Consider the following 132,956-nt stretch of genomic DNA (forward strand, 5'->3'; position numbering starts at 1 on the left):
TTTAACACTCGTTTTTAAGTCATCATTTGACATTAAAAAGTTCAGCAAGATACTTTTTCTTTGTGTGTGTGTCTGTTAGCGTTTCACTGCCAGGCTTGGTGATCTGTCAACATCTAATCTCATGCATTGTGTTTATTCACTGTGCATGTGTGTGTGTCAGAGACAAAGAATTGAGCAGTGTCTCCATGTATTTGTCAACGTCTGCATGTTTGTCCATGGCATCTGACATTGTTCCTGTGTGTGTGTGAAAATCTTTGTGAGGGTGTGTCCGTGTGTGTCCATTTCCCAGAGGTTAGGGCCAGGGAGACCATCAGATCATCTAGTCTGACCTCTCTTGTGTATGTCAGTGAGCTCGTGTGTCCTTTGTGAGTGTTTGGCGGTGACCCTGGGAGCAAGCTGTGTGCCCAGTGGTGGAAGCTGGTGTGCAGGGTGTGTCTGGCTGCGCATAGCTGGCAGTCTGTGTCAGCAGGTGGCGTGAGAAGTGTGGGAAGGAAGGGCTTTGCGGGGGCGGCCCGCCGCGCTGCGGGCATTGCGGCGAGACGGGCGCTGACAAGACTCCAGGTCCCTCGAGGAGGCGGTGGCCTCTTTCTGTGCGCGTGTCCCTCTGCCCGGGCGGGCTCCTGCTCAGCGCCTCTTGGCGCGCTAGGGAGGCGGGAGCTGGGAGCAGGCGGCAGCGCAGGAGGGGAGAGGAGTAGGACAGGGGCCGGCGCGGGGGCACGGCGGCAGCCGGCGAAGGATGGCAGACGACGACCCGCGGAGCGCGCAGGACCTCTCGCAGTTTGTGAGTGCGGGTCCCAGGCAGGGCGGGCCGGGCTGAGGGGGGTCACGGCCCGGGAGCCGCCCTGCCACACGCGGGCTGCAGCTCTCCAGCGAGCCTCCCTCTCTGGGGAACACGGTCACTGCCAGTAACCCACAGAAGCGGCTACAGGGCAGTAGGGAGGCAGAGGAGGTGCCGGTTCCCCTGCAAAGCCCCAGGAGTCCGGTAACAGTAGCAGCAGCTCCTTCCTAAAGCCCCACGGCTGGGGGGCAATCGCTCTGCCCCACGCTGAGTTCCCCCCCTGTTAGAGTCGTTGGCAGAAACCGGAGATTCCCCAACAAGAGGAGGGTAATAGAATAGTCTTTGTGAATTACCTCCAAGTAAACCAGCCATCTCAGCAGCCAGAGTCAGGCTAGTTCAGCTTAGCACGGGTTTAAACAAGAAAGCGGGTGAGGTTAGGGCCCAGGCAGGCAGCAGCTCTTACTGAGACACCACCGTAACACGTAAAGCACTGAAAAGTTTGTTACCCAAGGTGTATTTACACTTACAGTTTCCTTAACTAATCCTATTTGGCCCTCTGTGCCTGTTTTCCACCTGTAAAATGAAGATAATGTGTGGCCGGGCACAGTGCTGGGACTTCTCCCAGCTCTCGAAAAAAACCACCTCCATGAGGAGCGTAGCTCCCAGCGCTGGGGCACTGTCTACACTGGCGCTTTACAGCGCTGAAACTTGCTGGGGGGTGTGTGTTTTTTCACACTCCATAGCAAGAAAGTTGCAGTGCTGTACGTTTCCAGTGTACACAAGCCCTTAGTGGTAATAATAGTACTTCACACTTATAATGCCTTCCATCCCAGGACTTCAATATGCTTTACAAACGTATCAGGGAGTAGCCCTGTTAGTCTGTAGCCACAAAAACAAGGAGTCCAGTGACCTCAAAGACTAACAGATTTATGTGGGCATAAGCTTTCATGGGTAAAAAATCACACTTCTTTAGATTCATGGAGTGAAAATTACAGCTGCAGGCACAAATACTCTGACACATGAAGAGAAGGGAGTTAGGTTACAAGTGGAGAACCAGTGCTGAGAAGGCCAATTCAATCAGGGTGGAGTTGGTCCACTCCCAATAATTGATGAGGAAGCGTCAACACCAAGAGAGGGAAAATTGCTTTTGTAGTGAGCCAGCCACTCACAGTCCCTATTCAAGCCTAAATTAATGGTGTTAAATTTGCAAATGAATTGTAGCCTCTGCAGTTTCTCTTTGAAGTCTGTTTTTTAAGTTTTTTTGTTGAAGGATGGCTACTTTAAAATCTGCTATAGAATGTCCAGGGAGAGTGAAGTGGTCTCCTACTGGCTTTTGTATGTTTCTATTCCTGATGTCTGATTTGTGTCCATTTATTCTTTTACGTAGAGACTGGCCTGTTTGGCCAATATACATGGCAGAGGGGCATTGCTGGCACATGATGGCATATATCACATTAGTACATGTGCAGGTAAATGAGCCCCTGATGGTGTGGCTGATGTGGTTGGGATCTTTGATGGTGTCGCTAGAGTAGATATGGGGACAGAGGAAGCAATGGGGTTTGTGTTTCTGTGGTGTGGTGTGTAGTTGCTGGTATTTGCTTCAGGTTGGGGGCTGTCTGTAAGCGAGGACTGGCCTGCCTCCCAAGGTCTGAGAGAGCGAGGGATCGTTTTCCAGGATAAGGTCATAGATCGTTGATGATGTGCTGGAGAGGTTTTAGCTGGGGGGCTGTACGAGATGGCCGGTGGCGTTCCGTTATTTCCCTTGTTGGGCCAGTCCTGTAGTAGGTGACTTCTGGGTACTTGTCTTGCTTTGTCAATCTGTTTCCTCACTTCCCCAGGTGCCTGTATCTGTAATTTTCACTCTATGCATCTGAAGAAGTGGGGTTTTTTTACTCACAAAAGCTTATGCCAAAATAAATGTTAGTCTTTAAGATGACACTGGACTCCTTGTTGTTTTTACAAACAGTTAGCCTCACAACACCCACATGACAGAAGTATCCCCATTTTGCATAAAGGAAACAAACAATGAGATATAATTGTGCAAAAGCCAAAAAAAATATATTCAACTTTTAATTACTTGATTCGTCATAGGTTGGGTACATACTTCAGTCTGTGTGATTGGGTCTCAGAATGATCTTCTTAGTAACTAGATTACTAGTTACAGTTCTTCTAAGCCAATCTGGAAAAGAATAGTTGAGTTTGTTCTTTCATGCATTAATACATAGGACAGACATCAATAAGATCCAATGAACTTCTTAGCCATGCATCTCTTTCACACACTGCTTTTCTAATTTGATTTTCTATTTCAGCCCAGTGTTGTTAATGAAATTATCACACCATGTTTTACTTTTCACAGAATAGAAAGCTCTTCTGAAGTGTCAAGACAGTATATTCTTTGCTGATTTGGGTGGATGTTTTAATTAGTTATTTTTTACAGGCAGAAAACCTACTACAGCAACTGCAGGAGAACTTTCAAGCTTTGACTGAAAAGTTAACTCTGAGAAATATCCTTTTTTGTTATTCTGTATGTTACTAGATTAATAGAGCAAGTTCGGTAGGATTTTAAATAAGTTTATATAAAAAACACTAACTGTTTCACCTGGTTGGTTTATCTGATATTTTACTTTGAGAAATCAAGATCTGAATACACTTACACTTCAGTTTGGTATTCACAAAGCTCCTGAATACAATTAACCATGCATTTATACAGAGATCCAAATTGTACCATAGTTAAATATTTTACCTTTCCTCAGAAGAATGCTGATATTTGTATGGTAAAGACCAGCCAGTGTACAGCAATTCTTGCTGATGGGAGTCTATAAGAAAAGGTGGCAAGTTGTCTGCAATATCCTGAAGGCCAGGTACAATCACCTCGGCAAGAACCGTGAAAGAGGAAAGAGAGCTCTATAAGAGCTGCTTTTTAAATTAGTGTATTATGCATAACAAATAGAAAGTACGGACAAACTTTCTTTTAGCCTTCCATGTATAGGGAAAAGGAGAATTGGACCCAAAGAGAGAAGCTGAGAACAAAAAGGGCTCTGAGGTATCTCACTAATTAACAATACAGAAACTGGGTCACATACCTGGAAACTTGCTGCACAAGATAAGCTGTAACAACCAACCTCCGCTCTTATTCTCCCCTCCCTCCCCCCCCCCAAATTTTTGTAATTCAGCTTCTGTATGCATTTTGATTGCATATTTATGTTGTCCATGGTTGACCTTACAGGTGCATTAGTAGATGCAGCTGTAATTCACTATGGCCTCCTAGGTAATAGGGTGTTATACAGCATAATGTCTGTCTTTCAGAGCAACTTCTTGAGGCACATTCCTCACCCCAAAAAAAAAAAAAAAAAAAAAAAACCCAAAAGAGGCTGTTCTAACTCCAAGTAGGTAGGCATTCAAGCAAGCATTCAAACCACTCACAGGGCACGGCCCTTTTCAGATACTATAAAACTTATTGCAATGCAATTTTGTAACATTCCTTTCAGCTTCAGTTTTGCATGAGATGGAGTCATCTGGAAGAGGAACTTCTGACCAGTAAACATTTCACAGAAGTGAAAGTCAACAAAACTGTACTCTTGCTATACATAACAATGTTCTCTTTAACTTTTTACTGGAAGAAATGGGTGAACGTATTGATGACCTTGAAAAGCACGTCACTGACCTAATGGCACAGGCCGGGATAGAAAATACCAATGAGGATCTGATGGTGAGAGTTACTCTGTAAAACAAAGTTGTGTGTAGTTATGCTGTAAACTGCTTCCACATTACTGGGGAGGAAGGCTTGGTGTCCAGGTTCTCCATCCCTTTTAAAGGTGGGCATCTGAGTTACAGTTTGTGACTGTGAAGGTTGGAACGGAAGAGGGGAAGGAGTCTATCCTCCCACTCCAGCATCACTCTTATATCAAGCTCATTAAGGGCCCATTAAGAATTGACTACACTGTCTGAACCAGTTGTCTAACATCACTAGTAGACAAAGTCCTGGTGTAGAAAAGGCTTAACGCAGATGAAAGAACTTGTCTCTAAATCATAGAGAACATTATTTGGAGAAATTAAGTTTTTAGTGCTTTGTTTAACAATGAAGGCTTCCTATGCATTACATCTTTCCATTTGGTCTTGATACCTAAAGCTCCACTAAAATGCCAACAATAAATGCTTTGGAGTACATATATTCCCTTAATGGGAACTGCACACCCAGATCCACAATGTATTCTAATAGACTATCACCTTGTAGATTGTTTAATATCAAGCATTTAAATGGAATCTCTTGTAACAGTTTGAGACTAACTCAAAAACAGAACTTATGTAAGTTTACACTACATAGTTTCAAAGCCTGAATTCGTTTTAGCAGATTTCTAAGGTGACATCCCAAGAACACAGAGCAAAGTTAGTGCCTAAAATTGCCTTAGTTTAGGCTCCCGTTATATCCTGAATTGAAGGGGGGGACTGGGGGGTGGAAAAGAGAACATACTGTAATCTTGCATCCTGACCGAGAAGATTAGCACCTGATTTTCAAATATTGTTAAAATATTTTGCCATGTAAGTCTGCATTTATTTGGAACCTAAATTGTATTTAAAAAAGGTTGGTCATTTTTAATAATTTAATATGCCTGGGATTTGATTCTGCTAACAGCATCCACTATAGCATGCTAAATTTTTAAACTATATTTTACAGCTAGTTGTATCTAAAATTAACAAGAAAAATTAAGACTTTGTATCACATATCTGAACTATCACAATAACCTTAATTTGTAACTGAAGAATTGATGAATCAATGTATGGTGCCTAGATCCCTGGATAGACGCCAGAGAAATAAAAATAAAATTTAAAAAACTAACACAGGTCAGCATATTTAGTAGTTATACAGTTGTCTCACTTTAATTGTCCTGTAGTATTTGGTGATATTTTCCTTTTATTACCATGATTTTCCTTTAACCCATCTGAAAAAAAAAATCCCTGAATTTGAGATAAATGAGTTGATTTTGTGATTTAAAGGAACCCATATTAAACAGAGCAAGGAAGTGCAGTAAATTATGTACACTATATTCTTCTGTCCCTTTTGATGCCTAATTTCTGTGGAAAAACAAATATTTCATAACATTGAAACCACCATCTCAAATCTTAAATTAAGATGTTAATTGTACAAGGATGTTCCTATTATATTGAACCATATTCATTAATTGAATAAGCAAATTTTTTTTTTTTTTTGCACAGCGCTGAAAATGAGAACATACTGATCAAGAAATACAGACAGAATCTGTATTACATTCTATAGAGAATAAGGAAGATTTCATTTACAAACAGGATGTGTATTTCTACAAAATTCAAGTGAAAATACTTGAATGAATACTTCATTGTAAAGGACTTCAAAGGGTAAAATTTTTAATCTTGCACCATGACTGATAACTAGAACATCTATTAATATTTCAGCAATCACAAAGAATAGCTCCAGTGAAAGAAAAGTATACAAGCAAATTATGTCATGCAAGATATGAAGTCTCCATTTTTTACTACTGATCCAATAAAGGAGGAAAGATGAGTTATGGCCATCAGACTAACGACACATTTTACTTAAGATGCCATAGAGGAAACACTATCTTATCAAGAGATGAGACTAAATTTGTGTACAATATTCATTACAAAAATCCAAAAATATATTCTGTAATGAATCTGCCCAGCCATGTAATTTTTAAAATGATAAAGATTAAATAAAAAGCTATTCATTTTCAAAATACCTGAAACATGCTCTTGTAAAAAAAATTTAATGTTTAGATTTGTTTCAGAATTTCCTTGTTTTTGAGTTTAATAGTCCCAGAATAACTGAATCCTCTTGTGGCAATGGATTTCCACAGTTGCAATATTGTATGTGTATGAAACCACATTATTTTGTCACTCCCTTAGATTCAGTGTGTGCACAAGCTCGCTCTCTTTCAGAATATGTACCTATACTATTAATGCTGAAATAAGATTTTTATCTGAGTGATATAGTCTACTCTGGTACACAGAATATATTTACACTACAAGCTAGGGCTGTGATTCCTCTGCTTGCATAAACACACTCACACTAGCTCTCATCAAGCTAGTGAAAGTATAAGTAGCAGTGTAGCCCTGTTAGCATGGGTTGCAGAACCCATTGGTTCAGGAGGGTTTGTACTAAGCACGGTTAAGCCCTGCCTCTGCTGCCATTACCCACACTACCATGGCTACATGGCTATTTATACTCATGCTAGTTCAGTGAGAGCTAGCATGAGTATGCATACACAAAAAGGAGAATCACACCCCTAGCTTGTAGTGTAGACGTTAACCAAAGATGAATCTTGGAAATTCCTCTGTACTTGCACACCTCTGAATACAAGTTGCTTTATCAAAGTTATACACAGAAAAGGACTGTGCACTTAAATAGAGCCCTCACTTCTGTCTTGCTACATACCTCTTTCCAAAATAGTGCATACCAACACTGAGGCGTGCATATATCTCACCATACAATCTGTAGTAGGAAACCATATCTCACCTATGTACTTTCCCCAGCATGAGGGGATGAGCTCAGAAAGGATCCCATTTTGAATACAGGATAGGTTTTGGAACATGAGATAATGCTATCATACATCTGCTTAACAAGATAGACTTGACAGAACAAAATAAAGAAAACAAATTAACATCAACGATATAAGATTCCAAAAGGATGATACTATTACTAGGCAATATCTTGCTGGAAATGGAATTTCATGGCACTTAAATTTCATGGCACATCTCTTACAGGGTACAAAAACAAAGGTATGAGTAGCTAAATAATATTGTTCATAAAAATGCTACTTTTTTTGTAATCCAGAAGCATTTACTATGCACTGGGCATTGTTCACACAAGGGAAAACTGTCCCTATCCCAAATAATTTACAATCTAGGAAATAATTTCCCAATTAAGATATTTACAATGTAGTTTATACCTGCCTTTTCTTGAATGCACCCAAAACTAACTCTAGTAAAGGAAACAAACAGTAAAAGACCAATGAAGAGAAGTTAATCATTCTCAACCACAGTGTTTCAGGAAGGAGTGCACACTTAAAACTACTATGGATCTTGCTTCTTCACCCCACCTCCCTTCCGCTGGCTTGAGAGAAAAAGCAGGAATGCAGAAGTACAGCAATCAGTCTTCAGAAAGTGTAACACTAAAATAAAGCAGTTATTTCTGAGGGCTTCTTTAGAGTAGAAAAATTGCATCAAACTAACAATCTATTTAAAAATCAACTTAGTTAAACAAGTTCTAATCCCAAATGTAAACACATGTAAACCAGTTTCATTATCACCTAAATCTGTTTAGCTCGGTGCTTTGGTAATACCAAAACAAGCTGAAATTATTTAAGCATGGATTACATGGGTTTAAGAAAGGCAGGAGTTTCACCTCAGTCTAACTAGATCGATTTAAAACACTATCTCACTCCTGCTATGTGGACAAGAAAAGGCTAAGCTAAATAAGCATACTAAACCAGAGATCAATTAAGCATCTACCCCTCTCCTGCTACTCTAAATAGAACTGGTCAAGCCAGTTCTATTTAGCATAGCAGGAAGAACAAAAATAAAATGATCAACTGCTTTTCAGCTGTTAAATTGTTAAAATTAGTTTCTCAACTATTTGGTGAAAGGCAGAGTCCAGGATGGACCCTGAGAGTCAGTTAACAGCTGACCAGGCTTTAAAAAACCTTGTAGCCCATGCTAGTCCATGTTTATCTTTGACATTACCTGGGACGCTTCTCTTTCCCTGTATAATGCAAGTGACTTAAACTACTTCATTGTATCTAAGAAATTATAAAATTTAATGAGCAGCATCAGTTGCGAACTCTTCCACCAGCCTAATCAAGTTTTGCAGATCTTTCCAACTACATGGATGCCTGAAAACCCCAGTTCTTGAAACCACTTCAGAATCTTCATACCCACGCTCCAGAGTATTGGAAGCATTTCTGCCAGGTTGCTTCAGCCTTTCCGGGAGTTCCCAACAAACCTAAAAGAGCAATAAGACACCCCCACCCTGTAATGGTCTTTCCTCAAAGCCAGTGGTTTTCAAGGGTCATGGAATGTAAGACACTGGGTCATGGCAGCTCTGGTCAGCACCGCCAACCGGGCAGTTAAAAGTCCCGCCTGCGGTGCTGCCCAGCTAAGGCAGGCTAGTCCCTACCTGTTCTGACACCGCGCTGCACCCTGGAAGCAGCCAGCAGCAGGTCCAGCTCCAGGAGGAGGTGGGGGAAGGGGGAGATGGGGCTCCAAGCACTGCCCCTGCCCAGAGCACCGGCTCTGCACTCCCACTGGCTTGGGCGGGGGCGGTGCCTGCAGGTGAGAGCCACACAGAGCTGCTTCTGTGCCTCTGCCTAGGAACCAGACCTGCTGCTGGCCGCTTCAGGGGCGCAGTACAGTCCACGGTGCCAGGACAGGCAGGAAGCCTGCCTTGGCACCCCTGCTGACCAGGAGCCACCCAACATAACCCTGCGCCCCAATCCGCTGCTCCAGCCCCCCCAAACCCAGAGCCCCTTCCTGCCCCCCAAACTCATCCCCAGCCCCACCCCAGAGCCCTTACCCAGTCCCGCATCCCAAGCCCTTGCCCCAGCCCTGAGCCTCTCCCACACCCCAACTCCCTCTGCCCCAGCTCCATTGGGTCGCAGGCATCAACAATTTTCTTCAACTGGGTCACCAGAAAAAAAAAAAGTTTGAAAACTACTGGCCTAGATAGAGCTCTCTGACTCTCAGTGGAATGGTGTCGTATGGGAGAGATGCTCCTAAACTATATTTGGGTGAAGATGCAGTATGTTGTTCTTGGGACCCCAATGAGAAGGCACGGAATCTCTAGTTAGTACAAACAAGGTAAGAGGCAAAAGGATGGCGAACTGGAAGTGTGCCTGTGGGCCATATGCAATGGTCTGACAGAGTTTCAGTCCAATCTGAAAATGCATTTGAGGTCAGGTGAATGAGAAAAAAAGGTTTCTGATGAGGGTGAAATTAGCCAGGGATACCAGGGAAAAGTTAAGGATATTTATGGAACCTGAACTGAATTTTTTTTAGTTCAAATTTTAACAAACAACAAATTTTATATTTTAAATTGAGATAACTAATGTTATCTTTGGCATTTTCTTAATATAAAAGGTGGTTTGTTTTTTAAAATAATGTTCACGCAGATGAATCACTACAATCTCCAGCACAGAGAGCGGGGCAGGGACTCCTATGGTGCTGCTTCTAAGATGTGCAATAGTCTTGGCCCTGGATCCCTGTTCATACAGTGCTTATAAAATTAGCAGGACTTTTTCATATAATTTTTAATATTTTGTATAGCACCTAGAAATACATTTTTACATAGGAAACAATAAATCATTCACCATAGTTAAGTATAGCCACATGCACTAGTTCTTGAGGATCAGGGAATGCAACAAATTCAGAGTTACTAGAACAAGCCATCGAATACCAATTCAACCTGCATTTCTCAAAATGGCTGGTGCAGTTGCCCACAAACTAAACAAATAAAAGACCTTTTCTGGTTTAGTTAGAAGTGGTTTTCAGTCAGATTTATAATGAAAAGTGTATATAATGATAAGTGTCTAAACTGTAGTTGTGGAATAGCAATTCCGTAATCATAACTTTATAGTGGGGAAATCACATTTAAAGCGTCTTCTTTTTTCAAACATAGGAAAAAAATGTTTTAAGATACGCAACAACAGTATTTCCAGAGAATTTTGCTTGCTTAGTATTTCACCCTCTCTTTTTAGTGCCAATGGTTTCTGGTATCCATTACCAGACATGAACAAAATACCATGAATATGAGACTCTGACAAAAGTGACAAGCCATTAACTTCAAGAGGTGTACCTTGAAAGGCAAAATACTTTTATTATTATTTATTATTATTATTATTATTGATAATAAGCTAACAGCAAGAACATAACAGCACTACTTTTTATCCATTAATAGGCTACACTAAGTTTCTCATGTACATTTGTTTCAACTTGTCATATTTTTTTACATATTTTTCTAAGAATAGAATTGTGTTAAAAAAATATATTATACCGAGAGGTTGACATTTGCAGAGTTAAAGTCCTTTAATTCAAAAGGAATGATCCAGCTATTGCATTTCTGAAATCAAATGGTTCCAGACTTCATGTCTTCTATTTTTTCAAATGAAATTTTACAAAGTTTTTAAATAAGAGTTCAAAACAGGTTCATAATAAAAAAATGTAAACCAACTTTTATATACAAAGGATAATTATGTGTATGTGGAGATGGACTAAAAGATAAAGGGTAAGTAAGTGTCACAGAATGTCAATATCTGTATTTGGTAGAATAGTCTTTTGGCGACACCACGAGACCTCTACCTTTACGAGCTCCTCTATAAACAGTTTCTATAATGTCGATCATCTCTTGCTTGTCTTCCATCGCCCAGTTAATCTTGTTGTTGTTACCTGTACCTAAATCAATCATGATGTGTTTATTCCTTTAAGAGGAAAGGAAAAAAAAACAGGTCAATATGCTAAACTACTCTCTCATAATATTTCACAGGACTCAAGCACCCTGCAATATGTAACTCTTCTGCCATCTCTCTGTAGGTCAGCAAATAGGTATTTCACTAAATGGCAAAATACAACATTTGTTATTGTCATACTCAGGTTGAAAGCCCACCTGTTTTAAAATAGTATTTTTCTGTTCCTAAGGTTACAATAAAAAGATAAAGATTTATGTTTATCCTGAGGAATAGCATCTTCATATTTTCCTCCCACTGCCTCCCCCCACAAAAAAGTAACATTTCTGAACAAAGTCCCTTTCTAAAAAGCTCTAGATGTATTTGTCGTTTAACAGATGTTACCAATTAGAAGTAGACCTAGTGGTTCAAGAACTGAATAATGTGGATAGTTATCTATTATGAATATTTTATCTGTGTTTATTTAATTAGCATGTGAACGAGATGTATTTTTTATTTCTTAGAAATTCAAATTTGAAATTCCCCATGGTGCCAAGAACTCAAATATTGTGCTAGTATATGAGAACAACAAAGTGAAGTGGATCAGTGTACTTTCATTTCCCCAAGAAACCAAAAAGTACAAGCACAAGTAATTTGAGGTGTTAGTAATTTACTGTAAAGATTTAATTTTATGTTGGCAGTGTCTTTAAATGTTGCCACACTTCAAAATGTCAAGCAAATACAGAACGAATGCAAAAATTTTGCAGTTCTATCACTCTAGGAAATGTAAGACATTTCAACTATGAGATATGGATATTGTTTTAAACTTACACATTTGATTTTTAAATGTAAATATTTTAATTATATTTAGGGCTTGTTTCTGTAAATCTAACATCTAAAATCAGCTACTGTGCAGATTCAAACATGCAAAACTGCTGATTTCATAGGTACAGTGTTCTGTGCAGCTGGGTAGCAGGAAGGAAAAAAGCTCAGAATGCTTTTTTAAAACCTCTGCTTGAGAGGTGAATGCAGTAATGCTTCCTGTGCGCAATGGGCCTCCTCCAAGCCAATGAAAAATACTCCATTGACTTCAATGGGTCTAATGTGAGGAAAATTATCCAGATGGCATATGTTAATACACATTAAGATATAAAACAATGCCATTTAAACTTCCCACTGTGCTTTGAGATGAAGATGGCACTAGAATGAAAATGCAGTCAGGATCTTAGGGTTCATCTACACTTAAAATACTGCACCAACACTGCTGCACTTCACTGAAGACCCTACCCATGATGATGGGAGGGGTTCTTCTGTCAGGGTAGGTAATCCACCTCCCTGATGGGTGGTAGCTAGGTCAACAGGATAATTCTCCCTTTGATTTAGCGCTGTCTACACTGGGCGCTAGGTGGGTTTAACTGCATTGTTCAGGGCTGCAGATTTTTCACACCCCTGAGCGACATAGTATTACTGACCTAACTTCTAGTGTAGACCAGGCTTTACTTGCAGTATCATCTTGGTTCATAACGGTGCTATTTTTAATTCTCAGGAATGGAAGTGCTAAGTGGCAAATGGGTCAGGGTATCAACATTACTGAAGAATTGATACAAGGTGTTAAGATTTATTAGATTAATTGGGGAAGAGCCACACTGAACTTGAATGCAATTACTTGTACATAAGTACAATACCATCTTGTGTATTTTTTAAAAAAATACACGAGCATATATAAAATGCATACAATACATTGCCCTTAATTATAGCATCTAATCCACAATACACCAAATTAAATTATACAGTAGAAATAAGGCATACCTAAAGAAAAACATGACCGTACAGGGATCATACAACTCGTACATCTTGTTGAAGTCTGGTACTTCTGTGATATCCACAAGATAAATAACAGCAAAATTTTTTACCTGAACAGAAGAAACAAAATTAAAATGACTAAACAGAGCAAAATACACTAGCAAGCCTTTAATAACTAGATAGTAAGACTATCTTTTTATAGAATTTTGACAGATTTAGAAAAAATATGCTTAAGTTATTGCAATAATAATGCTGCAAGATGTTCATAACTAAGTTAAAGTCAAGCAAATATTTATTCCCTTTTGCCATTTCTAACTGGCTCTTAAAAGTTTGGAAAATAAATACATTTTAAAATAATACAGACAAGACATCTTATAGAGAAAGGGAATTCACATCCAGTAACAGAAAAATGGTATGTATTAAAATAGTGGCTAAGTCACACTCTGTTGTGCCTTCCTCTCAATTATATGTCTGACCCTATAAATATTTAAGGTGAGAGCGCTAGCAAACGCTATCATTAAGGTTGCTGAAGGGTTAGAATTTAAATGCTTAATTTTCAGTTGCTTATGACTTTCAGAAACTTTCACCCAAAAAGCTGAAATTTTCTATAATTTGTCTGTGTCCAAAGCAGAAAGTTTTTTTTAAAAAGTTTGAGCAAAGATGGGTTAGCTATTATTTAACAGAACAGTAGGAGAAAAAACACTAACTTCAGAATTAAAAAAAAACCAAACCTTCAGGCTTTTTGAGCAGCTATGAAGTCCAAATGGCAGGGGTAGAAAGTTTAAATTTGGCATGTAAATATTCCTCATTGAGAAATACTTTTGAGAGCTCTGACAAAAGCAGGATTTAATTTTGCAGAGTTATTATGAACTGAAGATTGCACTTTGTACATGCACCGTACATTTTGAAATGGGTTTTCTTACTAAATTCATGGTTAATTTCTTAAATTGCTGAAGAAAGCTATGCTGCCAGTTGAAAAGAAAATGTACAGTCCACAGGCTCTGAGCGAATTAATAAAATTATCTTAAAAAGAAGGAGAACTGATATGAACATTTAAGTCACTAAACATACTGGACAATGATAATGAAAATATGCATATACACAAGGATTACATACACATGTAGCATCTATAATATTTTTAAGTTGCAGAAACACCACAGTTTTGAGAAACGTTTATATGATTATACTTGCTTGCTTTTGTAACTCACATGTATAACACCCTTACATTTTTGTTTCCTGACTTTTCAATGCATAACTAGGCGAATTTTGCACTCTCTAAAAGGTAATACTTGCAAAATCTTAGATTGTAACAAGCTTAATATTTTTCAAGTACTTTTAACTATTTAATTTTCTGTCAAGTACAACTGAAAACAAAAATATGATTAAACAGAAATTATATAACATGTTAACAAATAAAACAACACAGAATTATGCAGTATCAGCCAAGCACTTTTTTGTTTAGTGTAAACAGCAATTAGTCATTTTAAAAGTCTGTAAATGCATACACAACAGTAGGTACTTTAAGAAAGTACCTTGATTTTTCATTCATGTACAAAGTGACAAAGCTATTTGGTATACATCATAATCCAAATGTCTCTCAAAAAAGTAAATTTCTATTTAGACACACAGTATCAACCCTCAAAGTTTGTGTACATATAGTCAGTCCCAAGAACTCAGTTCACATTACCTATGAAGTTAACTGTATTTATAGGATCAAATTAGATAATCTTCTGAAGTAACTCATTGCTTCCAGGTTGATTTTGCAGGAAAAAAGACTTCTCCAGCACAGTGAAACTAAGACATCATTTTCACTCTACTGCTGCTTCTGTAAGAACTACCAGGTGACTGACATGTACAATACCAACAGCTCACGTGCAATTCTCCTGCTGGGAAATTTCTACAATGCACATTTGTCAGCAAAAACCTAAAACTCTTAGGACACACTAAATTTAGTCCTTGAATAAAATATCAGTGTCTGGCTAACCTTGAGATCACATTGTCCACAATTTTTAAAATATACTTTGTTTCATGAAAGAGCATTTCTGCAAAAGGTAGAATTTATTATGAATCAAAGCACAAGCACAAACATTTCTATTTTTGAAGTACAAAAGAATACCATTAAAATATTAAGAAATAAGTAAAATATTTTTACATGCAAAAATAGTATTTCTTGCATCGAGTAAAAACTAATATAGCACCTACTATAGGAGTGGCTTAACTTAAGTTTGTTTGCTATTTCCTCTATCTAAATGAACTGAGCAATTACAGCTCCTATAGAATATAACTACAAAATTTTGTAGGTCATTAGCAAGGGACCCAAATGGCCTCACACTTTAGGAGAGGAAGCCACTGAGGGTACAAATATTAACTTTTGTTTTACAAAACTGAGAAATTTTACATAGTTAATATTCAATAAACAACAACATTAGCTGAATCTCACTTTGAAAATGAGATTGTTCTGATCATTATACATACTTTGGTAGAGATCTTATCACCATAATCTAAGCACCTCCCAAACATTAACGAACTTACCTTCCCAGCATTAGATTGGAAAAAAAAATTGTTATACTAATTTTATAAATGGAGGACCGAGACACATGCATTTAGCAACTTGAACAAAAATCACACATGAAATCTGAGGTAGTCAGGAACTAAATCCAGAATGCCTTCCTTTCCTCTTGCTTTCTTCATGCCCTTTGTTTCAATTCTGAAAAGATTTTTAATTAGAATTCAGTGCTTTACAGCATTTGAACACTGGAATCACTAGCCACGTTCCTTAGATTGAAGGCTCTTTGGGACATCTTTTTGTTCCGTGTTTCTACAGCACCCAGCACAATGGGACATGGTCAACAACTGGGGCTCTTAAGCACTAATACAATACATACATACAAATGTTCCTATATAGAGCACAGGTGCCCAAACTTTTCCTGTCGCACTTCCTCTTTCCAGTAATGGACTCTCTCTGTGCCCCTACTCCGTTACTGGCTCAGCAGAGGAGTTTCAGCTGAAGGTGGAACTGGGGGCAGAACTGGAGATGGGGAAGGACCTGGGGCTAGAGGCAGAGCTAGCCTGGGGGCAGAGAGGGAATGAACGCAGAGCTGGCCTGGGGCTGAAGCAGAGTGGAGCTGCAGCTGGTGTTGAGGGCAGAGCAGGGAGCATAGTGGAGCTGCGGCTGGGGGTGGAGCTGGTCTGGGGGGGGGGAGTGGAGCTGTGGCTGGGGTTGCAACTGGTCTGAGGGCAAAGTGGGGCTGGGTGGCACTCTCTCCCCACTCCCCTGTGGGAGCTGGCCCAGGCCCTGCCACAACACCTCCCCCATACAGATTCCTCCACGCCCCACAAGGGGGCATGCCACGCAGTTTGGAGACCACTGTTTAGAGTATAAAACTTGTTCCCTAACGTTTCAGGATAGTGGCGCCTATCTAGAAGTCAGATGTGAGAACAAGACACTAAACACTAACTTTAACATAGGTACCTCAAACCAGAGAAGAAAATGAATATAATACTGGAAAAGCAAATCATGTTAGTACCCCATCAGCTACAACTATACTTAAAGACAGTTGCAGCTGGCACAATTCTAACTCCAGTAAAAGATACTTGAGTTTATAATCAGACACAGGTACTTACTCCTGGGGAAATTCTGTGCCACCTCGCATAAGCAGAATGTATAGCCCGCAATTTCTTTGCTTCCCCGCAGAAAATGACTTTCTGATGGGGAAGCAAAGGAAAGCCACAACAGCGGTCATGCGATCCTCCCCAGCAGTATGTTTCAGGTGCCCAGGGCAGCCAGCAGAGAGTTAAATCACTGTTGGGCAGGGGGCAGAACTGGGGAAGACCCAGCTGGTGGCTTCCACCCTGCACTGGGCTCAGCTGCTAGTCCCGGCTGGGCTGGGAATGAGGGGACTTCCTCTTCCCCTATGAGGCATCCAGGGCTGCGTCAGACCCACTCCCAGATTTCTCTCCCAGCTCTAGGAAGCTCTGCAAACTCCCCCTTTCCTGCGCTTCCTGTTCCCATTGCTCCTCAGCTGCAGAGGGAGGGATCACTGTACAGGGAGCTGCTCCCCCATCCGCCCACCCCCGTGCATCCAGAGCCCCTCAAACCCAGACGTTGACACCAAGCCTCACCTCCCCGCGCACCCAAAACCCCCTGCTCCTGCAGCTGGACCACCGTGACAAGACACCCGCACCCAGATCCCCACCCTACTGAGCCTCAACCAGCTGCACCTGGATCCCCACCCCACTGAGCCCCAACCACCTTCACTTGGACCCTCCTGCAGAGTCCCATTACTGTTGCACCCAGAACCCCACAACAAGCCCCTGTGCATCCAGATCCCCCCTGCACCCACATCTCCCCCCCGAGCCACCCACCCCCAGACTGCCCCACACAGAACCCTCTCAACCCACTTGGATCCTCCCTCACTTGGATTCTCCCTTGCTGAGCATGCCTGCCGACACCTGGTGCACCTGGCACAGAGGGGCAGGGCCCTGGGGTGTTTCTGGGGCAGGCCCAGTCCTTGCGCTGTGTCAGGCTTGGGTGCAGCCTCACTGTTGAATCTGTGTCCTGGGAGGGGAGCTGCACAGTGATCTCCCACCTCTGTGCAGCCAGTGGCCTGTGCTCCCCAATGCCATGCTGGAGCCTCCACATTTATTTGACAAATAACATTTGCAGAATTTTTTAAACATTTACTTTTTCAAGGAAAGTAAAAAAGGATAAATCTGAGACTCTTTACAGTTTAAAAGTGTTCAGTGAAGAGACCTATAAAAATGCGAATGGAAATCTTTGTACACACATTCAAGTGTAATAAAAAAGTCTGAATACGTAAAAATCCTTGCAGTAAATCAATGGGACTTTTCCAAAAGTATTTCCTTTTAGCGCTTGGGGATTAAATATTCCATGGACTCCAAAGTTTGGAAAAAAGAATACTACTGGCCAGATTTGCAAGGTGTCAGACCTCAAGTGCCACTTTCTGCTGCCAACTTGTCTTCCTCCACTCACCTTTTAATTTCAGTCCGATTTTAGTGGCTCCTTACTAGAACTGTTAACACTAAAACCAGTACTGTGTACCAGCTGAATACTGACTTCAAGAAGCATAAGCATTCATTCTAAGCTTTAGGAGTTAAGAGTACTGTGCACCAACATCATTCTGAAATGGAAGATGTGGAGAATATGCAGGGAAGCACGACCATTATCTTGGTCTTTCTCAGATCTATGTTTTTGATATTTTTGTTCCTGAATAACTATATAGAACTTCAATAATCCCCGTAAGAGAGAATATCTACACATTCGCTGTTTCTCTCTTCAAGCAAAGTCGGAGAGGCCATCCATGTCCAACACTGCTAGTGTAATAGTGTCTTCTTCTATATTCAAGAAAAGCTACGACACCCAATGAAGTTGAGTGGAGCATGTGTGGACTGGGGAAAAAAAAATTGGATATTTTCTCCACTTAACTACAATGGCCCATTGAAGTTCCTGTTGAATACAGCAGCAGTGCAGATTCTAAAAGCCTATCGCACCTGTAGTGAGGGAACCCAGGCAGAAGTACATATAACTTTTATTTTGTGAAGCTAATATAGTTTTACATTATTCAACAAACGTATCCAAAAAAGTTTATGGTTAGATGATTAACCTTAAATATGGTTAACATTTTAATACTTCTCAGGGCTAGAAATATTTGGTGGACCAGTATTAAGCCATTTCTTATAACTGGTCCATGACTAGAAGGATAAGAAAAGTTGTAGGTCCCTTACGTATATTTCTCCACTTACTTCCCCTCATATAACTCAGTAAGATCAACTTTCAGCTATACAATATTATTTCCCATTTACTGGCTCAAGGCTTTACACCAGACAAAAGAAAAAGTGAATCCCACTTTTCTTCCAATGTCTTTCTTCCTAATGCCCTTTACAATACCTTAGCAGAAAAAAAAAACCCATATGCCTGCAAGCATTACAACAGCTAACACCCAGTCTACACTAACCTAAAACTTTTAGCCTGAAGCTGTTTTAACACAGTTTACATAGCAAGTTAAACAACCTGACAAAACCAGCTTGCAATTAGGATCTACTCTTGAGGACAGTTTTAAAAAAGTTTGACATGGTGTACTGTGGCCAATTAAATTGTTTTAGCTGGAAACTGTTTTTAAAATAGCTTCAAGTTACCTGGTTTTCATACAAGTATATTGGAGACCTGTATTAACAAGCCAAAGCGAGGTGGAAGTTTCTGTCAGATCTTGAGTGACAGTTAAGAGGTACAAAGGGTAATTTGCGGGGGATTTAATGGGAAATTTTGCGCAGTCCTAAAAGAAAGCGGAAGAGAGCAGAGGAGGAGCTAAACATGAGTATCAAGGTCTAAGGGAGAAAAAAGACCCAAGAAAAATTTTTAGGGTGAGGAATGTGCTTTTGAATTAAACTCACAAGCATTAACAATATATTAATCGTGATTAATCACTCAAAAAAATTAATCGCGATTAATCACACTGTTAAACAATAACAGAATACAATTTAAATATTTTTGGATATTTTCTACATTTTCAAATATATTGATTTAAATTAAAACACAGAATACAACGTGTACAGTGCTCACTTTATTTTATTACAACTATTTGTACTGTAAAACAAAACAAACAGTATTTTTCAATTCACCTAATATCTTTATTATGAAAGTTGAACTTACACAAATGTAGAATTATTACAAAAACACAAAACAGCATAAAAAACTTTAGAGCCTACAAGTCCACTCAGTCCTACTTCTTGTTCAGCCAATCACTCACACAAAAACAAGTCTGTTTACATTTGCAGGAGATAATGCTGCCCGCTTCTTGTTTACGTCACTTGAAAGTAAAAACAGGCATTGGCATGGGACCGTTGTAGCTAGCGTCGCAAGATATTTATGTGCCAGCTGCATTAAAGATTCATATGTTCCTTCAGGCAGAGGCATGAAGGGGTATATGAACGTTTAGCATATCTGACATTTAAATACCTTGAAATGCCGGCTACAAAAGTGCCATGCGAACACCTGTTCTCACTTTCAGGTGACATTAGAAATACTAAGCGTGCAGCATTATCTCCTGTAAACGTAAATATGCTTGTTTGTTTCGTTTTTGAGTACCGTTATGTAAAAAAAATAATGTAAAACTTTAGAGCCTACAGGTCCACTCAGTCCTTCTTCTTGTTCAGTCAATCACTCAGACAAACAAGCATATTTACGTTTACAGGAGATAATGCTGCACGCTTAGTATTTCTAATGTCACCTGAAAGTGAGAACAGGTGTTCGCATGGCACTTTTGTAGCCGGCATTTCAAGGTATTTAAATGTCAGATATGCTAAACGTTCATATACCCCTTCATGCCTCTGCCTGAAGGAACATATGAATCTTTAATGCAGCTGGCACATAAATATCTTGCGACGCTAGCTACAACGGTCCCATGCCAATGCCTGTTTTTACTTTCAAGTGACGTAAACAAGAAGCGGGCAGCATTATCTCCTGCAAATGTAAACAGACTTGTTTTTGTCTGAGTGATTGACTGAACAAGAAGTAGGACTGAGTGGACTTGTAGGCTCTAAAGTTTTACATTATTTTTTTTACATAACGGTACTCAAAAACGAAACAATCTACATTTGTAAATTGCACTTTCATGATAAAGAGATTGCACTATACAACTTGTATGAAGTGAACTGAAAAATACTATTTCTTTTGTTTATCATTTTTACAGTGCAAACATTTATAATAAAAATAATATAAAGTGAGAACTGTACACGTTGTATTCTGTGTTGTAATTGAAATCAATATATTTGAAAATGTAGGAAAACATCCAAAATATTTAATACATTTCAATAGTCTATTGTTTAACAGTGCGATTAAAAGTGTGATTAAACATGATTAATATTTTTCAGTTAAGCACGTGAGCTAACTGAGATTAATTGACAGCCCTAGTTATTAGACATATAAGCTTTAAATTTAATCAATATTTTCCTGGCTTTAAAATTACGAAGTGATTTTAAAAGAGTATGCTTATCTTAATGATTGGCAAATACCACCAGCTTTAATAGCAGCTACACTTTTCTAACCTCCCTACTCTGCCTATTAACTCTCTCTGTAGCTTTTGCCTCTGAGTAGAAGCACAGGGACAAGTGGCCATTTCTTGAGTAGATGCCATTGCTAGTGTGCCTTTCAACCATGGTTGGTTAGATGCAAAGCAATAGACCCAGTCATCTCAAGTCATCACTTGCCAGAGACCAAGTGATTCTCTACCAAATATCATGCATACAATAAAGGTTTCCGATTTGAGGTTTGTCTGATTTTTGGTATTTACTTTTAGACAAGTTTTAGCTTTTTACTGTAAATATTGTTTAAATATTTGTATTTAATTATATAAAAATTTAGCACCCAAAGCTCTGTATCCCTGGGGATGAGCTTCCAGGAATCACAGGCCGCCTCTGAAACAGTGTTCTGTACTGCAAAAAATAATTTGAGATATTTTCAAGGTATTTTATAAGTACAGTATTCTTACATTTTTGCTCTGGAAAAACTGGAAACACACAACATTATTTCTTGTTAAACTTTCTAAAGTATGCAAGTTTTCGGTATGTATTGCACTGAAATGAATGCTTATTTCAATTATAAACAAGGATACATTTTAGTGGTAACAATCTACTTTATGTTTTGGCGGTTTTCTCTAGTTTTCTTTTGCCAAAATACAAGTCAGGTCAATAAAGTTCAACTCCACATTGATTATAAAGTACAGATACATTACTACTTCCTAAAATCATGCTGCAAATTTAAAAAAAAAAAAAAAGTTCCACCTCAGTACTAAATGTAGCATGCAGCTACAGCATGGCAACATTTTGTACTATGCTTTAGATCAGCGGTTCTCAAACTGTGAGTTGGGACCTCAAAGTGGGTCGCAACGCCATTTTAATGGGGTTGCCAGGGCTGGCTTAGACTTGTGGGGCCCAGGGCCAAAGCCCAAGCCCAAGGGCTCCAGCCCTGGCTGGTGGGGCTAAGGTTACAGGCCCCCTGCTTGGGGCTGAAGCCCTTCGGCTTCGGCTTTGGCCCCCCAGCCTGGGTCAGTGGGGCTTTAGCTTTGCACACACACCCCCGGGGTGGTGGGGCTTGGGCAGGCTCAAGCTTCTGTCCCCTCTCCTGGGGTCCTGTAGTAATTTTTGTTGTCAGAAGAGGGTTGTGGTGCAATGAAGTTTGAGAACCCCTGCTTTAGATTATAAACACCTGTACAATTGGAACTTTTACTCACTCTTTAAAACAGCTGCGAGATCCAAACATGGCTCGTAAGCAAGAGGATGAGGAAGGATCTCCCCCTTTAACCTGCCATTTCTGCAGAGGGAGATTTTTAAATAAAAAGTTACATTGTTCTTTTTCCCTCATAAAAACTTAAATGCCAATATGTCTGCCAAATTGCCAAGAGTCCTGCCAAAGATAAATACTAATAGTATTCCCGTATATAATCCATCAGTTCCCACAACAGTAAAAGTAAACATAAGACAAACAAATGCAAAGAAGCTGTGGTGAAGAAATGTCAAAGCATCCTCCTAGCTTAAATCCTGTTATGGCTCAATATTTGATAGGTACACAGTTGCCTTACCAGATGTCTTCAACAACACTGAGATGAACAAGAGAAGTGTAATTTTTTAAGAATGCCATCGAGAAGAAATGACTGCGACAGAAACAGCTTCACATCAGGTTACAGCATAGAGAGAACTGTACAAACGATTTTGGAAACAACTGTCGAATGCCATTTAAACATTAATTCACAGTAGTCTTTTTAGCTAGGTTCTTGTTTTATTTGAGTTTCCCACTTTTTCTTCTGAGGTTTAACCAACAAATAATTTGCTAAGGTTTCTGTCCAGTTGTACTACTATGCAATAACGTTATCTGGGAGAACATGAAAGGGTAAAATATATCCAATCACATATTTATGTAAACAATTACACTGGACCCTCGCTAGAACGTGGGATTTGGGATCCATGCGCGGTACCGCATTATAGAGGGGACTGCGTTAAAATGAATTTCAATTAAAGTAATTAAATTTGGGATTCATGGTCACGACCGCATTATATGCAAATTCGCGCTATATAGATGCATGTTTTAGCAAGGGTCCAGTGTATTAATTTTTCCTCAGTATCTAAGATGCTTAAATGGGTGATCTGTTTGTCACAGGGTATCATTGCCATCTGAGAAAGCTTCAAGAGCTTGGCTCAATATGTACAGATTAAAATTAATTTGAGCCCTGGTATAACCAAGTGCAAACTCTAATTAAGCCAGTGCAGTGGCACCCATTTCAACCAAGGCTGAGCATGGTCTATAAGTGCATTTCTTCCCATGCATTTTAAGATTTTACATTTTAAAAATAAAAATATAAGCCAAACTAAAAACATCTAAACGTTTTAAGCTATTCCAATGAATTTTCTAATTGCTAGTGTATTAATATTACACATTCCGAGTATCAAGTGACAATGCTGGCTCAATCTTACCTGTAGTGTTCATACCAGTGCTATTAATGAAAATTGTTTCCCTCTGAATGGCCTAGATTACTAGATGTTAAACTATCAGCAGTCAGAAAAGAAAAATATTTTCAGAGACAGATGCTCAGTTTTAGAATATAGTAGTACTGTTTCCATTCAATCAAGCATTAAAGAACATGGTGCGTAATTATTTCAGATGGCCATGAAAGCAGATGGCCGTTTCACATTCATTCAATGTAGACATAGCTTGTTAAGGAAACTGAACAAGTTGGATTTATTGCCTGGAAACTGCCTTAGACTAAAAAGAACAAGCAATTTCAGATGCTGAACAAAAATATACAATTATCTCAAACAACAATCCAAATTTACCTTCTCAGCAATACTATATAACACTTCATCCATTTTCATACAAGTTGGATCCCAGTCATGTCCAAATCGGATGACCACCACACGGTCTTCTTCTGAAAGAATGGCCTGGTCTACTTGCCAGCCATTGTGTAAGTGAGGAAGCATATACGACATTTTTAAAACTTGATGTAAGGCCTGCAAAAGAACAGAAGCCATCTAAGAATTGACAATTCTTGAAATCTACTTAGCTTTATTGGGTTGGCTTTCATGATTAATGTTAACACCCATCTGTTAGCTTTTATTTAAGATGATGCACGTGTCCAGACCTCACTGGTTTCCTTTAAAAACACATACACACCACCAAAAGTATTGTTGATAGTGAATTAATTCTGCTAAAAACTATTTATTTTTCTTAATGCTGTGTATAGACTGTGCTTTTTCTTAGGATTTCCCACCGTTGCAACTTCACCAACAGTAGTTCTAGCATAGACCGACAGCGAGCATTTTGACTACTGTGTCGCCTAGTCCTAGCCTGTATCAGAACAGCCCTAAATGACATGGTGGTTACACTGTGACCTCTCTACAACAGTGTTCTCACTGGCACTGAAGTACTGGTGGGAAATTTTAAGGAAACGCTCAGTATGGAGTAGGGCCAAGCTTCACATAGCAACCATCGTCCAGTCCAGCAAGAGGGGTCTCCAGCAAGATTCCCATCCAGGAATAGGAAGAATGGAGAAAAACCCCTTCAGCCTTCACATCTCCAGTCCTTTATTTTCAGTCTTTTACCAACAGGCCCAGCCATATCACAGCTGGCAGGTCAGATGTGCCACGTTCAGAGGCTTGACAGATTTGCTCCCAAACTTACCATTTTTAAAGGAGCTATTACTACCGGGGCACTGGAGGAATTACTATAGTGGGGGTGCTCAAAGCCACTGAATCAAACTGTAAACCCTGCATATAACGGAAACCACTGAAAGCCGGGGGGGGGGGGGGTTTCAGTCGCACCCTAGGTCCATCAGCTATGATCATTACAAACCCCTCCACGGTGGGGGTGGTGCAATGTGGGGGTTACCCCCACTGAGGACAAACCCGGTGTGCTAATGGGGGCAATGACAGGGGGCCAATGACGTAGGGCCACTGAAATCCCAAACCAGCTTTGACACCCCCTCCCATAGTGCCCCACCACCCCCTCCCACAGTGGCCCCCTCAGCCCCGCGCATCACCGCCCCAAAGGGCCCTTCCACAATGCCCCACCCTACACCCCATTGAAGCTGCCCTCCCGCGCCCCTGTCCACGGCAGCACGGGCTGGCTCCCGCTAGGAGACGCCCCTTCCAGAACATTCCACGCGGAGCCCGCCCAGCGGGCCCCCGAGACACCAACCTCCCACGGGCGCGCTCGCAGATAAACCGCCGGCGCCGCTGCACACACCACGCTCCACAACGGCCCCCGACCGCGCCGCGAGCCCTGAGGGGGACCAGACGGGGGCGCGCGCCCACGCCCAACACTCTACGGGCTCGCTGAGAGGGGGTCGGAAGTGACGCACTGCGTAGTCCGAGCAGAACACCACCACGACAGGAAGCGGTAGTCTCGCCATCTTGCTTGTAGGCTTCCCTTCAATAGGCGGATTGTTACCATCTGACCCCTGTGAGGGGAAAAGGAGAGCTGGAGCATACCAACTCCCTAAAACGGCAGGGGGTAATAGGCTGTACCAATTCACCCCAAAAGGGGGGCGTGGGAAACATTTTGTACTCCTTTTCTTTTTGCGAATACAGACTAACACGGCTGCTACTCTGAAACCTGTCATTGATGTATTACCAACCCCCACAAAGGGGAGGCAAGGAGGTGTCAAAAGCCCCACTGGTTGCTCTGGGCCTGGAGATTGCTATGCCAGGCAGGGAAGGGCCCAGCCTTGGGAGTGGTGCCAGGGTTACGCGTGCCAGGGATGTCGAGCCTCACACTTCAGGACAGGAGCCAATGCTGGCTGCCACCAGGCTCTGGATGAGGCGCCTCCAGGGCCAGGCGATGCCATTAGTGTCACACCCACTTTGGGGTGCCCTGCACCTTCCTCTGAAGCAGCTGGTGCTGGGTGAAGCTAGAGACGGGCTCCTGGCCGAGCTGGGCCCTGGGCTTGAGAGTACCGCACCGTGCACGTCCTCACTTCCTGCGAGGCTTCCTCCCGCTTCGATATGGCAGCCAACCCATCATGCTGCAGTCAAGCCTTAAGGGGTAGAAAATTCACAGTGACAAGAGATTGTTGCCAAGTGGGGCCTGTCCTGATGTACCAAGCTTACCCTCCCACGGAACAGTTCTGCTGAGCCAGACTTTTGCAGATGAGATGATGTACTAGAAAAAACACTTACCAAGTCCCTGCCACAGCCAGGTTTAGGGACATCGAAAACTCTCTGTGCTCTTAGCAGGCAGTTTTGGTCAAGGACAAGACATGAGTCACTGGTCAAGGACACTAGTCTGAGGGTACTCTAACCATGACAAGAATGTAATTACCACACTTCCTATGTCGATTCTCAAATTATGTGCTTTCACATAAATCAAGCTAGAAGCCATATGAGATACTATCATGGTTAGTGTAAGAGCCAAAAATAATAAAACAGTCATCGTCAGCACGGTGCAATAAGCAGAAGAATAACTGGGTGAATCCAAAACTAGTACAGGCATTATATCAATGAGTGTGATCAGAAATCCTGTGGATTAATAGGATAGCCTTTACTCTACCAAAGTTCTCCAATTAATCTTAGCCGAACATGTTCAGTCAAATCCAGCTTTAAAATTGGAAACAGTAGGATGCAAAGAGCACACCCACTCTCCCTTTCCTCCCGTTCTAGTCTCATGTTGAACCAAGTCTTTCACCAGAGAAAGCTGCACCAGTAGAGAACCATCTGAATTATCTTGCTGGTTTCTTTAATAACAAGCAAAAAAGACAGGTTTAAATCACGGTTTAAATTAATGACTTTGTTGGTCATTGACCTTGCATTGAAAACCACGAGCCCCAGGATAAAGTTATTATTAGCTGTTGCCCTAGTCTACAAAAAGTTATAAAGCCCTTTGTGAAAATCATGGGGCACATACAGATTTCAACCAGCTGGATTGCAAGTGAATATCAGTCTCCTCCCTTGTCTCCCAGTGCTCATCGCAACAGCAATCAAGAAGCCCATAAACCCAGAACAAATCTGTCCACAAAACTTCCTAATGCCCAGCTCCTGACAGAGTTGCTCCACTTTCTTGGACATCATCAAGGCTTAGTGTACTTGTCAGCAAACAACATAAATTCTGCTCTAAAACCAGTGGTTTCTGCTTCATTCTAGTCCTGAATTCTGCATGAGCTCTAAGCAAATTAAAACAGTGAGGATTTTACTGAATGAAATGTGAAAATGTTAATGAATGGCAATGAATAATACAACCAGTCTACTATTATGTGTATTATATATTTTAATAGTAAATTCAATTTATTTTATGCCACTCCAAAATATTCAGTTTTAATTTTAACAGCAGACATGAAGGTAACTTGAAGTTTAGGAGTGGAGGGGGTTTAAACTCCTAGTTTCTCATGTTAGCTGTAACAAGCTACCTCACTGCCTGATGCCCCAATATCTGCGATTGCACAAAGGATAGATAAACACCCTGGGTAGATATTTTTATTGAAATAATCAGCAATTAAATTATTAGCAGTGTTGACATATTAATTGGCATCACTAGGTTTCAGAGTTAACACAATCATTGATATAACTAGGACAGTCCACATCTATCTTGGAGTTATTATTTCATTTTGTCTCTCTGCACACTCACACAGATATCACTACATTAGTTTACATAAGGTTCATACTCAGAAGGTTATCTTTGCAACCATTAGGACTAGAAGCATATTTTAAAAAAACTTAGATTTTGCAGCACAGTTCTACAATAGTGCACGGATTCTGGATCAGATTCCATTGCCACAAGAATGTGTGTAGCTGCGCACAGAGAACTAAAAACATTCTAACAATATCTGCTATTCCCCGCCCCATAGAATTCAGTTTCAGAAGCAGGGAGGAGGGAAGATGACATTGTTTAGGAAGGCTGCACAGAAAGCCAAAGAGCATGAAGTAGAGACTGGCAGATACTATCACTCTATGTGGCAGTTCCTGCTGAAGTGTCCAGAGTCTCTCTGATAAAGGGTGGACCTGGCAGAGATGGCTGGCAGTGCTCACAGTCATGTGAGTGTACTCAGCCGCTGCCAACTGAAATTTGCACAGGAAGCATATATACTCTAACGCATTAGCTATGTGGGGTTGGATTCAGGCAGAGTAAGGACAGCTATGGGACCTTGGATTAAGGATTACTTCATATGATTGTGCATACCTGTGTGTGCTGCAGAGATCTGGAAGTAGTTGTATAAGGAGATTTTGTGTTTAAGCTATTGCCAGTGCCAGAAGTGGTGAAACAGAATTACACCAGGATCAGCGTCAGGAAAAAAGCAATAGAAACTACCAGGTTATTTATTATTTATATAATCAGTTTTCGTTTCAAGAATGTCAGTGAAAGAGATTTGTTCTGTTTACTTACGTCAGCAGAAAGCAGAGCCGTTAGGAATTCTGCAGGTTTACTTCACTGAATACAAAAACTTCTGTTATACTGTGAGCCTGTTAAAACTCCAGATGCAGTATTGCTAACCCTATTCATTCAAAAATTGTGAGTCAGGCCCCCACCAAAAAAATCATAAGCTTATCTTTAAAAAAATGAAATTTTAAAAAATAATGTTTTGATTATTTTGATTTGCATTGTGCTTCAGCTTTTATGGGTCATGTTTTGAAGCTTTTCTTTGTAGCTGTGAGGGCTAGAAACACTTTCATTTTTCACATAATCAATTGATTTGAGTAGTTGGGGCTTTAAGAAAAATATCAAATATTGCAAGGCTTGTGATAAAATCCTGAGGGTTGGGGACACAGCAGATGGTACTAGTTCAAAATTAAAATAGCCATATCCTTGACACGTTTACCTTTAACATACTTAGGTGGACAACTGAAAGATTATGTTTAGCGTTAAAGCATTCTCTTCGGTAGAAGCTATTCAGTTGGCCACTGGCTGCCCAAGGTTGGCTGGTAGACTTATTCATCCAGCTGTTTGTCATGTGCATCACGGGACAAAGAGGAGTATGAATTCCAGGTGGAGCTACAGGACTGGCCCAAACAGCACTGGCAGAGCTGGAATAAGTGCTCCCCAAACCAAGGTTAGTATCGGGGGAGCCTTCTACCCTGCACAAACGACCCCTAAATATTTTTAATTTATTGACTTTAATATTATTTAAGTGCTCAATGGGCTAACAAAACAGAGAGAGACAGTCCTTGCTCCAGGGTTATAGTCAGGCAACAGTTTAGACATATAATACCTCAGATGATGGCTGATATTGTATACTATTGCTCAGAGTTTTATTTGATGTTTTCAAACCTTTTCCTTTATTGGTATTTAGCATATGTCTCAGTGTCTCATCCAGCTGTCTGTCACAAACAGAAAGCAAAGAAGTTGTTCAGTATCTCAGTAAATCTCTCTCCATTCTGCCACTAGTTTACCTCAAAATATTCTCAAGTAGCCCCATGATAAGTGACTTTGATCCAGCAAATTATTTATGCACATGCTTAACTTTATGTACTTTGAGTTGCCCCATTCAGTATTTCTCCAATTCTTGTGTAGCTCTTTATACACCAGTACGAAGTAGGTGTAAAGTACTGTCAAATCAGAAAGGGGAAGCATTTTGCACCCACTTTGCTCTTGTGTCAATGACTCCCCAAAGTGCAGGGGAACAGTGAACTGGACCATTGTGGGTATATGCCTACACTGCAATCAGGAGGTGCGATTGCAACACATGTGGGCTAGCTCGCTAAAAATAGTAGTGTAGGCACAGGCAGCAGAATGGGAACATAGGTACATACTCCTGAGACCATAAGTATGTACTTGGGCAGCCAACTTATTACATGCCTAGATTCTGGATAATCCTTGCATGGATGTGCAAGAGGGGAAATCCACAAGGAATGTCCCCTTGCCTCCTGTGCTTCTGGCATGGACTGGTCAGAATCCTGTTGAGGATTACAGGCTCTGATTCTTTTTAGCATACTTCTCAATCTGCCAGGATCCAAATCAAGATGTAATGTGTCATAGAGACCTGAAATGAGGAACAGACAACAGATTGTCACACAGACAACTTTAAATGACTTTTTAAAATAATCTCTCTTCCTGATCTTTTATTACTGAGATAAATAATTTTCAAGAATAAAAGTGAGGGGCTGCCAAATTGTGTGGAATGGAAGTAACTTTGGGACTAAAATGAGTGATGTCTCTGGAAATGAGGGAGAATTCAGAGTTACACCTCTTAGCACCCCTACAGACACTAGGCCAGATGGCCTAATCTGTCATGGCCTAATCCTGTACTCATTGAAGTCACTGGAATGATTCCCATTGACTTCACTGGTAGCTGGATCAGGCCCTAACGCCAGTGTAAACCCAGAGTAACTCCACTGACTTCAAGTTAGTAACTCTGGATTTACATTGTATAATTGAGGGAAGTATGTAGCTCCATTAAGTACAGATTTACAAATGTGGATTTTAATTATCCCTACTGTCGTGGGGTAGATACACCCTGTCACAGGGTGTCAGATTTCAGGGGGTTATCCAAGTGGATATTTGACGGCCCAAGTGGCCTGGGTCTATGTTGCAGCTCTACAGCTCAGAGTAGTATTGCCCAATTGCGGAATCAGTAAGGCTGTCTTTCTGTGGCAAAGTTCACCCCTCTGGGCGTCAGCTGCCCGGGTAGGGGGACCCAGGACAACCCTTCTCCACTGGGTCCTGACCCAGGGCCTTAGGGAACCGGCACTTCTATAATCAGACTTGGTCACCCATTAATACAGTCCTGTTCCCTGTGCCACTTCCTACCAATGCTGGTAGCCTCACGGCCTCTGCTGCCTCTCCGCTGCATTGGCGGGAGAGTTGTTGGAGTCTCAACCTGACTGGTTTCTATATCCTCAAGCTCTGAGAGCCTCCCAGCTGGAGCCTGCAACACATGTCTGCTCTTGTCAGTGGCCAGCCCAGACTCAGCTGAACTATTCCCTTTTATACTTTGGTTCTTGTTAGAGCATGCCCAGCAGAGGTGAGGGGGTGTGGCTTTCTCAGCCCACAGCGGGTGGGTAACCCCTGCTGGACCAGTGTGGGGTACGTATACCCCATCATATCTACTGAATGGTATTTTTACAAAAATGTTATTTTCTCATATTCAAGGGCATATTTCTCTTAATCCTTTTAGCAGGTTATGGCAAAGCAAGAGCGGCCTGGTCTTTTGATCCTCGAAATAGGAGGTGTATGTGGTGTGCTGGAAGGCCATGTGGAACTCTTGAAGAAACAATTTCACCTCATCACTATGAAGGAATTTCTTAAAAACAAAGAAAGTTTGAGTGAAAAGATCAAATCTGTATTCATATATGAGCACAGACCAGTCATTGACCAGGAGCTCCTCCAGAGCCTACCTCACTTAAAGGTGATTGCAAACTCTGGGGTAGGAGTGGATCACCTGGACTTGAAATTGGTTTCTAGCTTTGGAGTTAAAGTGACCAATACTCCACATGCTGTTTCTGACTCCACAGCAGACATTGGGATGGCCTTGATGCTGGCATCTGCCAGAAGGCTAGTGGAAGGTAACTTTTTAAATTCCTTTGCTGATATTTCCATAAATCACATCAGCTACATTTCTGGCATATTTTATTTTTATTCTGTCACAGATTATCTGGTTGAAATAATGTTTAAGAATCTTTACAGGAAGAAAAGCTGCAAAGATTCAGTTTTTCAAGTGGTTCTTCTTTTTCTATATTGTTTTTGACATTCTGAGCCCAATCCAGCTTCTACTGAAGGCAGTGGCAACAGAATTAAGGCATCTGTCTAAGTTAGGTGCTTAAAACTGCCTTTGATTTGATTTATATACTGTACAAGGCCTACTGTTTGGACCAGAATTTGCACTCTAACTCTCCACTGCCTGCACTTTATGTAGTTATTTACAACTGTCCCAAGTGAATGCAAAATGCAAGCAAATGAAAATTCTTCACTCATTAGTACCCCCTTTGCATCAGTGTAAAAGACTACACAAGGGTGTAAGGCAGTGGACATCAGGCCTTGGGTCTCCATCACCAGAGAAAGTGATTTGCTATGAAATCCTCTGAATTACTTTGCTTTGCACTCCTCCTACAGCAAAGAACTCAAATTAATAAACCCTGTTCCCAGAATAACATTAGAATTGCTGATGATGCTAACTGTGTTGCCTGTGTTAGCTTGTGCTCTCTCTAAGGGGCAACTTGTTTTGGCACAGTGCATAGCTGAAGCAACAAGCTGTGTCCTAGTGGAGGGGAGAGTGTCTGTGGAGGCTAAGAGGAAGGAATCCCACTGAAACACAGCAGTTCTCCCATGCCCTGGGCACTGTGCAACACTTCCCTCATCCCACCTTTGCCCCAAGTCCCCATCACAACAGTTTGCAGAGAGCCCCTGTTGAGCTGGCCTCTGCAATGCAGCCGATTCTGTCCTGTTACCTAATCTCCAAATCTGTTTCCAAATCTCACACCACCCATCCTGTAAAAAAACTCCACTACTTCACCTATGTATTGGTACCTCCCTGAGGAGAATAGTGGGATACAACCTTATAGAAAATCAAGGTTTATCTAATGGAAATGTCTGAACTGAGAGGGAAAGAGAAGTTATTTTCAAGCTTCAAAGAGGATATTACAAACAGGGAAGAATTCATCCAACAAGAATCCATTTCTCACTCAGCATTTTTTATTTTTAGGTTGTCAGATTGCAGTTTCTCCACAGACTGAGCATTTTGCTGCCGACTGGCTGGCAGATGAAGTCACTGGGGCTACTCTCGGTATCATCGGCATGGGCAGCATTGGGTATAAGGTGGCCAAGAGGGCCAAAGCTTTTGATATGAAAATTCTGTACCACAACAGGAACCAGAGGTGAAAGTGCATCTGATGTGAACTAGAGCAGATTATATTTTTGATTCTTTTAAAAGTTATACATCTTTTTGTTGCAAAACCTGCCCAAAGAACCTCTTCCCCAGTTTATGCCAAATCCTCCTTCCCTCATTCCAGTGAGAATTCCCTTCATTGTCAGCGGTCAGAATTTTCAAATTTGTCTGCCACAAGTTAGGTGCCTAAATCCATATTTAGATACTTAAATGAGCACTCTGGTTTTCAAACATCCTGAGCAACCACAGTTCCCATTGATTTCAGAGGGAGCTGTGAGTAGTCAGCACTTTTGAAAATCAGGTCACTTATTTATTTACATGCTTACATATGAATTTAGGTGCCTAACTTTTGGCAGCCAAGTTTGAAAATTTTGGCCAAGAACAATGGAACAGGTTAGTATCATATATTCAGCATGATTTTTAAGCACTATTTAAATATCTATATCAGGAGAAAAAGGGTCAGCAATACATAGCTCCTTTACAAAGTGGGTTCCCCTCACCTCCACTCTGCCCATTCTGGTGGGGGTTGCAGCAATTTTGTTAAAAGAAATGCAAACTTGCAAACTACCTTGCTGTTTTTATGGATAAATAAACTCCTTTCATTGTTACTCCCATGTTGCAGCAGCAGGAAGTGGATTTAATTAGCAAAATGCATGTTAGAACCAGGAAATGTAATATAAAAGGTGACATTGAAATTACAGGGCCTTCTTTGTGCTACAGCAATCTTCAACTCCAGAGGCTAATGTTCCTGTCTGCAGTGACCTCTCAAATTGTCTTCGTTCAGTGTCTCTTTTAGCACCTGTAATGAATCCTAGAGCAGAAAAAGACCTCACGGTTGAACTGAACACAGGCAGCATCAGAAAGAACTGAAGAGCGCTCCCATTTCAGCTAAAGGAGAATCTTCACTGTAGAGTTTAAATCTTCTAACCAGCCACTAGAATCATAGAAACGTAGGGCTTGAAGGGAAGAATACTTGAAGGGATCTAGTATTCTATTCCAGCCCCCTGCACTAAAGCAGAATCAAGTATACGTAGAGGGTGATAATCTTGTCTTTTTGAGAAGTTCTGACTTTCCTTTTAGAGAAGGCCGTGGCACATACACATGCTAGTCAGTATATATTGCATATCACTTTTATATTTTATACCCTGCAGCTATTTCCAATATGTGGGCCAAATCCTGAACTCCTTACTCTCCGTGTACTTACACAGGCAAAATTCCCATTAACAAGGACCAAGTACAAACTGAATAAGGAGCTCAGTTTTTTGCCTTATAGCGGGGTAATAAGAGAGAAAATGATTGATGGTGATAGCATAGTTCAAATAATTCTTGATGTTAAAATATATAAATTAAAAGCATGTTTATTAGTGTATCACGTAATTGAGTTTTGAGCACACTTTAACGTGGTAAATTCTTATAGCACCACTGAAAAGTTCTAATCGTTTCAAGAAATGGCTCATCTGCTATCCTCTCACATTGCATTATACACTCTCCCTTAAGAATAACAGGAGTACTTGTGGCACCTTAGAGTAACAAACTTATTAGAGCATAAGCTTTCGCTACAGCCCACTTCATCAGATGCATAGAATGGAACATATAATAAGAAGATATAGATATATACACATACATACAGAGAAGGTGGAAGTTGCCATACAAACTGTCAGAGGCTAATTAATTAAGATGAGCTATTATCAGCAGGAGAAAAAAACAACTTTTGTAGTGATAATCAAGATGGCCCATTTAGACAGTTGACAAGAAGGTGTGATGATACTTAACATCAGGAAATAGATTCAATATGTGTAATGACCCAGCCATTCCCAGTCTCTATTCAAACCCAAGTTAATGGTATCTAGTTTGCATATTAATTCAAGCTCAGCAGTTTCTTGGAGTCTGTTTTTGAAGCTTTTCTGTTGCAAAATTGCCACCCTTAAATCTTTTACTGAGTGGCCAGAGAGGTTGAAGTGTTGTCCTACCGTTTTTTGAATGTTATGATTCCTGATGTCAGATTTGTGTCCATTTATTCTTTTGCACAGAGACTGTCCAGTCTGGCCAATGTACATGGCAGAGGGGCATTGCTGGCACATGATGGCATATATCACATTGGTAGATGTGCAGGTGAACGAGCCCCTGATGGAGTGGCTTAAGAGGCCACATAAGTACTCATGAGAACACATTCATGAACAAAGCATATTTGCCACTAACAAACACAGAAGCGGTCACTGAGGTGCTTCTATTCCTGTTTTTTCACTGAAGTTCTACTAGGAAATAAGTATAATCAATATAGGAACATGCTTAGTATTGATCTCAATGAAATGTCATTTCTTTTAGTTTCTCCCTCAATGCCCCTTGGATTAATGTATTCACCTCTCTCACTTCCCCTCCCCACCAGAGTCCTCACTGAAGGCCAATCCAAATAGGATTGTAGGAGTCACCCAGTTCTTTCTGTGGCACTGTTCCCCATTTTATATTTCTGTAACAGCAGAGACATTGGTTCATAGCAACTATGCACTCTTTCCAGTCGTCCATGGGGGTGGCGTAGTAGCAGCAGCAGAAAGTGGTTTTCTTTTTTTTAACCAATAAAAGATAATTCTGGTCTTTCTGCCTCAGAAAAGAAGAGGAGGAACAGGCTGTTGGTGCCCACTACTGTGAAAAGATGGAAGACTTGCTCCAGCAATCTGACTTTGTGATGCTGATCGTGAACCTGACACCTCAGACGCACAAATTGATTGGGAAAAGGGAGTTAGAGCTGATGAAACCCACTGCTACTCTTATTAACATCTGCAGAGGTAGGGTGTTATGGAAGCACTGGTTGCGGTTTTATAGTTAAAGTAGAGTTGAATGTTGTCTATTTGCATCAAGAAGCTCTCTCAGCCAAGGTCTGTGACTTCCTCCATGCTTTGTTCAGTACACAGGATAGCTGGCACTTAACTAATAATAAATAATGAATTATAGACCAAATGCTGATTAGTGCTGAACATCCACAGCTCCCATTTACCTCTTATCACAGGGTTGGCTGCCTCCTGACCACTCCTTCCTGGCCAGAGGCTACCCGCAATACCCTGCTTCTGTTTCCCGCTCTTCAGGCCCCCTGAAGGACTGCACACAGGCTTCTCTCTGGGTTACCATCACCCCTGCCTGGGGTCAGTTTAATCACACAAATAGTGTATATGGGACCTCAGGGTCCCATATACAGTCCATCACCATACAAGAGGCCATACTTAGTTTTGGTGTCTTTTCTAACACCCAGAGCTCTTCTTCTGTCCCAGTCTGCTCTCACAACCCATCCTCCAGCTCTTCCTAGCTAGAGCTCAGCCTTCTGTCACTGGCCTTTAGGCCCAAACTTTTAGGCTCAAAACCCATCCGGGTTTCCTCACAAAAGTGCCCCCTCTCTCTCCCTGGCTGGCTGCTCTGGTGGGCAAACAGTGTAATTGCAGCGTCTCCCCAGCAGAATCTATTATTTTGTGGAAGGAAAAAATCTGCAGGGGACATAAATTCTGTGCTTATGTTTCTTTTGTTTAAAAGTGGGGGGCCATGGTCCCTTGGCTCCCCCAGTTCCAGTGACTCAGCTGTCCTCCATCAGGCCCCATCAAGGCTGTCAATGCGGCACAGATGGGCTACAGCATTTCTTTCAGTAATCAAGATTAGCTGGCTTCAGGCCTCCAGCCCTTAAGGGGCAAGCCATGCTGTTATGCCTCTCAACTAGGGTTGCCAATTTTGGTTGGACGTATTTCTGGAGGTTTCAGCACAGGTCATAATCTTTTATTCAAGATTAATTTTTAATTCATGGAGACTGCAGGACAATCCTGGAGGGTTGGCAACTGTACTTTCAACAGGAGTTGTGGAGGCTCAGTGAGTGTCCAGCACCTCTCATTTTAACTCAGGGTTATTTCATCTAAGAAAAATGTACAAATATCTTCATGATGAACTGAACGCAAGGACAGCCCACTGCCCAATGAGAGTGTTATCTAGTACAGTAGAATTTCTGTACTAAATTGTGTCATTATAATTTGTATTACAGTAACATGTAGAGGTCCTAAGTGAGGCTGGGGCCCCTTTGGCACCACACAAATACATAAGACAGTGACCCCTTCGCTCTCATGGCTTCTGTCCAAGAGCTACAGGGAAAGGGGACTATGGGATGCAGAGAAGAAAACCCGGAGAGTTTAGACTGGATCAGGGAAAGGTGACTTCAGCACCGTTTGGTTGGGGGAGTTGGGGTGATGTAGAGTGCGGCAGATTCCATGTGTGGAAAACTCTGATTCTCTTACGGGGGCTTAGCCCCATGAGCATGAGCTCCCTATGCAACTCTGTGGCAAAAGGGCTAATGTGATCCTAGAGACACAAACAGGGGAAGCTCCAGGAGGAGGAGAGAGGTTAGTTTACCTCGGTACTGAAGCAACTGCTGCTGGAATACTGTGTCCAGTTCTAGTATCCGAAATTCAAGAAGGATGTTGATAAATTGAAGCGGTTTCAGAGAAGAGCCACGAGAATGATTAAAGGATTAGAAAACGTGCCTTATAGCGATAGACTCAAGTAGTTCAAACTGTTTCCCTTAACAAAAAGAAGGTTAAGGGGTGGCTTGATTACAGTCTATAAATACCTACATGGGGAACTAATATTTGATAATGGGCTCTTCAAACAAGCAGAGAAAGGAATGGCTGGAAGTGAAGCTAGACAAATTCAGACTTGGAAATAAGGTGAAAAGTTTTAACAATGAGGATAATTAACCAATGGAACAACTTACGAAGGGCTGTGGTGGAAATTTTTAAATCAAAATTGGATGTTTTTCTAAAAGATCCACTCAATTTCAAACAGGAATTAATTCAGGGAAGTGCTATGGCCCGTGTTATGTGGGAGGTCAGACCAGATGATCCCAGTGGTCCCTTCTGGCTTTCAAAGCTATATAAATCTGTAAGAGACAGTTCCTGTCCCAAAGAGATTTCAGTCTCAATAGACAACTAGGTAAAGGAGTGAAGAAGATATAGAGGCACAGAGAGGTAAAGTGACTCACCTAAGATCACAGAGCAGGTCAATGGCATAACCAGGAATAGAACCAAGACTCCTGAATCCTATTCCAGTGCTCTGTCCACTGGACCATGCTGTCTTGCTAATAAAAAAAAAAAATTCATTCTTTGCTTTGTTTGGTTAACCATTACTAGAAGGCGGTCTTGTTTTTATAATGAGATATAAATCCAATAGTGTATTAAATTGCATTATGAGACCTCTCCTCTCAGTTAAAGATAGGGAACTTACATGGAGATTAGTTTTTTTCTGTACCTTATCTGGATATGCCAATAAGATACTATCATTTTAATGCAGGTGCAGTAGTTGATCATGATGCACTGGTGGATGCTCTCCAAAATGGGATTATTAAAGCTGCAGCTTTGGATGTGACATACCCTGAACCTCTGCCAAGGTAGAAAACTGTTTTCTTTCTGTTTATCAGAAATTATTTGCATTACAGATTAATACTGGAAAACATTCTTAAATTCTTCAGCATCCCTTCAAAATTCTGGGAATATATTAGACACTGTCTTCAAATCAAATCCAAATCACATTTTCCATAGGTGTTTGCATATTTTTGCAGGAGAGATGCGTTCCGGTTTACTGGGCACAAGACTAGGTGCCAGGAACTCCTGAGTTCCAATCCTGATTCTGTTCCTGACTCTCTCAGGGGCCAGAGGCCAGTTGCTTATGTCCAAATTTGTAAAGTCTGTGTGCATGTCATTTACAAATTCCTGTAAGCTTAGGGTGGCCATCCATCCCGTTTTTTAAAGGGACAGTCCCATTTTTGGGGACTTTTTCTTATATAGGCACCTATTAACTCCCACCCCCTGTCCTGTTTTTTTCACAGTTGCTATCTCATAACCCTATGTAACCTGCTTGAGGTCAAATCTTCAGGCTGTTATGCACAAGCAACTGGCAAATTAGATCCTTATTCTCATGTATTGCAGCTCTGTAGCAGCCTGACTGACATGAAGGCCCATGCAGGAGAAGAAGTGGGCAAATTTGCTCCTTGCTGTTCTGTGCAACCCTCTGTGCATCATGGTACCTCTTTCTCACATGCAAGACTTTGCCAGTTACTTCTGCCCTTTTCTGTTAGAATGAACATGGCTGTAGAAATGTAAAATTCTCCTCTAATTATTCTGTCCTTTCTTTTTCTTACAGAGATCATCCATTATTACAATTAAAGAACATTATCATAACTCCTCACATTGGAACTGCTACAGTCCAAGCCACCCGTATGATGACAGAAGAAGCAGTAGCAAATATACAGGCTGTTCTTAATGGTCTCCCCATTCCTAGTGAAGTAATCCCTCAGTGACATGTCAGAAAACATAAATACAAAATGGCATATCTGTGAACGGACTTTATTCTACTGAATCATAAAGTAACTTTGCAGTGCAATGATTAATAGTGACAAGTGAAGATGTTCCTATACTGCTGTCACATTTATGTTGCCACCTAGTGGCTATTCTGTATCATTGCACTCCAGTCATGTGATCATTTGAATAATAATGAACTAATAAAGTCAATTGTTCAAAGGCTCTTAGATGAGCAGTTGCAGACAACTCTCTGATGTTTTCAATCTACTCTTTCACCAAATACACGCTGCATACTTATCCTCATACTTGCTGCATCCTAACGTGGGGGAAAGGGGCACACTAGCTGCTCTTTATGAATAACATAAGAAAATCAGAAGTAATATTGACCTCCCTCTGCTTTTAGTGAAAAATTAGTAGAAGTCAAAGATGGTGTTAGTACCAGGTGATCTTGTAGTGTCATAGCTACGTCCCAGGAAGCCTCTTAGGAAGGAGACAGATTCGTATCTTCAAACTCTTATTGTTTCTTCCTAATGGCCCATCATAGCTGATGGCCTGTTGTCTGGTGGGTGTCTCCCACATATGAAGACACAGTTGTAATTGTTGCATAGTCAATATTCCTAACTTTAGGTTCAGAAATGATACATGCATACAAATTGGATAATCATATTCAGCAAATTTCAGAGTGGTAGCCGTGTTAGTCTGTATCAGCAAAAAAAAACGAGGAGTACTTGTGGCACCTTAGAGACTAACAAATTTATTTGAGCATAAGCTTTCGTGGGCTAAAACCCACTTCATCGGATACATGCAGTGGAAAATACAGTAGGAAGATATATATACACAGAGAACATGAAAAAATGGGTGTTGCCATACCAACTGTAACGAGACCAATTAATTAAGGTGGGCTATTATTTGCAGAAGAAAAAAACCCTTTTGTAGTGGTAATCAGGATGGCCCATTTCAAACAGTTGACAAGAAGGTGTGAGTAACAGCGGGAGGAAAAAAATTAGCATGGGGAAATAGTTTTTACTTTATGTAAAAAGTAAAGGAGTACTTGTGGCACCTTAGAGACTAACCAATTTATTTGAGCATAAGCTTTCGTGAGCTACAGCTCACTTTGTCGGATGAGCTGTAGCTCACGAAAGCTAATCCTTTTCTTTTTGCGAATACAGACTAACACGGCTGTTACTCTGAAACCTATCACTTTACTTTATGTAATGACCCATCCACTCCCAGTCTTTATTCAAGCCTAATTTAATGGTGTCCAGTTTGCAAATTAATTCCAATTCTGCAGTTTCTTGTTGGAGTCTGTTTTTGACGCTTTTTTGTCTACTCCAGGACAGGCCCAACAAAGAAAGTAACAGAACGCCACTAGCCGTCACCTTCAGCCCCCCAACTTAAACCTCTCCAACGCATCATCAAGGATCTACAACCTATCCTGAAGGACGACCCATCACTCTCACAGATCTTGGGAGACAGTCCAGTCCTTGCTTACGGACAGCCCCCCAACCTGAAGCAAATACTCACCAGCCACCACACACCACACAACAGAACCACTAACCCAGGAACCTATCCTTGCAACAAAGCCCGTTGCCAACTGTGTCCACATAGCTATTCAAGGGACACCATGATAGGACCTAATCACATCAGCCACACCATAAGAGGCTCATTCACCTGCATATCTACCAATGTGATATATGCCATCATGTGCCAACAATGCCCCTCTGCCATGTACATTGGCCAAACCGGGCAATCTCTACACAAAAGAATAAATGGACACAAATCAGACATCAAGAATTATAACATTCAAAAACTAGTCGGAGAACACTTCAACCTCCCTGGTCACTCAATTTCAGACCTAAAAGTTGCAATTCTCCAACAAAAAAACTTCAAAAACAGACTCCAGCAAGAAACTGCAGAATTGGAATTAATTTGGAAACTGGACACCATTAAATTAGGCTTGAATAAAGACTGGGAGTGGATGGGTCATTACACAAAGGAAAAACTATTTCCCCATGCTACTCCCCCCCCCCCCCACTGTTACTCACACCTTCTTGTCAACTGTTTGAAATGGGCCATCCTGATTATCACTATAAAAGGGTTTTTTTCTCCTGCTGATAATAGCCCACCTTAATTAATTGGTCTCATTATAGTTGGTAGGGCAACCCCCATTTTTTCATGTTCTCTGTGTATATATATCTTCCTACTGTATTTTCCACTGCATGCATCCGATGAAGTGGGTTTTAGCCCATGAAAGCTTATGCCCAAATAAATTTGTTATTCAGTAAATTATAACCTTTCCGATGATACCTTACAAGACCCATCTTGCATAAAATATATCTCAGTTATGCCATATCCATATCATAAGCATATTTCCATAAAGAATATCATGTAACATCACAGGCATGTCAGGGATGGATTGAGCATGAATTCTCTGCAGAAATTTGACTTCACTCCAAAATACTTTTGGGCCAACACAGCAGCATTGCATCTTGATATCAAGACACCAACAAGGCTGACTCCTTCATGTGGATTCTTGATCTGAAATTTCACACCATATTTTGAGAACTTTGCACTCTCAACATTGGTAAACCAAAGCAGATCCAAAAATTCAAACATTATGTTCTGTTTCTTTAGGGGGGTCTTAAATGTGAAAGTGATAGTGTTCTCATAACAGCTTCTACACAAAAAAGACTATTTTTATCTTGACAGAGCCAAGAAACAAAACTATATCCGCCACTGAAATCACATGCGTGAAGTAAATGTCTAACTGAGCACTGAGTCCAACCTAAAGTCCAACTCCTTTTATAATCCATTTCCTGAGTAGGTACAAAGAACACGTGCAGAGAAGGCAAGAAATGTCTTATTGTCTCCATAGTGCTTAGTAAAGCCAGGAGTCCTTCTCATTACTGAGCAACATGAGCAGGGCAGGAGGACAAAGGTTTTCCAAGGCTTCTTGGAAGGATTATAAAATAAAGATTTAGCATAGTACACATAGACTACCTCGTAGCTAATGAGTTAATGTTTGTATGACTCACTGACAATCCCAATGTTGATGGATTACTAGTCACAACAGTTGGTGACACTGTGGGGTTTCTCCCCTTATAAAAATCCAGTGAAAAGTCTAATCTATTACTAATGTAAATCTCATTTTTTTCAGAAGTGCTGCAAACACACTGCTGTCACAGAGCTGCAGATGTTCAGCACCTCTTAAAATCAGGCCACTTTTATTTAGGTCCCTAACTTTAGGTACCCCATGTTTGAAAGTGTTTGCCTAGGCACCTAGCTATACAGTTTGCTTAGTCTATGCACATGTGCATTCCACTCTTAGGTGTCTGCATGCCCCTTGCACAATCACAAGAAATTTTTATCTCAGTGGTACCCATTGGGGAAGCTGGAGCACTCTCTTCTGCTGCACACCGGTGGTGCCGCTATAAAGGGCTCAACCTGAGCCCGCACTGTTCCTTCTTACTGCCCGTGATGATTGCTGGAACTGCTCATCTTGCTTTTGTCAGCGCTCTGAGTGGACTGCGTACTCTTGTATTTTATTTAGAGTTGCCAATTAATCACAGTTAATTTATACGATTAACGCAAAACAAATTAACTAGATTAAAAAAATAGTTGTGATTAATCGCAGTTTTCATCGCACTATTAAACAATAATAGAAAACCAATTTACAATTATTATAAATATTTTTGGGTGTTTTCCTACATTTTCAAATATACTGATTTCAATTATAACATAGAATACAAGGTGTACAGTGCTCACTTATTATTATTATTTTTTGTTACAAATATTTGCACTGTAAAAAAGATAAAAGAAAAAGTATTTTTCAATTCACCTCATACAAGTCCACTCAGTCCTACTTCTTGTTCAGCCAATAGCTAAAACAAACCAGTTTGTTTACATTTACGGGAGACAATGCTGCCTGCTTCTTATTTACAATGTCACCTGAGAGTGAGAACAGGTGTTCACATGGCACTGTTGTAGCTCGTATTGAAAGGTATTTACATACCAGATATGCTAAACATTCTTATGCACCTTCATACTTCAACTTATAGGCTCTAAAGTTTTACATTGTTTTGTTTCTGAGTGCAGTTAGGTAAATTTTTTAAAAAGCTACATTTGTAAGTTGCACTTTTACAATAAAGAGATTGCACTACAGTACTTGTATGAGGTGAATTGAAAAACATCCTACCTCTCCTGTCGTTGGAGCCACTCTCACTACCCCTCCTCAAGACACCACCACCCTACCATGGACCCCTCCACAGGAGTACCATCTAGTGATTAGCCAGGAGATCACTGGAGCCCTATGCCTGTCCACTGGTGTTTTTGGAATCCGTGGGGTTTTCCCCCAGTTACCAGATCGTATACTGGACACTCCTATTTGGTGGCCTCAGAGAGACCTACTCACTGGACAGCACCCATTCCTGACTCCAGTACCAACATCAAGAGCTGGTTCAGCAGAACCCTGCGAGTCAAGAAATAGAGAAGGAGCAACCCCAGCCAGTGGTGGCCTTCTCTTCCTCTTCCCATGACAAGGCAGTCTCAGCAGGGGGCATTTTGCCTTCCCCAGATGACTATAAGGCCCATCAAGAATTGTTAAAGAGAGTTGCCTTTGGCCTGAGCATAACGGGTGGAGGAAGCAAAAGAATCCTCATACCGCCTGGTTGATATTTTGGCCACAGCAGGTCCTTACAGAGTGGCCCTACCTCTCAATGAGGCCACTAGGGACCCCGTTAAAGCACCATGGTGGACTCCTGCAGCTCTCTACGCACTTTTTAAAGGGCCAAGTGCAAATATTATGTGCCCTTCCAGGGTTATGAATTCCTTTTCTCCCATTCCCCCTCCCAGGGGTATCCGGGCGCAACCCCCAAATCAAAAGACTCAAAAAAGTTGGACCTGTTTGGCAGGAAAGTTTATTTTACTCGGGAGTACAACTCAGAATTGCAAACCAGCATGCACTTTGGTGCAGATATGATATTAATGTATGGGACTGAATGCAAAAATGTAAAGACATGGTGCCAGAAGATGCTAGGCAAGAGTTCTCCTTGCTAGTGGATGAAGCAAAATCGATGGTAAGAGCCTTGCTGCAAGCTGTTCCAGATGCAGCTGTCTCAGTGGCCAGATCCATGGCTTTGGCAGTAGAAATGCACAGGAGCTCCTGGTTGCAGCCCTTGGGGATCCCACAGGCGATCCAACAAACTTTGCAGGACCTGCCATTGGAAGGACCCTCTCTCTTTTCAGAGCAGAGTGACACTAATCGCCATGGGTTCCAGGACAGGGGTCCTAAAGTCACTTGGGTTGTGCACCCTAACCCCTTCCAGGAATCGCTTCAAACTACAGAAGCCCCATAGGTATTCTGGTCCAGCTCCTTGACAGGACCTGCAGAGAAAGAATAGTAGGGGTTTTAGGTGTAGGCCGCCTCGTCATCAGTGCCTGCCAAACCTAGACACACAGGGGGTGCTAAGCAGGCACTTTGATGGGACACTCAAGGAAGCCACTTTACTGGATGCCAGACCCCATTTTTCCTCTATTTGCAAACTGTCTTTCCCATTTCCTCAGTGCTTGGTCCCAGATCACCATGGACTGTGGAAGTGGGATACACCCTCCAGTTTACTTCTACCCTCCCCTCCTTTTCTCCCTGCCTCCCCTTCAGAGACCTATCTCACAAAGAGATTCTGGTCCAGGATGTTCAATCTCTCCGTCATGAGGGAGCCATAAAGAAGTTTCCACAAAAAAGGACAAGACATGAGTCACTGGTCAAGGACACTAGTCTGAGGGTACTCTAACCATGACAAGAATGTAATTACCACACTTCCTATGTCGATTCTCAAATTATGTGCTTTCACATAAATAAAGCTAGAAGCCATATGAGATAGTACCATGGTTAGAGTAAGAGCCAAAAATAATGAAACAGTCACCATCGGCATGGTGCAATGAGCAGAAGAATAACTGGGTGAATCCAAAACCAGTACAGGCATTATATCAACGAGTATGGTCAGGAATCCTGTGGATTAGTAGGACAGTCTTTACATTACCAAAATTCCCAAATTAATGTTAGCTGAACACAACCAGTCAAATCCAGACTTACAATTGGACACAGTAGGATGCAAAGAGCACACCCACTCTCCCTTTCTTCCCGTTCTAGTCTCATATTGAACCAAGTCCTTCACCAGAGAAAGCTACACCAGTAGAGAACCATCTGAATTATCTTGCCGGTTTCTTTAATAACAAGCAAAAAAGGGGGCCTTATCCATAATTAAATCATGGATGACTTTGTTGGTCATTGACCTTGCATTGAAAACCATGAGCCCCAGGATAAAGTTATTATTAGCTGATGCCCTAGTCACCTAAACATTATAAAACCCTATGTGAAAACTATGGGGCATGTACAGATCTCAACCAGCTGGATTGGAGGTGAATATCAGTCTCCTGCCTTGTCTCCCAGTGCTCAGAGCAATACTAATCAGGAAGCCCACAGACCCACAACAAATCCTTCCACAGAACCCCCTTATGTCCAGCTCCTGACAGAGTTGCTCCACTTTCTTGGACGTCATCAAGGCTTAATGTACTTGTCAGCAAGCAACATAAATTCTGCCACAAAACCCACTGGTTTCTGCATCATTCTAGTCCTGAATTCTGCAACAAACTGAAATTCTCCATGAGCTCTAAGTAAATTAAAACAGTGAGGATTTTACTGAATGAAATGTGAAAATGTTAATGAATGGCAATGAATAATACAACCAGTCTACTATTATGTGTATTATATATTTTAATAGTAAATTCAATTTATTTCATGCTATTCCAAAATATTTAGTTTCAATTTTAGCAGCAGACATTAAGGTGACTTGAACTTTAGGAGTGAACGGTCTTTAAACTCCTAGTTTTTTATGTTAGCTCTAACAAGCTACCTCATTGCCTGATAACCCAATATCTGTGATTGCACAAAGGATAGATAAACACCCTGGGTAGATATTTTTATTGAAATAATCAGCAATTAAATTATTAGCAGTGTTGACATATTAATTGGCATCACTAGGTTTCAGAGTTAACACAATCATTGATATAACTAGGACAGTCCACATCTGTCTTGGAGTTATTATTTCATTTTGTCTCTCTGCACACTCACACAGATATCACTACATTAGTTTACATAAGGTTCATACTCAGAAGGTTATCTTTGCAACCATTAGGGCTAGAAGCATATTTTAAAAAAACTTAGATTTTGCAGCACAGTTCTACAATAGTGCACGGATTCTGGATCAGATTCCATTGCCACAAGAATGTGTGTAGCTGCGCACAGAGAACTAAAAACATTCTAACAATATCTGCTATTCCGCGCCCCATAGAATTCAGTTTCAGAAGCAGGGAGGAGGGAAGATGACATTGTTTAGGAAGGCTGCACAGAAAGCCAAAAGGATGAAGTAGAGACTGGCAGATAATGTCACTCTATGTGGCAGTTCCTGCTGAAGTGTCCAGAGACTCTCTGATAGAGGGTGGAGATGGCTGGCAGTGCTCACAGTCTTGTGAGTGTACTCAGCCGCTGCCAACTAAAATTTGCACAGGAAGAATATATACTCTAACGTATTAGCTATGTGGGGTTGGATTCAGGCAGAGTAAGGTAAGCTATGGGACCTTGGATTAAGGATTACTTCATATGATTGTGCGTACCTGTGTGTGCTGCAGAGATCTGGAAGTAGTTGTATAAGGAGATTTTGTGTTTAAGCTATTGCCAGTGCCAGAAGTGGTAAAACAGAGTTACACCAGGATCAGCGTCAGGAAAAAAGCAATAGAAACTACCAGGTTATTTATTATTAATATAATCAGTTTTCATTTAAAGAATGTCAGTGAAAGAGATTTGTTCTATTTACTTAAGTCAGCAGAAAGCAGAGTCATTAGGAATTCTGCAGGTTTACTTCACTGAATACAAAAACTTCTGTTATACTGTGAGCCTGTTAAAACTCCAGATGCAGTATTGCTAACCCTATTCATTCAAAAATTGTGAGTCAGGCCCCCACCAAAAAAATCATAAGCTTATCTTTAAAAAAATGAAATTTTAAAAAATAATGTTTTGATTATTTTGATTTGCATTGTGCTTCAGCTTTTATGGGTCATGTTTTGAAGCTTTTCTTTGTAGCTGTGAGGGCTAGAAACACTTTCATTTTTCACATAATCAATTGATTTGAGTAGCTGGGGCTCTAAGAAAAATACCAAACATTGCAAGGCTTGTGATAAAATTCTGAGGGTTGGCGACACAGCAGATGATACTAGTTCAAAATTAAAATAGCCATATCCTTGACACGTTTACCTTTAACATGCTGGGGTGGACAACTGAAAGATTATGTTTAGCGTTAAAGCATTCTCTTCCGTAGAAGCTATTCAGTTGGCCACTGGCTGCCCAAGGTTGGCTGGTAGACTTATTCATCCAGCTGTTTGTCATGTGCATCACGGGACAAAGAGGAGTATGGATTCCAGGTGGAGCTACAGGACTGGCCCAAACAGCACTGGCAGAGCTGGAATAAGCTGGAATAAACCAAGGTTAGTATCGGGGGAGCCTTCTACCCTGCACAAACGACCCCTAAATATTTTTAATTTATTGACTTTAATATTATTTAAGTGCTCAATGGGCTAACAAAACAGAGAGAGACAGTCCTTGCTCCAGGGTTATAGTCAGGCAACAGTTTAGACATATAATACCTCAGATGATGGCTGATATTGTATACTATTGCTCAGAGTATTTTTTTGATGTTTTAAAAACCTTTTCTTTATTGGTATTTATCATATATTTGTCATATATGTCAGTGTCTCATCTTGCTGTCTGTCACAAACAGAAAGCAAAGAAGTTGTTCAGTATCTCAGTAAATCTCTCTCCATTCTACCACTACTTTACCTCAAAATATTCTCATGTAACCCCATGATTTGTGACTTCGATCCAGCAAATAATTTATGCACCTGCTTAACTTTATGTACTTTGACTTGTTCCATTCAGTATTTCTCCACTGCTTGTGTAGCTCTTTATACACCAATACAAAGTGGTTGTAAAGCACTGCCAAATCAGAAAGGGGAAGCATTTTGCACCCACTTTGCTCTTGTGTCAATGACTCCCCAAAGTGCAGGGGAACAGTGAACTGGACCATTGTGGGTATATGCCTACACTGCAATCAGGAGGTGCGATTGCAACGCATGTATGTAGGCATACTATAAACAGTAGTGTAGCTGCAGCAGCATAGGCAGCTGAATGGGACCATAGGTATGTACTCCTGGGACCATAGGTACATACTCAGGCAGCTAGCTTGTGCTGCTGTGGCTACTCTGCTATTTTTAGCGAGCTAGCTCAATTAGAGCTAGCTCAGATATGCTTGCTTACAGGTGCTGTCCCAGTTGCAGTGTAGACATAGCCAGCGTTTATGCACTGTGCTAAGAGTCAGACTCTACACAAATAGCTTTTCTTACTTCTGCTTATGAACATAGAGAAAGTATTTCTAAAATAAATACAGATATGAGTGTGATTTTGATAAGCAATGTGTTGTAATGAAGGAAGGCTCATACACTAAGATCAAAAAGTGTAATTCAACAGTTTTCTCTTTCATACTAAAGATAGTCATTGAAGAGACTTTATTCTGGATGATGGATCTAACTCAGTGGTTCCCAAACTGGGGTTTGTGAACCCTTGGGGGTTTGTGAAATGTATCAGGGGGTTCTCAGAAAAAAATTCTGTAATGGCAGACAGAGCCGTCCCTAGGGCCCCTGGGCGCAGGGGCCCCGTGAGGTGCGGGGCCCGGCAGCCTAAGACCCGTGACCATGACTTCCTGGCAGAATAAGTTTAAGCTTTGTTGTAGTCGAGCATTGTTTGCCTGGCCTGTTCAAGACCAGAATACTTGTGGGAGGAACTCTTTATTTGAGTTGGCTTCTTAAATACCTTCATGCTCTTTCACGTCTGGTACTCCTTGATAAAACATGTAGGAGGCTTAATCGAAGTGATATGAGCTACAAAAGTGAAAGCTTGGAAGAGTGTTGCCATTTTCATAATGTAATAAAATTAATAATGTAATGATAAATAATAATGTAATCATAAATAGTGTGTAATAAGCATGTCATAAAAATTATTTTCTAGATCATTGCTTCTATAATTTATGCTCAGGTCAAGGAGAAAATCCCTGGAAATATTCATTTTTAGGAGTGGGTTCGTGAGATTTGATATTTTTGTGAAAGGAGTTTGCGGGTTGTTAAAGGGGAACTGAGCGGGGTTCGGGGTCAGCTGGGCCCTTTATAACAGTGCCGCCAGTGTGCCACAGCAGAGGGATCTTAAGCTGCCCTGAGCGATACCACCATAGGCAATGTGTTGGGGGGGGCATGCGGGGTCATGTGCCCCCTCAGATTTACGGAGGACTGAGCATGCTCAGTAACACTTAACATGGACTGAGCATGCTCAGTAACACTGCTGAAGCTGGCTGCCCTCACTCTGCTCCCCACCCCCCCATCAGCAGGCATGAGTCATCTCTGGATCCCACTAACCAAAAAGTTTCTGGTGGTTGTGCACAGTGCATGAGCACAACCAAGAATGGAATGGGCATGTGCAACATATCTCAATTAGACCGGCCAATGCCTGACGCTGACCAATGCACGGGGGACCTGTGTAGCCAGACAGCCAGCCCCCCCCCCCCCCCCTCTCAGACCAGCATTGCTGGGAACACAGGGAACAGGGCACTTAACATGAATTCCAGCACAGCCTTTGAAGCTGTGAGAAGCACAGGTGTGCTGCTACAATGTGCCTCTGGGAACATATACAACGATTAGGCTCACAGCAGGCAGAGGCACTGTGACAGACATGGCTCTTAGCCCCTACTAAATAGCATGATGCACACACACCAACATCCTAGGTGGGAAAATATTTACCCTAATAAAAGGAATGTCCAGTAGTCAACACTTATTGTTTCTCTCCCTTGCAAGTGTAAACTACTCTTGCGAGAGCTGGCGTCGCCCAGACAGACCAGCCCCAATTTGGCATAAGAAAGGAGAAAGAGAATAAAGGAGTACAGAGGTATAAGTAGGGGACCTACAGCACCATGATTTTTGAGTGCTTTTCACTATCTATCTGCTGGTCAGATAAGTGACAGCCTCCCAAGGCTTCTGCAGCTAAGAGGGTCCCTAAGCCTTGTCCCTTATTCGTCTTTCCGCGGAATTGAGTGACCGATCCTGGCTTGGCACCGCTGGAATCGAGAGATGCAAGGAGGGTAAGAAGCACCCACACCTGATCTCCTATCTTTAGTGTACACATATTTTGAAATAGAGCTCTATACTTTGTTTTCTTTCTTTGGGATTGTAGCTTCAGTTTTGTAACTTGTTTGTGTGTGTAACATCTCTACATTTAAATAAGTAGGCACTAGCAATTTTGTAACCACATGATTAGAATCTAGTTTAATAAATTTTGGTAACCGTTTGTGCATAAGCCTGACTTGTTTCTCTGGTTTACTGTAAAGCAGCCAGCACAATTAAAGAACCTCAGCCGTTTTGGCTATAAAGCCTGGCCATTAGGTGAGAGTACTAAGAGCCTAGCGTTGAGTTGTGCCGCCTCCACGGGGCAAACTCTTGGGGCACCTGTCAGTCAATCCTGACTGCCCGCTGCGAAGGAGCTCTGAGCTCTAGCAGTTAAAGTCACGGGTGTGGAGAGGCTCTTAGTGCTGCCATTGGGGCACCTGTCAGTCAGTGTTGACTGCCCGCTGCGAAGGAGCTCTGAGCTCTAGCAGTTAAAGTCACGGGTGGTTAGGACCTTGGGGCATCCATCAGCCTAGCCTGGGCTGCCCGCCGCAAAGGGACAGTGCGTCCTAGCGGTTAAAGTCACGGATGGTATAAAACGGGCATAGCTGGCACCTCACCAAACATCCCTGGCCATCGGCTAACAACCTGCCAAGCCTACCCCACTCCAGCTACCCAGAGGAGCTGCCAAGCTTACCCCTCGCCGGCGACCCAGGGGAACCCATGTCGCTAGAACCCTCTGAGGACACCACCCTGACCCAGGTACCCTACAAGGGGGAGTCCGGAAGTAGCCTGGGGGCAGCTGACCCTAGTCTGGCTGCAGCACTGCCAGAGCCAATGTCAGTGTGTTGCGGCCAGGATTCCCACTGACACAGCAGCGGGTCTTAGGCCGCTGCTAGGGCCCCGGGCTGGGATGCAGTGGAGTGGGTGGGCCTGCGTGCCCCCTGCCACCCACCTCCCGGGTGGCAGTCTCCCCCTCCCCCTGGTTGCTAAAGCTAAAAGCCTGGGGTTTGCTGTGGAAATATTTTGCTCAGCCCCTGCCTGAGGGCCTGAGCTTCTGACTGTTTGTTTGCGGCCCCGCTCTGATCCAGGACCTGGGCTTATATTGAACTGCTTGCGGGGCCCAGCCTGAAGGTGTGGGCCATAGACTGGGTATTCCCCAACCCAGCAGAGAGTGTAGTGAGGCTGTGTGGTGCCCCACCACCCCGACGCGGGATGAGCCCCGGCTGAGTTCCCTTACACTGCCCCAATAATAGAGAAACTGGGGATCCCACAGCAGCCAAAGTGACCATTTGGGCTGCTGTGGGCTCATGCTAGGCGGGGTGGGTGTGCCTCTGCAAACAAGATCAGCCCTTGAAGTTCTTTTCCACAACTTGTTGCAATTCACCTCCAGATTGTCAGGGTAGAGCTCATCGTGACTGCTTAAAGGTATACAAGTTCTCTTCCTGTAGCTGTCACGATTCAAGAAAGCAAAGCAATGATGCAGATCCTACTGAATGGTTCTTTAAAATGTTTTGACATTATTTAGCAATATTTGTTTTCTTTCCTCTTGCAGATCATGGAACAGCGAGAGCTGCCTGTGCTTTTGGTTAATGAGGTGGGTGGTGTATGTGGTGTGCTGGAAGCTCATGTGGAATTCTTGAAGAAACACTTTCACCTTATCACCATGAAGGAATTTCTCAAAAACAAAAAACATTGGAGCAAAAAGGTCCAAGCTATTTATTTGTGGTGGCACAAACCAATCATTGACGGGGAACTCCTCGAGAGCCTGCCTGACTTGAAGGTGATTGCAAATTCCGGTGCAGGAATGGACCACTTGGATCTGAAACTAATCTCTAGCTTTGGAGTGAAAATGGCTAATGCTCCACATGCTGTTTCCAGTTCCACAGCAGACACTGGAATGGCTTTGCTGTTGGCATCTGCTAGAAGACTGGTGGAAGGTAACATTTATATCTTATGCGTATTTCCAGAAATCATATGAGCTGTATCTCCCGCTAACTTGAATTTTCCTAGAACTATTCCCATTGTAATAAACTGTGAATGTTTAAACCACAGAAAATGTATTTGGATGATGAACAATAGCATTTAAAATACTAAAATCTCATTGTCTTTAATAGTAAGGGCTAGTTTGGGATATTGTCTATATGTTTATAACACATTATCTAGTTGAAACTATGTTGAAAAATCTTTGAGGAAAATGTCAATGGGTTCTGTTTAAGTGATCCCAGTGTCAATTTGTAGTGTAAGGCCAGGGCTTGCTGTTCACACTAGAACCTGGATTTCTATGTCCAGAACAAGTGCGGACATAGATTTCATGCCCTTTCCCCACAATGTATTTTCTACACTTGACAATATTTTAAGTTGTCCAATGTTTGGCGGTAAGGGATTTATTTTAGGATGTGATGGCAATATAGTGTTATTGACAAAAAGTAACTAGTGATTTTGGGTACCCTACATGAGAAATTTTAAAGGGCCTGATACACAGAGGGCACATGTTTACCACTCTCTGAAAATCAGGCCCCTTTAAAGTGTCTCAAGTTAGGCAGGCAAAATCACTAATCAATTATGAAAATCTGGGCCATTAGTTTTAAACCTTGACCTTTGACCTCCCTTTAAACTATTGTCATATAATGGCAAACCTTCCTCCAGAGCCATAAATATCATGTTTGGTTTAAAAATCCACCACTTCATCACACAAACAAACAAAAAAATTACCATGGTTATCACATGAACCTACCACATTTTTGTTCAGTACCTGCAGAAGGAGCTCAGAATAACTAATGGCCCTGTGCCCACACCATGGCTAGGCAGTGCTGGTCTAACATTCACATAGAAAAGAGTCTGGACCGGACAGGGGCAGAACTGGAGAGGCTAATGGAATCAGGGGCACAATTTGGGAAGCTGCTGCAAGCTCTCCTCCTCTCTGAGCTTCTGTTCTAGTTTACCTCACCAATTCCCCCTTCATTCCCCAGCAACCTTCAAGCTACCCCAGGATTTCTCCTGGTTGAACTCCCTCTCCCCCATTAACCTGGTTCCCTTTAGCCAGCTCTGCTTCCCAACTCTCCAACCAGTTTCTTAGGGGCTCCAGTGAGACAGGCTGCTGCCCCTGAGACCTGCTTCCACTGCATGGGGAGCAGAGAGACCATGAAGGGGGAGATCAGTGACTTGTTCTCCCTTGTATCACATGGAGCTGCACAAAACATGGCAGCTGTGAGTCTAGCACAGTTGAGATTTTATTTTTAGGCATGACTAGTTCCACTACAGGCTTCACAATGCACAGCTTATGATTTGGGAGAGTTGGGAATGTCTGAGAAGGTGGATTTTAGTAACAAGACCCTATGGCCCTGTTGGCAGGCTAGCAAGCAGCATGTGTGACAGTCATTATTTTCTGTGTTCTGCAAATAAAGATAACTTTTGTTTACTCTATAACCAGCATTAGCGGTTAATTGAAATCTAGGATTCTTTAGGTAAATTACTGACAAATGTTCTCAAAGAAAATAAGTCTCCTTTCCAGGGAGAGCAGGAGAGGTGAACATGATAAGCTGTCATTGTTTTAAATAACAACATAAACATCCAATATTATTCTCCATTAATAACACTAAACCCTGCATTATTACTATTGTGAACTATAGTATTCTGACCAGGGCTGTAGAATAGTGTCAGGAGGGCAAGCAAGGTGGTACCCTCCAAGTACACAGTACCGGCAAGAGAGTTTTAGCTGATACGGGGTACCGGAAAGACTTGGGGCTAGCCCCTCCCTCTGGGGGGTGGGGTGGGATTGCGCTCTGCTCCTTAAAGGAGCAGAACGCAGCTAGGGAGTGCATTCATTCTTTAAATGGCTTGAACAGCACAATCCATATGCTAACAAACTTTAAAGAAAGGCTTTGTTTAAATTTGTTAGCATATGTATTGTGCTGTTACCTTGGTCAGGAGTCCTCAAGAGGGGAAGGGTGCCGGGGGGGGGGGGGGGATGGAAGGTGTTTAAACAGTGTTTTTGATTCTGTTTCTCCCCATTGGTCTGAATTATCCATGACATCCATACTGCATCACATCAAGTCCAAATCATCAGAGGAATGCCTCTGCTTGCACTGACCAGAGGATGTTTGGATTCTGATGTCAGCCCAGTTCTGCAGCCTGACAGGAATCAGGTGTTGTCCCCAGTGTACACAGAATTCTTCTTTGAAGCCAAACTAGTCTAACATGCATTTTGTTAACTGGAACTGGAGCAGCAAAACAAAGAAAACAAATGCCTCATTTTCCAGCTTTGTGGGTGAGAGAACTATAAGTGAATATTATTATACTGACGGCCTTACGCCAGCTCCCTCAGGAATCTGCCAAGAAGTTTGCTGAAAATATGTTCCTCATTTTAGCAACAGAGCTAAGTCTTATCACACATCTGCCCACCTTTATTCGAATGAAGCTCCTTCTGATCTGACAGCTCAGGCATTGTCAGTTTCATCCAGAACAATTTACAAACTTGGAACCGAATCCTTTAAACCCTTAATCATTTGATCAGTCCCATTGAAGACAATGGGACTATCTGCATGACTGTGGACCACTGTCGTGGACTGGTAAGAGTTTCAGGAGTCTGTCCCTATAAAGGAAATTGAATCCTCCATTGAAATGCAATGTTTGGGTACCATACCATAAAGCAGTTTAGGATACAGTTCTATTTAAAATTTGTCTTTTAATAAGTCATACCTATGCTGAACTGGCTCCTCACCCAACTTCCAGATTCCATATAAACAGACTGAATACTACATATTTGGGGGGAACATGAGTAGTTAAGCATGTTGATGTTTCTACATACAAACGGGGGTGCCCAAGGGGACGGGAAGAGCGTGGCATGGAGGGTCATGTGGGGAGGTCACATGCCCCCCCTTGTGTCCCTCCCATGAATGCAATACCAGCAAGAAATTATTCCTACTTGCACCACTGTGTCTGTGTAGTACTTTTTTTGCAAGGGTATATGCAGGTCAAAGTCTGGGAGAGACTTCCTAAGGGGCAAGAGTCTTTCTGTATTAACTGGAGAATCAATAGGACGGGGTGTAGGTTCCCAACATAACAGGGAAAGCCGATATTTTCAAGATTCAAATAGGATACTGGGAAGAGGGAAAAAAGAGCAAAGCCCATTAAAACAGTGTCTTTCTATTCTTAATAATTATTATTTAACATTTATGTTGTAGTAATGCCTAAAGGCCACATTCTAGCATTTTGTTGCACTATCTTGAAACAAATCAATTTCTCATTCAGTATTTTTCATTTTAGGCTGTCAGATGGCAGTTTCCCCAGACACTGAGTGTTTTGCTGCTGACTGGCTGGGAGATGAAGTCACCGGGGCTACTCTTGGTATCATTGGAATGGGCAGAATTGGGTATAAGATTGCATTGAGGGCCAAAGTTTTTGAAATGAAAATTCTGTATCACAACAGGAACCAGAGGTAAAAATAAACTTGATCCCCATTAAAGCAGAATATATTTTTCACTTCTTTATAATTATATAGTTAATTTTTTTAAAACATCCCCACCCTTTTCTAGGAAGTGTGTAATTGTGGTATTTCCATTTAGACAGAATGGATGATCCTGTGGTTATAGCAAAGAATTGCGATGTAAGGGGGAGAGGCCAAGATTTTCAAAAATGATTGATTGCTTTAAGTCAGGTTTCTAAAACCATGTTTAAACACCTAAATGTGGACTTGGACATTTTTTTAAATCCAAAATGGTAGCTTGCTGCAGAGGTGGCCAGCAGAATTAAAATGGAGGCCTGAAAGCTTTTTCCCAATTTTTTTATGCTGATTTTTTTTAAATTGGGAATTCTGGTCTTATTTCCCTGAAATTTTGTGGATGACAGACAAATAGGAGGATTATGGCATTACAAGAAAAGGAAAGCTGAATAACTGAGAGGGGATTACATTTTTAGTCAGTCTGTTTAAAACTCTTTTGGTGAAATCCTCGTCCCATTGACATCAGTGAGAATGTTGCTATTGATTTCAGCGAGGTCAGGATTTCACATGGGAGGAAGGAGATCTTTGTTATTAAAATTCAGCACTTCTGCCCCGTTAGCTACAGGATGAGAATGCACAACACACATTTGAGACCCTAAGGTCTTGTCTACAATGGGATTTCAGCCATCAGTGGCTAGCAGCTGGCATAGCTGTTCCTGTGCAAACACGTAGTGTATTTGTGGTATAGCAGCAGTGCTGTTATAAGCCATGATTTTCACCACTGCAGCTTTACCCCTGTTTGAAACTGGGGTAAGCTGCACTGGTGCAAATTGTGCCTTATGGTGGTTTTGCCTGCCTATCGTAGGGGTTTGCAGCAGTACAGGTATGCTAGGCCACAGATTACTTGTAACTGAGGCAAATCCCAATGTAGATGAGGCCAGAGTCTTCCAACAATACCAGAGAAGACCATGTGTGATATTCCTAATATTTCTGAAGTAAAAAAACCAAGCAGAAAAAATGACTGGAAAAAAAACCACCTTGTAGGCCTCCTGTTATATATCATAAAGAGCCAAAAAAAGGCACAGACCCATTTTTTAATTTCCTCTGCAGATCACTGTTAACTTTGTGCTACCAATTTGGATTTTATTTACCTACCCAGGTTGTTGTGAAGCTTAATTCTTGTTTGTAAAGCAATTTGGGATCCTTAGATGGAAGATGCAATAGAAGTGAAAAATATTGTTATTCTGAAGTACCTTTAAAATTATTTTAATTTTATCAAAGGGTGAAATATGTGTATTCAAGTAGTATATGTTTGTATTGGGTGAGACCCAAATAAACATCCTGAAAACTTTAGTGCAGTTTTGTTCAGCGCCTGTCTCATTTACTCCCTGGTTGTTGATTTAGGCAGCAGGAGAAATTTAATTTATGTGTTAGAAAAAACACATGATTAACTGTGACACCGCAGTTACAGGGTTTTGTCCCTGCCCAAGAATGTCTTTTTATAGCATACATTTTTATCTGACTCTTTAGTTCTTCCTTCTTCATTTTCACTAACCAGTGTACGGAGAAGTTTTTCAAAAGCACCTAGTGGATTTAGAAAGTCAATGGGACTCGTGTTCCTGACTTTCACAGGTACTTATGAAAAGCTATCCTTTAGTTCCCAAACTACAACTGGGAAAGTTTATAAAGAGTAGGATTGATGGTCATATAATAGTTCTGCATTGTCAAAAGTTTAAACTAAAAATATCTCTATATCTGAATCATGGAGCACCACTTGCCCAAGGAACTCGTTTGCCAATTCCATCCTTCATAAAAAGAGCTTTATTGAAGGATGGTCAAGAAATCAGGACCACTCATAATGCACACATGCCACTGAAAACACACCTAGGAGACAGACTTCCTTTACCTCTGCTTTGCCACAAGTTTCACCTTCCTGAGGAAATTAAGTCTACAAGTGGCTGTCAAATCCATTCCCCCTTTGCGACTGTGCACTCTGCTGAAAGTGCATCACTGGTCCATTTGGTTACCAGTGATCCTGGGGAGATACTTTCCTAGTTGTAGTTTGGGAGCTAAAGTACCATTGGGAGTAACATAAGGTAGGAATGTAACATTTCCATGACCAAGACTGCCTCTAATGCAACATGATTCTTATTTCTCGTCAGAACTGAGGAAGAGGAACGGGCTGTTGGTGCTACTTATTGTACAAAGATAGAAGACTTGCTCCAGCAGTCAGATTTCGTGATGCTGGTTGTGAGCCTGACACCGCAGACATGTAAACTGATTGGGAAAAAGGAGTTAGAACTGATGAAACCCACTGCTACTCTCATTAACATCAGCAGAGGTAGGGTACAGTGTAATGGTCTGACTGCACAACCCCTGTCTTCCAGAGAGTAGTACCAAATTGCACTGGGCAGTATAACTAGTGTACCAAGGACCCCCAGGTTCTAGAGGGTACGTCTACATAGCAATGTAAGCCCAGGCCTAACAGAACTCGAGTTAGCAGAACCTGGGTTTGTTAATTTAGGGCTTGAGAATTTACAATGATTTGTAACCCCAGATTAAGAATTGTTCAACTCTGGGGCTCAACCTGGGGTTCCAGCGTCTACACTGAATTATATGGTTCCAAATCCAACCACCCATATCCCAGACTTCCTAGCACCCTCCCAGAATCTGGCTGCTCTAGCCCTTTGTTCGTGGTGCAGTGTAGGAAAACTTATCTGTCCACCAAACTTGACTGTCCAGAGGATCAAGAAAGTCAGCCTGAGATTGTGGGATACTTTTGGCAGACTCCCAGAGCACAAGTCCAGTGGGTCACAGCTTCACTCAGGCTCGGACCCTCCACCCCAATGGGGTCCTGGGACCCTGGATCTGAGCCATGGGTTAACTTGATTTGTGTGTAGAGAGAAGGTCGGTTAAGCTTGAGCCTGAGTTCAAACCTTGGGCTTACACTCTGGATATTATAGGGATAACAGAAACATGGTGGAATAGTAGTCATGACAGGGCTACAGCTATTGAAGGGTATGTGCTGTTTAGGAAAGACAGAAATAAAGGTAAAGGTGGTGGAGTAGCATTGTATATCAATGATGAGATAGAATGTAAAGAAATAAGAAGCGATGGAATGGATAAGACAGAGTCCGTCTGAGCATAAATCACATTGGGGAAGAAAACCACTAGAGTCTCCACTGGGATAGTGCTTGGGGTGTGCTATAGGCCGCCGGGATCTAATTTGGATATGGATAGAGCCATCTTTAATGTTTTTAATGAAGTAAATACTAATGGAAACTGCGTGATCATGGGAGATTTTAACTTCCCAGATATAGACTGGAGGACAAGTGCTAGTAATAATAATAGGGCTCAGATTTTCCTAGATGCGATAGCTGATGGATTCCTTCATCAAGTAGTTGCTGAACCGACTAGAGGGGATGCCATTTTAGATTTGGTTTTGGTGAGTAGTGAGGACCTCATAGAAGAAATGGTTGTAGGGGACAACCTTGGTTCAAGTGATCATGAGCTAATTCAGTTCAAACTGAACGGAAAGATTAACAAAAATAAATCTGTGACTAGGGTTTTTGATTTCAAAAGGGCTGACTTTCAAAAATTAAGGAAATTAGTTAGGGAAGTGGATTGGACTGAAGAACTTATGGATCGAAAGGCAAAGGAGGCCTGGGATTACTTTAAGTCAAAGCTGCGGAAGCTATCGGAAGCCTGCATCCCAAGAAAGGGGAAAAAATTCATAGGCAGGAGTTGTAGATCAAGCTGGATGAGCAAGCATCTCAGAGAGGTGATTAAGAAAAAGCAGAAAGCGTACAGGGAGTGGAAGATGGGAGGGATCAGCAAGGAAAGCTACCTTATTGAGGTCAGAACATATAGGGATAAAGTGAGAAAGGCTAAAAGTCAAGTAGAGTTGGACCTTGCAAAGGGAATTAAAACCAATAGTAAAAGGTTCTGTAGCCATATAAAGAAGAAGAAAACAAAGAAAGAAGAAGTGGGACCGCTAAACACTGAGGATGGAGTGGAGGTTAAGGATAATCTAGGCATGGCCCAATATCTAAACATATACTTTGCCTCAGTCTTTAATGAGGCTAATGAGGATCTTAGGGATAAATGGTAGTTTGACAAATGGGAATGAGGATATGGAGGTAGATATTACCATATCTGAGGTAAAAGCGAAACTCAAACAGCTTAATGGGACTAAATCAGAGGGCCCAGATAATCTTCATCCAAGAATATTAAAGGAATTGGCACATGAAATTGCAAGCCCTTTAGCAAGAATTTTTAATGAATCTGTAAACTCAGGGGTTGTACCGTATGACTGGAGAATTGCTAACATAGTTCCTATTTTTAAGAAAGGAAAAAAAAGTGATCCGGGTAACTACAGGCCTGTTAGTTTGACATCTGTAGTATGCAAGGTCTTGGAAAAATTTTTGAAGGAGAAAGTAGTTAAGGACATTGAGGTCAATGGTAAATGGGACAAAATACAACATGGTTTTACAAAAGGTAGATCGTGCCAATCCAACCTGATCTCCTGCTTTGAGAAAGTAACAGATTTTTTAGATAAAGGAAACGCAGTGGATCTAAATTACCTAGATTTCAGTAAGGCGTTTGATACAGTGCCACATGGGGAATTATTAGTTAAATTGGAAAAGATGGGGATCAATATGAAAATTGAAAGGTGGATAAGGAATTGGTTAAAAGGGAGACTACAGCGGGTCATACTGAAAGGTGAACTGTCAGGCTGGAGGGAAGTTACCAGTGGAGTTCCTCAGGGATCAGTTTTGGGACCAATCTTATTTAATCTTTTTATTACTGACCTCGGCACAAAAAGTGGGAGTGTGCTAATAAAGTTTGCGGATGATACAAAGCTGGGAGGTATTGCCAATTTAGAGAAGGACTGGGATATCATACAGGAGGATCTGGATGACCTTGTAAACTGGAGTAATAGTAATAGGATGAAATTTAATAGTGAAAAGTGTAAGGTCATGCATTTAGGGATTAATAACAAGAATTTTAGTTATAAGCTGGGGATGCATCAATTAGAAGTAACGGAGGAGGAGAAGGACCTTGGAGTATTGGTTGACCACAGGATGACTATGAGCTGCCAATGTGATATGGCCGTGAAAAAAGCTAATGCGGTCTTGGGATGCATCAGGCGAGGTATTTCCAGTAGAGATAAGGAGGTGTTAGTGCCGTTATACAAGGCACTGGTAAGACCTCACTTGGAATACTGTGTGCAGTTCTGGTCTCCCATGTTTAAGAAGGATGAATTCAAACTGGAACAGGTACAGAGAAGGGCTACTAGGATGATCCGAGGAATGGAAAACCTGTCTTATGAAGGGAGACTCCAAGAGCTTGGCTTATTTAGCCTAAGCAAAAGAAGGTTGAGGGGAGATATGATTCCTCTCTATAAATATATCAGAGGGATAAATATCGGAGAGGGAGAGGAATTATTTAAGCTCAGTACCAATGTGGACACAAGAACAAATGGATATAAACTGGCCATCGGGAAGTTTAGACTTGAAATTAGATGAAGGTTTCTAACCATCAGAGGAGTAAAGTTCTGGAATAGCCTTCCAAGGGAAGCAGTGGGGGCAAAAGACCTATCTGGCAAGATTAAACTCGATAAGTTTATGGAGGAGAGGGTCTGATGGGATAACATGATTTTGGCAATTAATTGATCTTTAACTATTCATGGTAAATAGGCCAAATGGCCTGTGATGGGATAGGATCTGATGGGGTGGGATCTGAGTTACTGCAGAGAATTCTTTCCTGGGTATCTGGCTGGTGAATCTTGCCCATATGCTCAGGGTTCAGCTGATCGCCATATTTGGGGTCGGGAAGGAATTTTCCTCCAGGGCAGATTGGAAGAGTCCCTGTGGGTTTTTCATCTTCCTCCGTAGCATGGGGCATGGGTCACTTGCTGGAGGATTCTCTGCACCTTGAAGTCTTTAGACCATGATTTGAGGACTTCAATAGCTCAGACATAGGTGAGAGGTTTATCGCAGGAGTGAGTGGGTGAGAGTCTGTGGCCTGCATTGTGCAGGAGGTCAGACTAGATGATCATAATGGTCCCTTCTGACCTTAATATCTATGAATCTATGAATCTAGAGGCTTTACCCCAACTATCCAGGGGGCTGACTGGGTTCAAATGAAGAACTTTTGGTTTGTATGTGTCGGGGAATGAGAAAGAGCAGAGACGTTGGGAACTGGGATGGTACTGTCCATTTGAGGGTGGTAGCTGGCTAGGGAAGCTGTAAGAACTAACTGGAATGGTGGATGACACTGCTGCTGGGATTGAAGCTATCATGACCTTAAGTAACGGCTGTCTGGATGTCTCTCTCTCTTTCTCTCTCTCTCCTCCTGCCCTCCCCCAGGGTAGAATTTTTTCAAATGTTTGATAAAACTTCATGTGGCTGTTTTTGTTTTTTTCTTTGAAGTGACTGAAAATGTTCTCCCTTAATAAAATCCAAAAGATTGTCAGATGCTCTTTTACACCCTGGTAATTCACATTAGATTCAAATATGCAAATGTGTCATGTGTGTAGTCCTCAATGAATCATATGAGTTGATTTATGTATACAATTGTTATGAACTGGGCAGTATTCAATTTATTATGTTCTTATCTACTCATTTCCTTACGTTTAAGTGCTTGGGTATTGTAGATGATGTGGTGACAACAGTGTTCTTTCCTAGAAACGTTAGCAGCTTTTTACAATGAAGTTTCTAAAATATATTACAGTATTTAAATGTATGCATTGTAATACTATAGATGTATATATTCTGTTAGCTATATACAGTAAAACAAACTGTTATATATGTATGTGCCATGGGGATAGTTGCTGTTGCTGTAGTAACCAGAATTCAGAATTTCCTGACTCTGGTCCATGACTCTCTTAACCATAACACCACTCATCTTCTGCATTTACATGGTAAACTTATCTCACTGCTTTGTTTAAAATTAGTGCCTCAAATTCTGGCTCTCTCTCTACATGTGTCTCCCAAAGTAAGAGCAAATTAACAATTTGGAAATGTTAACTGTTTTGTGTAAAATGACTAACAACATTTACCCACTTCATTGGGTTGTTTCGAGGTTTGGTTAATGTTTCCAAAGCACTTTGAAGAGGAAAAACAGTACATAAAATGTTAAATAATTGTGTTAACCATTTAAACACAAGTTCTTGTGTTTGAGCTGTAAATCCATTTGTATTTAATTTTTAATATTAAAATCTCTTTTCTAAATTAGCAAATAATGAAGTTTTCCCTTTATACTTTGTTTTTCTTTATCCTGACGTTATCTGAACATGGCATTAAGAAAGTACACTGTTATTTCAACCCAGGTCCAGTGGTAGACCAAGATGCACTGGTGGAAACTCTTCAGACTGGTGTTATCAAGGCTGCGGCTTTGGATGTCACTTACCCCGAACCACTTCCCAGGTACACAGCCGTGTGTATTTATCCAAAAATATTTAAAATTACAGAGAACAAGAAATAAGGACCAAAAAAGGCACAGCAGGTGGGGATTTGGTGGAGGTTGGAGATTGGCACAGATGGCTGCCCTCTGTGTCTGAATTTAGCATGCTGTCATGTTATGCGCTATGACTGGGAACACGCTGGAATGCATAGTCTGGTCAATTCAAACATCCAAGGCAGTAAATAGCAGGAGGGCAGTACATTTGCCAAGCTAAGTCCTTTGGCCAATGCCTACCACAGAATCACAGCATGCAGCAGCGGCAGCTGTGGTTCCAAACTCTTTACCTGAAGGGAGAAAATACCAGTCCCAGGGCAACAGAAATGATGGTGATGGGTAGACACTGTATGAGCCACCACTGCTCAGACTACCTCTCAGAAGCCTCACTCTCCCCTTCCCTGTAGGTCTTGTCTCCTCAGTACAACGTTGTTTATTTTACTGACGTTTTGCAGGTCTCTCGGTCATGGATGCTCTTTAACTTCTACAAAAATAAAGTTGCTAGGAACTACGCCTCATGGAATGAATTGTCCCATTTGACTTTAGAGCACTAAGCAAGTGGGCAGGGATGTCAACTATCTGAGTCATGGAGATAAAGTCCGTGGCATCACATAGGTTCAATCCTTCCCTCCAATATGTGGCACAGATTGCTGCCTATCGCAGAAAATCAGTTTCTGTGCTTCCACGAAGGAATGATATAAAATCTTAAAACACTCCATCAGCACCCAAAACAAACTGAACTCGATTCACAAAGCTCTTAAGCAGACACTTACATTAATGAGATTGAACAAGTGCATACATTTAAGAACATGCTTAAGGGCTTTGCTGAAGCAGGGCCTTTATTAGTTAGGATAATGCCAGTAGCCATCTTAATCACACCTGGCTTTTTTTATTCCTTTTTTTGCAGAGATCATCCATTATTAAAACTAAAGAACATTCTCATAACTCCTCACCTTGGCAGTAAAACAGACAAGGCCAGTCGCATGATAACGGAGGAAGCAGTTGCAAATATATTGGCAGCTCTTAATGGTCTCCCTATCCCCAATGAAGTGTTTCCCTAGCTGGTATATTAAAGGACATCACAGCTATAAAAGAACATTATTCTACAACTCTCCTTACAGGAATGAAGACTTGTTACTATAGATGTGTGAAACCTTTGAATTGAACCTCAAACTTAGCCTTGATTTTGGTTTGCAAATAAATAATAATAGCTCTCTTATATTGCATTTTTCATCAGTAGATCACAAAGTACACTCTACAATTGAGGTCAGTATCGTTACTCCCATTTTACAGATTGGGAAACTGAGGCACAGAGAGGGGAAATGACTTGCCCAAGGTCACCCAGCAAGCCAACGGCAGAGCCAGGAACGGAATGCAGATCTCCTCAGTCCCAGTCTAGTGTTCTATCCTCTTGTCCAAATGTAGATCCAACTGTAAATGGTTTCCATATCTTATTGTTCACTTTGTACTTTGTCACAGCTGGACACAAGCTAAATGGATCTGTGAAAACATTTACTGCTGCTGATCGTTGGTGTGTTTATAGTTCTAACAATATTCTTTAGGGGAGATTAAATAGGGTACTCCCATAATATTTTCCAATATGTTAATTAGCTTACTTCCAAGTCTGGTGAATATGCCTGACCTTGTTGAAACCCCACCTAGTCTATCATTTTGCAGTGGCTTTTTAATATAGAAAAACAAGTTTATTCAAATCCAAGCTTTTCTATATTTTAGAGCCATCAAAATATGTACTCCAGTAAACTTCAATAGCCATTTTAAGGTGATATTATACAAGATAAAATTTCCCAAATTATGCCAATCTCAGAGACTTTAAGAAATAGTATTTCCATAGACGAGAGAGGCAATTAATGTCTTTCAAAGGGGAAATACAGCTGGCTTTGATGGGTTTCGCACCGAATTTTGTATGTCAGTTCTTAAAGAAAATGTTTTATGAAGGCTTGCAAGAAGAAATGACTCCCATCCACACTAGCTGAGGCCTAAATAATACTTACTCATAAAACAGGAAAAGACCCTTCATTACATGTCTTCTACGTACCAATAGCCATACTTAATAAAGATATGAAAATATTGGCCAATACCCTCATGCTAGGATTAGGGAGATATCTCTCATAATTCAATATTGTCCATAATTAATTAACACAGACAGAGGCTTTGTGCTCTGAGATTGTCCAGTAATCTCAGAAGAGTTTTTTTATCTAATTCATTATTCCAGTGTCACCAAAACCCTCACCCATATAATATCTATGGAGACATAAAAGCCCTTTGCGTAGACAAGCCTTCTTTTTAGGTATTAAATCAGTTTGACCTTGACAAAATGTTGATTACAATTCTGAGCCCCAAAAAACCACAGTGCTGATTATTACTAAAAATCAGCTCCTTCTGCCTCGTTTAAAGACAACAGCTAGAGAGATCTCCGCTCCCCAGTGCTGTTTGTTCTTGTTATGGAACCTCTCATAGAGATGTTTAGAAGCAGTAAACAAACTAAATGTATACAAATTGGCAAGATAGAGGAAGAAGTTGCGCTATATGCAGCTGATTTGCTGACTTTTGTTGTACTCAAGATGTCTAGTCCACACCTGCTTTATGAGACGCTTGCAAAAATATAGTAAACTATCTGGTTACAAATTAAGATCTCTGAAACCTCTGATGTCCTGCTGTGTAAGGGAGCCACACAGGAAGTCTTCATTTAAACAAGTTCCATGATGAATAAAATATCTTACAGTACAAGTCCCTTCAAACCTCAAAAATGCATCCAGGATACATATCACCACTTAATCCATTCATTCAACCAGGACTTACTCAGGCAGGCTAATTATCAGCAACAGCAGTGGGAAGGAGAGTCGTCTTCAAGATGAAATTTCCACCGTGTTTGGAATACCAGATGTACTCATATAAATTTACCATCCTGATAAATGTTGGGTTAAGGCCTACGTAACTGGGGGTAGCATACTTTGGGATCTTTCACCACAAGATCTGACACTCTGCCTCCCGGGGATAAATCTGGGCAATAGAATTCCAGCTTTTATAAAAACAGAAAAACCCCAACGACTTGTTTTGAGTACTTTGGCACTCTGTACCTCAAAGCAGCTCCCTAGACCCCCATATTCACCCCATATAATTGATATATTTCATATAAAGCATGCCATGTTCTTACATGAATGCCATGTTCATAAGAGAAATCATGATCTGCTGAAATCCATTGTTCTGTCCAAATATGTATATCATTAGGGTGTATGAAGTTATGAGATTTTGCTGTATGGTTGTTACTGAGATGTGTTGTAAGTCTGAGAGTCTCTAATCCTGATTCTGCAGTGACAAGGACAAGGGACGTAACCAACACTTGTGCGGGTGTTGAACGATCATCACCAGTCATTGACTAGCAGGGGAATAGTAAACAAGGGATTTACAATTCAATGACAGTTGTGCAAACACCACACAATGGGGACTGCTCAACTCTGTGATTCACCAAGGCTCACCTGGGCCTGTGTTTTTCAGGCACATGGACTGAGGATATAAAATAGCGGACATGATAGGGCTTTTCTCCTCCCCCACCTATGCTGGAAGCAACAAAAATGCTGGGAAGACAAAGACTTCAGCTGAGGAGACTGGTCCCAGGCTTAAAAGGGGAAGCCTGTGTATTAAGAACTGAAACATCCAGTGGGGTGAGAAAACACTAGATCTAAACACTGTCTAGTGTAACAAGCTTTAAGATTTAGACTGCGCTCTTACCTTTTATTTTCTTTGGTAACTATCTCTGACCTTTTATGCATACCACTTATAATTACTTAAAATCTATCTGTAGTTAATAAATCTGTTTTATGTTTTACCTAAAACAGTGTGCTTTGGTTGAATTGTTTGGGAAATCTCAATTCAGGTTACAAAGGCCTGTGTGTGTCCTCTCAACATTGAGGGAGAGGCGGACTGGGTTATAAACTTATACTGGTCAGGCTTCTGACCAGGGCAAAAGGGTATAGTCTGAGGTGCAAGGTTGGAGGTTTGGCAGATTTATTGGTGCCTTCCTCTGCGTGATTTCATGAGTGGCTCTGGGAGCATTCATGCAATTTAGCTGGGTGTGTTGCTCCACGTGTTGTTGTGCTGAGTGATAACAGCACCTGGAGGGGTTTGCTGCTTGTAACTAGCAAAGGATTGTGAGAGACAGCCCAGGCTAGAGAGTTAAGGAAGCACAGTGGTACCCCAGTTCCAGCTTGTACCCCAGGGATCTTCTCACAAGTACTGTTAGCTAAAAATGTATATATTTACTATTGGTCATCAGAGCAAAATCCTATGCTAGACCAATGGTTTTCATTCATCAGACTTTTTGCTTACAGTACAGATCGTGGTTTACATCACACAGAAAGAAGCTCTCTTTGAAAAAAAATGGTTATACATGCTACTATACTTTTGTAAAAACTCTATAGTGTATTCCTTACCATATAGCATCAAAGACTACTTCGGCCTGTTTTCAATCTGATCTGAACCTATATTGTCTTAGTATGTATACACAATCTAAATAATTCATCTATGTACTACGTCAAAGCGTTAGTGCTTGTGTATTGTATTACTGTTTTATTTGTTTATTACATTAGTGCAAATAAATATATCATGAGTGAAATCCTGACCCCAATTTATTTGAGCATAAGCTTTCGTGAGCTACAGCTCACTTCTTCATGAGAGTATTTGAGGACATGATTTCATCTAACCTAATGAGAGTGTTATTTATTGACTAGGGGCACTGCAGTCTCTAATTTACTTTGTACCTTAGGTTACTAACTTTGTTTGCTTAATGGGAAAAACATTGCAAGCTTTTGATATGCATGCACTCTGCTGACTTTGGAAAAATCAGATCCATCATTTAAAATTCAAACCCAATTGCTGTCTTATTAAAGAAAGAGAGAACAGAATTTAACCCCCATTTATGTAGGGAGTAAAAAAGGACTATGTTCCGGGCAAAAAAACAAAACCCCCCCACCATATTCACTTAACATTTTGTAGACTTCATATATATTTACTGAGATTAGTTTAAAAATTTTTCCAGGTTGGTTAAACACATAAATAAGAAGCCTTTCAAAACAAAAGTATGTTGCATTTATAACTGCTGCAAAAAACTAAAAATGAAAAATCTCTCCAGCCCTACCGGCTGGCTGGTTGGGAAAATTCAAGTGCTTTTAAAACTCATTTTCCAAGGTGCTAAAACTACCCATGACAGAAAGCTAGTAATTAAAGCCTGAAGTATACTTTTCAGGAAACTATGGGGTTTGGATGGAGATTGTTGGTTTTTTGGCATTTTTGTTTGTTTCATTTTTAGTTTTTTGCAGCAGTTATAAATGCAACATACTTTTGTATGTCCTCAAATACTCTCATGAAGAAGTGAGCTGTAGCTCACGAAAGCTTATGCTCAAATAAATTGGTTAGTCTCTAAGGTGCCACAAGTACTCCTTTTCTTTTTGCGAATACAGTCTAACACGGCTGTTACTCTGAAACCTGACTTCAGTAGGGTTGTGTAAGTGGAAGTGAATGCAGAATTTGGCCCTGTGAGCACAGAGATGTCCTTTGGCCCACAAAGCTTTGAACTGTATAGACTCTGACCCTTGAATTGATATTGTTTTACTTAATTATTTCTGTTAAATTTTATCTAGTATCTTTTCACGTAAAAATGTTTGTTAGGACAGCTATGCTGTGCTATAACAACAATGCATTCTTGCTAAAGTAATAATTGCTTCCAAACTAGACTATCCCTCTGAATAGTGCAGCAGCAGTTTTTCAAAATAATAAGACTGGGAGACTTTGGACATGAGTTTACTGTCTTTTTCTTTTCTGCCGTAACAGGGCAAGTGAAGTAAAGCCCTGCTGAACTGTTGTATAAAACATGGCGGGAGGGGGAAATGTTACTCAGGGACACACTTTGGGTTTGTTTCCTTTTATAGGGCATGGAAGAGCAAGAGCTGCCTTATGTGTTGATAAATACTATAGGAGGGACATACGGAGTCTATGAGGACTATGTCGAGTTTCTGAAGAAACATTTTAACCTTACCACCATGAAGGAATTTCTTGAAAACAAAAACCACCTTAGTGAAAAGATCAAAGCTATTTATATGTGGTGGTACAAACCAGCTGCTAACCAGGAGTTTCTCCATAGTCTGCCTAATTTAAAGGTGATTGCAACCTCTGGGGCAGGAGTGGATCATTTGAACTTGAAACTGATCTCCAGCTTTGGAGTGAAAGTCGCCAACACTCCCTTTGCTGTTTCCAATTCCACTGCAGATCTGGGGATGGCTTTAATGTTGGCATCTGCCAGGAGACTAGTGGAAGGTAACCATTTAATTTTTTTCAATAAAGATCAGCATTTCAAAATATGCTATGATAAAATGTATGTTGATGCATAGTTAAAAATATAAATACACAAAATCAAGGAATGGGAAAAAGTGACAATAAATGTCTCATGGTAACGTTAGCTTGCCCACAGGGCACATATGATTTCCAAACAAAAATTTCAGGAAAATAGATATGCCTCTCCAGATACCTCTAGTTTTAGAGCTTCCCTCCCTTACTCCAGCTCATAACCACCACCCCACACTGCTTGTTCCCTCTGCTCCTGCTTTTCCAGGCCCAACAAGAGGGAGCACTGTGCTCTGCCTTTTTGAGGCTGATGTGAATTAGCTCCATAGAAACCTTTATTCCCACTTCTGTGCCTCCTCTCTCTGCCTGCAACATATGTGCAGGAGACACAATGGCAGCCAGGTGTCCTGCAGCCTCCTGGGGCTGGAGTAGATCTGGCCCCACCGAAAGCCGCCTGGTGATGGTATTGCAACCTGTAGCGCACCAGCTACATTATCCAGAGTCTACAGTGTAGCTGACACAGCTATGGCATTGGTGGTGGGGCTTAGCTCCATTAGCCCCTCATGACTAGCCACCCCAAGATGGATGAAGGGCTGACAATTTCTCCTGCCTCCAGAGCCAAAGAAGACAAGATCAGGTTTGTGATAGAAATAAAACTGAGGTTAAGAGTCTTATCCCATTCCCCACTCTCCCCCAAAGGGAGTTGCAGGAGAGGGTGAAAGGAGACATTTACTGCTATGAGCAAGAAATCAAGAGCTCTGGCTGCCAGTGTCAACATTACCCATCATGTGTTTGATTAAAAGGTAAATGTAAATATTGGTGCTCCATTGCCACGTTGGCTTGTGAGCCAAAGGAAAGAAATGGGTATCTGAATGCCTGGCATCATTCCATTCCTCATGTGCTATTTTTCTTTTTTAGGTTGTCAGATTGCAGTTTCCCCAAACACTGAGCATTTTGCTACTGACTAGCTGGGAGATGAAGTCACCGGGGCTACTCTTGGTAACATTGGAATGGGCAGAATTGGGTATATGGTGGCCAAGGAGGCCAAAGCTTTTGAAATGAAAATTCTTTATCACGACAGGAACCAGAGGTAAAAGTATGTCTGAACCCAGTTAGAAAATCAATTTTGTAACTGCTTGTAAAGATTACTTGTAGCTGTCATTGTCTCAAAAGTGTCATATTAGTTTATTCAGCTTGTCTCAATTTCAGGATGAGGCATAGGGATATAATGCTGTGATACCTGCAGCATTATTGTTAAGTGCCTTTTTATTATTGCTATTCTATTTTTAAATGATGAAATACATAGAACTGTTCTGAGGTTTGTTTAAAAATGTGCAGGAAGGATTAGAAATTTGCCTGCCACGCTGGTGGTCTTATACATCAGTCGTCGTCCTCAAACCTTTTGATGGTATGGCCACATCTTAATAGACTGTGGAAATAAAAGATAGTTCAATCAAACAATATTCCTGTAGCAATTATGTAGCAGTGGCCCCAAACAGAAGTAGCTAGTCTGGCTCCTTCACCTCTTCTTAGAAGCAGCTGAACAGAAAGAGAGTTGCACCATGTGAATTGCCAGCTCTCTGTGGACCAACACTAGTCCACAGATCACAGAATAATTTCTCTCCTTGCATCATGTCTGCTGCCATGTTGCAGACACAGAAAGCAAGTGAAAATAATTTGGGTTGGGAGGGAATCCATGTTAGGACCAGAAAGCATGATCAACATCATTTTTACACTTTAATATTGTGGCATTGGGGCCCCATTGTGCTAGGCCCTATACAAACATATAGTACATTTATCCTAACTGAGAAACTTTACCAAGAAGATTGGACCATAGGACCTCAGACAGACCAACTACTGATGCTCTGAGAACAGCATCACTTGCTCTGGATCAAGCACAAATTCCACTGATTGACAAATGCAGAAGGAGCCTTAAAAGATATTTGTAACTAAGTCTAGTTACAGAGCATCCCAATAGGAGGAAAAACAATCCAATAAATATATTTAATATTTGTTCTCATTTATACTCATTCTCTCTGCTCTTGCTCCTGACTCCTTTGACACTTGAGCCTGCATTGTTCTGCTTCATGACACCAGCTTTCTCATTAAGGTGCACTCCAATAGGTTTCCCTCAGTTCTTCTTTCTGAGCCACTGTTTCCTGTGTTATATGTCTGAACCCCTTTTTCTGCTGTTATTTAAATGGCAGCTGTCCCTATTTCCAGCTTTGATGTAAAAAGGAGAGCAAGCAGTGTCCTCCAAAACAGGCAGAAATGCTATTTCCTAGACTAGCAGTAAGACTCTTGCAGCAGATGTCATACTAATAATCTCTGCATGGTGTACCTGATGCTTCCTCCTGGGAAGCAGATACCCTTGTAAATACCCTTGTAAAAGCAGATACCCTAACTAAAGTAAAATAGTTTGTACACTGAGCACACTTGATGCAATGTCATTGAGAAACTAACAGATTCCCTTAACGCCATTTTATGTATGAAGGTGTTTTTTCAGAGTAGAATGGCACTTTCATACACACGTATGCCTAATATTTCTTTACAGTTTTTAAAAAGTAAAAATTTTTCTTTTCTCTTTTGAAAAGAAAGAAGTTTTAGTATGGCAGTCCTACATTGGGATCTCATCTGCATGGTCATGCACTGAGCTGCAAACAAGTAACTAGCCAACTGAATCTCACGGATGGGGCAGCAGGGGAGTGAGAAGGTGAAATCCATTTCTGTAATAGAGATTTGAACCTCCAATATTTTCTACTTACAACTTTGTTTTCCTTCAGAAAAGAGGAAGAGGAACAGGCAGTTGGAGCCATTTATTGTAAAAAGATAGAAGACTTGCTCCAGCAGTCAGATTTTGTGATGCTGGTTGTGAACCTGACACCTCAGACAGAAAAACTGTTTGGGAAGAAGGAGTTAGAACTGATGAAACCCACTGCCACTCTCATTAACATCAGCAGAGGTAAGGTACAGAATGACTGCTTACCACCCACAATGCAGTTTACCTTCAATGGAAGAGTCTCTGGAAAAAAAAATCAACTCCTGATACTAGTGTCTACACTGAAATTTTCTGTGGGAACTGTGATAGCAGGGTTGTCAAGATTCTAAATGTCTATGGACCTGATTCAGCAAAACACGTAAGCACGTGCATAACTTTAAAAATGTGAGTAGTCCTATTAAACTTCAATGGACATTCACATGCTTAAAATTAAGTACATGTGTAAACGCTTTGCTGAATAGGTATAGGATTAACTCAAGTGTCTAAAGTTCTGCAGGTACTCAAGTACTCTGTTGAATCAGGGACAACAGCAGGAGATTGTCTCCTGTGAATTTAGGATTAAAGAGAGATTAAATTCTCATGTTGCCTTTGCACAAACATAAAAAAGTTGACCCCTCACAACCTACTCTTCTAAGGGCAGGAAGTTTAAAACAAAAATTGCCTATCGCCCATGTAGATTGCCTATCATTCTGGCACCAAATTCATCAAACAGGCAAAACTTTGAATTTAGCATCAATACAATGCACATTTTAAAAATCTAGATCAGATTTAAAAATCTAAATCTAGATTATAAAAAATGTTTTATAATAAAACCCTTGCTTGTAAATTTGCTGTTAAACATCAGAACCAGCACTCAAGTTTAAAGAGTTGGAAATCCATTTTCATTTTAAAAATGTAGCACAGAGGCATGTTTTTCTTGATTTAGTGGGGATGGCAATAAGAATATTGTTGTTCTAACCCAGGTCTTGTGGTTGATCAAGATGCATTGGTGGAAGCACTTCAAAATGGGGTTATTAAGGCTGCTGCTTTGGATGTGACATACTCTGAACCTCCGCCAAGGTAAAAAATGGTTAAAAGTTAAATATAAAAGTGTGTGTGTGTGTGTGTGTGTGTGTGTGTGCATGTGCATATATAGTTTAAACTAAGTGTGTGTATGTGAATATATGAATGAGAATAGTTGCATTATGTTTTATGTATATACATTCCCATTGAAATCAATGGGACTACTCAGGTATGTAAATATTAAACAGAACAGAGGCCTTAGAGCCCAATCATGTAGTCCTTAGACAAACAAAACTCAAACTGACTTCTTTGCGCGTTTTGCTGCATAAAAACTGCATGCAGTAGCCTGAATTCCACTCTGTATATGCTTGACTCAAGCAATTATTTCAAATCCATATTAACACTCTTGTTTCCCCTCAGATCTTTATAATAAAAAGAATAAATAAAATAGCTCTGAACCTCATCTCTACTTTTTCTATTGTTTTTTCTGCCCCTCCTCCAGGCACCATCCTTTGTTAAAATTAAACATTATTATAACTCCTCACATTGGAAGCGCTACTACAAGTGTTTGTCGGCTCATGATGCAGAATATGATTGAAAGCATATTGGCTGCTCTTAATGGTCTCCCTATCCCTAATGAAGTGATTCCCTGAAGTGCCGTGCATTTGGCAAAACTTTAAGGTTTATGATAAGAAGAATAAACTGTAACTTGACACCTATTTACTCTATGTAATTATTTCAAATCTGTCAGATAGACACGATGTAGAAGTAACATGTTTGGTTTACATTTATTTTGACTTAATCACAACAGAAATTCTGCCTGAAAAATTATGGAGTATTTCATCTTGAGCCCTAAAGCAAAAATGATTAATTCAGAAGTAGGCACAGGCTGAGTCTAGCTTTGGGTGTACTTTATTTTGATTGTGTCCTTAAAGTTGTTCTACAGCCCTGTGCCCCATCAGAGAAATGAAAACTTCAATAAAGTGACACCATATTCTAGTGCCTTTTACAAGACAAACTACACTCCAAAGCAAAATGTAGACAATATATTCTTAATAAAGGGCCAGACTGAATGTTGCCTGTAGGTCATAATAAGGGACAGCACTTGTGATGTGCCACCCCAGGAGCAGTGCACAGGAGGTATGACAGAGGCAGGGCTTCTTCCCAGCCAGTTTCTCCCTTGCTACCTTAACATTGTTTCCTCTCTGCATTGGCTGAGCTCCACTGGTTGATGCATTGAGGGAAGAACAGGAAAGGCTTTATTATTTCACATGCCTCCCTGTCCATCATCAGCACAGCAGTCAAGCAGTAGCAGACCTTCAGTGCCAGTGCACAGGGGAATAAGGGGGCACCTGATGCCCTTGTCCCCCTTTATTCCCATGCATGTGTGTGTGTAGGGAAAGGAACTGATGGATAGGTGCACTTTATAAATCTATTTAGATACAATGAAATAATGATGATCCCTCCCTCGCCCACAGAAATGCAGCCAGCTCTGGGGTGGAATTCGGCGCAGTCTGATCAGTGAACAGACTGCTCAGCAGTCCAGCTCTCTCCAGGGTCGCCTTTTGTTTTGAACTCTACTGACTGGGCCAAAGTGGAGCATGGGCTGAGCCCGCCAGTCCCGGGGCCCCCTTCTGAGGGGTGGGGGGTAGCAGGAGCCGGGGCCAGGCCCGCTGGGGAAACCCGGGACCCGCCTGGGGCTGACGGCTCCTGCGAGGGCCCTGTTTTTAGTGCAGGGGAGGGCGAGGGCGGCCGCGGCGGCGGCTCCCCTCCTGGGCGAGCGCAGCTGAGTCTCCAGCAGCGGCAGAAGGTGGCCTAAGCGGTAAGCGCCTCCCCCCGGCGCCTTTCCCACAGCGGTTAAGGCGGGGCAGCGCGCAGCTCCGCGGCGGGGCCGGTGGCGGCCCGGTGCGGTGCCGCCCCTGCTCGCTAGGGGCGCGGCGCAGGGAGGCCCGCCTGCTGCTCCCTGCCCCAGGCCCGGAGCGCGGCTCGCTGCGGCATGTGGGGCTCGCGGGCCGGCCGGGGGCCCCGGTGGCCCCAGCTCCGAGCGATCGCACCCGGCGGGGCCGAGCGGCGGAGCGCGGCGAGTGGCGGCGGCGGGGCGGAGGCCGGCGCGGGTGCTCTGGTGCCGGGCGGCCCCCGGGGCCGGGCCCTGCACGGGTCCGCCGCCCTCGGCGGCGCCAAGAACCTGCTGAAGAAATTCGCCTCGAAAACCAAGTAAGTGCCTGGCCCGGGCTGGCCACCCCCCCGGGAGCTCCCTTCCCCCAGCGCCGCGGAGCACGGGCCTCCCCGGGCAGCGACCTTCCCGCGCCTGCCTTGCAGTGCCGGCAGCCTCCGATCCTATGGCTGAGCGCTCGTGTCTACACTGGCGCCCCCTCCCAGCTGTGTGCAGGGACGCTTCTTGGTTAATACGAAGCCGTGCTATGAATTCTCTCCCCTCTGCTGCGGAAGATCCTCCTTTATGTTGTTTACACTTGAGCCGTTTTGCGATGATGTTTAAAAGAAAATCTTCCTCGTGCAGATTGCCCTGGCTTGAGCACATTGGCCCAGGGGGCTGGCTGTTCCCGTATTCAGTAGATAATGAAGTGTTGACTACCTCCTAGCCCTAGGTATTTGCAGTAAAAGCGACTTAATCTACAGTATGCATACTGCTAAACTCCCAAACTATAAGTATTCTCGGACAAAAACGATACTAAAGTGGAGTAGAGATTGAGGGGATTGGTAATTTAGGGCAAAATACATTATAGGGATGTTTTGTAATTATCCGCAAACCAAGTGCATGGAAATGCACATGGAGGTAAGTCAAACCACCATAAATCTAATGATCCTGCAGTAACCGTAATAAGGCATTTTAATAGTTGTGGTCCCAGATTAAATTTATTTGTAAAGACACGTTAGGTTCCTTTCATTCCCCCTCTTCTTCGTGGGGTCTCTACATAGTCTTTGTTGTTGTTTGCTTGCCTCACTAAAGTAAAACAGTTTGTACACTGAGCACACTTGATGCAAGGTCACTGAGAAACTAACGGATTCCTTTAATGCCATTTTATGTATGAAGGTGTTTTTTCAGAGTAGAATGGCACTTTCATACACACGTATGCCTAATATTTCTTTACAGTTTTTAAAAAGTAAAATTTTTTCTTTTCTCTTTTGAAAAGAAAGAAGTTTTGGTATGACAGTCCTACATTGGGGTCTCATCTGGTAAGTGCAAATTTTCAGAATTTGAAGTGTCATCTTTGTGTCAAGTGGGGCAAATGTATGCTTTTACCAGCATATGTGACTTTTGAAATGCATTTATTTACTACCAAGAAACATCAGAATTTTAGAAATGAAGACTAGCAATCTAGAAAAGGAGTACTTGTGGCACCTTAGAGACTAAGCAATTTATTTGAGCATAAGCTTTCGTGAGCTACAGCTCACTTCATCGGATGCATAAAGTGGAAAATGCAGTGAGGATGTTTTATACACACAGACCATGAAAAAATGGGTGTTTTATCACTTCAGAAGGTTTTCTCTCCCCCCACCCCACTCTGTTATCAGCAGGAGAGTGGGGTGGGGGGAGAGAAAACCTTCTGAAGTGATAAAACACCCATTTTTTCATGGTCTGTGTGTATAAAACATCCTCACTGCATTTTCCACTTTATGCATTCGATGAAGTGAGCTGTAGCTCACGAAAGCTTATGCTCAAATAAATTGGTTAGTCTCTAAGGTGCCACAAGTACTCCTTTTCTTTTTGCGAATACAGACTAACACGGCTGCTACTCTAAAACTAGTAATCTAGTTATCTACAGAATACATGGAGCAGTATTGTTCTGTAATAACACCATAAATGTGCCTGATCCTCTACGGACCTAGGAAGACAAATTTCTCTCCTGAGGAGTTTAGTCTTAGGTTCCAATCCTACAAACACTTACGCACATAAGTAATTTTACACATACAAATAATGCCATTGAATGTAGCTCTGTCAGCAGAAACTGGGATTTAAATTAGGCATAATATAAGAGAGTAGAGGAAAGGATGCTGCAGAAAAAGTTGGTTTGGTTTAAATTTAGCACACATTTTGTTAGTTTCAAGCTTTTGGTGTTTATCCTCCTGTTTGTTTTGTTTTTTATAATGCTAGCCACAGTATCTGCAAGCATTTTCACCAAATTCCTTGGATTTTCTTGCCTGAGGCTCACTGAAAAATCTCACTTTTTAGCCTGGCAGTCACTAAAAGTTTTGCTGTATGTAACCTCCTGTTCTATGTGTAAGGTGGAGCTTCCCTGCCTGATCTCCATACATATTCAGTCCCAGGCAGCAATCTTGCAAATGTATGAGTAGTCTTATTTAAATCAGTAGGGACTTTTCAAATTGCATAAAGTTAAGCATGTGAAGAGTTTGCTGGATCCGTCGCCCTGGTCTTCAGCACATAGGCTTATAAACATAGCTCAAAAGCTTCCACCAACAGAAGTTGGTCCAATAAAAGATATTACCACACCTACTCTGTCTTCCTTACAAACAAGGGCGAGTTTGCCATCTGGGCTCTTGGGCTGTGGATACCTATCCACAAGAAAGTGAACTGTGAAACCCTGCAGCAACCTTCAGATTGTAATTACTTTAAGTTCCTATTGATAGGAGCCAAATTCAAATCAGTGGCCTGTAGGTGATAGTTTTAGTATCATATTAACAAGCTTTCCAGTTATCAGGTGTCTTTGTCCCCCCCCCCCCCCTCAGAATATTCTACTTTTGATTTTTCATAATCTAGCTCTGTTTACATTTAAAGTGCATAAAGAGCATGTTCCATGCTTAAAGTTGTCCTAAGGCACGCCATATTGCAAAATCTGACCCTTTAGGTTTTATCCAAAGTGCAATTTGAAAAGCAAAGTAAAAAAAAAAAAAAAATTTTCCTGGTTATATTCACTCCAGTTTAGAACATAGATTTACTGAGCTTTATAGATGGCTAAATTAAAGAAGCTACAAAATAAATGAGAAAATAAATCTTGAATATAATACTTTAAGATCACATTTCTTTGCTGATTAAAATTGAAAAGTAGCAGAATTACAAAAACTGTTGTACATTTGTCTAGACTATTTCTTAGTTAATGTTTTTGTTTTTAAAAGGTGTACAAGCCATCCAAGTTGGCCACTATGCTAAAGGCTACTCAGCAGAAAACTAGGAAAGAAGACAGCATACGCAAGAAGGTCCTAAACGTCCTCTTGTATAAAGCTGTGACAGACTTGATGAGCACTTGTGAAGTCAGTCAAGAGGTTTGTGACCTCAAGCTGGAACTCACCAAGGCAAGTACAAAAGCTGCACTTCAAGTGAAGTCACTTTGACTAAGTTGTGGAAGAAGATAACGCGATATTCAAAAACAGCTTTTAGGCCCTAGTCCTGTATTCTGATCTATGCAGGTGGACTGCTGCACCATGCAGAGCCTCGCTGTCTTCCGTGGGGCTCAGTGGGGGCACAGCAGTTTGCCTGCAAGGATCACAATGCACGATCAGGGCTTTAGGCCATGTCTACATTATGAATACTTGCCAGTGTAGCTATGCCCATATATGATACCTGCAAAGGGCTTCCAGTGGGACGCAGTTTATACTGGCTGTGACTGGGGTTCCAGCGGGGGCCAAACTGAGGTTACTCAGTTAGGGCAAATTGCAAAGAATGGGGCAGACAATCCCAAAAGCTGGTGGATATTCCAGTTCTTAGATTTATCAAGCCAGCACAAAACAGCTTCTACAATACCTTACTGGTTGTACAGAAGCCAAAACACAGTTCCCTTATAGCAACCCCAGACACCCAGTCAAATACGATGAGGATTACTTGAAATCTTATTCATCATATAAGAAAGTTCTACCAATCCCAAAGGATCAGACATATTACCTCTCAAGTTAATGAATATTTCAGATCTTACCCGAATACACGCTGACAGCTAATTCTTAACTAAAATTTATTTTTAAAAAAAGAGAGAATTGGTTAAAAGATCAGTATACATACGGACATGAGTACAGTTCTGAGATCAGTTTTATAGTAGAGATGGAGAACAACAATATACAAAGTTGTCGTAATTAATGATTAAAACTAATTTGGAAGGGGATTAAACCTCATGTTTCAGGGCTTAAACCAACCTCTAACTTTTAGAGATCAGGATGAGATCTAGTGGGACTATCCCACATCTGTGTATTGTGTGATTTATTTATTTTTACACCTTACTGTGAAGCACCTCACACTGGCATGTGTCGGAGACAAGACACTAGACTAGATGGGCCTTAGGTCTGCTCTAGTGTGGGAATTTCTGTGTTTCTAAGTGGTTTTCTGAACCTCTGGGGGGTTCATGCAGTTAGTCTTTAACACAATACAAAATTTGAGAGAGAGGCTCTCATAACATGCTTTTTCTGCTGATATAACTATGTAAGGAATTACTGATATTAGCACATTACAGCAAGTCTCGTGCTGATTCTGTCTTCCTCAGCGTTGGGGCGGTGTGTGTGGGTATAGGAGTGATCTCTGAAAAATCTTAATATTTGCTCTGGATTCATATTTGAGGATTCTCTGTTTATCACCACTCTTCATTTCAGCTCTCATGGTCCTGTACTGTTTGCCATCAGATTTCCAGTTAGGAAAACAGGATGGATCCCATCAATACTATTCCATAATTCACTATAGGGGGTTGATCTCTCTGTGACACTGCATCCCATAGTCTTCATCATGGTATTATTATGATGTGATTGACATAATTATGATGTATTTTATGCAAGATAAGTCATGTGAGGTGTCATTGGAAAAGTTATGATTTTCTGAATATGATTATCCTATTTCTATATGTATATCATTTTTGTATCTCAAGTTATGAATATTCACTATGTAACTATTTCAAATGTAGTTACACCTGGGTAACGCCCACTAAACAAGATGCTTTCAGTCTAGATATACTGGGTGGGGAAGGGCCTATTCAGGGCAGTGGGCCATTAGGAAAAAACTATAGGCCTTTGGAGAAGCTTATCTCCCACCTGGTGATGAGCCTTCCTGAGAACACTCCAAAGGCCTGTGAGTAATGGCTGCTATGACTCTACAAGGACATGTGATCAGACCACATGATGTTGGACTCCATCTTGGAATGTCAATATTTTTTTCACAGACTGGTCTGGGAACCAAGCTTTGAAGCAAAGTGTTCCCAGCCTATGCAAAAACTGTATAAGGCAGGGAGAGACATCATCTGGTGTTCTTCACTCCCCACACAAGAAGGCTCCTGGAAACACCTGAGGAACAAAGACTGAACTTGGGGAAGTACTGGACCCAGGCTAAAGGGATTTCCAGCCTGTGAATGAAATAGCTGGGGTTTCCAAGCTGTAAGCCAGTGCAGCTTGCCCCTTAAGAATCTGCAGCCTGCTTATATCATCTCTTAGGGTGAGAATCAGCTAATTCATATCCAATCTACTCTAGCATATTAGGTTTAGTTTGCGTTTTTTGTTTATTTGCTAGGTAATCTGCATTGATTTGTTTGCCATCCCTTATAAATCGCATAAAATCTATCTTTTGTAGTTAATAAACTTGATTTTGCTTTATCTAAACCAGTGAGTTGGGGTAAATGTATGGGAATCTTAGCTCAAGGGGCAAAGGCTGTTGCATATTCCTCTCCATATTGAGGGAGGGGGTGAACTTTGAGCTTACGCTGTACAGTTCACTGTGCAGCACAAGACGGTATAACTTTGGATTTATACTCTAGAGAGGGGCGTGTGCCTGGGGAGTTGGGAGTTTCCTTAGCTGTAGCCTTTCCATTGTTGGTTCATTGCAGGGGCTGGACAGAGAGCCTGCATGTAACTACAGCTGAGTGTGGCCCTATCTGTATGAAGGCTGGTGAAAGTACAGGCTGGAGGGCTTTGCAGCTTGTCACAGCAATACAGTGAGACAGGGAGCCCAGGCTGGTGGGTCAGAGGGCTCAGTGGTACCCAAATTCCAGGTGGCACCCGAGGGGGGAACCCATCACACTCTCCCTTTTCTTAAGAGATTTATGCAGAGACCAAAACCATGCACCCTCCGCCTACAAATACATTCTTTATATTGCTTGACCAGTAAAATGTCATAATATCCTAGAAGCTTAAGGTTTGTATGTAGTCTTTTAAAAAAAAAAAAAAAAAGAGAGAGAGAGAGAGAGAGAACTACAATTAAGTTGCCTGCGATAATGCTTCCTAGTGCCAGATGAAGAATTGGAGTTTGAATTTTGAACTCCTTTTTTGTTCCCTGAGTCAGCTGAAGATGTGTGCACATTGAAGAGATACTGTCTGCTGTGGGCTTGAAGAAATGTATTGTGGTTCCTTCTGGCCAGTTTGGATGGGCCTTCCCTTTCCTGGAAGATGCTCCCCGTGCTGTTATGTAATAAAGGAAGAGACCATGGTGCTCTTATTGCAGACTGAGCTGTCACACAGATAAGAACTGAAGGGAAAAGACTTCAATATTGATATAATTTTATTTTGCACGTTTATTTTATTAGGCCATTACGAACTTGTGTTATTGAATATTAAGATATAGCTACAAGTGTGTTGTTGTCAGGATGCTTGAAAATACAACAATTAGAGCTGTCAAGCGATTAAAAAAATTAATCACAATTAAGCGATTAATCCCTGTTAAACAATAACAGAATTCCTTTTAAAAATGTTGGATGTTTTTCATATTTTCAAATATTGATTTCAATCACAACACAGAATACAAAGTACAGTGCCTTGCAAATGTAGAATTATGTATAAAAAACTGCACTCAAAAATAAAACAATGTAAAATTTTAGAGCCTGCAAGTCCACTCAGTCCTACTTCTTGTTCAGCCAGTCACTCAGGTAAACAAACTTGTTTGTATTTGCAGGAGATAATGCTGCCCACTTCTTGTTTACAATGTCACCTGAAAGTGAGAACAGGCATTCTCATGGCACTGGTATAGCTGGCATCGCGAGATATTTACATGCCAGATGTGTTAAAGATTCATATGTCCCTTAGTGCTTCAACCACCATTCCAGGGGACGTGCGTCCATGCTGATGACAGGTTCGGCTCTATAACAATCCAAAGCAGTGCGGACTGATCCATGTTCATTTTCATTATGAGTCAGGTGCCACCACCAGAAAGTTGATTTTCTTTTTTGGTGGTTCGGGTTCTGTAGTTTCCGCATGGGAGTGTTGCTCTTTTAAGATTTCTGAAAACATGCTCCACACCTCATCCCTCTCAGATTTTGGAAGACACTTCAGATTCTTAAACCTTGGGTCGAATGCTGTAGCTATCTTTAGAAATCTCACATTGGACAAAATGCAAAGCAGGTACCAATCTGCAGTGAAAGTGTTCTTATAATGAACAACATGTGCTGGGTCATCATCTGAGACTGCTATAACATGAAATATATGGCAGAATGCCATAAACAGAGCAGGGGACATACAGTTCTCCTCCAAGGAGTTCAGTCACAAATTTAATTAATGCATTATTCTTTTAATGAGCGTCATCAGCATGAAAGCATATCCTCTGGAGTGACGGCCGAAGCATGAAGGGGCATACGAATGTTTAGCATATCTGGCATGTAAATACCTTGCAATGCCGGCTACAAAAGTGCCATGCAAATGTCTGTTCTCACTTTCTGGTAACATAAATAAGAAGCGGGCAGCATTATCTCCTGTATGTGTAAACATTTGTTTGTCTGAGTGATTGGCTGAACAAGAAGTAGGACTGAGTGGACTTGTAGGCTCTAAAGTTTTACATTGTTTTGTGTTTGAGGGCAGTTATGCAACAACAACAAAAAATCGACATCTGTAAGTTGCACTTTCATGACAAAGAGATTGCACTACAGTACTTGCATGAGGTCAATTGAAAAATACTGTTATTTTTACAGTGCAAATAATTGTAATAAAAATAATATACACTTTGATTTCAGTTACAACACAGACTATTAAATATTTTGGATGTTTTTCTACATTTTCAAATATATTGTAAATTTCAATTGGTGTTCTATTGCTTAACAGTGAGAGTAAACCTGCGATTAATTTTTTTTGAGTTAATCGCATAAGTTAACTGCAGTTAATCGACAGCCCTAATAGAAATCTTTGCATTTTACAGGTATCCCTGTCACCAGACTTTTCAGCATGTCGTGTGTACTGGAACCCTGCTGAAAGTGCAGAGGAGGATGATCGTATTGAAAGTATTTTACAGAAAAGTGCCCCACATATAAGGTACTGTTGTGTGCTGTAAAGTTTTGTAAACAATTACTCTGCTTCATAAATAGTCACTTTGTCTATTAAGGATCAGAAGGGTAACCGTGTTAGTCTGGATCTGTAAAAGCGGCAAAGAGTCCTGTGGCACCGTATAGACTAACAGACTACAAAAGCAGTTTCTCCTTCTTTGGTGTTCACACCTCAACTGCTAGAAGAGGGCCTCATCCTCCCTGATTGAACTAACCTCGTTATCCCTAGCCTGATTCTTGCTTGCATATTTATACCTGCCTCTGGAAATTTCCACTACATGCATCCAACTAAGTGGGTATTCACCCACGAAAGCTTATGCTCCAATAGGTCTGTTAGTCTATAAAGTGCCTTCGTCTATTAAGAATTTCTGAAGGGAAATTTCTAAGGTATTTTTACAAATCGTGAATGTGACTCTCATTAGAATACTTTGGATCAGGATGTTGGACGTCTGCACTTCTAGATATTTTGAGCCAGATTATCTCCCTTGATGAGCTACACATATGGGCTGCATACTGGCCATAACTGGCCACTTGAAAATTCCACTCATGGGGTGCTTTCAATCCATGTATAGCTAGCATACCCAGCTCTGCTGAGTAGGGTGTGGCTGGAATGCCACTTCACTTTGCTAATTGTTAGCTTGTAAAAGGTAGTCGGTTGGGGCTGCTATAAACTACAGTGCGGCCAGGGCTGGAACTGCACAAGGCAGAAAATCAGAGAGCTGCAACTGCCTGCCTGTCCTTTTCTCCTTCACTGAGTTTTTTCTGTAAATCAGTGTATTATTTCTGTATATTCCTGTAAACCTTTTAGCTGTAAAGAAAGGGATTAATTTTCTCAAGTTCAAAAAAAAAGTAATTTAGACTGTGTAACTTTTTTGCATATACAGAAAATCCTGTGTACATGGGAGCCCTAGAAAATACTCCAGCCGACCTACTATGTGACTTCTTCGTGTACGTACACATACACATACACACACTTCACTGTGTTCTTCAATAACATCACTGTAGTTCTTTGCTTCGGTAGATGTCCTATAGTCTACATTCTTATCCAACAAACTAGATCTAACTTGGACTTTGACTTGAGAAATTCTATTTTTCTAGGAGCAGAATGTGCTAGACCATTAATCTATAGTATAGTCCTTTTGAAATACTAGAATTTGTCACCTGAACTGATACCCTATAAACTTTGCAAACAGTACCCATGCTTCACAATGTAAATATTGCATCTGTCTTAAAGATGTAAGATTGCTCATATCTGGGGGCATTTTATTTTTTTCAGACATCTTTTGATTACCCATCAGGTCCTGAGAACTGTTCCTCCAATAGTGTTTGTTAAAGACAAAGAAGCTGCAGCTATAAAAGAGGTAAGATACAATCGCTGACTCTGTGTGTAAATATCACATGTTGCAGTGTGTTTCGGAACAGACATGTAAGAACGCGGAAGGCTTAATAGGTGTAATGTTTAAGTAGACGTGTAGTTGCTCACTAGACTTGGAAAACAATTTAAATTGAAACCCAATTCTCCGTCTCTGACAACAAGCTTTTTAATGTTTTGATAAGGGTCTCCAATTATTTTGATACTTTGGGGATAGTGGAAAGTAGAGCTGTCTTTTTCATTAGTTTTGTTGACTTTATAAAAACTTCTGAAGAGAAGAACACTGTCTAAAGATGTTTCCGGAAGATAGACTGGTTAATCCAGGAGAGAGACACATCAAATAACCTCAAATGAAAGACAGGAAACTACTGTCTTTATAACCTTATGCCAAAAAGGAAGCAGAGCAGTGATGATGGTGACCAGCTGGCTAACTGCATTGCAGCTGGTTCAGCTGTTACTTTGTTTTAAAAGGCGCTGGAATCTAATGGAGAGAAACAGGGATATTGTATATTGAGGATAATATCTAGCTAAAGGTAGCAAGCTTGTACTTTGAGAATAGTAATGTCTTCTAGGAATTCATTATTATTGAGCATGAGAGGAGGTAATATTCGGATTGTGAGATTCCCATGAGGTAGAGAGCACAGTGATACTCGGGAGTCTTTCGAAGAATGAATTGAACTAGAGGATAACATTAAAAATTGAGCTAATTCATGGGGTCCTGTGACTCAAATTAGCAGACTGTTAGGCACAGGGCTTTTACTATCAGGTTACAAATTGAGTCTGAGTCACAAGAGCATCCATTGCACAACTAGCAACCTTGGAAGAGGCAGAGAGAGAGTGTTTCATTTCTCACCAATGCACTAGGAATACGAAGCGAACAGCTGAATTTCCTCTGATCAGTGAGGGTGTCTACACTGCAACTGCAATTGTGCCTCCCAGCCCAGGTAGACAGACTTGCACTAGCTTAACTTGAGCTAGCATGCTAAAAATAAGCGTGAACATAGCTCGGACTAGCCCCCTGAGCTCGGACCCAATGGGCTGGGTGGGCTTGGTGGACTCAGGTGGCTAGCCTGACCCACCACCCATGGCACAACTTCCACACTGCTGTTTTTAGAATTCTCGCTTGAGTCTGTCTACCTGGGCTGGAAGGACAAAGTCAGCTGCAGTGCAGACATACCCAAAGGTAGTGATAAATCCAGAAAACGTTTTTTGTTAGCATATGCTGCCACCATAGTGAGAGTGCTTTTCTACCCCACCAACGACAGGTGTAGTAATAGGGCAAAGTTTAGGCATATTAATGCTTGGTTTAGGGTTGTTCAGTCCTCTGTCCCAGCTTGCAGATATAATTCCTTCATCTTTCCAGAAGTAACACAAGGATTTATCAACAACCTAACAGTGATTATCGGAACATCCAGAAGGAGCTTTAAGTCTCTACTACAGGACCCAACCTTCAAGTCCATTTTTATATGCAATCTGTACTTCAAATAAACTAAAAACCAGACACCAACCCCCAGTAGAGGAAACTTTACATCTTATAAGAGGGGAGAAAGACTATTACTTTCACCTTCTAATAAAAAGAAAACACGAAAGGAATAAAAAGGCTGACGAGGAAAAATATTAACAGAAAAAGATGATTACAAAACCTAAAATTTGGTAAAACCTTCACAACTAAAGGTAACCTATAATGCACTAGAGATTTACGGTCCTGGACAGACTGATCTCTTCAAAAAACCACAACTACTTAATCTCTTACATACCAGATTGGGCCAGACAATTTTCAAAAGGGGGAAGAGAGTGACAGAAAATTTGAAGTATATGTACACTGGTAAAGGGAAGAACTTAAAAGAATAAAGTGAAATCTAACCTAAAATGAGGAATTCTTTAATTAATTATCTCTCCTATCCACATCAAATATATGCCAAACCCTTGAAAGTCACAGTAGTCCATGAATTAATTATTCCATTTGGTGTAAAGATCCTAGTAAGGTATGTACTTCCTGGCAATTCCATAGACTGATAAGTTAGGTCTCTGTTAGAGCATCCACTCCATCCCAAGTCTAGAGCAAGATTATTCCCTATAGTACATTTCATAGTATTTATTGAGAGGCCTTGTAAATTAAGTGGATGACTTTTATTGAAAATACAGACCATTTTGAAATGTATATTTTCCAGAAACCCAGAAGGAGGCAACTATGATACTCATATGTAAAAGAGACAGATCTGTTTACTGTGTCTCATGCTGGCTTGTTTCCTTTATGAATGTAAACAGAATAGATTTAATAGTGGATATTTGTTTTCTGTTTTTTCAATTGTTTACAGATTGATAGGTTATTGGCAATTGCTGACTTTGGACCTCAGGAAGAAAAAGACACTTTGGCTGAAAATGACTTTAGGTGGGTTTTTGTTTTTGTGTGTTGTTTATTAATTGAAATTTTGCAACAAGTATTTTCATTTATGGATATTCGATTAAAAATGGAAAGAATATTTATTTAAAAATACAGAAAATAATTATGCTGTGTGTTTATTTTGTATTTATATATAGCCGCTATTGTGGTATCTAATTGTTAGCATCTTAAGAATTTAGTATGATGGCGTTATGAAAAAAGACACAGGATAGAGTTAGCGTAGTTTAAAGAAATCCTTATATAGACATCTTGCCTTTCAAAAGAGTGACTGACTACTCAATGTCCCTTTACATTTATATAGGGTAGTCAGTCATAACAAAAACCCACTCATAACAAAAATAAAATGTAGGGGGACAGTGTTTTACTTTGTATTCAGTGTCTAGCACAATGAGCGCCACCTAGTGATTGGAGCCGCCACGTGATAGCAAAATACCACAGATATTCTGTAAAGAGCCATCCTTACCTCTCTTACCCCTTACTTTATTAATGTTGAAAACAATTTAAAAACCTAAATTTACATCTTGCTCTTTGTGCTTTGGATTCCTTGTGCATTTCACTCCATGTGGACATCTATTTCATAGTCTGTTTTGCCTTCTGGTTCTTGTGCTCCAGTGCACAGGTCACAAGTGCTGCAAGGGAAAATGTATTTAATTTAGATGTATGGACCTTAGGGTGGCAGTGGGAAATGATTGGAGTAGTATTTGGGACAGAGTCACATGAAGAGCAACATGCAGCTCACTATTTTTGGGTTAACTGCACAGATTTAAAAACCAGCAACTTTCTGCTCAGTTGGTGGTCTCAGCATTTTCTGTAATCCCAATCTACAATATGCTCTTCTGCAGAGCATGGTGCTTCTGAAGGCAAGATCTGTGTGCAGTAAGTCAGGAACCATAAGTCAAATGCCTTTGCCTCATGGCAGAGAAAGATGTTTTTGTTTCAGTAATTTACTGGCTGTAGGCTTCCAGTTTCCTGGATGGTAGGTTCTATAGAAGTGCAGTGTTGTTGGCCCATTGGCTCATGACCTGTGTCTTAGGCTAGAGACTTCTGTACTAAATTTTACAGTATATTGAAGGGCATGTCACTTTAGAGCCCAATATTCTAACTATTTATAACATGCTAATTTCCATAATACCTGAAGCCCTAAAAAGTTCTAAAGTAAGTGATATCTGCATCACTCTTTCCCCTTCACAGTAGGATTTGTTTTTATAGCGGTAATGCTAAGTCAGAGGGCTCATCTACCAAGTTTACTGGTGTAATTTACTGGTATAATTATATTGCTCTTGTTATACCAATATAACGGCCCCTGTGGACAGTCTTATTCTGGAATAAGCAGCATAGTTATATCAGTATATTTCCCCATGTAGACAAGCCCTGAGTCTTGAATTTTCCTCTGAAGATGGTTTAAAGAAAAAAAAAATTCTAATCCCTTGTGGAACTGAGCTGAACAAACTATTTAGAATGATGGTGATACCAGGCTGAGTGCTATCGAAACCTTATTTTCAGACCGGAAATAAGATGTAAATTTTTAATGGTGAGAGCAATTAATCATTGAACAATTAACCAAGAGTCATGGTGGATTCTCTATACTAGGGCCTTATCAAATTCACGGTCCATTTTGGTCAATTTCATGGTCATAGGATTTTAAAAATTGTAAATTTCATGATTTTAGCTATTTAAATCTGAAATTTCATGGTGGTGTAATTGTAGGGGTCCTGACCCAAAATGGGGCTGTGGGGGGGTCACAAGGTTACTGTAGGGAGGATTGCAGTACTGCTACCCTTACTTCTGCGCTGCTGCGGCTGCCTTCAGAGCTGAGCAGCTGGAGAGCGGCGGCTGCTGGCCGGGAGCCCAGCTCTGAAGGCAGAGCCGCCGCCAGCAGCAGCAGCGCAGAAGTAAGGATGGCCTGGGTATAGTATTGCCGCCCTTACTTCTGTGCTGCTGCTGGCGGGGTGCTGCCTTCTGAGGTGGTGCCCAGCCAACAGCTGCCACTCTCTGGCCACCCAACTCTGAAGTCACCACAGAAGTAAGGGTGACAATACTGTGACCCCACTCCCCCCCTCCCGAATAACCTTGTAACCTTCCCGCAATTCCCTTTTGGGTCAGGACCCCCAATCTGAGAAATGCTGGTCTCCCCTGTGAAATCTAAAAGCACACAAAAGACCAGTTTTCACAGTCTGATGCATTTTTCGTGGCCATGAATTTGGTAGGGCCCTATTTATAACTGACAATTTTCAGATCAAGTTTGGATGTTTTTCTAAAAGAGCTGCTCTAGGAATTATTTTGGGGAAGTCCTGTGGCCTATGTTATACAGGTCAGACTAGATCAGGGTTTTCAAACTATGGGTCGGGACCCCAAAGTGGGTTGCGACCCCCTTTTAATGTGGTTGCCAAGACTGGTGTTAGTCTTGCTGGGACCCGGGGCTGAAGCCAAAGCCTGAGCCCAACTGCCTGGGGCTGAAGCTAAAGCCAGAGGGCTTGAGCTCTGGGCAGCGGGGCTCAGGTTACAGGCCCCCCACCCAGGGCTGGAGTCTTTGGGCTTTGGCCCCCCTGCCCGGTGCGGCAGGGCTCGGGTGGGCTCAGACTTTGGACCCCCTCCTGGGGTAGTGTAGTAATTTTTGTTGTCAGAAGGGGATCGTGGTGTAAGGACGTTTGAGAACTGCTGGACTAGATAATCACAATGGTCCCTTCTGGCCTTAGAATCAGAGAGTCTAAAAAGTTTTCTCTGTTTCCCTCTGATTTTCACGTGAAGCTCTCTTGATAAAGAAGCTTAGTAAAGGTCATTGTACCTTAAAGTTTCATAGTACAGTTTACCATGTGCCTCTTAAAAAAATCCTTTTCTTTTCGCAGTGAATCGGAGTCTTCTGCATCATCTTCTGACATGGCAGCTTCGTCCATCCCAGCTAATCTTTTTGGGATCGATCATGAAGTGCTCAATAAGCAAATAATGGAGTACAAAAAAATGAAAAAGGTGAAGGACACAGAAAGCATTGGGTGGGCAGAACAGCAGCAGGTGCAGCTGGCTGCGATACAAAAGCAAAAGAAAATGAAAATGAAAAAGAAGAAAATAAGGGATCCCTTTGAGAATGATATCACACCACAGAAATATTTACTGGACAAATATAGTGACGATTCTTTGGATGGTGACATTGCACCTTCTCAAGATAGTGCACTGGAGTATGAAGTACAGGAAGTGGTAGATGAACTAGAGGTAGATGACAGAAATCAATCTACTACAAAACTTAAGTGAAATTAAAAAGCCTTTTTTAAAAAAACAAAACAAAAACCTGTTGGTAATGAATTGTACTGGAGTAACCACTGAATTACAACTCCTGTGCTGCTTATTCACCACCTCCTTTCCATCTTCTCCAAAATATGTGGAAATTAATCAAATAGTACAAGGTTTCATGGGAAAATAACTTTTAAAATCCTGCTTATGATAAATGTGAGAAGGTGAGCCCTTCTGAAGTCACAAATAATCAAGGTATTAGAAATATTATGGTTGTCAAAAGTAAAATACCCTTATCAGCTTTATACTGAGATGAAACTTCTTGTAAATACGTTATGAACCACCCAAAAACCTCATTTCCTTTGCCTTGATAAAAGTGCAAGGAACTGTCAAAGATGAAAATATTTCAAAGAACTTGATTATATTACAGTAAAAACATGCTAAACTAAATTTCAGTAACCTGCAAACTTTGTATATGCACAAAAATGTGCTTTCCCTACTTCTCAAAGATTTAATAGCATGCTTTGTGCTGTGATCTCATATTACTAAGGCTTATTTTTACAAACCATATATAAGTATTGAAGTATTACATATAAAACTACTAAAATAGACAATTTACCATTATGACTTCCATGCAGTCAGGCAAGATTCAGGCTTCAAGAGAGACCTTTTTTGCTGGGAGTAGAATGAGTGGTCATGGCCTATGTACTTATTTCCTTGTCTTCATTTATTTAAAATATACATGTTTCCTGTTTCTAACTTTGAGCAGGGGTGGACATTAAACAGCTCACAATTTGCAGAATTTTAGAAAGCAACCGATATCCAAACCTTCAGCTAACCAGCAGTTTTTCTTGTAACGCTCCTTCCCCTTGGGGCCTTGTTTTCACTAAGAAAAAGGGTGTGTTTTGACAGTGTACTAGCCCTGATCTACATTACAAACTTATGTCATATAATTAAATTACTCAGGGGTGTGGATTTTCCACACCCCTCAGTGACACAGTTATACCAACCTAACTCACAGTGTAGACAGCATATGTTGAAGGGTGGGCGTCTCCCATCAACGCACCTACTGCTTCTCGGGGAGGTGGAGAGCTTACACCAAAGGAGAAGGTCTCCCATCGGCATAGTATCTTCATTAAGGGCTACAGCTGCAGCACTGTAAGTGTAGACAAGCCCTTAGCTATAGTATTAGCTGGTGAAGGTAAACCCTAGGCTTCCCCAGGAATGACCTTAACCATCTAACACGTTAAAACTACAACCTGCCTTGTCTCCACTTGGATATTAAACACATGGTAGTCAACGCATTACAGTAGGAAAAAAGGTAGGGTATTTAGATATGGTCTGTATCTCTAACTCCTCTCCAAAACATTAAAAATTCTCTAAGAGCGTGTAACTTGAATGACAGTTGAGGCATCTCTTTACTAGGGGAAAAAAGGTGTGTTCTTAACTTGAGTTAGCTAACTCAAGATAAAATCCTAGTGAAGGCACAGTAGTTTTGTAGTTTTCATATGAGTTAGCAGGTAGAGTTAAAGACTAGGCGAGTGAAAATAAGGCTTATTCACTACTTCTAGCCTCATGATGACCAAAATGGCGTAGTCTTTCTGAGGGTTTCACAAATGTCTCTTTCTCCCTCTCCACTTCTTTTTGCACCTCAAGGGGAAGCCAATCTGAACAAACCTTCCTTACATAGGCACAAAGGCTGACGTATTTGCTGTTATCTGGCCATTACATTTACAAGTCTAATTTTTCCTCATCGAGTAACTTGATACCCGGCTAGGTTTATCTGCAGAGCCTGTTAACTTCTGTTGTTTCCCTTCCCCATCTCAAGTATAGGATCTAGATATATAAATTTTCTTCATCTACAGGTTTTTCCTACAGCAGAGTTTGCGATGTTTTATTTGTTCACATAATTCAGTAATTCACAAGGGGTCTCCTGCTTGCTAGTGCGAATCAGCAAGGTTCCACTACAGTGAGATCGGTTGGGTTTTGTCTGCACTGTGTTCTAACGTTCCGTGCTTAGGACATACGAACTCTTTTTCCCTGAGTGCATCCACCAGTACAACATTCTTCTAAGATCCTTCTATTTGGGCCAATTCAATTTTGACTCCCCTTTTTCATGAGGATTATTTTTTGCCCATTTCATTTTACAGATTAGGGTCAGATTTTTAACATTGTACAAAATCTCAGTGTCTCTTTGGGCGTAATACAAACAAAAATACACACACACACACACACACACACTAACTGAACTGACAGTCTTAGGTTCTGCTCTTGGAAGAGTATGGCAAACATTTTTAGTCCATAAATTTAATATCACACCAGACAAAAACCAAAACTTGTCAACCAAACACCACAAAGGGATGTGCTGATTATTACTATTTTTTAAAAAAGAAAATAGCTTTGCAACAGTGGCACCAATGTTAGTTTGAGCAATGAGGTATTCCTTTGGAGGAAGGGCTGAAGAAAGGGTAAAGCACTACTATAAACATTACTGTAGATAGTATCCTCATTAAAATACTAATTGAGGCCATGACTCAGCACTTCATTTAAGTACATGCCTAACTTTAAGCATGTGAATGTTTCCACTGACTTCAGTGTGCTTAACCACCGTCTGGAATCGAGGCCTGGTAGTCCATTCAGTCAGTCAGTCAGTCTCTCTCTCTCTCTCAAATTTCTTGCTGTAGCCAAATGTATGAACTAAGGACAATTTTAGTTGTCTTTCCAGCTAAATTCCAACCTGCCCCTCCCTGGGCATATACCTTGTTCAACACTGGTTATCTGCTCCTCCAGCCCAGTGGAACGCTCAACAACAACAGTAAAGTCTTGTCGGCATGGGAGACTGAACTTTCTCTGTGGGTGATCCAAGACCTAAGTACCATCACAAACTTTACCCCTTTCCACTCCCAGTGCAAGGTGCATTTCTTTAACCCTGCCTTACGTAACACATAGCAACAGGTATATATATAAGACTGTCCACCACACACCTTTTTCCCTCTAGGGAGAGGATGAGAGAACCAACAACAGGTGACAGGTGTGAAGTCACATAGCTTAATGCTCTACGGGAAGGCCCGCAGACAATACGGTACATGAATAGACAGGTGGCTCAGGTAAAAGAGCCCTTTTATCCCTCTAAGCTTCCTCTCAGGCCATTTGCCTGTGAATATCGGGTAATCCTGGCTGCTTTTCTTAACCATTTTAAGAGCCCTGCAGATCTCTTCAAAACCCACCCATTGCCTATACCTCCAACTTCTGAGTCTGAAAACCTAGTACTAAACTTGTATTTAACCAGTTTGAACAATAGCATTCAGCAACTGGCAATGCTTTCCTTCCTGCTCACAGTCTAGCTCCCTGATCCTCTCTGGATCCTGCTTTCTTTCACCCCAGAGCCAACAGACAACCTGCCGATTCAGCCCCCCACAAATTCCAAACAGACAGTCTCAGTGGACTCCATCCAGGAGTTCAATCCTCTGTGTCTCCATGTACCCAGCAGCATGTATTCTTTGCTCTTCATCCAACAATGTACCCTATCATACAATTTTGCTTAACAGTTATCCTATAACAGCATTTCTTATCCTACACTTTCAAGATAACATAGTCCCTTCTGCACATCATCTAGTCACTGGAGTCCTAGGGAAAATTCCAGATATCTGAAATAGAAGCAAAGCAGGCCTAACCACCAGACCTGACCTCAGGCCCAAACTACACCTTTCTAATAATGGTGTATGCCTATGAATCCTGGTTTAGAGAGGAACAGCTGGTTCCAGCCACTTCTGTCTGCACTGAGAGGCGCATCACCACAGCCAGGTTGCTCAAGAAAGGAACTACTACCTAGCAACTAGTAGCTACAGGCAAGAGAAGTCCATTCTGAACTTGATAGTAGAGAAACAGATGGAAAAACCAAGTACAATGGAAAAGGGGCAGGCAGAGGAAATCCTATATACACTAACGACTCAGAAGAGATTGACAGCAAGAGGAAAGAGTCATATCAAGATATCTGGAGATAGCTAAAAGGGAAAGCAGGTCCAAAAAGAAATACAGAAAGATCTTTGATAGGGTTAACAAGTCTTGCAGATGGGCGTGAAGCCGAAGATGTGGTGTATCTTGACTTCAGCAAGGCCTTTGATACTGTCTCACGGGGCTGCCTTATAAACAAACTAGGGAAATAAACCTAGATGAGCTACTATAAGTTAGGTGCATAACTGGCTGGAAAACTGTTTCCAGAGAATAGGTATCAGTGGTTCACAAGTCAAGCTGGAAGGGTATATCAAGTGGGGTCCCACAGGTATCAGTTCTGGGTCCAGTTCTGTTCAATATCTTCATGATTTAGATAATGGCATAGAGCAGGGGTGGGCAAACTACCGCAGGGGTGGGCAAACTACCACAGGGGTGGGCCACATCCGGCCTTTCAGATGTTTTAGTCCAGCCCTCGAGCTCCCACCGGGGAGGGGGGTCAGGGCTCGTCCCGCTCCAACCCTCCAGCTGGGGAGCGGGGTTGGGGGCTTGCCCTGCTCTGCACGTGCCATGAATCTGCAGGCTCCCAGAAGCAGCCGCATGTCCCCACTCCGGCTCCAATACATAGGGGCAGCCAGGGGGCTCCGCACACTGCCCCCGCCCCAAGTGCCGCTCCTGCAGCTCCCATTGGCCAGGAACCACAGCCAATGGGAGATGCAGGAGTGGCACCTGTGGACGGGGGCAGCATGCGGAGCCACCTGGCTGTGTCTCCACATAGGAGCTGGAGGGGGGGACATGCTGCTGTTTCCGGGAGCTGCTTGAAGTAAGCACTGCCTGGAGCCTGCACCCCGACTCTCTCCCATGCCCCAACCCCCTGCCCCACTCCTGATCCCCATCCTGCCCTCTGAACCCCTTGGTCCCAGCCCAGAGCACCCTCCTGCACCCCCAACCCCTCATCCCCAGCCCCATCCCATAGCCCTCATCCCCCCACACCCCAACCCCCTGCCCCAGCCCAGCCCCCTCCCACACCCTGAACTCCTCATTTCTGGCCCCACCCCAGAGCCCGCTCCCCCTGCGAGAGCCCTCACCCTCACCCCCTCCCGCACCCCAACCCCCAGTTTCGTGAGCATTCATGGCCCACCATACAATTTCCATACCCGATGTGGCCCTCGGGCCAATAAGTTTGCCCACCCCTGACATAGAGAGTACACTTATGAAGTTTGCAGACGATACCAAGCAGGGAGGGGTTTCAAGTGCTTTGGAGGATACCATTAAAATTCAAAATGATCTGGACAATGATCTGAACTAAACAGGATGAAATCAATCAAGACAAATGCAAAGTACTCAATTTAGGAAGGAACAATCAGTTGCACACGTACAAAATAGGAAATGACTGCCTAGGAAGGAGAACTGCAGAAAGGGATCTGGATGGATCACAAGCTAAATGAGAGTCAATGGTGTAACAGTTGCCAAAAAAAAGGGGGGGGGAATATTATTCTGGGATGTATTAGCAGGAGTGTTGTAAGCAAGACACAAGAAGTAATTCTTCCACTCTACTCTGTGCTGAGTAGACCTCAACTAGAGTATTGTATCCAGTTTTGGGTGCCACCTTTCAGAAGGATGTGGACAAATTGGAGAAAGTCCAGAGAAGAGCAACGAAAATGATTAAAGGTCTAGAAAACAGGACCTGTAAGGGAAGATTGAAAAAAATGGGTTTGTTTAGTCTGGAGAAGAAAACACTGAGAAAGGATATGATAACAGTTTTCAAGTATGTAAAAGGTTTTCATGAGGAGAAGGAAGAACATAAGAACAGCCATACTGCATCAGACCAAAGGTCCATCTAACCCAGTATCCTGTCTTCCGACAGTGGCCAATGCCAGGTGCTTCACAGGGAATGAACAGGTAATCATCAAGTGATCCATCTCCTGTCACCCATTCCCAGCTTCTGGCAAAACCAAGGCTAGGGACACCATCTCTGCCTATCCTGGCTAATAGCCATTGATGGACTTATCCTCCATGAATGTATCTAGTTCTCTTTTGAACCCTGTTATAGTCTTGGTCTTCACAACATCCTTTGGCAAGAAGTTCCACAGGTTGACTGTGCATTGTGTAACAAAATACTTCCTTTTGTTTGTTTTAAATCTGCTGCCTATTAATTTGCTGACCCCTAGTTCTTGTGTTATGTTGTCTTATCCTCAGCGCTTAAGGAGAAGAAGCAATAGGCTTAAATTGCAGCAAGGGTGGTTTAGGTTGGACATTAGGAAAAACTTCCTAACTGTCAGGGTGGTTAAGCATGGGAATAAATTGCCTAGGGAACCTCCATCATTTGAGATTTTAACGTGCAGGTTAGACAAACACCTGTCATGGATGCTCTAGATAAAATGATTTATTCCTGCCAAGAGTGCAGGGGACTGGACTAGATGACCTCTCGTTGTCCCTTCCAGACCTATGATTCTATAAATGGCCTAATTCTGAGAGGTGCTCAGCACTTACAACTTTACAGAATTCACTGGGTGCGCCCCAAATGAGTAAAGGTCTGAACCAGCTCCCATTGACTCCAAAAGGAGCTAAGATGAGAATCTAAATGCCCAAGACTTCACCAATGCAATGCGAGCATTAAGATTTTAAACACACAAAGGACAAGAATTGCAGAGTTAAGGTTCCCAGACAATCTTACATCTAGTCCCTTACCTGAACGTCTTGATGGTCTTTCATTAGGTTACCAAGTAACGTAAAACACAGCAAGGTGCTCAGTAAATAGTTCTCTCATTTTATCAAGTCCACCAATCCAAACCAATGGATTTTTACTCTGAATTTCTGGCTTTAGAAATAAAAATGGTGTTTTATGGGTGAATAGGATTCTGTGGCAGATATGTCTTTCCTTAGAATAAATCAGACTGCTGTGAAGCCCATATGCCAATTCTATAACTTCCACTAGTGTAACTCCAATAATGTAAATGGAGTTATTCCTAATATACACATTGTAAGGGTATGTCTACACTACGAAATTAGGTCAAATTTATAGAAGTTGGTTTTGTAGAAAGCGTTTTTATACAGTCGACTGTGTGTGTCCCCACACAAATGCTCTAAGTGCATGTAGTCGGCAGAGTGTGTCCACAGTACCGAGGCAACTATCGACTTCCGGAGCATTGCACTGTGGGTAGCTATCCCACAATTCCCGCAGTCTCCACCGCCCATTTGAATTCTGGGTAGAAATCCCAGTGCCTGATGGGGTTAAAACATTGTCGCGGGTGGTTCTGGGTACATATCATCAGGCCCCCCTTCCCTCCCTCCTTCTGTGAAAGGAAGGGCAGACAATCGTTTTGCACCTTTTTTCTTGAGTTACCTGTGCAGACGCCATACCACGGCAAGCATGGAGCCCGCTCAGCTAACCGTTACCGTATGTCTCCTGGGTGCTGGCAGACGCGGTACTGCATTGCTACACAGCAGCAGTTTATTGCCTTTTGGCAGCAGACAGTGCAGTATGACTGGTAGCCATCGTCGACGTAGTTCTGGGTGCTCTTTTAACTGGGCGCCAGGGCAAACATGGGAGTGACTCAGCCAGGTCATTTCCCTTGTTTCGTCTCGTGGCGATTGAGTCCTCCCCGCAGTGAACTGTCTTTTAATCTGCAGTGAGAAGAAGACGATGGCCAGTACTCATACTGCACCGTCTTCTGCCAAGCACCCAGGAGATGACAATGGCTAGCAGTCGTATTGCACAGTCTGCTGCCAGCAAGATGTATAAAGATAGATGAAGTGGCTCAAAACAAGAAATAGACCAGATTTGTTTTGTATTCATTTTCTCCTCCCTCCATCTGTGAAATCAATGGCCTGCTAAACCCAGTTTTGAGTTCTATCCTTGAGATTTTGAGTTCTGTCCTTGGGGGGGCCATTCAGTTTCTCGCAAAGCCACCCCCTGTGTTGATTTTAATTCCCTGGAAGCCAACCCTGTAAGCCATGTCATCAGTCGCCCCTCCCTCCGTCAGGGCAATGGCAGACAATCATTCTGCGCCTTTTTTCTGTGCAGACGCCATACCACGGCAAGCATGGAGCCAGCTCAGATCACTTTGGCAATTAGGAGCACATTAAACACCACACGCATTATCCAGCAGTATATGCAGCACCAGAACCTGGCAAAGCGAAACCTGGCAAGTAGGCGATGTCAGCGCGGTGACGAGAGTGATGAGGACATGGACACGGACTTCTCTCAAAGCACGGGCCCTGGCAATGTGGGCATCATGGTGCTAATGGGGCAGGTTCATGCGGTGGAATGCCAATTCTGGGCGCGGAAAACGAGCACAGACTGGTGGGACCGCATAGTGTTGCAGGTCTGGGACGATTCCCAGTGGCTGCGAAACTTTCGCATGCGTAAGGGCACTTTCATGGAACTTTGTGACTTGCTTTCCCCTGCCCTGAGGCACAAGGATACCAAGATGAGAACAGCCCTCACAGTTGAGAAGCGAGTGGCAATAGCCCTGTAGAAGCTTGCAATGCCAGACAGCTACCGGTCAGTCAGGAATCAATTTGGAGGGGGCAAATCTACTGTGGGGGCTGCTGTGATGCAAGTAGCCAACGCAATCAAAGATCTGCTGACATCAAGGGTAGTGACCCTGGGAAATGTGCAGGTCATAGTGGATGGTTTTGCTGCAATGGGATTCCCTAACTGTGGTGGGGCCATAGACGGAACCCATATCCCTATCTTGGCACCGGAGCACCAAGCCAGTGAGTACATAAACCGCAAGGGGTACTTTTCAATAGTGCTGCAAGCACTGGTGGATCACAAGGGACGTTTCACCAACATCAACATGGGATGGCCGGGAAAGGTACATGATGCTCGCATCTTCAGCAACTCTGGTCTGTTTCAAAAGCTGCAGGAAGGGACTTTATTCGCAGACCAGAAAATAACCATTGGGGGTGTTGAAATGCCTATAGTTATCCTTGGGGACCCAGCCTACCCCTTAATGCCATGGCTCATGAAGCCATACACAGGCAGCCTGGACAGTAGTCAGGAGCTGTTCAACTATAGGCTGAGCAAGTGCAGAATGGTGGTAGAATGTGCATTTGGATGTTTAAAAGCGCGCTGGCGCAGTTTACTGACTCGGTTAGACCTCAGCGAAACCAATATTCCCACTGTTATTACTGCTTGCTGTGCGCTCCACAATATGAGAGTAAGGGGGAGACATTTATGGCGGGGTGGGAGGCTGAGGCAAATCGCCTGGCTGCTGGTTACGCACAGCCAGACACCAGGACGGTTAGAAGAGTACAGAAGGGCGCGGTGCGCATCAGAGAAGCTTTGAAAACCAGTTTCATGACTGGCCAGGCTACAGTGTGAAAGTTCTGTTTGTTTCTCCTTGATGAAACTCCCCGCCCCTTGGTTCACTCTACTTCCCTGTAAGCTAACCACCCTCCCCTCCTCCCTTTGATCACCGCTTGCAGAGGCAATAAAGTCACTGTTGCTTCACACTCATGCATTCTTTATTAATTCATCACACAAATAGGGGGATAACTACCAAGGTAGCCCAGGAGGGGTGGTGGAGGAGAGAAGCACCAGGAGGGGTGGTGGAGGAGGGAAGGACAAGGCCACACAGCACTTTAAAAGTTTAAAACTTTAAAACTTATTGAATGCCAGCCTTCTGTTGCTTGGGCAATCCTCTGGGGTGGAGTGGCTGGGTGGCCGGAGGGCCCCTCCCCCCCACGTTCTTGGGCGTCTGGGTGAGGAGGCTATGGAACTTGGGGAGGAGGGTGGCTGGTTACACAGGGGCTGTAGCGGCAGTCGGTGCTCCTGCTGCCTTTCCTGCAGCTCAACCATACGCTAGAGCATATGAGTTTGATCCTCCAGCAGCCTCAGCATTGAATCCTGCCTCCTCTCATCACACTGCCGCCACCTTTCAGCTTCAGCCCTCTCTTCAGCCGCCACTTACTCTCTTCAGCCTGCCACCTCTCCTCCCGGTCATTTTGTGCTTTCCTGCACTCTGACATTGTCCGCCTTCACGCATTCATCTGTGCTCTGTCAGTGTGCGAGGACAGCATGAGCTCAGAGAACATTTCATCGCGAGTGTGTTTTTTTCGCTTTTAATCTTCGCTAGCCTCTGGGAAGGAGAAGGTCCTGTGATCCTTGAAACACATGCAGCTGGTGGAGAAAAAAAAGGGACAGTGGTATTTAAAAAGACACATTTTATAGAACAATGGGTACACTCTTTCATGGTAAACCTTGCTGTTAACATTACATACATAGCACATGTGCTTTCGTTACAAGGTCACATTTTGCCTCCCCCCACTGCGTGGCTAGCCCCTCCTCCCTCCTCACGGCTAACAGCGGGGAACATTCCCTGAGGCAAACAGCCCAGCAGGAACGGGCATCTCTGAATGTCCCCTTAAGAAAAGCACCCTATTTCAACCAGGTGACCATGAATGATATCACTCTCCTGAGGATAACACAGAGAGATAAAGAACGGATGTTTTTTGAACACCAGCAAACATACACTGCAATGCTTTGTTCTAGAATGATTCCTGACTACTTGCTACTGGCCTGGAGTGGTAAAGTGTCTTACCATGGTGGACGGAATAAGGCTGCCCTCCCCAGAAATCTTTTGCAAAGGCTTTGGGAGTACATCCAGGAGAGCCGCGAATGCCAGGGCAAATTAATCATTAAACACGCTTACTTTTAAACCATGTATACTATTTTAAAAGGTACACTCACCAGAGGTCCCTTCTCCGCCTGGTGGGTCCGGGAGGCAGCCTTGGGTGGGTTCAGGGGGTATTGGCTCCAGGTCCAGGGTGAGAAACAGTTCCTGGCTGTCGGGAAAACTGGTTTCTCCGCTTGCTTGCTGTGAGCTATCTTCCTCATCCCCAAAACCTGCTTCCATGTTGCCTCCATCTCCATTGAAGGAGTCAAACAACATGGTTGGGGTCATGGTGGCTGAACCCCCTAAAATGGCATGCAGCTCATCATAGAAGCGGCATGTTTGGGGCTCTGACCCGGAGCGGCCATTTGCCTCTCTGGTTTTCTGGTAGGCTTGCCTCAGCTCCTTAAGTTTCACGTGGCACTGCTTCGGGTCCCTGTTATGGCCTCTGTCCTTCATGCCCTGGGAGATTTTGACAAATGTTTTGGCATTTCGAAAACTGGAACGGAGTTCTGATAGGACGGATTCCTCGCCCCATACAGCGATCAGATCCTGTACCTTCTGTTCGGTCCATGCTGGAGCTCTTTTGCGATTCTGGGACTCCATCATGGTCACCTCTGCTGATAAGCTCTGCATGGTCACCTGCAGCTTGCCACGCTGGCCAAACAGGAAACTGAAATTCAAAAGTTCGTGGGCCTTTTCCTGTCTACCTGGCCAGTGCATCTGAGTTGAGAGTGCTGTCCAGAGCGGTCACAATGGAGCACTCTGGGATAGCTCCCGGAGGCCAATACTGTCTAATTGTGTCCACAGTACCCCAAATTCGACCCAGCAAGGCCGATTTCAGCACTAATTCCCTTGTCGGGGGTGGAGTAAGGAAATCGATTTTAAGAGCCCTTTAAGTCGAAAAAAAGGGCTTCGTCGTGTGGACGGGTGCAGGGTTAAATTGATTTAATGCTGCTAAATTCAACCTCAACTCCTAGTGTAGACCACGGCTAAGTGAGTGGAGACTATAGCCCTCTAGTTGGTTGTAATGTCTTGAGTGGAGTGAGTAAAATTCTTGCTGGATCAGGTTCTTTCAAACACAGATACCTTATTCAGCAGGTCAGCCACTTACCATTCCGTAGGGAAATATTTAAAGATAGCAGATGCACAAATGCTTTGTGACAAAAATAAAATACAGCAAGTTAGAGCAGCACGGCCAATGTTGAGCACTCATCTTCGATTCAAGTTATCACCTCAAAGGATCAGGTCTTTATGCTCATATGACAATTCTTCACTTTTGAGGAATCTTCCCCATCTTAGATTTGATCTAAAAACTTCTAAGTGGTATGGTATCAACACCTATCACACCAAAGAAAAATCTTGATTGGCTGTCAAAAGTAGTTTCAATTATGTCTTCTACGCTTTCAACTACTATTGGTATATGACAGACCTCTACACAGCTCTGCAGGGACAACCTCTATATTTTACTGCAATATTAATTCTATCACCAAGAAATAGTCTTCATTCCCACCTCCACACAAACATGCAGAATTATGGTTAATAGTTGAAGATATTCATCTATGTAAAATTAATTCATTATTATTTTTGAGAGTGATTTTTGAGATTTTCCCCTGTATCCCATGTTCTCCGGGTGGCCCAGGTCCACTGCAGGGGCTTTGGCCCTTGTGATGTTGTCTTGTCTGACACAGAATCTGCTTTAATTCAAGCATGGCACCAAAGGGAAGAACTTGTAATTGGCTTCAGTGGCTAATCATCTCTCTCTCTGGCTCCTGGATCCCCCTGCTACCTGGTTCCAAGAAGTTTGCACTGTAATCCAATTAATTTCTCCTTGAAGATCCTTGCAGGGCAGAAGATATAAAACAAAATGTGGGGAACCTGGCAAGAGGAGCAAAATAATGAATTCCAGGGAAAAGATGATGAACTCTACCACACCTTGGAAAGATGGCAAATTCTGCAGCCATGATATGGGTCCATAGGGTCCTAGATGACATAACTGGAGCATTTCATGCTTTTTAGAGCCATTGTTTCAGGCTGTCTGCAAACTCAAGTAGCCATCACAATATTTGTTTACACTTGGTTCAAACATCTAAGGTTAACTCTGAATCATAAAGGCTTGTAGCAATTTTTTTAAAAATGAAAGCAGACTCTGGATTACAATTCTGCAGCAAGATGCACATTCCACAGCAATTTCCACTGTTATGGGATACACGGGGCCCTGCTAACATCATTTGTTTTGCTTGAGTCAAGGCTTACCAACCAGCAAGCACCATATGAAGATCTTCAGGACCGGACTCAAAAGTGGGGATGGGTGGGGAGGAACCAACGCAAGAAGTGGAAGGATCCACTAGTAGAGTTCTTCCATCCTGAACAATATATAGTGTCTGATTGACAGAGGTGGGTTGGGAATGTGCTTGATAAACCTGCAGGAAATCAACCACTGAAAGAGAAATTAATGGATCCTCAAACCAGCCAACTCTTTCAAATACCCAAATAAGGATAACCAGTACAGATGCAAGGGGCACACCCGCACATTACTATATCTATAAGGAAACTCTAGCGGAGGTCTAAAAGAGCTTTGTCTCTAAGACATGGCAAGTATTACAGATATTAACTTTATTTTGGTGGAGATTAAGCGTGCTAGTTTGAATAGCAGGGCAAGTGCTGTATTAGACAAAGCTAACGTTCATCAAAATGTTTTTCAGGTGAAGAACCAGAATGATAAAAAGAGGTTGTGTGTTGAGGTTAACATTTATACTCTGAACATATTGCCTCTGCACATCCATACTGTGAGTTTTCATGCCCAGCTAGGCAATGACAAACCCTACTGCAAAGTAATTACCTCTTGGGAGAGCATTTGCATAGTGGTGCTCCCTCCTAGCATTCTAGAACCAAAGGTGTAAAAGTCCCCTCTTCCCAAATGTCCCTCAGATACCTTCTATCTCCAGGTACATCCCATAACTCTCCAAAATAGAGGGGAAGAGCATCTGCTTTCTGAATGTATTGATTCCACCGAGACAAAGAGTTATTTTGCTCAGTAACATTATTCTCTTTCTTGATGTTGCCTCCATAGATCCTTACTGTTGGAGACTAGCTAGCAGTGACAATCCTCAGAAGGAAGAGCGAGGAGTCCTTTTAACTGAAGTATTATTGACACACCACTTTCCCAAATGGAACAGTCAATCTGTATTGAAAGAATAATGCTTCCTAAGTAGGTATAATTCAGGTTCCATACTGTAGATCTAATCTATCTTTACATATGAATAAAGGTTGCAGAAACGGCCTCTCCTTTAGTAGAAAGGGTTTTATGTTTTCCTGTTACAGGAACTTCAGCAAACAATCAGCCTATCTGAATACAGAATTTGATCCATTTAGATCATCTCTCTACTGCAAATGATTAGCCTTTAGCTTTTTCATCAGAAGCCACAACCTTGTCTCATTGGTTTCTGACTCCTAAGATCTGACACAAGGATCTTGGATCCAATGAGGCCCTATCATCCTTGAACTTCTGGGATCCAACAAATGACCATATGTCTTTAGATTATAGGAGGCCACTTGCACTAGGGCATAATCAGAACCAACCTTTGCCTGAGTCTCTAATAGATCAATGCATGATATAGGATGCCTGTTTCCCCTTTGCTTTCTGTCCTTCTTAAAAATAGAAGCAGATGGAATCAAGTACTGCTCAGACGTTTAGAGACCCAGTTGGTCTACACCAGGGGTGGGCAAACTTTTTGGCCCGAGGGCCACATCTGGGTATGAAAATTGTATGGTGGGTCATGAATGCTCACTAAATTGGGGTTGGGATTCAGAACGGGGTGTGGGCTCTGGGGTGGGGCTAGAAAAGAGGAGTTCAGGGTGTGGGAGGGAGCTCCGGGCTGGGATGCGGGGGCAGGGGTAAGGGCTTTGGCAGGGGGTGCATGTCCCCCCTCTGGCTTGGCCAGGTGGCTCTGTGCACTGCCCCATCCACAGATACCGCCCCTGCAGCTCCCATTGGCTGCAGTTCCTGGCCAATGGGAGCTTCAGGGGTGGCGCCTGTGGACAGGGCAGTGTGCAGAGCCCCCTGGCTGCCCCTAAACGTAGGAGCTGGAAGGGGGACATACCGCTGCTTCCGGGAGCCGCAGTGTGGTCCCCGACCCCACTTCCCAGCTGGAGCGCGGGAGCGGGGCAAGCCCCAGACCCCACTCCTCAGCGGCAGCTCGAGGGCTGGATTAAATCTGCTGGCGGGCTGGATGTGGGCGGCGGGCCGTAGTTTGCCCACCCCTGGTCTACACACAGGGAAAGGATCCAAAGACCTCCTGTTGTGATGGGTATGTCTTCTGCAACTAGTTTCAGACCATAAGAACCTCCCAGCAACACAGAGCTTGATCCTGATGGACCACAGAACTAAATGACCTAAAGAATCTCATGGCACCATGGTTACTGGGATCCTTCCCCAGTGAATCTGATGACTCCTTAGGCAAAGACTCAGAAGCACCTTCGGGAACTATGATTCAATCCTGGGGCAGCTCAGCAGGGATATTTTGTCAGTCCTGAGCACCGACATCTTTCCCCATATGCCATAGTAGAGGGAACCTAACAGTTAGACAAAGTCTAAACATGCAAATAGCTAATTACAAACCTACTGCTAGATAATGCTTTGAACCAAACCGACAGAGTGATTATATAGCAGAATGCCAATGCAAGGAAAGGATTGGGTTCCTCACCTGCTCAGGCCAGTGACAAGAGAAGAACTGAGTGACAGTTTTGGGGTTGGGAAGTAGGAGAGCTGTGATACCTGTCGGTTCTAGAATGCTGGACTAGACTGCTTTGGTGAGCTATTAGAAACAGAATGCCTGTATTTGAAGACATCCCTGTCCTGGGCTGGAGTTGTGAAACAATTAATGAAAAAGAGTTGCAATGCTCTTGTGTTTGTCTGGCATGGATAAGAGCTGTTCTATAGTCATTGTAAATCTGCCATGCCTCAGTGTTTTTGTGGGGCAGTACCTTTTTAATGTAAAAGCAGTTGGGATGTCTGGATAATCGAGGCAGATTTTAATGACTAGCTTCAAAACTGAAACATGGAACTTGGCCAGTCAATGTAGTAAAAAAAAAAAAAAAAAAGCCAGTGTGATGGACAATTTTGCTGGAACACAAATCTATTTCTTATGCTGAAGTCTGCATTTCTCCCTATAAACCTAATGTTGATACGGTCCCTATATCAGTTAATAATACAAACATCCAAGAAACACTGACTTTGTTCCCTCTGCAGCAAAAAGGAACCGATCCAGGTGACACTCTGCCATGGATGTTGTAAGACATATTAATTTGCGGGATACAAGTCACATGATTATTGCTGTGTAGGGAGCTGTCTCTTAGGCCTGTATTGTTCACTGTTTCCTTAAGTGTGGGTTTAATAGTTGAGCTGAAAAAAAATGATGAATAGTGGTGTAGATGATAACATCTCTCCATCAACAAGAGTGACACCCAAAATATTTAATATACGTGCTAACCTGGGACACAGTCATCTGCCAATGAGCTCATGGATTCAGACATCGTAATAGAAATGAGACCAGAAACAGAGGGAGGAAAACAGCTGATGAGACTATAGAATAGGAAGATGAAACAGTTATGCCAATTCACAAAGAAACGCAGATGTGCCAGTCGTATTGATTTTGCATCATGGACGTGGGGAAAATAAGACCAAGATTCCAACTAGCACTCATGTAATCACTTGCAGTCTCATGCTCTGCCCTGCAGAAGCCACTAATAAGAGGAAAGTGGTTAATTTTTTCAGTGCTGGTTTATCTTTTTGGATCTTTGAATATAATGACTGTACCATACAGTACACTGAGCAATGTTTTTATCTTTATACTTTTTACCTTTTACTTCAGACATATTGAAGGTAATTTTCATGGGCCTGGAACTGTATTGTTTTCTGTGCTAGCAAATGAGTACGCTGATAGGAGAGGGATCAGCTGTGGACTCTATATGCTTTGTTACATAGTTGAGTGTAGCAATCAACCAAATGCAAGGATTAGATGGAAAACTGCCTAAATCTATTCTTTTAGCTAAATTCTATTGCAAACCAATTTAAAAAACAGAACAGCTGCAAACTAGGCCCTTCTTTATGCCTCTTCCATTAACCAGAATTCTGAACTTAGTTTTTCTCTAGAACAGCAGGTGACCATAACACTTAAAACAGTGCAGGGAATGTACCTATCATCAGTCATCATAGAGAAACAAAGAACTCTAAACTTAGATCTTAGCTAATAAAGACAAGCTGAAAAGCCTTTTAATACAAATTTTTGTTTGTAATTACAGATAAATCTATTTGGGCATAAGCTTTTGCAGGCTATAAGTAGGTTATAGCCCACAAAAGCTTATGCCTAAATAAATTTGTTAGTCTCTAAGGAAGGGGCGTGCAAACTTTTTGGCCTGAGGGCCACATCAGGGTTGTGAAATGGTATGGAGGGCTGGGTAGGGAAGGCTGTGCCTCCCCAAACAGCCTAGCCCCTGCCCCCTCCCACTTCCCGCCCCCTTACTGCCCCCCTCAGAACCCCTAACCCATCCAACCCACCCTGCTCCTTGTCCCCTGATTGCCCCCTCCCGGGACCAATCAGGGGACAAGGAGCAGAGTGGGTTGGATGGGTTGGGGGTTCTGTATGCAACGGTCCCCTATCCAACCCCCCACCCCTCCGCTCCCTGTCCCCTGACTGCCCTGACCCCTATCCACACCCCCACCCCGACAGTCCCCCTGGGACTCCCACGCCTATCTAACTCCCCATTCCTTATCCCCTGACCACCCTCCCCAGAACCTCCACCCCATCCAACCACCCCCTGCTCCCTGCCCCCTATCCAACCGCCCCCTGCTCCCTGTCCCCTGACTGCCCCTCAGGATCCTCTGCCCCTTATCCAACCCCCCTGCTCCCCATCCCCTTACCATGCCGCTCAGAGTGGCAGGACTGGCTTATTAGAAAGCCACTGGGAGGTGGGCGGGCGCAAGCCGTGCTGCGCGGCAGGAGCAGCGGGCCAGAACGCTCCCCACACGGCGGCGTGGCTGCGGGAGAGGGGCTGGGGCTAGCCTCCCCGGCTGGGAGCTCGGGGCCTGGGCAGGACGGTCCCGTGGGTCAGATGTGGCCCACGGGCCATAGTTTTCCCACCTCTGCTCTAAGGTGCCACAAGTACTCCTCGTTGTTTTTGCTGATACAGACTAACACGGCTACCCCCTGAGATAAATCTATAACTTTCTTTTAAGACAAACAAAATAGTGTATTATGTAGTTAGAGTTATGTATCCATAAGAAGCCATCTTTCAGCCTTATCTACATAAGAGCTATGCTTTTTTAATCTGTCATGAGGTTTTAAAAACATCCCTCTACTTTTGGCCGAATATTTCTCATGGTTAGTCTCGGACATTGAGAACATTTTAGAAGTTTATATAAAATTGGGAAAGCAATTTCTGCATTATGCAACTGCATCCGATGAAGTGAGCTGTAGCTCACGAAAGCTTATGCTCAAATAAATTTGTTAGTCTCTAAGGTGCCACAAGTACTCCTTTTCTTTTTGTAAAAAAATGTTACTTTTTCTCTTTATATTAATGAGTTTGAGTTAATAGTTTTTATATGAGTTTCTCTTTTACATACAAGGAATATTTTTCTACATAATTAGAATAATCTATTTAGGGAAATATGTGCAGCTTAAAGATGTATCAGAAAAGCACATACAAATATATAAAAAGTTTGTGAATTGAAAACTTTAACAGAATAAAAATAAATGCCAACATTTTCAAATGGGCCTCTAAAATTGTACCCATAAATGTTGATTAGGTCCACGTATAAATCCTGCATATACAAGAACAAAGGTATTTTGTATGTATAAGTAGGGTAATTCAGCATCTAACTACCCAAATGGTCTAGGCAAACAAGTTTGCATGTGCAAATGTGAGTTTTACGTATGGGAAAAATTTTAGGGGCAATTTCAGAGGCCTAACATAAGAACATAAGAATGGCCATACTGGGTCAGACCAAAGGTCCATCTAGCCCAGCATCCTGTCCACCGACAGTGGCCAATGCCAGGTGCCCCAGAGGGAGTGAACCTAGCAGGTAATGATCTAGTGATCTCTCTCCTGCCATCCATCTCCATCCTCTGATAAACAGAGGCTAGGTACACCATTCCTTACCCATCCTGGCTAATAGCCATTAATGGACTTAACCTCCATAAATTTATCCAGTTCTCTTTTAAACCCTGTTATAGTCCTAGCTTTCACAATCTCCTCAGGCAAGGAGTTCCACAGGTTGACTGTGCGCTGAGTGAAGAAGAACTTCCTTTTATTTGTTTTAAACCTGCCACCCATTAATTTCATTTGGTGCCCCTAGTTCTTATATTATGGGAACAAGTAAATAACTTTTCCTTATTCACTTTCTCCACACCACTCATGATTTTATATACCTCTATCATCTCCCCCCTTAGTCTCCTCTTTTCTAAGCTGAAAAGTCCTGGCCTCTTTAATCTCTCCTCATATGGGACCTGTTCCAAACCCATAATCATTTTAGTTGCCCTTTTCTGAACCTTTTCTAATGCCAGTATATCTTTTTTGAAATGAGGGGACCACATCTGTACGCAGTATTCAAGATGTGGGCATACCATGGATTTATATAAGAGCAATAAGATATTCTCCGTCTTATTCTCTATCCCTTTTTTAATGATTCCTAACATCCCAGTTGCTTTTTTGACTGCAGCTGCACACTGCGTGGATGTCTTCAGAGAATTATCCACGATGACTCCAAGATCTTTCTCCTGATTAGTTGTAGCTAAATTAGCCCCCATCATATTGTATGTATAGTTGGGGTTATTTTTTCCAATGTGCATTACTTTACATTTATTCACATTAAATTTCATTTGCCATTTTGTTGCCCAATCACTTAATTTTGTGAGATCTTTTTGAAGTTCTTCACAGTCTGCTTTGGTCTTAACTATCTTGAGCAGTTTAGTATCATCTGCAAACTTTGCCACCTTACTGTTTACCCCTTTCTCCAAATCATTTATGAATAGGTTGAATAGGATTGGTCACCCTTGGGGAACACCACTAGTTACCCCTCTCCATTCTGAAAATTTACCATTTATTCCTACCCTTTGTTCCCTGTCTTTTAACCAGTTCTCAATCCATGAAAGGATCTTCCCTCTTCTCCCATGACAACTTAATTTACGTAAAAGCCTTTGGTGAGGGACCTTGTCAAAGGCTTGTTTCAAAACTGTACCCAAAATGTTTTAAATACCATTTTTCCTTTTCTTCTCCCTCCCCAAGAGTGACATCTTTACATTCACAAGCATATCACTGAAAGTGTTGCTATTAAAGACTTGAACTCATGATTTTGTAGTTTCCTAGCAAAAATTAATTACATCAAACTTCCACAAAGGTGCATCTTATATTTACATAATACCTTTCATCCTTGAGACTCCCAAAGCACACCACTGAAAAGCAGCCCGCAACAGTTGTTTTAACAGGGCCCAGCAGAAGTATAAAAGTTTAGGAATAAACAAAAACAACAAGTAACTGAATATCCATAAAAAGAAAAGGAGTACTTGTGGCACCTTAGAGACTACCCAATTTATTTGAGCACAGGCTTTAATGAGCTACAGCTCACTTCATCGGATGCATTCCATAGCCAATTGGAAATGCAGGTGCCATTTACCCAGTTGAAATTTCAGATGAATAATTATACGCAACCAGGTCATCGGGACTGACACCTTTATTCCGGTAAAGAGCGCTGTTGGACCTTTAACAACAAGACCTGGTCAGGGTCAGTTTTCGATCTCATACAAAAGCTGGCATGCCAAGAGCACAACCCAGGAGGCCGATTCAGTCGTAAAAAGAACAGGCGGACTTGTGGCACCTTAGAGACTAACCAATTTATTTGAGCATGAGCTTTTGTGAGCTCACTTCATCGGATGCATACTGTGGAAAGTGTAGAAGAGATAGGAGTGCCACCTACTCAGCAGACCGCCCCGCATCGCGGAGCACGCTGCATCATGCGGTCTCAGCAGCATCCCATTCATGCCCTGAGCCCGTCCGGCGCGTGGTAACTGATGAGATCAGCGCCCGCGCGGCGGTATCGGTTTCGCTCCTGCCGCGGGGTGTTCGCCCAGCAGCGGCGCTACAGGCGGGCGCAGTTTCCCTTCTCACTGGGTGGCCGCCGCTGGGCACTTGGATTACAGCTCAAACCCTGCCCCGGGGCGCCACCTAGCGGCTCGCCAGCCCCGCCCCAAGTACCACGTGCGCAGGGGACGCCTGAGCGGGGCGCGCAGGTAGCGGCGGCCGGTAAGACAGCGCGTGGCGCCGCCGGAGAGCGCGCGCGCGGGCGCGCGCCAGGCTGAGAGCGGCCGCCGCTGGCTGCGCTGAGCGGAGGCTGGGGACGAGCCGCTTCAGCGGTAGCCGCGCATTTTCTTCCCCAGGCTGGTCGCGTGGCAGGGGGAACCCGCTGGGGGCAGGGCAGGCGGGATGGGTGGCGGCTGGTGCCGGGAGTGTGCCCCTTGCTCTTTCCTTCCTCGGCTCTCTGGCTGCACGTGCGCTCGGCCGCCCGGCGCCAACCCCCTGCCTGGTTGCTTCTTTTTTTGGGGGGGGGGGTTAGTCGCCTGTGCTCTGAGCCTGGGTGCAGCCTAGGGGGAGGCAGGCAGCCTGGGCGCCCAGCTAGGGAGGGGGACTGGAGGCTGCCCCTGAGCATGTGGGCGGGGAGGGATTTTTTTGCTGCCTTAGAGGAGGCTTTGCCAAATTCGCCGGCGCTGCACAGCGCTTGGCTTGGCAAACTGCCGCCAGCTCGACTCCCTTTCCGCTGTTAGGAAGGGGTTTACACACCGCGAGGCGGGGACGGGGGAGCCGTTTTCTTAAACCCATACAGTGTCTGGCGAGCAAGACCTGAAATCTCTTTCGCTAAGTTAGTGGTGTCCTCTGGAGCACAGAGCTGCTCTCCACTGAAGAGGGACTTGACATTCTCAGTATGCGAGGTTTTTTTTCTTTTCTTTTCTTTGGTTTTCTTTTTTCCCCATATCTAGTGTGTTCAGGTTACAGGTGAACAACTGCTAGCCCCGGTGCTCTTTGATGCTCTTCAGTTCATCACCATTGTAAAGATCCTATGGACCAAACTGCTCCCAGTGAGCCTATGCAACCTCCTTGTGGTTATTGAGGTTGCACAGATGGAACCGACTAACTTTTAAAAAACAGGGTTTTTTGTTCACAAAATAGGAGAGACTCTGCTTCTCACTCAGTCTTAGGCTTGGTCTCTACTAGAAAATTAGGTTGGTTTAACAACATCGGTCAGGGGTGTGAAAAAATCAATGTTCCTGAGCAGTGTTGTTAAACCAACCTAAGTTCCCATGTAAACAGTGCTGGGTCTTCCATCCACCTAGCTACTGCCTCTTGGGGGGTGGATTACCTGTGCCAACGGGAGAACCTGTTGTAGTGTTTTAAGTGTAGACAAGCCCTTCTGAGTTGATGAATCTGCAGGGCCAACTGTTAAGGGGCAGCAAAAACTTAAGTTACTACCATCAACAGATGTTCTTTCCACACGTTTTTTTCCTGTACGAACAAGTATGCTTTTCACAGTAGAACTGAACTTTAGGGCTTAAATCTATGGAGTCTCTATATCTGTAAAGTCTTTCACATGTCAAATCAGAGCCTCAGTTTTAGCCACACCTTCAGTTATCCAATTTTCATATCCTCTATCTTGTGCAGGTGGTGGATCTCTTAGGGTTTGGGGGAGAGGGGCATTTTGGGTAATAGGCAGTGCATGTTAGTGTAATGGGGTATCCATGAACAGCAGCAAGAGAAAATTAGAAGTTGTGTGTTTTGTTTAAACTCACAAAAATGCCCCCCTTGAACAGAGATCCATTAGTCAGTTGTGGTGTACTTTTCATTTAGATACCTGTGTGTAATACATGTAAAGCCTCCTACTTATTTTTATTTTTTTAAATTGTGATAGACCATGTGAAGGTCTCTCAGCGTGCCTTGTTTTAGCTTTCTTTTAAAAACTTAGATGTGAGCTTGAAAGAAAGTTTTTAAAGAATGAAAGGGTCTGAGATGGGCTTGTGGGTGCGTAAGAGGGATGTTTCCCAAGACTGAAGCTAAATAAACTTGTTCATGTGTTTACAAGACCACACCAAAAGAATGGAAAGCATTAAGGCCTCAATCCTGCAATTAGCTCTGTGCAACCAGATGCCCATTGAAGTCAATGGAACTCTACACTTGCATGGGGGGCACCCATAAGCAACTTGCTGCAGAATTGAGACTTAAACTGGCAGTTGAATTGCCTTAAAGAATCTTTATGGTGGGATTCTACTTCAAATAGTAAATAAGAAGTAAAATGATACATAATGTTGTGCCCTCTCACCAAGTGTGCTGCAGAAAAGGAGATGTTCTCTTATCTTCTATTTCCTCTTTTCTCTGCAGTTTCCACTGACCTTGGTAATTTAGGATTATTGTAGACCATTGATACTCAGACCTCAGTGATTCAGGAGCCAAATTAGAAATCTACATTACCCAAAGAGCCACAGTAGTGTGAATTCGTTGTTTCATTTACTGTAGTACTAGATACTCATATTTAAACAGTATGGCAGGGGAAATATTGTGTGCGTGTGTGTAGATAGATGTATATCTCAGCTAAAATTGGTTAATATAATAAAAGCATCCTGATTGATTAGTTAAATCAGTGTTTTAATATGTGCTGCAGAGAGCTGCAGGACACACATTAAAGAGTGACTTGTGGCTCCTCAGCCTCGGTCTGAGTGTCACTGTTTTAGACTTAAAACTTCTAAATATTTGCCTTCTAGACAGACTTAGACAAAGAGCAAGAATGGCAGAGAGACCTATGTGGGAGCAAGTTGGAACAAGTTTTGTGCATCTCTATTACCAGCGTTTTGATACCAGTAGAGTAGAGCTAAGTGCTCTCTATGTAAGTATCAGTTTGACTTTGCTCGAACTTTTAACTTCCTCATTGATCATCTTGAATGATAAGTTATGGGCTTGATGTATTCTGCACTTCCACTACAAAGACAGTTTGTATGAGGCAATGTTTCTGTCTTGGATAGAATGGAAGCAAGTACATATCCCCCCCCAATTCTAATTCCTTAAACTGTCATTTTACCCTATAAAATATGATTCTTGGTAAATATTCCTCTCTTCTGTCAACAATTGTGGGATTTTTTTAAAATCCATTTTTCTGAGTAGCAGAAATGTCAGGGTGAGGGAGTGGGAGTTGTTGTTTCACTTGCTGGAGAACTTGAACTATGAGAGATCTGTCACAGTGAAGAAACATCAAAAACTAAAAGGGGAAGTGGTGAAATTTGCTTTTTTAAAATTTTCTTAACTTGATTCTGCCATTCTTCCATATGAACTGTAGGCCCTCTTAAGACATCTGTGGGGAAACAGGAAGAAGTTCTTAAAGTGGGGTGAGGATTGAATATCAAAACCCTACAGCCCTAGTGTAAGTGATGGCACAAGCTAGGCCAAAAATAGAATGGGTGGGTCTACTTCTTGAAAGGTTGCTTGACTCTGCCAGTATCTCCCTTTCTGATCACAAGCTGTACCATTTTTGATAACTTATTAGTCATGTTCTGCATAACTTCCAGTTGTAACAAATACTCATTTGCTAGTGACTAAATTAGATTACCAAACGCTTCATGTGTATCCCTAGGATTCTTTAAGCCAGTGTTTCTCATGGACCAGTGCCAGTCCCTGACACAGTTTAGGAAGGCAGCAAGCTGGTACCTAGTATCAAAAGGTTGAGAAACACTGCTTTAGGCTACATCCCTCAGACCTTTCAATCTTACCTCATTTCTGTAACATTGACATGAATGACTTAGACACTTTGTTCTCTTTTTCAGACAGATGCTTCTTGCTTGTCCTGGGAAGGACAGCAATTCCAAGGAAAAACAGCCATCATGGAAAAGCTGATGGTATGCTTCTGTATATGTTAAAAGTGGTTTTAAAAAACAAAACTAAACTAAACTCTGAACTGCTTTGTTGTCTCAGGATTGAAAAACCAATTACACCTGCACGCTTCCATGTGATTACAGGTAGTAGAGAGAACACCTGTACCTGAGTTGCAGAACTTTTCAGAGTTCAAAAAAATCTGATTGCTGCAATGAAACTGATGTTAAAATTGCATTGTAAGGTTCCATGTTCGTTCAATAACATCTGCTTAATTTACAAGTCAAATATTTTTTCAAAGTGCCAGCACCTCAAAGTTAAGCTGAGTTCTTTCCTTCCTCTTCATCACAAATAAGATGTTCTGCAGGCTGAATTCAGCCCTCTGTTATGCCTGTGAAACCTTGTTACTGTAGTTGAGGGATGAATTAGGCCCTGTAGTTGAAACTTAATGCACAGATCTGTTGATGGATGAGGCAGTATAAAATCCAACTCTCTTAGCTAGGTCTGCTCTGCTAACCGGAATCAAACATATTAAACTTGTCGGTAAGTTTCAGCAGATAGGATTCTGAATACACATGGGAAATAAGAGTAACTGAGTAAGAAGTTGCCATTTCTTACAATAGTCACTTTTTAGTTTGAGTAAACAGTACAAAAGTGTTAAGATGCAGCATATTTAAACACCCACTTATTAAAACTTTCTTAATATCTAATCCTTTTGTTGTTGGTAAAGAATCACATACATAGATCTTTATGCCAGTTGACCATATGGAAATTGGTCGTCTTGTGATATGAGGAAAGAAATATTTAGAAAATGTCTTCCCTGCAAGATCATTGAGCAGGATTATTGTACAGTGTTACAGGGGGGATTTCCATTCCCTCACTTGACACAATAATACACTTTTCTAAAGCACAATATTATAGTTAACTATACTAAACGTTGACTTTTTTCTATCAGATTTGCTTTTGTTTGCACTATTAAGACTTGACATTCATATGGCCAATTAGTATTTTGTGTATTAGCTGCATTGTATGTCTAACTCTCTTGGATCAGGGACCACGTAGAGTACCAAGTACACTGCTGGAGCAGAAATATTAATGGAGTTAAATACTTGCATTAATATGTTCAGTGTTTGAGTTTCTTTTTTAATCCCTCCTAAACAGAGCCTTCCATTCCAAAAAATCCAACACAGCATAACATCTCAAGATCACCAACCAGCGCCTGATAACTGTATACTTAGTATGGTGGTTGGTCAGCTGAAGGTGAGACTGGCAAACTGTAATGCTTTGACTAGTATGTAAGGAGAAGCTTGTTGGTCTTAGAAATACTGCATTCTGCTACTGCATTTAAATCAATTCTTTTGTAATTAAAAAGAATTCCTGTTTGAGCGTGAGGTAATACCACTAATGCTGTGTCTTGATGTCAGTTGAATAGACTTGAAAAGAAAGGCAGTGGATATTTAATTGATACAAGCTATGCTAATAGACTTGAGTAGTTTGAGGGGGTTTGGCTTGGACATGTGGGCTATACTTCCTACTTCTAACTTACTATTTTATTTATTTATAGGTGGATAATGACCCAGTGATGGGATTCCACCAGCTGTTTGTTCTCAAGAATATTAGTGATAATTGGGTTTGCACCAATGATATATTTAGACTGGCCCTGTACAACTTTGCTTGAATATTTTTCTGTTCTCAAATGTCCGTTTCTACTACCACTTTCAAATCTGACACAAAAATAAATAAATTGTTGTTTAAATTGTTCTGTGGTGGTTTATGCAGTCTGTTGATCAAAAGACCATGCACTTGCTAGCTTGTGGTTCTCTTCCCGTCTCCTAACCATATCTTGGTGTAATATTGGCTTGTAAACTGTAGACAGCAGGAATGTGAATTGTTTCTATATTATCATAATGATAGCAAGTTTCCAGAGTCTGCAATTTACTATCTATGAACTATAGTTTTTTAGAAAAGAGTTAAGTATCAGGGGGTGGCCGTGTTAGTCTGGATCTGTAAAAGCGGCAAAGAGTCCCATGGCACCTTACAGACCAACAGACGCACTGGAGCACAAGCCTCTGTGGGTGAATACCCACTTTGCCAGATGCATGACAAAGTGGGTATTCACCCACGAAAGCCCACGCTCCAACACGTCGCCAGTCCATGGCGCCACAGGACTCCTCGCCGCCTTTCTATAAAAGAGTTGGCAGCACAAACTCCATGTAAGTACTTTGTAGCTATGGGATGATTAGTGGTTGTGTCTCATGAAATGCACTTTTCAAATCCAGTACTTTCAGAGAATGTGAAAGCAGTGCAACTTGGTATGAAATTTGTATATGAACATTAGTAGCGGTAAGTGCTCCCATTACAAACTTTGGGCCATGTTCTCCCTTCTCGGCGAGGGGGAGAAGGGAGCAGAAAATGGAGGATTGACTTTAATCTGTGAAAGTGCTTTAGGTGCTCCCTTCTCCCCCTTGCCGAGAAGGGAGAACATGGCCCAAAGTTTGTAATTACGCTGATGTTTCAGCGTACAGGAGCATTCACAGTATGCTAGACAAACACAGAGGAAGACATGTATGCTCTTGAGAGCAGCGACCTCTATAAAACAGAGGAAGGGAATGGCAATGGGACACACTATGCAAGCAGACTGATAAGGATGATAAGCACAAGTCTTATTAAAATTTTGGTGGTTGTCCTTTTTGCTTAAACACTAGGGCCGGATCCAGAGCCACAAAAGTATTTAATCACTTAAGTCCCAATTTTTAGGCACCATTGTGATTCACAAAACCTCCACTTAAGAGCCACTCAACCACATAGTCCCCAAAATTCACTCAGCATCTAAACTTGCACTGTAAGTGTTCTCTAGCTGCCTATGTTGCTGCCTCACTTTAGGTATCTAGACACCTAAGCTCTACAAACCAGGGAAAGAGAGATGAAGGAGCACATATCTCACCCCTAAGGCCTGATCTGGTAGCTATGGTCAGAGTTTCTTGTGTTCCACTATGGATAAATATTATTGAGTCAGAGAGATTCCCTAACCTGGAGTTTAAGGCACCAGCATGGGAGGTGGGAGATCCAGGGGCCAGTTGCGCTGCTACGATGACTACTTACACACAGCAGCACAGATTCCTCAGGAAAGGTTGAGGAAGGTCCTTATCAGCATATCCTGTAGCTCAGTGGTTAGAGCCCCCTCAGAGAGAGAGAATTTGAAAAGGGTCTTCCCTTCTGATGGAGAGGGGGAATTGAACCCAGGTCTCTCATATCCCAGTTGATTGTGCTAACCATTGGGCTGAAAGTTAAGAGGAGCATCACTTCCTCTGGTTGTTTTGCATGGAGAGAAGTGTCTGCCTCACTCACTTAAAAGAAGACCAGGTGTGTAAACCACCTGACTCAGAGAGGGATTCCCGATTGCTGATAAGGCACCTATCGGTCCTAATCTCCCAGAGAGGGGCAGGCCTTAGAACACACCCCTCTTGTCAATATCCTCCATTGGCTAGTTTGGGCAGCTCTCTATGTGTAGGGAGCCTACGTGCCTAACTCAGGCTTTGAGAATCCCATTGTTCCTTTAATTCTCCTGGTGTCTAAAAGTTAGATGTGGATCCAGGCCCTGATGCCTCATATTGAGTTAGTAATTCACTCTGCTAGTAGCCTCACTGGTTTCAGTGGAACTACTTGGCAGACTAAGATATTATGTAACATGAGTAAAGATTAGAGAACCATACTCAGCAGGGAGCACAAGTGAGTACTACTTACTGTGAGTAAGCCTTGCTGAATCTAGCCCCATATCGGGGGCATCTTTTAACACATAGCACTGCCAAAGGTACATGGCAGTAGTAGCCTACCATATTCTGACTTCTGAGAGCCTGGTTATAGGACAACAAATTGGAGTTGGGTATTGAGAGGGCATGTCAGTTCCAGGAAAGAGACCTAACCATGACTTCTTATTCTCCCATTCTAGAGCTAATCTTAAGGATATGTGTATCATCTGCTTGTATCTACTCCCCTTACGTGCATGCTAAAACAGTGGGGCCAGGGATTCTGACAACAAAAGAAGCTTTTTTGGTTTTAAAATAGGAAAAAAATAGACCAAAAGTCACTTCATGGATGGGGGATGAGTAACTAGGAATCCCAGGATGGGGAGATGGAATGTAGTAGGACTCCTCATAATACCAGCTAGCTCTTGCAGAGTACTTTTCATCATTAGGTGTCAAAGGGCTTCACAAAACAAGTCAGTAGTCTCCCCATTTTATAGATAGGGGTAAAATGGACAGAGAGGTGAAGTGACTTTCCAAAACTCACCCAAAAGTCTAGTGGCAGAGCTGGGAATAGAACCTAGGCCTCATGAGTTAAGCCCATGCTCTATCCCAGGGGTGGGCAAACTTTTTGCCCTGAGGGCCACATCAGGGTTCCAAAAGTGTATGGAGGGCTGGGTAGGGAAGGCTGTGCCTCCTCAAATAGCCTGGTCTCCTCCCCCTCCCACTACCCACCCCCTGACTGCCCCCCTTAAAACCCCTGATCCATCCAACCCCCCCTGCTCCTTGTCCCCTGACAGCCCCCTCCTGGGAGCCCCACCCCTAACCGCCCCCCCCCAGGATCCCACCCCCTATCCAACCCCCCCTGCTCCCTGTCCCCTCACTGCCCCAACCCCTATCCACACCCCCACCCCCTGACAGGCGCCGGGACTGCCACACCTATCCAACTGCTCCCTGTCCCCTGACTGCCCCTGGTACCCTCTGCCCCTTATCTAACCCCCCAGCTCCCATACCATGCCTCTCAGAGCAGCAGGACTGGCAGCCACACCGCCCAGCTGGAGCCAGCCATGCCACCGTGCTGCCCAGCAGGAGCTCGCAGCCCTGCCGCCCAGAGCGCTGGTGGCATGGTGAGCTGAAGCTGTGGGGGAGAGGGGGACAGCAGGGGAGGGGCTGGGTGCTAGCCTCCCTGGCCAGGAGCTCAGGGGCCAGGCAGGACGGTGTTGGATCATATTAAAGAAGTTCTGTATTAAAATCACAAATGAGTTTGATTCCCCATAGTTTAAATTCCAGGGTATTACTAATTAAGAGGTCTCTTGGTTTTTGGTACTGTTTCTCTCCCTCTATGTGTGAAACTTGCAAGCTGCTAATTGCGTTAGTACATTCTAAGACAGAGTCTGTTCTCAAAGCAATTCTTTGTAATAACTACTCACACAGAGAGAGACTCAAAGCAATACTCTGTAACAACAGAAACAGCACCCAGAGACTCATCTTGCTTTGTTAACAATTGTGATTAAAATAGAGATAGAGGATGTATGTGGATGGATGCTTGGTGTGGATAATAACTGAATGATCAGGGAGGTGCCAGCCTAAGAATCCAGTGTCCATCGGCTGAAGAAGGCGTCAAGTGGAAATAACCAGAGGACCCCCGGAGGGCAGATTGGAATCCACCCAACAGCCTTAAGAATGGGAGCACCAAAGAACAAGATAACATCTAGCAGCACGGAGACATCAGGAATATGCTATCTGCTGATTGATTCAGCAACAGCATGATGAAGCAATTCCCATAGACTGGCATAGGAAGAAATTCCTATAAAAATGGACTCTAAAAAGTGAGAACTTTGGGGTCTGATTCTGCAAACCAACTTCCAGGAGCACCAGATGTGCATCTGACGAGGCCCTGCTCCCTCCTCATGTCCAGGCCACCTGGCCAGTGGCTTGGCATGAGCAACTCTAAGGCTGGTAACTATGGTAACAACCTTGCAGAACCTGTGTGTGTGTGTGTGTATGAATGAATGTGTGAATAAATATGAGATTGAATGGAATGTTATCGCTATAACTAACTGCTTACTATGATTCTTTCTGTATTCACAATAAATGTGGTATTTTGCCTTTTCCCCTTTAATAAGATCCCGCTGGTTTTTATTTTATTGGTATAACAATGGTGCCGTGGGCCATAGTTTGCCCACCTCTGCTCTATCCCCTAGGATGCATTCCCTCCTTCACTGGATATAGAGGAAATGGGATAAGATGGGACTATATATTTCTCATTTAGTAAGGCCAACGCTACCCTGCGCTAAAATCCTTTAACAGAATGTCTGCTAATTAATTACAGCCATGGCCTTGTGCATAACTGCCCCTCCACCCTTTTTTTTAATTGCACTCCAGAATCTAAGCTTTAACTTTATAATGTCTCTAGACGTTGTTCTTTTGAAGGTAACTTTAAAAATGTGTCTAAAATGTAAACCAATGCGGTAATATCTGCCTTAGAGCTTTTGTTGCATGCTGGCTGAACACTAAGAGCCATGTCAATGGAGCATTAACTCTGACAGCTAGTGAACTTAATATGTCTCTTCATTAGCTATTTCACTTATTACCGTTTTAACGAAAGATTAGACTAATGTGATGGATGTAATGGCATTTGCTGGAGTGGGCTGGAATGGGGGTAACTAGTTGCTATCACAATCTACTATACTTGCAATGGAGGTGGAAGAGAGGAGATACATCCACTCTTCAATAGCAGTAGGTTTGAAGGAGGTGGAGGAGGAAACTGTGACTGATAAGTGACTTGTGTTTGCAGCAGACTGAGAGCAGCATGCAGAGTTCCCCTCTTGTTTATCATAGGAACTCAACATGGCAAACTGCAGGGGACCCTGGAGTGGAGGTGAGAGCAAATAGGACTTCTGAAGAGCCACAGACTCCTCCCACTCTTTATTCTCACCATCCTCTGCCGTCTTTATGCACTTAAGCTATCAAAGCATGAGAGGACTGGACTAGCCGTGCATTGAGGGGAAGAAGGGCTTACGGAGAGGGATACCAACCACATAACCTCGGACTAATTGTTACATGGGGTCTCAATCGTACTGAGTTTCACAATATACTCAGTGCACTCCTACACTCTAATTTAGAACCCTAATATATTGGATCAGTAGTAGGCCAATGGATATTTATACATATAAAATACATAAATACGATACAAAAATTATATTTAGATATGTTCTGATATCAGATGGAGCATAATAATCATTTATCAAGAAAACCAACTGCACAAACTGAGGTCATAGGCATCCTCACACTTTAAATTTCCTATGTGTGGTGTTGTTTTTTAATTGGCTTTTGGCACTTGCAAGCTAACTATTGCACTATAAAAGGAAACTTTACCCTCTTCGCATTATACATAGGACAATCCTGAACATGAATAGAAACAAAACACACCCTAATTGACAACCCTCCTAAGTGGGGGGAGGGATAGCTCAGTGGTTTGAGCATTGGCCTACTAAACCCCGGGTTGAGTTCAATCCTTGAGGGGGCCATTTAGGGATCTGAGGCAAAAATTGAGGATTGGTCCTGCTTTGAGCAGGGGGTTGGACTAGATGACCTCCTGAGGTCCCTTCCAACCCTGATATTCTATGAACCTCCAAGAATGCCCTATTTTATTATTCCCAGATGGTAACTAGAGGCTCTCTTACGACCTTTTGTCATATTAAAAAAGACTGTCAAACTGGAGATTGTCTTTCTTCAATATCACTAGCACAGAAGCTGTGAGTCAGACAAAAATAATTTCTCTCTTCTAACAAGAAAACATACAGCAATAGATACTATAGAATATGAAGCCAATGCACCTAGGAAAGTTTACAGAGCTCTGGTGGAGCTATATGCCCAACTAAACAAGTGGTCATAAAAATTAGGTCAACCCTTGGATGAGGATACCTATAAGAAAGGGGTTGTAAAAACATTACATCTTGCGCACCACCTCACGCAGTTGTACTAAATTGGTAATTCCAAATCCCAGTGAAACTTGTCCTCACACCAGAAACGAGTCTCAGTCTTTAATGTACACAGCTCAGACATATACAGTAACTCCTCATTTAAAGTCGTCCCGGTTAACATCGTTTCGTTGTTACGTTGCTGATCAGAGAACATGCTCGTTTAAAGTTGCACAATGCCCCGTTATAACATTGTTTGGCAGCTGCCTACTTTGTCCACTGCTTGCAGGAAGAGCAGCCCATTGGAGCTTGATGGAGGGGGCTTGGAACCAGGGTGGACCGGCAGCCCCCCTATCAGCTCCCTGCTCCCCTAAATTCCCTGTGCGGTAGCCACCCAGCAGCTATCAGTTGCTGGCAGTTCAGCTGTCCCTCCCCTCACTGCCATGTGCTGCTCCTGCCCTGCCTTGGAGCTGCTCTGGGGAGCTTCCTGCTTGCTGTGGGGGAGGGGGGGAGAAAGAGGGGGACTAATGTCAGGGTGTCCCCCTCCCCCCTGCTCCTGCAGCCCACTTACCCCATCTCCATAGAACGGGGTGGGGGCACAACAGGGCTCAGGAGGGAGGGAGCTGCCGGTCTCAACTTGCTGAGCTAAGTAAAAAGGCAATGTACTTAGAGTGGGGTGCGTGTACTTAAAGGGGAAATGCGCATCTCTCACACACACAGGGTGTGTGTCTCTGTCTCTCTCTGCCATGCTGTCTCCCCTCCCTCCATTTGTGCTGCCTTGTAGAGTGTGAGGATACATTAACAACAATGTGTTAACCCTTGAGGGCTCAGCTGTTCTAGTTCATCATTTAGCAGTAAGGCATTCCCTGGAAAATATCCCACCCTCTTCCACCCTCTGACTTCACAACCTCCACCAAGCTTCACAATCATCATTGCTGTGCACAGTATTAAATTATTTAAAACTTATACTGTGTATATATATATATATATATATATATATATATATATATATATATATATATATATATATATATATGTAAATGGGGGGGGGTTAGGTTCCAGGGAATTTTTTTCACCAGACAAAAGACTATATTATGTTTTTTGTCTGGTGAAAAAAATTCCCTTGAACCTAACCGCCCCCCCCCGCCCTGCCATTTACATGAATCCTTATGGGGAAATTGGAATCGCTTAACATTGTTTTGCTTAAAGTCGCATTTTTCAGGAATATAACTACAACGTTAAGCGAGGAGTTACTGTACTGGAAAGGCTGACAGACACACTGCTCCATGTCTTAGGATCATAGATCCTTGAATTAATTCTGATCTAAAGTATAGCAAGGATTGCTGAAAAGCAAGTATAGATAACCTGCTTATTACAGCTATATATTTTTTTGACATGCATAGTGCAGAATTGATTGTGCTGTTACTTCTAGCAATCCAACATGCTAAATCACAACAGGATATATAAGCTACCAGCCCTTTGTTTAGGAAGAGATGCTGGGGCTTTGAGGTTAAATGCCAAGCTCAGGAGAGCAGTGCTGCAATCACTGTGCGACTGATGCAACTTAACTCCTCATTCCCACCATCCTGAGGGGATACTGCTTGCCAGTCACCTACAGTGGGATCCACACTGACACGTACTCGAAAAAGAAGGAACAGTTACTTACCCTACAGTAACTGTGGTTCTTTGAGGTGTTGTAGTCTGTGTGGATCCCATGACCCGCCCTATGTCCCTGTTGAGTTTTGTCATTGACTTCAGTGACAACAGAGAGACAAGATGAGCGAGGTAAATATCCTGGGACTGAGACGGCTACAACTTCAGTGACAAAAGGACAGTTTCCATATAGAGAATAAAAGTAATCTTTTTACCTCTTTCATCCAGTTAGGGTTGGCCCTCTTGAAGTAACTTTAGAAGCCTCTGATTTGACAGCTCGTTTCTGTGGTCTTAACTGTTCACATCAGTTGACGTTTGTGAAAGTACATTTCTACTTTTAGGGCTTGGGTACACTTGCGAGTTACGGCGCAATAAAGGCACCCTGGGCGCACTAGCTCACTAGCATCCACACTGGCAAGGCACATAGAGCGCTCTGACTCCACGGCTACAGCGCTGCTGGTAGTCCACCTCGGTGAGTGGAATAACGTTTGCTGCACCCTCGCTGGGGTGCTGCGGCGCCAGTGTGAACGAGGTGTTGCTTTACTGCACTCTGATCAGCCTCTGGAAATGTCCCATAATCCCCTTAAGTCAAGTGGCCACTCTCGTCATTGTTTGGAATCGGCTGTAGGAATGCAGAAATGCCCTTTGAAAGCACCGTTTCTGACAGCCGGCTGCTTATCTGCTCTGAGACAAAGCAACCATTAGTGTGGAATGCTGTGTGAGAGAGAGAGAGAGAGGCAGGGGTTGAGGGGGGTCTGCTGCTGTCTGAACTTACAAGACAGCATGCTGACATGCTCTCAGACTCCCAAAAACCCACTCTCTCCCCCCCACATACACACAACACACTCCCTGTCACACTCCACCCTCCCCACATTTGAAAAGCACGTTGCAGCCACTTGCATGCTGGGATAGCTGCCCAAAATGCACCACTCCCAATGCCACTGCAAGTGCCGCATATGTGGCCACGCCAGTGCGCTTGAAGCTGTCAGCGTGGACAGACTGCAACGCTTTCCCTACTGCGCTCTACAAAGGCTGGTTTAACTCAAAGCGCTCTACATCTGGAAGTGTAGCCATGCCCTAAGTTACTAGTGTTGGCTCTTCCATTTGAAGGTCTTAAGTTATTCAGTTCAAAGACTGTTGAGTTTGACACTAAACTGGGAGGAGTGGTAGATACGCTGGAGGGTAGGGATAGGATATAGAGGGACCTAGACAAATTGGAGGATTGGGCCAAAAGAAATCTGATGAGGCTCAACAAGGACAAGTGCAGAGTCCTGCACTTAGGACGGAAGAATCCCATGCACCGCTACAGACTAGGGACCGAATGGCTAGGCAGCAGTTCTGCAGAGAAGGACCTAGGGGTGACAGTGGACTAGAAGAGGGATATGAGTCAACAGTGTGCCCTTGTTGCCAAGAAGGCCAATGGCATTTTGGGATGTATAAGTAGGGGCATTGCAGCAGATCGAGGGACGTGATCGTTCCCCTCTATTTGACATTGGTGAGGCCTCATCTGGAGTACTGTGTCCAGTTTTGGGCCCCACACTACAAGAAGGATGTGGAAAAATTGGAGAGAGTCCAGCGAAGGGCAGCAAAAATGATTAGGGGTCTGGAACACGTGACTTATGAGGAGAGGCTGAGGGAACTGGGATTGTTTAATCTACAGAAGAGAAGAATGAGGGGGGATTTGATAGCTGCTTTTAACTACCTGAAAGGTGGATCCAAAGAGGATGGATCTAGATTATTCTCAGTGATAGCAAATGACAGGACAAGGAGTAATGCTCTCAAGTTGCAGTGGGGGAGATTTAGGTTGGATATTAGGAAAAACTTTTTCACTAGGAGGGTGGTGAAACATTGGAATGCGTTACCTAGGGAGGTGGTGGAATCCCCTTCCTTAGAAGTTTTTAAGGTCAGGCTTGACAAAGCCCTGGCTGGGATGATTTAGTTGGGGATTGGTCCTGTTCTGGGCAGGGGGTTGGACTAGATGGCCTCCAGAGGTCCCTTCCAACTCTGATATTCTATGATTCTATGATTCTATAAAAGAGATGTTACTATTTTTGTGTGTATGACCACCCTACCTAAGTTAAATAGGTGCTACAAATTATGTATAGTGGCAGCCATGCTCTCACTGTCATAAGGAGAGATATGCTCCGATTTCTGAATTTCTGAATTCTTCAAGTTTCAGAGTAGCAGCCTTGTTAGTCTGTATCCGCAAAAAGAAAAGGAGGACTTGTGGCACCTTAGAGACTAACAAATTTATTTGAGCATATTTATTATGCTCAAATAAATTTGTTAGTCTCTAATGTGCCACAAGTCCTCCTTTTCTTTTTGTGAATTCTTCAAGAGTAACAAACAATGATAGTGACCATTTGGGTGATAGGTTAGAGACCTCAGATCTAGATTTTGCTGCTTGGTGGTTACCTTCTGAGTTTTGCCTACAACATGTAGGGATCATTTCTGACTCCTCAGTGCTATATATTATTACTCAATAAGAGTTTGTATCCTTCTTCCTAACCCTTCTAATCCTCCTGCAGCAACCTTATCATGCAATTCTGCTTCAGCAGGATGTTGATTCGTTCATTGTTGCAGAAGTAATGGAACCCATTCCATCTGATCTGCAAAGAACTGGCTTCTATTCCAACTGCTTCTTGATTCTTAAGGGGTCAGACATATTGTTCTCACAAAACTTGGTTTTCTTAAGGAACTATATTTTAGAAAGTATCCAGGGTAAACAACTTCTTTCCTTTACCAGGACTGAGTCCAGGATCTTGTTTTGAAGAACAGACTTTCATTTAACAATCCAACATTTTCACATCCAATCCAACAGTCTCTCACAAATGATCTCTGTTTCATAATAGGGAAGAGTTACTATTCAGAAGCTCTTTGTGGAATAGCTACAGTTCTGAGGATATTTACAAATCTCTATCAGTGCTCACTACTTTGCCACCAGAGATTTCAGGCCTCTCCTTAGCTGGGTTACTGGCTACCAGAGACCAAGTGCAGACAGCTTGCTCTGTAATTCTGGCATAGTTCTATCTCAAAAAGGGGGAAGGGGAGGAGAAAAAAACAGAAATCGATTAACTGCTTGCTCCCCTCCTCCCCCGAGGAAAAGAGGGGTGAGGTGTTTCATGCCAGCCACACCTCATGGCAGAGTCTAACCCTCAGAGTTTAAACGCTGACAGCCTGTGATGGGGTAAAAGGGAAAGCCTGCCCTATAGTACTCCCTTCTAGCCATGCATGGCTTTGCAATATGCTGCCTTAGTGCTTGCTCAGGTTCTTTCAGTCAATTATCCAGAGCAGATTAGTTCAAATATATAGCCCTTTTGTGAGAACGGTTTATTAATTTTTTTTAGAGTGTTACTCACTTTTTTAGTTGCTCAAGCTCACACTCACTCTGCATCCATGTAAGAGTCCTGGTCAGTTTCATTCCCCTGTTCAGGAAGCCCCAGCCCTCCTCCTGGTGCAGGCTTATACTTTGAACAGTCCCTCCATCCCCAGCTCTCCTCTTTAGAGCTGGAGTTGTAATTTAGACCAGCTGCAGGGCCACAGCCCACTTCTCCTCCAGCTGGCACTATTTCCCAGTAAGTCTTTTTGGCCCCAGGCTAGGAAGGCTCAGCAGACAGATCCTCTCCTACTGCTGCCTCCCATTCTGAGGGAAGGCACAGAGTACATTCTTTCTTTTCCCCCATAGTTTGTCCCAGTTGGTTGGGAGAGAAGTGACCTCTGCCCCACCCATTCTGCAGGCCCTTAAAGAAACCATACTCTATGTCTTAACTGTTCTCCTGGGACCATCTTCCTGTCTCCCAACACCTAACTCTGCCTTCCCTCCACTCTAAAAATTCCCAGAATTTATAGACACACACCACAGATAAGGTGTTGATTGACCACTAGTCATTACTACTCTTAAGGGAAAAAGAACAGGAGTACTTGTGGCACCTTAGAGACTAACAAATTTATTAGAGCATAAGCTTTCGTGGGCTACAGTCCACTTCATCGGATGCCTAGAATAGAACATATAGTAAGAAGATATATATATATACATACAGAGAAGGTTAATTAGCCTCTTACAGTTTGTATGGCAACTTCCACCTTCTCTGTATGTGTATATATATATATCTTCTTACTATATGTTCCATTCTATGCATCCAATGAAGTGGGCTGTAGCCCACGATAGCTTATGTTCTAATAAATTTGTTAGTCTCTCAGGTGCCACAAGTACTCCTGTTCTTTTTGCGGATACAGACTAACACGGCTGCTACTCTGAAACCTACTCTTAAGGGGACAGTCATCTTGTGATACATGGGCTAATCTACATCAAGAATGGACACCTCACTCCGAAGATGATCTTCCTAGTGTCTAGCACTTCAGAAGAAGAAGTGAGCTTCAGGCACATATTGACAAACCTTCCTATACGACATTCCATGGGGACAATGTGGTGGTAAGACCTTACAAAGTTAATTTTTAACTTTAACTGGTCTCAGAATTTTATCTAAACCAATCAATCAGCCTGCCTGTCTTCTTCCTGAAGCCACACTTGGCAGTAAGAGAAAATAAATTATATACACTACATGTATCCAGGACACTCCTTTATTACATCGACAGAACCAAACCTTTCCGAGTGATGTCCTTTTTATTTTGAGCCATATCTGGGCATTCCGAAGGTCAGGCCATCTCTTCACAGACTCTTTTAAATAGCACCATTAGTTCCCAGCTTTTATATATACAGATGGGTAGTTCTGAAAGTCTATTGATTCCTTATCGTTACCTTTAATTCTAAGTGTTATTTGAAAAGGTAAATCCTTTATACAATATGAGCCTAATTCTCATGACCCAATGCGCTCTCTTTTTTTTTTATACAGGGGTCATTTAAAGACAAAATTAGCCTTTAATCTATCTTTCTTGGGAAAAAATGGTCTTGATAAATGTTATTTTCCATAGCAAGGAAGCTGATACTAGTATATCTGACAAATACAATTAATAGTGATTAATATAGATTTTCTTATGGAAAACTTTACATTATACTGAAGTAATACAAGATTAAAAAAGAGAAAAGTATTTGATTTTCTTATATATAACTTATTATAAGAGGTAACATGAATGAAAGAAAAGATCGTCATAGGATCATGGTCTTAGTAATGCATAAATGCAGAGGCAATGTCAAGATATTTCCAAAGCGAAAACAATTGATCCAGGGATAAATATAATGGGTGAGTTAATTGGGCCTAATTACTTTATTTCTAATATACCAAATTAATTGTTTAGATTTACTAATATTAACTGATGAATACTGGCACTGTATGTTGACAGATGCTCACTATACCATTATTTATCTGCTTTATTCTGATTGACTTGGACAAAAAGATCCATTGTGCACTTCAGTCAGAGTCTACATTTTAATGAGTTCTCAATTAAAGATTTAATGTAGACAAGGAAAGAACATCTAAACTAAAACTCAGGCTTTCTAGAAATAACAATGTTTCACAGCAGAGTGTTAAAACAGAAAAAAATTATGATGAAATGGATATACCAGCCATGTTAAATTTATGTTAAACAAGAAAGAAAAGCCTTCCGGAAAAGAGCTTCTCTGTTGCAAAATGATATTTTGATTTTACAAGGTGAATTGTCTACACGAACATTTAGTTTGTGGCAAGTCTATATGTAGTAGCTAGCCATGAACTGTCTGTGTGTCTCCTGCTGATAGGCATGAACAGTTCTTTAGTGAGCTTTGTTCTACCTTGCTTTGATAACTGTTTGTAGACAAGCCCTAAGTTGTCTAAGTCTGTCATTAATACGACCCTGAAAGGTACGGTTTATCACTGCACTACACCAAAACAAAGTTGGTAATGTACATTAAACCAGTGGTTCTCAACCAGGGGTACATGTACCCCAGGAGTATTCAGAGGTCTTCCAGGGGGTACAACAACTCATCTAGATATTTGCCTAGTTTTACAACAGGCTACATAAAAAGCACCAGCAAAGTTAGTACAAACTAAAATGTCATACAGAGAATGACTTGTTTATACTACTCTATATACTATAGACTGAAATATAAGTACAATATTTATATTCCAATTCATTTATTTTACAGTTATGTGGTAAAAAGGAAGCAATTTTTCAGCAATAGTGTGCTGTGACACTTTTGTATTTTTATGTCTGATTTTGTTAGCAAGAAATTTTAAGTGAGATGAAACTTGGGGGTACCCCAGACAAATCAGTCTCCTGAAAGGGGTACAGTAGTCTGGAAAGGTTGAGAGCCACTGCATTAAACAGTTGGATATTTATGCATATATACTATCCCAGTGGTTTTCAGACAGTTGGTCGGGACCGCAAAATGGGTCGGGACACCGTTTTAATGGGGTTGCCAGGGCTGGCTTAGGCTTGCTGGGGCATGAGACCAAAGCCCGAGCCCCCTTGCCCAGGGCCGAAGCAGAAGCCCGAGCCCAACTGCCTGGGGAGGTGGGGCTCGGCTTTGTCTTTGTCCTCCCCACCTGGGGCAGCAAGGCTTGGGCGAGCTCAGTTCCCCCTCCTGGGGTCGTGTAGTATTTTTTGTTGTCAGAAGGGGGTTGCGGTGCAATGAAGTTTGAGAAACCCTGTACTATCCCAAAGCTCTAAAGAACTTACTTCAGTCTATCAAGAACAAGTCAGAAGAGAAGTTGGCTTACAAAGGGCAAACTCTCTTCTTCTCTTTATTTAACTGTATATTTAGCAAGTTTTAACAAGTTTACAAATCCTTGCCATTTAAGTATCAGAAATAAAACAATCATTACAACAGTTAGCTTTTGTTTCAAATGGCATAATATAGGAATATAGTCATCAGATCGTTCTATTCAACAGGGTGTTAACACACTATACAGTGAACAGCATTACAATACCTATGTCATTTCTAGTGATTTTATTAAATTGAGTGAAATCTCTATATACACATATTTAATAAACCAAGTATCTCTATTAAATGGTAATCATAAAAAACAAAAAAAAATTGGACAGTTATGCTGGTTTATGTAGGTGAATGTACTTTGTCTGAGTTCTGAATAAAAGGTAACCAAATATCAAAGTGTATCTCTGTCCGCCGTCTATGTTGTTGCATACCTAATTCGTACGTTAATTTTTCCACAATAACCTCCATATTTTTTTGAACCATTCCTCAATGGTTGAGCACTTTGAGTGCAGAAGGTGGGGGCCCGCAAGGATTCTAAAAATTATTACGGGCCACTCCAGGCTTGTATTAAACTCCCAAGGTTACAGCTTTTCTCCGACCTTGGATTAGTAGATGCTTCCACCACCCAAGCGCAGAACCCCTTTGAGAGCCCAGGAAAGTGCACTTGGGAATTCCTTCCTGTTGGATGCCCTCAAGCCCTTTCACACCCGCCGTCCAAGGAAGAGCTGAGAAAGAAAAAAAAAGGAAATCAGATGTTGCCACCAGCTAATTAAACAACGTGCACAAACCTCTTAAAACACAAAAATCCAATTCTGTTCTTAAAAAGATAAATTTTATTAAAAAAAAGAGAAAATACATCTGGGAACTCAGGCTATTGCTAGATTTTAAAAGAGCAACTATAAGGATTAAGCACCAAGAATAGCTTCCTTGAGGTCCAGCTTAAAGGTTACAAGCAAAACAAAAGCACCTGGGGTTAGCACAGAGGAATCCACAAGCCGTAACAAAATAAAAGGGATAATCTTAATCCGGTCTTCCTAGACATTTCCTGATCTACTTACATATCTGGGGTTTTAAATGAGTAGTTTTTAGGTATGATACTGATGATTTTTTCATACCTGGCCCAAGCTTCTTACAGCATAGCTGCTGCCCTGTCTGCCTCTCCCTGGGAGAACAACCACAGACAGACAAAAGGGGAGTCTTTTTTCAATTTTAAAAAATTCTAGACTTCCTATTGGCTCTTTTGGCCAAGTGCCCACTCACTTCCTTTTACCTATGCATAGCAGTGAGACTTTTTAACCCTTTACAGGTAGAGCAATTAGAGAACAGCTATTAAGAGGGATTTTATAGCTACTGGCTAGCTGGGTGTCCATAAAAGGGAGTGTCCCCCCCTTCATTTATCACAGTCCTCTGTCTATATTGTTGCGTACGTAATTCATGTGTTAATTTTTCCACAATAACCTCCATATTTTTTGAAGCATTCCTCAATGGTTGGGCTATTTTTCTTTTTCCAATGAGAGGCTATCAATACCAAGTGACTACTAGCTGGAGAGAATTTAATTCTTCATTTCCTTTTGTGGGACCATTTCCACTAGGAATCCCCAGAAGGATTACAAAAGGATCATTTGGTAATAAATATCCAACAATCTGTGATATTTGGTTACAGATTGCATCCCAATATTCTCTAATGACTGGACATGCCCACTATCTATGCATAAAATCTCATTTTTCACCACAATTTTTCCAACGTTTTTAGCCATTCAGTGTATAGATAGATTTTTAATCTGACTGATGTGAGGTACCACTGAAACAGTATCTTAAAGAAATTTTATTTTATTGTGCTACATACTGAGGTTGCTGGTCCTGTTTTCCAGA

General features: G+C 42.2%; 6 protein-coding genes and 1 pseudogene across 11 annotated transcripts; 6 read left to right on the plus strand and 1 right to left on the minus strand.

The window, feature by feature from the left end:
• Nucleotides 1–500: 500 nt before the first annotated feature.
• HSBP1L1 (heat shock factor binding protein 1 like 1) lies at nucleotides 501–6,473 on the plus strand. The gene is made up of 4 exons (XM_074943150.1): nucleotides 501–781; nucleotides 3,216–3,282; nucleotides 4,393–4,487; nucleotides 5,993–6,473. The coding sequence occupies exons 1-4, from the start codon at nucleotides 737–739 to the stop codon at nucleotides 5,996–5,998; spliced, it is 213 nt and encodes a 70-aa protein (XP_074799251.1). The 5' UTR covers nucleotides 501–736; the 3' UTR covers nucleotides 5,999–6,473.
• A 4,307-nt stretch (nucleotides 6,474–10,780) lies between these two features.
• On the minus strand, nucleotides 10,781–25,369 carry TXNL4A (thioredoxin like 4A). Of its 2 annotated transcripts, XM_074944747.1 has the most exons (4): nucleotides 25,217–25,369; nucleotides 23,857–24,030; nucleotides 13,018–13,121; nucleotides 10,807–11,244 (listed from the first exon to the last, which is right to left on the minus strand). In XM_074944747.1, the coding sequence occupies exons 2-4, from the start codon at nucleotides 24,007–24,009 to the stop codon at nucleotides 11,073–11,075; spliced, it is 429 nt and encodes a 142-aa protein (XP_074800848.1). In that variant the 5' UTR covers nucleotides 24,010–24,030; nucleotides 25,217–25,369; the 3' UTR covers nucleotides 10,807–11,072. The 2 variants fall into 2 exon arrangements, with proteins under 2 accessions (XP_074800849.1, XP_074800848.1); XM_074944748.1 differs by lacking the exons at nucleotides 23,857–24,030; nucleotides 25,217–25,369 and adding an exon at nucleotides 22,260–22,321 and having other exon boundaries at nucleotides 10,781–11,244.
• Nucleotides 25,370–28,101: 2,732 nt separating this feature from the next.
• Nucleotides 28,102–39,368, plus strand: LOC141982550 (putative 2-ketogluconate reductase). Of its 2 annotated transcripts, none has more exons than XM_074944750.1 (7): nucleotides 28,102–28,321; nucleotides 28,842–29,057; nucleotides 31,125–31,509; nucleotides 32,646–32,817; nucleotides 35,433–35,611; nucleotides 38,145–38,241; nucleotides 38,994–39,368. In XM_074944750.1, the coding sequence occupies exons 2-7, from the start codon at nucleotides 28,860–28,862 to the stop codon at nucleotides 39,148–39,150; spliced, it is 1,188 nt and encodes a 395-aa protein (XP_074800851.1). In that variant the 5' UTR covers nucleotides 28,102–28,321; nucleotides 28,842–28,859; the 3' UTR covers nucleotides 39,151–39,368. The 2 variants fall into 2 exon arrangements, with proteins under 2 accessions (XP_074800851.1, XP_074800850.1); XM_074944749.1 differs by having other exon boundaries at nucleotides 28,103–28,321; nucleotides 31,122–31,509; nucleotides 38,994–39,365.
• Nucleotides 39,369–46,656: 7,288 nt separating this feature from the next.
• On the plus strand, nucleotides 46,657–67,165 carry LOC141982551 (glyoxylate/hydroxypyruvate reductase B-like). Of its 3 annotated transcripts, XM_074944751.1 has the most exons (7): nucleotides 46,657–46,772; nucleotides 47,524–47,689; nucleotides 51,963–52,347; nucleotides 55,676–55,847; nucleotides 58,013–58,191; nucleotides 63,184–63,280; nucleotides 64,219–67,165. In XM_074944751.1, exons 3-7 carry the CDS (start codon nucleotides 51,966–51,968, stop codon nucleotides 64,370–64,372), a joined length of 984 nt encoding a protein of 327 aa, XP_074800852.1. In that variant the 5' UTR covers nucleotides 46,657–46,772; nucleotides 47,524–47,689; nucleotides 51,963–51,965; the 3' UTR covers nucleotides 64,373–67,165. The 3 variants fall into 3 exon arrangements, with proteins under 3 accessions (XP_074800852.1, XP_074800854.1, XP_074800853.1); XM_074944753.1 differs by lacking the exon at nucleotides 47,524–47,689 and having other exon boundaries at nucleotides 46,665–46,772; XM_074944752.1 differs by lacking the exons at nucleotides 46,657–46,772; nucleotides 47,524–47,689 and adding an exon at nucleotides 49,856–50,385.
• Nucleotides 67,166–69,115: 1,950 nt separating this feature from the next.
• LOC141982553 (putative 2-ketogluconate reductase) lies at nucleotides 69,116–74,160 on the plus strand (annotated as a pseudogene).
• Nucleotides 74,161–75,445: 1,285 nt separating this feature from the next.
• On the plus strand, nucleotides 75,446–93,116 carry RBFA (ribosome binding factor A). The gene is made up of 7 exons (XM_074944754.1): nucleotides 75,446–75,663; nucleotides 76,602–76,644; nucleotides 78,544–78,720; nucleotides 83,513–83,625; nucleotides 84,913–84,997; nucleotides 87,327–87,400; nucleotides 90,259–93,116. The coding sequence occupies exons 1-7, from the start codon at nucleotides 75,446–75,448 to the stop codon at nucleotides 90,656–90,658; spliced, it is 1,110 nt and encodes a 369-aa protein (XP_074800855.1). The 3' UTR covers nucleotides 90,659–93,116.
• An 18,096-nt stretch (nucleotides 93,117–111,212) lies between these two features.
• Nucleotides 111,213–116,839, plus strand: LOC141981486 (nuclear transport factor 2-like). 2 transcript variants are annotated; one of them, XM_074943151.1, is made up of 5 exons: nucleotides 111,213–111,510; nucleotides 114,015–114,136; nucleotides 115,068–115,139; nucleotides 116,275–116,373; nucleotides 116,678–116,839. In XM_074943151.1, exons 1-5 carry the CDS (start codon nucleotides 111,279–111,281, stop codon nucleotides 116,789–116,791), a joined length of 639 nt encoding a protein of 212 aa, XP_074799252.1. In that variant the 5' UTR covers nucleotides 111,213–111,278; the 3' UTR covers nucleotides 116,792–116,839. The 2 variants fall into 2 exon arrangements, with proteins under 2 accessions (XP_074799252.1, XP_074799253.1); XM_074943152.1 differs by lacking the exon at nucleotides 111,213–111,510 and adding an exon at nucleotides 111,531–111,620.
• Nucleotides 116,840–132,956: the final 16,117 nt, after the last annotated feature.

The sequence above is a fragment of the Natator depressus genome, chromosome 2 (assembly GCF_965152275.1).
Source record: "Natator depressus isolate rNatDep1 chromosome 2, rNatDep2.hap1, whole genome shotgun sequence".
Classification (NCBI taxonomy): Eukaryota; Metazoa; Chordata; order Testudines; family Cheloniidae; genus Natator; species Natator depressus.

Excerpts from the sequence above, each read along its gene's own strand:
- HSBP1L1 (XM_074943150.1), top strand. The coding sequence starts at position 737 with ATGGCAGACGACGACCCGCGGAGCGCGCAGGACCTCTCGCAGTTT. Across the intron at positions 782-3,215 it reads CGCAGGACCTCTCGCAGTTT|GCAGAAAACCTACTACAGCA; the intron begins GTGAGTGCGGGT and ends TATTTTTTACAG. Across the intron at positions 3,283-4,392 it reads TGAAAAGTTAACTCTGAGAA|TGGAAGAAATGGGTGAACGT; the intron begins ATATCCTTTTTT and ends TTAACTTTTTAC.
- TXNL4A (XM_074944747.1), bottom strand. The coding sequence starts at position 24,009 with ATGTCGTATATGCTTCCTCACTTACACAATGGCTGGCAAGTAGACCAG. Across the intron at positions 13,122-23,856 it reads TATATAGTATTGCTGAGAAG|GTAAAAAATTTTGCTGTTAT; the intron begins GTAAATTTGGAT and ends TCTTCTGTTCAG. Across the intron at positions 11,245-13,017 it reads ACGGTCATGTTTTTCTTTAG|GAATAAACACATCATGATTG; the intron begins GTATGCCTTATT and ends TTCCTCTTAAAG.
- LOC141982550 (XM_074944749.1), top strand. The coding sequence starts at position 28,860 with ATGTTTAGCGTTAAAGCATTCTCTTCGGTAGAAGCTATTCAGTTGGCC. Across the intron at positions 31,510-32,645 it reads TGCCAGAAGGCTAGTGGAAG|GTTGTCAGATTGCAGTTTCT; the intron begins GTAACTTTTTAA and ends TTTTATTTTTAG. Across the intron at positions 38,242-38,993 it reads TACCCTGAACCTCTGCCAAG|AGATCATCCATTATTACAAT; the intron begins GTAGAAAACTGT and ends TTTTTCTTACAG.
- LOC141982551 (XM_074944751.1), top strand. The coding sequence starts at position 51,966 with ATGGAACAGCGAGAGCTGCCTGTGCTTTTGGTTAATGAGGTGGGTGGT. Across the intron at positions 52,348-55,675 it reads TGCTAGAAGACTGGTGGAAG|GCTGTCAGATGGCAGTTTCC; the intron begins GTAACATTTATA and ends TTTTCATTTTAG. Across the intron at positions 63,281-64,218 it reads TACCCCGAACCACTTCCCAG|AGATCATCCATTATTAAAAC; the intron begins GTACACAGCCGT and ends CTTTTTTTGCAG.
- RBFA (XM_074944754.1), top strand. The coding sequence starts at position 75,446 with ATGTGGGGCTCGCGGGCCGGCCGGGGGCCCCGGTGGCCCCAGCTCCGA. Across the intron at positions 83,626-84,912 it reads AAAAGTGCCCCACATATAAG|ACATCTTTTGATTACCCATC; the intron begins GTACTGTTGTGT and ends TATTTTTTTCAG. Across the intron at positions 84,998-87,326 it reads AAGCTGCAGCTATAAAAGAG|ATTGATAGGTTATTGGCAAT; the intron begins GTAAGATACAAT and ends AATTGTTTACAG.
- LOC141981486 (XM_074943151.1), top strand. The coding sequence starts at position 111,279 with ATGAGATCAGCGCCCGCGCGGCGGTATCGGTTTCGCTCCTGCCGCGGG. Across the intron at positions 115,140-116,274 it reads CCATCATGGAAAAGCTGATG|AGCCTTCCATTCCAAAAAAT; the intron begins GTATGCTTCTGT and ends CCTCCTAAACAG. Across the intron at positions 116,374-116,677 it reads TGGTGGTTGGTCAGCTGAAG|GTGGATAATGACCCAGTGAT; the intron begins GTGAGACTGGCA and ends ATTTATTTATAG.